At 42.1% G+C, this 143,362-nt stretch overlaps 4 protein-coding genes and 1 long non-coding RNA gene across 16 annotated transcripts in view; 3 read left to right on the top strand and 2 right to left on the bottom strand.

Moving 5' to 3' along the window:
* BTK (Bruton tyrosine kinase) overlaps positions 1-26,677 on the top strand; it is a 31,746-nt gene extending 5,069 nt beyond the window's left edge. For 3 of the 4 annotated variants that reach the window (XM_025431702.3, XM_025431703.2, XM_035711841.2), the window contains 18 exons: positions 4,175-4,345; positions 4,871-4,969; positions 8,145-8,213; positions 9,798-9,879; positions 15,541-15,669; positions 15,969-16,036; positions 16,985-17,172; positions 17,601-17,663; positions 18,095-18,149; positions 18,427-18,506; positions 18,709-18,836; positions 19,649-19,723; positions 20,198-20,369; positions 21,117-21,333; positions 22,338-22,402; positions 23,479-23,597; positions 24,118-24,275; positions 26,170-26,677. In XM_025431702.3, the coding sequence (XP_025287487.1) occupies positions 4,205-4,345; positions 4,871-4,969; positions 8,145-8,213; positions 9,798-9,879; positions 15,541-15,669; positions 15,969-16,036; positions 16,985-17,172; positions 17,601-17,663; positions 18,095-18,149; positions 18,427-18,506; positions 18,709-18,836; positions 19,649-19,723; positions 20,198-20,369; positions 21,117-21,333; positions 22,338-22,402; positions 23,479-23,597; positions 24,118-24,275; positions 26,170-26,241 (1,980 nt within the window). In that variant the 5' untranslated portion in view covers positions 4,175-4,204 and the 3' untranslated portion in view covers positions 26,242-26,677. Of the gene's footprint in view, positions 1-1,301; positions 1,815-4,174; positions 4,346-4,870; positions 4,970-8,144; positions 8,214-9,797; positions 9,880-15,540; positions 15,670-15,968; positions 16,037-16,984; positions 17,173-17,600; positions 17,664-18,094; positions 18,150-18,426; positions 18,507-18,708; positions 18,837-19,648; positions 19,724-20,197; positions 20,370-21,116; positions 21,334-22,337; positions 22,403-23,478; positions 23,598-24,117; positions 24,276-26,169 lie in introns of those variants that run through there. The other variant, XM_035711840.2, reaches the window with a different exon arrangement.
* On the bottom strand, positions 7,261-17,606 carry LOC112649419 (uncharacterized). The gene is made up of 3 exons (XR_004813007.2): positions 17,145-17,606; positions 15,458-15,640; positions 7,261-10,495 (listed from the first exon to the last, which is right to left on the bottom strand). It is a non-coding gene; the product is annotated as an uncharacterized LOC112649419 (long non-coding RNA).
* A 465-nt stretch (positions 26,678-27,142) lies between the features above and the next one.
* Positions 27,143-30,185, top strand: TIMM8A (translocase of inner mitochondrial membrane 8A). Its single transcript, XM_025431704.3, has 2 exons — positions 27,143-27,566; positions 29,136-30,185. The coding sequence occupies exons 1-2, from the start codon at positions 27,435-27,437 to the stop codon at positions 29,295-29,297; spliced, it is 294 nt and encodes a 97-aa protein (XP_025287489.1). The 5' UTR covers positions 27,143-27,434; the 3' UTR covers positions 29,298-30,185.
* A 27,673-nt stretch (positions 30,186-57,858) lies between these two features.
* Positions 57,859-126,330, bottom strand: DRP2 (dystrophin related protein 2). 7 transcript variants are annotated; one of them, XR_007409313.1, is made up of 25 exons: positions 125,865-126,330; positions 114,964-115,140; positions 112,702-112,797; positions 110,759-110,922; positions 108,738-108,894; positions 106,601-106,721; positions 104,578-104,846; positions 103,843-103,989; positions 103,281-103,359; positions 101,073-101,133; positions 100,696-100,757; positions 99,567-99,641; positions 98,137-98,338; positions 97,829-97,914; positions 96,103-96,260; positions 95,586-95,752; positions 93,403-93,514; positions 91,834-91,970; positions 91,458-91,523; positions 91,152-91,217; positions 90,160-90,303; positions 88,136-88,373; positions 85,840-85,960; positions 79,988-80,527; positions 57,859-57,980 (listed from the first exon to the last, which is right to left on the bottom strand). XR_007409313.1 is itself a non-coding variant. In XM_025431710.3 (24 exons), exons 2-24 carry the CDS (start codon positions 115,078-115,080, stop codon positions 85,401-85,403), a joined length of 2,970 nt encoding a protein of 989 aa, XP_025287495.1. In that variant the 5' UTR covers positions 115,081-115,140; positions 125,865-126,328; the 3' UTR covers positions 83,960-85,400. The 7 variants fall into 7 exon arrangements, 6 of the variants coding, with proteins under 6 accessions (XP_025287495.1, XP_048963241.1, XP_025287496.1 ...); XM_025431710.3 differs by lacking the exons at positions 57,859-57,980; positions 79,988-80,527 and adding an exon at positions 83,960-85,525 and having other exon boundaries at positions 125,865-126,328; XM_049107284.1 differs by lacking the exons at positions 57,859-57,980; positions 79,988-80,527; positions 91,458-91,523 and adding an exon at positions 83,960-85,525 and having other exon boundaries at positions 125,865-126,329.
* Positions 59,551-78,731, top strand: TAF7L (TATA-box binding protein associated factor 7 like). 3 transcript variants are annotated; one of them, XM_025431705.3, is made up of 13 exons: positions 59,552-59,843; positions 62,808-62,875; positions 63,806-63,884; positions 65,187-65,320; positions 65,978-66,104; positions 66,348-66,403; positions 69,668-69,709; positions 70,498-70,645; positions 70,967-71,080; positions 71,867-72,136; positions 72,333-72,445; positions 73,801-73,860; positions 77,891-78,731. In XM_025431705.3, the coding sequence occupies exons 1-13, from the start codon at positions 59,585-59,587 to the stop codon at positions 77,933-77,935; spliced, it is 1,515 nt and encodes a 504-aa protein (XP_025287490.1). In that variant the 5' UTR covers positions 59,552-59,584; the 3' UTR covers positions 77,936-78,731. The 3 variants fall into 3 exon arrangements, with proteins under 3 accessions (XP_025287491.1, XP_025287490.1, XP_025287492.1); XM_025431707.2 differs by lacking the exon at positions 59,552-59,843 and adding an exon at positions 60,411-60,563; XM_025431706.3 differs by lacking the exon at positions 73,801-73,860 and having other exon boundaries at positions 59,551-59,843.
* Positions 126,331-143,362: the final 17,032 nt, after the last annotated feature.

The following is a 143,362-nucleotide window of genomic DNA, read 5'->3' as shown; positions in this document are numbered from 1 at the left end:
CGCTTGGAGGATTATTGCAGAGGAAAATGCTCCAGGATCCTGTACTCTCTCTTATCCCCTGAATTTACCATCATTTCCTCTTTTGTCAAATGTTCCTAGAAGATGCAGAGGATTCTGTCTCTACTGCTCTTTGATGGTAGCCATGGGGGATGACAGGTGGTGAGATGGATAGCATCAAAACTTATTGAAAGCAAAAAAAAAAAAAAATCTCTCTAGGAGGCAATGAGGTAGGTATCACAGAAACAGCAAGGGCTGTGGAGTTATGGATGAGGTTGGGCAGATCACACAACTTCCATGAATCTCACTTTCCTCACCTCTTTGTTGTAAGAAATAAATGAAATACTGAGTATAAAATGCTTGATGGGTAGACTGCACTGAGAAAAACAAGAATTTCCTTCCATTCCCCTCAGAAGAAAAGGGAATAGACAGACTTTTTTGGTACTTAAGTAATGCTTTAAATGAGAAATAGAGAATGATGTTTCTTGGATATTCTGGCTAAGTAGCTATTTGAACTATGACTGACTGGTTATTTCTAAATAGCATTTCCTGGACTCTTCCCAATCATAGGCAGGCTGTGTAGTCTTCTGAATTTTGCTCTGGTGTTTATCTTACCTTGAGCAGTGATAGGACCAAAGGTGATTTAGTTTACCAATCCTACAGGTGTTTTTCGTATCAATTCCTTGGCATAGCGCAGTTTTTAAGATGGCTGAACTCTTATTAACAAGCATCCTCTTTATGAATTCTGCTGCTCCATAGGAAGCTGGGAGGCTGCAAAAGGTGGCCACATGAAAATTCTTGCATTTGTAGTTTAAAAAGAGAACATTATAATGCTGGAATTCTGTATCTTTAAAAAGATTTTATTCATTTATTCATGAGAGACACACAGAGAGGCAGAGACATAGGCAGAAGGAGAAGCAGGCTCCCTATGGGGACCCTGATGTGGGACTTGATCCCAGGACCCTGGGATCACGACCTGAGCCAAAGGCAGATGCTCAACCACTGAGCCACCCACGTGCCCCTGGAATTCTGTATTTTAAATGAAGAACCTGTGTCTTTCTATTATTTTTCCTCCTCTTTCTTTATGTGAACATCAGTGTGTGAATGTGTGTGTGTGTTAACATTCATGTCACTTCCGGTTTCCACCCCCACCCCCACCCTCTGAGTGAAGTGGGGGGTCAGCCACATGGTGCATCTTTTGTGGTCAAATTAACTGTCAGCTGCTGAAATAGTTAGAAGAAAATTTAGAAGCTACCATAAAGAAGTTGCAACTGCCCTCTAATGCAGTGTCCATCACACACCAACCTTCAGGAAAAATGCACCTCCTTTCACATTATTGGTGGATGAATCAGTGATGACTAAGGAAGAACGACCACATTTTCAGGCTGTGTGTGTCTGGACTGGTTCACAAGGAATAAGGGGAAAGCAGTCAAAGAAGGGGCAACCAGACCTTGGAAATCCTGGGAATTCTTCAACTCCATGATCTAGTGGTAGAGGCCATTTCACCCTTTTGCTGAGAGGGGTGATGGCTAGTGAGAGGCTTACTTACTTCCTCATACTTAGACCAGCACTAAACCATAACCCAACAGACACTTGAAAGAGAGGAAGGCTTCCTCTTGTACAAACTGGATTTGTTCTAAAAGAGAAAAAGAAAGAAAAAAAAAAGAAAAAAGAAAATAAAAATAAAAGAGAAAAAGAGCAGAGGCAGTTTCCAGAAGGACCTATCTTATAGGAAGTAAGAGCAGAGGCCAAGACTGAAGCGGATGCTGGGTCAGAGCAGGGAATGCATCCATCAAGAGCTTGCAACAAAACTAAAGGTAAAATCATGGGTATGCTTTACTCAGCTAAAAGAAGCAAAACTGGATGTAGTTTGTTAGGATGCTTCTGATCCAATTTACTGGACATGCTACTTATTTTCATTAAGGCTTTATTTTATCTTGTGCAAGTTGAGTCTTTCTGATTGTGAAGAGCTATTTAATTGGAATTCACAGTGAAAAAAATGTGATCTCATTACAAGTATCTTGATGAGTTGACTGTTCTTGAGAATATAATATTACTTGGTTACCACTATTTCTGAATAAATGAATAATTTTAATGTTGACAGAAATCTCTGTGGGGTTTGAGCATTAGAAAGTACTCTGGTTGTAAAGTCTTATCAGTTTGTCACTCCTGTAGAGACCATTTAAACCAGGTAGTCAGGGAACCTGTGTGACCAGGTGTGGGGAAAAAGTTTGCTCCTTGTCTAATTTTTCTCAAAAGATCATTTATAAACCATTGAATTAATCCACCACCAGAAGACAGTAGCATCGACATGGTGAATAAGTGGCAAAGTGATTATTTTGAACATCCCTGGTGTTCCTTTAACCTATTTTTAATGTCTCCCCAGTATGATAATAGAACCTTCTACACCACAGGAAAGAGCAAAATAACGGTGCGGATAGCCTCAGACTTTGATAAAAACTGCTCCCTTGTTTCCTTGGTGTGAGCAATAATCTGTGTTTGGCAGGTAGAAAAAAAATGCTGACATTATTTATTCTGCATAGACAGATAAAGGATAAGGAGTTTAGTTATAAAAAATGTCATCCCTCCTTAAGAAAAAAACCCCACGCAGCCGGGGTGGCTCAGCTGTTTAGCGCCGCCTTCAGCCCAGGGCGCGATCCTGGAGACGGGATCAGGATCGAATCCCACATCCGGCTCCCTGCATGGAGCCTGCTTCTCCCCCTGCCTGTGTCTCTGCCTCTCTCTCTCTCTCTCTCTCTCTCTCTCTCTCTCTCTCTCTTTCTCTCTGTCTTTCATGAATAAATGAGTAAAATCTTTAAAAAAGAAAAGAACCCCACTTATAACAAAATTTGAGGGAAGCTGGTGATCTGTTTCAGTACTTATTTTGTACTGATTAAGTGCCCCATTTTGTGATAGTATTTATATTTTCACTTAATCTTTCTAAGGAAGGTTTGGAATTATGCATAGACTTTAAATGAATATGCAATTGTGTGTAAACAGTAAGTGAATAACTAATATGAAGCATGTTTTGTATGAATGAAAAAAACCAATGGTGATTTCTTTTGTAACTTTCTTTGCATTTTTGCACTTCAGCTACCTAAACTGAATCTTTCCTAGAGTATTCTAAGTTTGGAGAGAGTAAACAAATTACTTTTCGTAAATAACCAGAGATGGCACCCATAAGAGTAGACAGTTGCATCACTTTGGTAAGACAGTGTCTAAAAGAACCAATCTAAGAAAAGGAGGGGGAGGGCAGCCCGGGTGGCTCAGCGGTTTAGCGCCGCCTTCAGCCCAGGGTGTGATCCTAGAGACCGGGGATCGAGTCCCAGGTCGGGCTCCCTGCATGGAGCCTGCTTCTCTCTCTCCCTCTGCCTGTGTCTCTTGTTCTCTCTGTGTGTCTCTCATGAATAAATAAATAAAGTCTTTAAAAATATAAAAAGGAGGGGGAAACACAAACCAAAACACGCACACACAAAAAAACTAAAACACACACACACACACACAAACCAAAGACAAAACAAAAGGAACTCCCTCCCCCAAAATTATTTTTCAATTTTAGAACAAAGCTTCTACCCTTTGTAGCTGAGCTAGTGGTTGATGGGCAAAATCAGTTGGGCAGCAGTTAGTATATGTCCATACCTGCAGGTGCAGCCTCCATATCCTTATTATATGCCTTGTTTACAGACCCCAGTGGGACAATGTTTGAAAAAATTGCATTCACTGTCTAGGAAACTGGGAACTGAAAGTCCAATATCTGCCTCAGTGAAGTTTTGGCACCTGCATTATCCCTTCTGGGGATATCAGTGTCAACAGCTGCACAGAGACTGTTGCTGTTCACAGATTCTGCACGTATCACAAAAGGGTGGTTAGTATAAAGTGGCCTCTAGACATTACTAAGCACACAGGTACATGTCATTTGACATTCAGAGCATTCCATTGCCTTATACAAAAACCCAGTGTATGTGAGCTCATGCCGAATCTGTCCTTCCAATTCACCATTACACCTGAAAACTGACAGAGACGGAAGCTATGGAAGGAGGATGTCAAGGCAGGAAGAAGGCTCTTTATTAGCTTTGCATGATTCTGTTCCATTTGAAACTAGGTGGTCAGGTTGAGAGGGAACCAGGAGGGATAAGGAATAATGTGCTGGGTCCTCAAGAACTTTCATTATCAACAGCACACAAGTGAGCTCCAGAAAGAAGAAGCTATGGCTGCAGTGATACTGGAGAGCATCTTTCTGAAGCGATCTCAACAGAAAAAGAAAACATCACCTTTAAACTTCAAGAAGCGCCTCTTTCTCTTAACTATGCACAAACTTTCCTACTATGAGTATGACTTTGAACGTGGGGTAAGTTTTTCTGCTGTGAAACCTGAATATCAAGGACTTAGCCTTAGATCTTCCTTGAGGACTAGATATTTTTGGTTGGAGGAGGGAGGTGGTAGGGATCGAGGTATATTTCAAACTCAGAAAAATGTTTCTTAGCCTAGAACTAACTACAGCCATGTTGGCACAAAAAATTCAAAGGTGCTAAGAAGCCATGGGGGCAATCTTACCATGGAATCTTGCAACTGATCATTCATTAAGTGCTGTTGAGAATGAAATCCACGTCTTGAAAATTATTCTTCATTTTTTATGGTAAAGGCACACACAGTCATCCACTCTTCTATAGTATTTGCCCTCTGATAGTCAAAAAAGTTTAGATTAATAGATCTGGAAGTTTTGTTGTATTTTTTTTTTCAAAATGACAGGTTCTGATGAATAGAACGTGGGTGTCACCTCACTATGTTGAATGATTAGATAACAAAATCTAATCATCTGGTTGCTTAATCATTCCTAATCTTTCTCCATTTTGTTCCTCATTCTCTTTCTCAGAGAAGAGGCAGTAAGAAGGGTTCAATAGATGTTGAGAAGATCACCTGCGTTGAAACAGTGGTTCCTGAAAAAAATCCTCCCCCTGAAAGACAGATTCCAGTAAGTAGAGACCATTGTCAGAGCAGGAATGGGGTGGTTAAGAAACTTGGAACACTTCAACTCTCTATAAATAAACTGGTGATGCAATGTGGTAGAGTTCCCTTACAAAATTATTCACTCTGGAACATATGGGTTATACTGAATCTCAGCATTTTCCCCCCAGATGCAGAACTCACTTAACCTTGGAAAATTCTAACACCAATTTTACGATGATTTTTTTAAAGGAATCTCTACAACCCATGTGGGGCTCAACCTCACAACACTGAGATGAAGAGTTGCATGCTCCACTAACTGAGCCCCCCAAGAGCCCCAATATATGAAATTTTCAAACTCATCAGAGATGATTGGTTTTATTCTCTGAGATACCAGGATCAGATTTATGGGCTTGAGTTAGTCTGAAAGCCAGAATTCTAGGTCTCTGAGTCATGAGATTCTTTAACAACTCACTGTTTATTCTCCTTTGATTTCCCAGAGCCTTTCCAAGGCATAATGGCTATAGATTTCTAAGTCGAGTTTTTAAAAAATGTCATTTATTATTTTTCCTAATTACAAGAGTAATGTGTAATTATTTTAGAAACTCTAGAAAATACAACAAAGCACAATAAGGAAAATAAAATCTTGCATGATCCCATTATCCAGCTAAAATAACTATTGTATGTTGGTGTACAGACTTACAGATGTTTTTCTCCACTAGCAACACATACATTCATACTAAGAGTATATTATATATTTATTTTTGTAAAGTTTATTTACTCAAGGGGCACCTGGGTGGCTCAGTTGGTTAAGCATCTAACTCTTGGTTTCAGCTCCGCTCATGATCTCGTGGATCCTGAGATCCAGCCCTGTGTATGGCTTCCCTTGCAGCAGGGAGTTGGCTTGAAGAATCTCTCCCTCTACCCCTCCTCCCACTCGCATTCTCTTTCTCTCTGAAATAAATAAATCTTTTTAAAAAGTTTATTAAAGTAATCTCTCTCTACACCCAATTTAGGGCTCAAACTCAGGACTCTCAGATCGAGTCACATGTTCTTTAGACTGAGTGTGCCAGACATCCCTATGGTATATATTTAAAACATAGAATCATACTACACATCTTGCTTTGTAATCTACTTTCTCAATTTAACGATATATGGAAACTTTCCCCATGACAATAGATACTCTTTAATAACGTGATTTTAATAACGTGATTTATATTGCAATTTGTTTAACCAATCTCCTATTACTACACATCTGTTTCCAACTTGATATTATAAACATGTTGAGAATATCCTTGCATACATCTTTATGTACTTTTCCTATTCTTTTTCTTATAATAACTTCCTAGAAGTAAAATATTATTCTTCTCTTTACTAGATCTGCACAATTTGGTTATGTTTATCTTTTTATTCTATTTTATTTTATAGGAGTATAATTTAAATTTCATACACTCCTATAAGCTATGTATGAGAGTATCTCTATTTCTCTACATTCTTTCCAATATCAGATATTTTAAATGCTTGTTAATTTGACAGCCAAGAAAAGTGGTATTTCATTGCTGACTTATTTTTCAATTTTTTGTTGCCCATGAGGTTGAACGTTTATATGTCTTACAGTTCTATTTTTCTATTTGTGAACTGCCTGTTCATTTTTTTGCCCATCTTTCCATTAGAATGTTTACCCTATTTCTAGTACTTTTTAAGAGATCTTGATATATTAAAAGTACTAATCCTTTAACTGTAATATATGTTGAAAATATTTTTCCCAGTTTTTATCTTTGAATTTTATTTATGATGTTTTTTACTTGTTCATTGTTACCATTCTGGGTTTTAAAATTTATGTCATCAAATTAATTCATCTTTTCTTAATGATTCTAACCTTTAGCATTATATTGGGAAGTCTTGTCTCCCATAAGATTATATACACGGTCAGTTTTTTTTCTCTGTCCGTTCATAGTTCCATTTTTATATTAAACTTTTGAATCCATTCAGAATTTACTTTGGCTTATGCTGTGAAATAGCCACCTAACTGCCCCACATACACACACACACACACCAAAACTAGTGGTTAAATATTTGTCCCAGCACCATTGATTGAGTAACCTCCCTTTCCTCAATGGTTTGAAATGGCTGAGGTTTTTTTTTAACATGTATGTTCTGAATCCTATGTATGTATCCTATGATATGTATGCCTACTGGATTAAAGGAAACAATCCACAATAATTAATATTATCTGTGCAGGAAAATCTTCTGGAGCGATTGCAAAGGACTCCTAGTACCTAAGGAAATCCAAAAAAGAACAATGCATCAACCAATAACTATGCTTTAAGTTTTTATTTTAATTCTAGTTTTTTAACATGCAGTATTATATTAGTTTCAGGTGTACAATATAGTAATTCAACAGTTCCATACATCACCTGTGGTCATCAAAAGTGTGCTCCTTAATTTCCATCACCTATTTAACCCAACACCCCCCCCCCCACACACACACACACACGCATCCCCTCTGGTAACATTCAGATTGTTCCCCATACTTAAAAACCTGTTTCTTGCTTTGACTTTCTCATTTTTTTCCTTTGCTTGTTTGTTTTGTTTCTTAAATTCCACATATGAGTGAAATCACATGGCATTTGTCTTTCTCTGTCTTATTTCATTTAGCATCATACTCTAGCTCCATCCATGTCATTGCAAATGGCAAGATTTCATTCTTTTTAATGAGTGAATAACATTCCATTGTGTATGTGTGTATATATATATATATATATAAAACATATCTTTTTTAAATTTTTTAAAATTTTTATTTATTTGTGATAGTCACACAGAGAGAGAGAGAGAGAGGCAGAGACACAGGCAGAGGGAGAAGCAGGCTCCATGCACCGGGAGCCCGACATGGGATTCGATCCCGGGTCCCCAGGATCGCGCCCTGGGCCAAACCGCTGCGCCACCCAGGGATCCCCTAACATATCTTCTTTATCCATTCATTAATTGATGGACACTTTGGCTACTTCCATATCTCGGCTATTTTAAGTAATGCTGCTATAAATATCAGGGTGCACATATCCCTTCAAACTAGTGTTTTTGTATTCTTTGGGTAAATGTCCAGTAGTGAGATTCCTGGGTTGTATGGTAGCTCTGTTTTTAACTTTTTGAGGGACTTCCACACTGTTTTCCACAGTGGGATATGCTTTCATCTTTCATTGCAGAGAAGGGGTGAAGAGTCCAGTGAAATGGAGCAGATTTCAATCATTGAAAGGTTCCCTTACCCCTTCCAGGTAAGGTATTTTCTCTCACCAGCTCTCAAAGGTACCTGTAATGTAATAATTAGGGATAGGTTGCAGGACACAGTGAAGAATACTAGGTCCCAGTGAACAGAATTCGAGGAAAACAAGGAAGCTGAAGTGAAAAATGAGACTGACATGGGCTAAGAGTGTTTGCTTTTCTATTTTCCCAATTTAACATAGTACCTTTTAGTCCTTTCACCTCAAAGAGAATCCATAATGGCAGTAATTCTATTATGGTGTGTTTTGTCCTTGGTAACTGCATTGAGAATGATCCTCTGTTTGTTGAGTGAGCATTTCACTTCCTTCTGGTTCTGCCTATCTGTATAATGGTGGTCATGTGGGTTGAAAAGACAGAAAAAGGGGAGGGAAAGAGTAGTATTAGGAAGTTCTGTATGGGGAAGACTTATTAGACTTATACATAAACCTAAATTATATTCTAGTCTGAAACAACTGAAGAGCCACATAGACATCTGTTTCATAGATCCATTGTAATCCATGAAGGAGAGCAAGAGCTTCAGATTCAATCTTCAATTTGGCTTGCTTGTGTCCCAAAAACTCTGTAGGTCACATGTTGTGAATATAGCAGTCTCTGCAAACAGTGAAAGCCAGAAAAGGAAGTGGAAAGTCTCAGGGGAGGGGGCTTTCTGTCATGGATTTATGAGCACAGCAAGACTAACAAGCAAAAAGAAAGATGTGTGAGGATCTTGTTTATGTCCCTGACTGTATCATAGTTTACAAAACCTGTGAAATAGGAGTGTTTTAGACATAGTTTTTATTATTGTTGTCTTTCAACTAGATGATGTTGTTTGGCTGGGCTAGTGGATGATACTAAATAGCAAGTAATTCAAATTAATTTACATTTGATTTCAGAATCCACTATGTGATGTCTATTACATCTGTGAGGTTTGGAACATGTTTCATGCACCTCCAGAACACTTAACACAACAATGCCTCGTACATTTGAAGTTGTTAAAAAATATTGTTTGATTTGATGACAATGCTTAATATGTACTTTACTCTTTTTGAAGTAAATATATACTTTACCCTTTTGTGGTTCCTAACTTGGTTTATTTTGGCAAGGGGAGGCCACTAGGCAGTAGGAGAAAAATTGGCCATGAGTTAAAATTTTGCTTCATATTATCCAAGTGAACAATCCATATGTAACAATCAAGACTTGAGTTACACAAATAATTACTTCATTTTCTCTTCTATACAAACTCAAGGTTTAATCAGATCATAAAATATACTTTGTTGAATAAACACAAATCCAAGTCTCCATCAAGGCTGGGGGAAATATTATGAACTAAGTTGACACACAAATTGAAACACAAGTCAAGAGGATGGAGGACTATTTAAAAAGCTAAGAGCTTCTAAGTCTTACAACCCTGGATATGAATTGTTCAGGAATTTTTCAGATAGTTTACATGACCTCAGCTCCAAGGCTGGCTGAAGACTACCTTTCTTTGTTTCCCACTATGAATATACAGATTTGTAGCTTAACATTAGTTCCTTCAAAGACATTTTTCTTTTTTTTCTGAATCCTAACTGCTGAAGTCTGTGTGTCCATTGCTTCAGGTTGTATATGATGAAGGGCCTCTTTATGTCTTCTCCCCAACTGAAGAACTGAGGAAGCGTTGGATTCACCAGCTTAAAAACGGTGAGAATTATTTGGAAAATAAACTAGTTTCCAAAGAAAGAAGAAAGGAAGAGGGGAAGGAAGAAAAAGAGAGAGAGAAGTGAGGAAAGAGAGAGATGGAGACAGAAAAGGAAAAAGAAGAATAGATGGAAGGAGTGAGGTGAGAGAAAGAAAAAGAAGAGGTGAAAGGGAAGGAAGGAAAGAGAGGAGGGAGGAGGCAAGAAGGACGACAGGGTGGAAGGATGATAGATTGCATTTTTTCCAATATTACTGATACAATGGAGTTTAATATTCCATTATATGAATAAAAGATAATGTGCTAAACTAAGAGTTTCAACCCAGTTCCACCACTATCTCTCTAGTGCAATTCTGTAATTGCAGACACCTCTATTTTCCTATCTATAAAAGAGTCCCACCCTTTACATCAATTACAAGGGTGGTGTGGTGTGGAATTCAATAGTTATTGCAATATTTCAAATCCTAAGCATAAAATATCTAATTCCAAAAATTAGATGATCATGAGAGCTCTTGAAGTCAGAGTAGAGAAGCTTCTTCCAAGTTCTCTTCTACCACTCACAAGCTGGGTGACTTCTGGCAAGTAGGCCAACAAGCTTCTTCTGAGGCTCAGTTTCTTCTTCTGAAATAGAAATAATAATGATGCCTGCCATACCTACCTGCAGCGTTGTCCTAATGATCAAATGAGGTAATGTATGTGAGAGCACATAGAAAACTGTCAAACACTATACAGGAAAGAGCACTGTACATCTCTTCATTACGGGAAAATATTTTCTAAGGAACTATTTCATGTTCCTTGTTTTGTGAGGACTTAAACTTGAACATAGTTTCGGCATTTGACAAAGACCATACAATGCATTCAGATAAACTTGACTCTAGAGGTTTGCAGCACAGGATGCATGCAGACGTATTTGTGTGTATATATAGCCACATGTCAAGTGACTGAGAGATTAACTGGTTGAGTTGACATCAGGAAAGGCTGCCTAGAGAAACAGGAAGGATGGCAGACTGATAACAGCATGGTTGGGTTATTGCATGACAGCCCTTTGTCTTAACATTTAGATTCTGATATATGGTGGCTCACTGTACCACCCTTATTCACTCCCTTGAGTACAGGTCTGATTGGCCAAAATAAAACCGAATCTCTCAAGCTGAAAGAGGAGAGGAGAAAGGAAAAAATGGGTCATTTATTGAATTCTTGCTATGTGCCAGACACTGAGCTAGATACCTTATATTTATTATCTCACTTAATTCTTGCAGCAACCTTGGCTTAAAAACAACAATGGTAATAGCTAACACTTAGTGAGCACTTATGATGTTCTAGGCTCTGTGCCAAGTGTTTCAAATGTACTAGCTTTTAATCCTCATGAGAAGCTTATGAAGTATGTATCATTCCCCTGTTTACAAATGGGGGAACTGAAGTTCAAAGAGGTTTAGTAACCTACTCCTGGGCACACTGAGAGGTGAAGTCTGGATTTTTACCATATCCCTATGTCTCTATGACTCCAGAGCCTAAGCTTATTAATAGTTTCATGATGCTTTGTTCTCAAGTCCAGAAATTACACCTATAGTTGGCTGCAAGATACTCTAGAGTAAGGACATGTTGAGATTGCAAACTGATGATATCTTATACCACAAAGTCCAGTTCTTGGCATGTTTTGAGGTAAGAGGCCTGCTTTACCCTAGGGGTGCAAAATAAGCACACAGAGGGCATATATATTTGCACTTTCTTGGTTCCATCCACAATGCCTCACACAGCACCTTGCACGCAGAGAGGGACCAATAGTTGTGTTAACAGATTTTTCTGTTGAGTGTAAACAGCCACCACTAACTTGGGCTCCATGTTGATAGACAGCTAGGATTTAGTGTGGAAGCAGGGGAAGGTGGGATGTACTGAGGGAGAACCAGAAAAGACAAAACATGAGACATATGCAAGTTAGTAACTCCTTTACACTTACATTACTAATTTCAAAACCAATCATAGATTAGCCTAACAAATACTTATTGAGTGCCCACTGTATTCAAGGTATGAGCAATGACAAAGGATAAGAATATCCAGCTTATAAACTTGGTTGACTGACTCAAATCAAATATAATGCTGATTATGCACAACTGCTAAAGTTCATTAGGCAAGTAAAATTACAACAGTAAAAATAAAGCCAAAACAAATAGAAAACACCACCACTTCAATTGAGTTATTAGTGTGGATAGGTAGTGTAGGTAAGGTGCAATTTTGCCTTCTCTTCGCTTGCACTTTACTGAAGGCATTTCATTTCCAGTTGTTACAGACCGGGGTATATATCTTGTTGAACCTGCTTGGGCTGACAACATGAGCCAAAAGGGAAGCACCTTGCAACAAATACCACAGTTGTCAGGAGATTTAGGTGCAAGTCCTAACAATACCAGAACAGCCCCAAGTGCTGGCAAGGCCAACTGTGAGATAATCTAGAAGGCATAAAATCCTACTCCAGGGATAAGTTATCCCACTGTAGATAAAATGCACCAACTGAAAATCATTAACATGCAAAGGGGATTTCATTAGAATACTGGCTACCTCAGCAGGGCTATTGGTTATGAAAGTACATGAAGGAGCTTTCTCTGGTGCTGGACCTAAGTGGTAAATGGTTGTAGACAAATTGGCTAGTTGTATGTCTTAGGTTGCATACTTGATTGTATATAAATTATACCTCAATTTAAAAGTAGTGCTTCAGGTACCCATGTCCAGCTGCCATCTTTTTTTCAGTGGTATTTTCCATGCAGAGGTTGTATCCCTGAGGACTTTGCCATGGGCTCTCTTCTTCCGTTTCCTTGAATATGGCAGTGGTCACTTTAATGTTATAGCACCACAGATATGTGTCTACATTTACTCTAGAACCTTTGTTTGGTCAAGCTCAATAGATCCTCTCTTAATTGCAACTTCAAAAAGAAGCAAAAGGCCTGACCTCACCAAAAATGAAAGAAAGAGTGGATTGGCAAAACTCTAATGACCGATATAGGAAGGAATAATTCATGCATACCTGAAACAGAATTTTAGACATTATCCTGATAAATATGAATATGAGAAAGCAGCCCATCAAGTACTTGGAGAATGTGCACCAACCATTAGTGTTTCCCAGATAGGATTGGCCCTGTGCATTGGTGAAGTAGTCTTTCCTGGCCCTCCTCTTTGGACACTGTCTTAGTTAGCTCAGGCGTAATAAAAAAAAAAAAAAACCATAGACCAAGTGGCTTAAACAACAAATGTTGATTTATCACAGTTCTGGAAGCTGGGGAGTCCCAGATTAATGTGCCAGTGAATTTGATTCCTGGCAAGAACTATCTGCCTGGCCTGCAGAATGGCCACTTTCTATGTTCTCCTATGGCAGAGAGAGAAAATCTCTCTCAAGTCTCTTCCTATAAGGGCATAATGAGGACTCTGCTCATAATGAGGACTCTGCTCTTATGACCTGATCACCTCCCTTAGTCTCCATCTCCTAATACCATTACATTGAGGGGCTTCGTCATATGAATTTCAGGGGGACACAAACAAACATTTAGTCTCTTATGGAGTGTCTCTTCTGGAGACACTCTGCTTTCACAATTTGCTCCTAGGTAGCTGGAAATGCCAGTTCTGGATTGGCTAACAAAAGAAAGGTGTCATCTTCAAGGGACCTCTTAAGTACCAAGCAGTATTCAGGGATGTAGGGTGAGCTCTTAATGATCTACTGGAGGTACAGAGGCAGAAAGTATTATGTGCGCTCATTAGCATAGCTTTGTTTATCAGAGCAGCCAGGTGTTGGTTAAGAATTCTTGGCAGGTCTACCAGTGTCTAGGCCTGTACCAAAGGATCTACAAATCCCTGGGTGAAGAGTAATGGTGGGGGGAGGGAGGGCAAGGAGTGGAGGTAGTGAGAGCAATCAGTCCTGGCTGATATCTGGAATGTTGTTCAGAATTGCCAGTGCCAGATAATAAAAAAAGACAGAGTTATGGTTGGTTTTATTATTGTTTTAAAAATCTCTATAGACAAAGGTACCTGGATGGCTCAGTTGGTTAAGCATCTGTGCTCCCTGCTCAGTGGGGAGCCTGCTTCTCCCTCTCCCTCTACCCCTTCCCCACTCATGCTCTCTTTCTCTCAAATAAATAAAATCTTTAAAATAAAAAATTCTCTACTGACACTGCAGCCCCTTGGAGCTTGCACTTCCATCTGAATAGCTCCCACCACCCTACCACCCTGTACTTGGTATGATGGTGAAGGGGAGTGCTGAGAAAGTAAGGGGTGAGGGTGGGCAGGGGACAGTGGTTAGAAGTCTTCAAATCCATGTTTAGAAACACATCATAATAGCACTTAAAAAAAAGTGCTTTTGTTCATTAGCCTGTAAAATGCACTTGGCCACCAGAAGCTTCTAGGCTTCCCCCAAAGTCTTAAGTGAATAGAGTATGACTAACAAGCTCTTAAGGACTTGAGCTGGTCTCTATAGAGGAACGCTTTGCCTTGTTTTTATCTTTTTTTTATCTTTTAAAAAAGTGATGTGGGCTTCCTCTTAGCAGTAACACTGACATGTGTAAGTCCTCAAATGTGCATATTATTTTTTTATTTTAATTTTTTTGACGGGGGGGGGGTGGTTAGGGAGGGGAAGTGAGAGAGAGAGAGTAAGAGCGAGACAGTGCATTGGGGGGAAGGGGCAGAGGGAGAGGGAGAAGCAGACTCCCCACTGAGCAGGGCACCAGCTGCCCAGGGCCCGATTCCAGGAACCTAAGATTGTGACTTAAGCCGAAGGCAGATGCTTAACTAACTGAGCCACCCAGGCATCCCTCAAATGTGTATATTCTTAGATCAGCCGAGGTCTTTTTGCCCCAATGCTAGCTGTTGTCAATTATTTCAGTTGTCTTTGCTTCTCTGTTATCTGACAACATGATCCCAAAATGACTTGTCTAATTTACTTCATGTTAAGATTCTTGAGATGCCACAGTATTAAAAACAGTAATACCAATTCCTCCTATCTGCAAACCACTCTATTCTTTGCAAAGTACTTTGGCTTCTGGGAGGTCTTTTGAGCTTCATGACTCTGTGAAGGAAATGGAACTGTTTTTATTTCCCACAACGAGCTCACCCACTTCAGTGGCCCTAGGAAAACTGGATCTATATTTATTCTAGGAGAAGAGTCACCTCATTTGCTCCTGAGCTCCATTCTATTGACTGTTCTATGAATACAGGAAGCCTGATGCAGACATTTTCACTAAAGCAAATATCTCTAAAAGATCACTCAGGTAGCTGAGACATTGATATGCTGAGAACTGGAGTGAGAGTTTAGCTTGGGCACATCGCTTCCTGTATCTGGAAAAGAATACCATAATCAATACCTTGCCTTACAAGAAGATTGAAATGGTTACTGGGAAAACAAATAACATATGTTTTTTTGCTCTTGGGCTCTGGAAACATCAGATATTCTTATCTTGGTGGTCAGGAGATAGTCATCATGACAGACCACTGAAGAGAACTTCACAAGAAATTTCCAGGACCAGGGATGTCAGCTAATTGGTTCTGTCATCTGCTTTCCTTCAGGGTAGGTGAGGAAGGGGCAGTTGTTTGAAGCTCATCACTAACCTTAGTCAAAGAGGAAAACATGCAAATGGTGAATTCTTCAGAATGTCAGATGTGATCTCCTTCTCTCTTTTCTCCTGTTACAGTAATCCGGTATAACAGTGATCTGGTACAGAAATACCACCCTTGCTTCTGGATCGATGGGCAGTATCTCTGCTGCTCTCAGACAGCCAAAAATGCGATGGGCTGCCAAATTTTGGAAAACAGGAATGGAAGTAAGAGATCTGATCAATATAATTTCTCCCTCTTTTGACTATCCATCACTCTTGAAAGGGTTTATCAAACCCAGGTTTGTACATTTCGCCACTGCACAAAGGGGTCTGGGGAAGGGGATAAGTCAGGGCCAAAATCCCACTGGTGCTCTGCTCTCCAAGCCACGTGACCTGGCACAAGGCTATATCCCCTCAGACTTTTAATGTTCCTAAAGGCTCAAAAGCTAAGTCCCTGATCAAATCTGTCCCTGGGCCCCTTCCTAAAATGCATCCTATGTCAACACTAGTTTCTTATTTTGCAGGTTTGAAACCTGGGAGTTCTCACAGAAAGACAAAAAAGCCTCTTCCTCCCACGCCTGAGGAAGACCAGGTATACAGGGAAATTGGTGCTGCTACTGCTTAAATAGAAACTTACACGGGTGCCTAGCTGGCTCAGTCAGTAGAGCGTTCAACTCTTAATCTTGGGGTTTTGAGTCTGAGCCCCATGTTGGGCATAAAGATTAATTTAAAAATACAATTTAAATTAAAAAAGAAAGAAACTTATAGTCACACCCTGAAAACACACCAGTCTCCGAATTCCAACAGGACTTGGCAGTGTCAATTGGTGTTCTTGTGGAGATATGGGACCTGTCCTTAAGTAGGACAAATCTTGCCACTCTTCAGTGGTAAGAGAGAGGGCTATTAGGAAGTTCTTGGCAACAATTTAATCCAATCACTTGTTTAAAATAAAACAAAGCCTGATTTTTTAAAAATGAAAAATATTTTCAAACATAAAGTTGTAAGAATTTAACAATAAACATCCATATACCCAATACTTGATTCTACCATTAATCTATTATTTTAAAAGTTGATTTTTTGGTTACTTTTCGAATTATAAAAAGTCCTTTCTCATATTTTGTAAGTAAGCAGGGCAGGAGTTATTATGCCCATTTTATAAACAAGGAAACCAAGATTCAGACTTAATAGACTAATGCACTGGTTTAGTGTCAAGATTTCTTAACCATGACTATTCATGGTTCTTGCCCAGGAAGCTTTAAAAATACTGATGCCTGGGTCCTGTCCCCTGAGATTTTGACATAATTGGGGTAGGAAACTGCCTGGGATTGTTAACCGCTCCCTAGATGATTCTGATGTGCACTCCAGGCCGAGAGCCCAGCATAGGTACTTGAAAATCCTTGTTGAATGAATGCTGAATAAACCTTTTATTATGCCTGATTTAGGTTAGACTGGTGTCTCTAGTAAGGCAGAGAGTTGAGGGAGAAGTGGAGAGTGCTTGATATCTAGCCAAACAGCCCTACTTTTCTCTCCAACTACACAGATCTTGAAAAAGCCACTGCCCCCTGAGCCAACAGCAGCGCCTGCCTCTACAAGTGAGCTGAAAAAGGTTGTAGCCCTTTATGATTACATGCCAATGAATGCAAATGATCTACAGCTGCGAAAGGGAGAGGAGTATTTTATCCTGGAGGAGAGCAACTTACCCTGGTGGAGAGCACGGGATAAAAATGGGTGAGTCCACTCCAGGTCTTCTACAACTCTGTGCCCGTCCACTCCACACAGGTGCAAAATCTTGCAGCATAATTCCCCTACTCGGTATCCCAATCAGAAATTGTCCTTCCCACACCAAAGGGAATATACTGTTCCAGCAAGTACTTCCCAGAGTACAGCGCTACTTATGGCCACACCTCTGAGCCTGTAGAGTCTGGCCCATATGTTGTCATGCACACCTGACATATGTGTCAGTGCCACATGTGCAAAGCTACACACCTCACTGGCCTAGCCATGCATCAGTGACATGATTCTCTTTGATGGAGGGGTGTGGTTTATAGACCTCCATTTGAGATTGGTTGTGAGCCCAGAGATATGGGCATATGAATCTGTCTCCCCACTGAAGGATAGGAAGTGCTGGATGATCTACCACATTGTCTCCTCTACAGGCAGGAAGGCTACATCCCTAGTAACTATGTCACCGAAGCAGAAGACTCCATAGAAATGTATGAGTGAGTATTCTTATGTTTCCAGCACACAGTCTTGCCAGAAGAACCAAAGATAGTGTATACATTTTTATATTTTCAACAAATTTATTTCAAGGTACTTATTAAAGTCAGTGCCAACTGGGTCAAATGATGCCACCACCCTCAGTGGCTCTGTCTTACTCTCACCCCCAAACACCCTTTGCTTATGAGAGCTACAGAGGTCACCATGCCCCACCCCCACTCCAACCCAGAAGAACCACTCAAAGAAAAGGATTTGACAACTTGATAGGAAACATTTGAAAGGGTGAAAATGCCAATCTTTTGTCACTGTCCTTTCTCCCTAATCATGAAAATGGATTGTCCTTGAGTGCTCTATCTCTGATCCCATCCCCGGACACCTCTGCCACCTGCTAACACCACAGCCGAAGAGCCACTGAAGCATTCTCCCTTTACAGGTGGTATTCCAAACACATGACTCGAAGTCAAGCTGAGCAACTGCTGAAGCAAGAGGTAAGTGTGTGACCACAGGCAAATGGCATTCTCCTTGCACAACAAGTGAGGGCTTGCTGTTCTCTGTCACCTCAAAGCAAGGCAGTGTCAAGACTATCATTTTATGGAGGGGGATATCAATTGCACTTTTCACTATCAAAAACAATGAGGCTGCAGTTCAAACATGGAACTTGGCAGTAAGATTAGGGCTTCACTTTTTCTCTCAAGTTTGGGCAGGTGGAATGCAGATGTGAGTGCCACTTCCTCCTTCAAGTCAGCTTCTTTTTCATTGTTTCAGGGGAAAGAAGGAGGTTTCATTGTCAGAGACTCCAGCAAAGCTGGAAAATATACTGTGTCTGTGTTTGCTAAATCTACAGGGTAAGTGTTACTGTTTCAAGGCCCTGGGGACAAAGGACAGAGGTGCTTTAATGGTGTGCCTCTCCTAGTACCCCCAATAGCTTCTTAATGGTGTATCCCTCCTACTACCTCTGTCCCTTAAACTCAAAATTCATTTCACTTTACTTCTTGGGTCCTGCTGACCCTTGTTTCCAAGTTGCTGACTCAGCATCCACTTCTTCAGGGACCCTCAAGGGGTGATACGCCATTATGTTGTGTGTTCCACACCTCAGAGCCAGTATTACCTGGCAGAGAAGCACCTTTTCAGCACCATTCCTGAGCTCATTAACTACCATCAGCATAACTCTGCAGGTGAGTATCAGGGGTACCAGAGAAGAAGGATGTGACAAAAACCAGGAGAAGCAATTCGGGACAAGGTGGTGAGAAGAAAAAGCCTCACAGGGTAGTGCAAATTTGGTGAAAGAAAACCCCTATGATGCCAGGTAGAGATCAAGTAAAGAGGCAGTCAAAGGCAGACTCTCAGCCAGTAGGGAGTGACTTCTTATTTGATGACTGATGCTCAGTGCTAAGGAAAGACAGAAGATGCTGGTAAATTAACAAATCAGTGAGTATTCATTGAGTTCCTATCATCTACTCAGCAATTTTGTTGGTACTGGAGATCACAGTAAAATTATTAGTCAAGGTCCTTGCCCTCAAAGAACATACAGGTTAGAAAACACCAGAAGACAGTTTCTAAGTAGGGTAGACATTTAAAAAACTGGAGATTGGTGAGGGCATGAATGCATGGGATAAGCTTCACTGAGAAGACTTGCTGCTATCTGCTACCTCCATGCAAGGCAGTGTTGAGGCCATCATTTTATAGGGTCCCAATTACACTTTTCAGTATTAAAAGCAGCAGTAGGATGTGAGCTAAGCCTGGGCTGGGAGGTGGGGATATATTTAGTTGGGGAGTGTATTTCCATTAGTATTTTCTCTTTTTTTCTTCTGAAAATTCTTTGGTGAGAAGAGAAGCTTCCTGAAAAATTTGGGTTCGTGGAGATCTTCTGGGATTCAAAATGTACCGGAAGAATGGATATAAGAAGTGTGAGGTTTTAAGTGAGGGTGTGTTCAGCATCCCACCTCCTACACTGCACCAGCAGCATGACCCTCTCTGTATGTTTCAGGGCTCATATCTAGGCTCAAATATCCAGTGTCTCAACAAAACAAGAATGCACCTTCCACTGCAGGCCTGGGCTACGGTAACTGCTTATTTCTCTAGGGTAGGGTGGATTGGTCAGTTACCAGGACTACCTTTGGCTGACCCCACTGGACCTTGCAGCACACTGTTCTGCACCAGCTGCCTCAAAGAAGATTATTTAATAAACAAGTTATTTAATAGTTTCCTCCCTCTGGTGGCTCCTACTGGGACTGCAAGAACATAGATTCATAAAGGGATTATTTTTTGTGTGATTAAAAAAACCATAATCATAAAGAGATTTTAAAAGATTGTCTAGTTTCTCCTTCCTTTATGGCTGATGTGCAGCTAGAATTCCAATTCCTCCAACCAGTAACCACCCTGTCCCTGAGATTGACCTGAGCAAAGATAGATTATATTCTTGAGCATTTCCCTTTTACTGCTTGCCTTTTCTGCCCCTAGTAGGGATTCTTACCTATTGTAGGAATTATACATACATGATTCCCAAAATAATCATATTGAGGCTTTGTTGTTATAGGATCATGGGAAATTGATCCAAAGGACCTGACCTTCTTGAAGGAGCTGGGGACTGGACAGTTTGGGGTAGTGAAATATGGGAAATGGAGAGGCCAATATGATGTGGCCATCAAGATGATCAAAGAAGGCTCCATGTCTGAGGATGAATTCATTGAAGAAGCCAAAGTCATGATGTGAGTTACAGCCCAAACTCAGCTCTACAATCTAGGAATTACTGAGTCTAGGAATTACTAGGAGACTCCTAGACTCCTAGGAGTCTAGGAATTACTGAGAAAGTTTCCACTGTGGCTTAAGGTGACTTAGATTGAGAGAGATTTGGGACCAAGACCTGAGGTCAGTCTTTGTTGGGAGTACTAACCGCTAAAGTAATCATTTCTTTGCCTTACATATTGGTTGCTAATAGTATTGATCATGGGTGTGTACTATTGTAGCATTTGGGGATAAATGTGAAAAATGAGACTTTCAAAAGAAAGACTGCTTCTGATTAGCCTTGGTGTTCAGTCAGCCCTGAGCTTATTTTCTGTTCTGTTTGGGCTCCAAATCCCTGCCCACCCTCACATATTAGGCACTTTGGGGGTTTAGATCAAAAGGGAGGGAAGGGGATCCCTGGGTGGCGCAGCAGTTTAGTGCCTGCCTTTGGCCCAGGGTGCGATCCTGGAGACCCGGGATCGAATCCTATGTCGGGCTCCCGGTGCATGGAGCCTGCCTCTCTCTCTCTGTGTGACTATCATAAATAAAAATTTTTTTTAAAAAGTATTCTAAAAAAAAAATTAAAAAAAAAAAAAAGGGAAGGAAGGAGGAAGCTCAACTTGTTATCACAGTCCCTTATCTGATGCTCTACTTCCAGGCCAACCCCTTTCCTATCCAGTCCCTTTCTGATTAGTATGCAGAGCCAGAAAGGTTTGTTGCCTCTTCTGTAGGAATCTTTCCCATGAGAAGCTGGTACAATTGTATGGCGTCTGCACCAAACAGCGCCCTATCTTCATCATCACTGAGTACATGGCCAATGGCTGCCTCCTGAACTACCTGAGGGAAATGCGCAACCGTTTCCAGACTCAGCAGCTGCTGGAGATGTGCAAGGATGTCTGTGAAGCCATGGAATACCTGGAGTCAAAGCAATTCCTTCACCGAGACCTGGTAGGACCTCAGAAGGATTGGCCTGGGACCAAGGGCTGAGGGGGTGGAAGTAGCAGAGGAAGATATATCATACCTGGATAAGGAGGGTTGCTAGAATTATCATTTCAGTTTTGTCTAGAAAACAGTAAGAGTTAGGTGAACGAACCTATGCCCCAGTAGTCAGCCAGTCAAGGATCTCCAGCCTCAACAGTACAACTTGTGCCAAGGTGGAAGCTGGAGCAGTCACTCGTGCCAGCCCCCTACCACAACAAGGAAATGGTGGGGTCCTTCAGGACAGAAGGGTACCCTACTTCCCAGTGGCACAGAACCATCATTTGGTTACATCAGAGTCATATAATGGGGGTCTGTGGGTACATTCGTCATTGTTTTTTAAATGTTCTATGTTAGTCAGCAAACACAAACACATTTGAAAAACCTGAATTTCCAGCTTCTATTGAAAATCTTGACCATCTTGAAACAGCAGGCTCATTCACAGAGGCCATGCTAATAGTCAGATGGAGCTGAGGAGCAGCTTGCCTCCTCCAGGCCAACTGCATGCTCTGCCATTTCCTGCAATCTACCCACCCCATTTCATTCTATCACTTTGCCTGCCTGACCTCTAGAGGCATCAGAGTTTGTGCCCCTATTTATTTCAGCCAAGCCAAGGCTCAAATTGTCTTAGTCCCACTGGCAGAGAAGCAAACAAAACAAACTTGTTTTCTGTTCTCCCTGATTCTTTCATCAATTCAGGAGAGGATGGGGTATCATGGAATCGTCAATGTGAATGAAATCATTCTGCCTGCCCTCAATGCTTTACTTATGTCTATATATCAGGTTGCTTTAGATGTAGTGGAAATGCATCAGAGTTTCTCAGTGGCATCACCTGACACCTGCTGGGTGGGAAAGTGTTTCTTGAGCTGAAAGAGATGAGGCTTCCCTGGCTTCATTCCCCTGGTGGGCAGAAGCTTTGTACCTTTAACCTGTGTGCCAAAGGCAGAGTCTCATGGGTAACTGTTGTACTACAGGCAGCTCGAAACTGTTTGGTAAACGATCAAGGAGTTGTTAAAGTATCTGACTTCGGCCTGTCCAGGTGAGTGTGCCATTTTCACCTTTCCTTCTAAAAGTAAAAATAGCACAGTACAACATGACGCAGCATTATTGTTTTGAATCCTCTCCCTTTCTTTTTTCCCCCTCATTCTAGTCTTTCTCACCATCTTCTTCCTCTTCTTTCTCTGAATTATTTGTCATTTCTTTCATTCTTTTATTATAATATCTCCTTCCTCTCCTTTCTCCCTCCCTCTTCTTTTAAAAAATATTTTATTCATTTATTCATGAGAGACACACAGAGAGAGGCAGAGACATAGGCAGAGGGAGAAGCAGGCTCCCTGCAGGGAGCCTGATGCAGGACTCAATTCCAGGATCCCAGGACCAAGGGATCACACTCTGAACCAAAGGCAGGTGCTCAACCACTGAGCCACCCAGGTGCCCCTCTCCCTCCCTCTTTTTATTTTTTTAATTATTTAATTTATTTATTCATGACAGACACACACAGAGAGAGATTTATTTATTTATTCAGAGAGAGAGAGAGAGGCAGAGACACAGGCAGAGGGAGAAGCAGGCTCCATGCAGGAAGCCCAATGTGGGACTCGATCCCTGGTCCCCAGGATCAGGCCCTGGGCTGAAGGCGGCGCTAAACCGCTGAGCCACCAGGGCTGCCTTCCATCCCTCTTTTTAAAGCTAAGATCCCCAATACCTCATTTTGATCTGTCAACCCTGTTGTCTTTATTCCTCTGCCTCTCTCTCTCTCTCTCTCTCTCTCTCTCTCTCCCTTGCCTCCTTCTTTCCTAATCAGTCTAGTCCCCACTTGCAACTGCAGAATAGAAGGAAGGATAAAACAGAAAGGGAGAGAAAGAAGAAGAAAGGAGTGCCTAATAGATCTTATTTCACTTCATCCTTGCTGTAACCATATTGTCAATCAGGAAAGCTAAATCAGATATGAAAACAGGAATACATTAAATGTAACATTTGTAAAACACACTGGTTGGCCTGTAAGCATGTATTTGTTTAGCTCATGTGACTGTGCCAAGAAAATTTAAGTAAATGTCAAGCTCTCCAAATAGGAACAAGTCAAAAAAAAAATTGTAACAAGTCCTGAACCCTCTGCAGGTATGTCCTGGATGATGAATATACAAGCTCAGTAGGCTCCAAATTTCCAGTCCGATGGTCACCACCAGAAGTCCTTATGTATAGCAAGTTCAGCAGCAAATCTGACATCTGGGCTTTTGGTGAGTGAATAAAATTATACAGATTATACAGCTCAAAGGAAGAGGAATGCAATTGGGGAATTTCACACTTTGCAACCTGCACAGAGAGATTATTATTTGTTGTTTTCATTCTTCTAGTCCTTAGGGAGTGCTCACCATTGTCAGGCACCACAGGGGTTCCTGAGGATAGAAAGAGTAAACTAGACTTCATCTCTGCCTTCTTAGAATTTACAATCGAGAGAAACAATTTATTTAGTATTCCACAGCTTTTGAATACTGATTATGCACCATGGGACTCTGCCAGACCCTATAATTACAAAGACAAATAAGATGATGTCTCTCTCCAGAAGAACTAATAGTCCAGTACAACCCCGATTACTCTCCAGTGTGGGCAGTACTACAGCAGAAGTTGGGACAAAATGGAAAATTCACAGAGTGGGGAATCAGCTGAATATAATAATCTGAGGTTGATCTAGGAAGACTAGGATCCCAAACACCCAAAGAGACTAAATCAGCTTAATATATTTTTTTCATTGTCTAGGGGTTTTGATGTGGGAAATTTACTCTCTGGGGAAGATGCCATATGAAAGATTTACTAACAGTGAAACTGCTGAACACATTGCCCAAGGCCTCCGTCTCTATAGGCCTCATCTAGCTTCAGAGAGAGTATATACCATCATGTACAGCTGCTGGCATGAGGTAAGTGTTTTATTAGGACCTCTTAAATTAATTTCCTGAGCCTACTTTCCTATTTAGCCAGCCAGGCACCCAGTCCCCACTCTCCCTGGCCATGTGGCAGCTGGGTACACACTGATAACTGTGCACATTCTTGGGCCCAGCCTGTACCTCAGTCCTTTGATGGTCAGAGACTTTCCCAGGCTCATCTAGTTCTCACTAGAGTACCACCAGCAGACCCCATTACCAACTCAGCTTCAAGGAGAGGAGATGTGGGGCTGTGTCACCTATCATAAGCAGGCAGTTAAAGGCACTCAGACAAATGTATTGACATTTAAAAAGAAAAGCCATTAAAATTTATGTTCATTCCTTTGGACATCATTGGTCCTTTCTTCTACTTTATTAACAGCCAACCTTTCCTGGCTGTGGTGCTAACTAGAATTAAAAAAAAAAAAACCTCCTGAAAGAGAACTAAAATAGGCAGTGGTCGTTTATAAAAAAAAAAAAATATGGTGCATCATGAGGTATGTGGGTAGATGTGGTATTTTGAAAATAAGGAGTCTGTCCCACTATTACTAAAATGTTTTGGTGCTCTCACCTTGGGTTCTTTCAGAGGTGCTTTTTCCACTTTTCAGTATATCCTGGGTAATGTTAAATTGGCAACCTCAATCACTAGTAGGAAATAGATGCTGTACCCCTAGAAACAGGGAAGCACAATGTCCAATAAGCACATATGTGAATGTGGAGCCCTCTTGGTGGGGTGAAAAGTGGGTAACTGCATTAGAGCGTGGCTCCTTTCCCTTCAACAAATGACTTAGGTCACAAAGGAAGCATGAAGAAAGGGACAAACATTTCCCTCTCTCTCCTGTGCCATGCAGGATTATGGGGGATGGACTCTGCTCCTTCCCAACTAGGACGTCCTCACTCCACTAGTTGACTGTTTTAGACAGGTACTGTCTCCACAGCCTGTTTAAAGTAGTACTCCTGAAATTGGATGCATATCAGAATCCCTGGTGTACTCTTAAAACTGCAAATGACTGGGCCCTATCTTCAGAGATTCCAATTAGGTGTGTCTGAAGCAGAACCCAGAAATGTCCTTTTAAACTTCCCAGGAAATTCTGGTACTCAGCTAGGTTTACAAACCACTGATTCAAAGGAAAAAGAAATTGATGACTTTTTGGTTCTGATGGATTGAGACCTTTCTGGCATGAATATGCCCTGAATCACTAACTACCTCAGGGGTTTATGGACCATGGCTCTCACAAAAGGCCTTAGTCTAAAGGCCGGACAGTACTAATAAAATGTCCCAGGTGCCCGAGGGGGCCCTGCTCAGTGATGCAGCCCATGGTCTTGAAATGTTAATTCCTTGCTAAAACTTTGGCTACGGGATGATAGAATGGTGTTTGAAAGCTTACAAGAAAGGGAGGTGGGTGGGGGGTGGGGGTGACTGGGTGACAGGCACTGAGGGGGGCACTTGATGGGATGAGCACTGGGTGTTATTCTATATGATGGCAAATTGAACTCCAATAAAAAATTAATTAATTAATTAATTAAAAAAGAAAGCTTACAAGAGTTCAGATCTGGCAAACATTTAAACTTGTTTAGTAGCCATTTTTCATTTGAGGATCCAAAATAATGATGCATTGGTGTACAGTTTTGTAATGAATTTGCCCTCAGTTTTAATCAGTGTTTGTTAGTTTAATTTGCAAATTATCCTCATCACCTGAGCTACTGAAGATGAAAAGTGAACAAGGACTTCATGGAGCACTTCTATTTCTTTTCCTTTTTTTTTTTTTTTACAGGGTATGCTACAGGTCATATTGTATATACTTAATAAACATTTCTGCCTACATGTTGCATTTCCCCTGAATTCTGGATTCTAGCCCACTGTAACACACTGCTTTTTCTTTGGTTTTAGAAAGCAGAGGAACGTCCTACCTTCAAAATTCTTCTGAGCAACATCCTAGATGTCATGGATGAAGAATCCTGAGTTCACCAATAGGCTTCTTGGTTCTATTCCTCTCTTCCACAAGGCCCAATTTCACTTCTTCTGAGGAAATCCCAGGCTTACAGGCCCTGGAGCCTTTGTACTCTCAATGAATACCCAAAGGCCCCTCTCTACATCTAGGAATGACTCTCTTCTTTGATTACCTGAGATAGTACCTTCTAAGCAAAAGCCAAGGAATTATTGTGTCTGGTATTGTCCTCAGAGAGAAAATTTTCCATGAGTATGAAAACAGACTGAATTTGGAATAGAAAGTTTGGGGGAGGGAGGGATGTAAATAGCCTGACAAGGGGTCCAACAACTCTTTGGGTAGGCATTAGAGCTTGGTGGGGGAGGCAGAATTTGACAAGAATAAAAGGGTGTCATAAAAATGGGAGGGGGGTGTTTTGATAAAATAAAATTACTGGAATGCATGAAAGTTTCTTGCTGTCTCGATTAATCCCGCAACCTCTCGGAAACACTCTCAGTGTTCCAGAAAACTTTTGTGTGGCATTGGTTTGGCATATTCCTACTTTGAGAACTGGACAAGATCCTCAGCAATTTAACCCCTCTGGCTCTTGGATAATTCTGGCTCCGAGTCAGAGACAAACTCACAAGCAAAGCACCAGTGCCTGGCAAACGACAGGCATGAATTGTTACCGGAACGAATCTGAAAGTTGGGGACAAATTCTGCCGGAGCCTCTTTCTCCTCCGATAGGAGGGAAAACACCATCAAAGAACTGTCGCCCCAGGATGGCAGTCTGGGCCAAGCGAGAGCCAGTACTGCAGCACGAAAAGCGCGGGCCCATTTGGAAGTGGGCAGGGGCGGGGCTGTTGGGCCAGCCGGAACCCGGCCACGTGTTAAGTAACTTGACTTAAGTAACTTCCTCTTTTACCTTTTTCCCTTTCTCGTTCCTATAGAAGAAGAAAGCACCGCAGCACTGGGCTGCAAGCTCCGAGGCCTCAGGGCTCACGTGGGGCGCAGCCTCGGGGTAGCGGGCGGGACCCGGGCGCACAGGAGGCTGGGAGGAGCGGCGGGCGGGCGGGCGCAGACCCGCGCACAGGGCCACGCGCCGGCGCAGTGCGCTCACGGAGGTGGGCCGGGAGGTGGCTGGTTGTGGTTCCGGTTCCGTCGCGGAGACACGTGAAGGTCGGTGAGTTGGTGCGGAGTTCGTCTAGGCACGCGTGGCGGTGCTGGGATGGATTCCTCCTCGTCTTCATCCGCGGCGGGTTTGGGCTCGGTGGATCCACAGCTGCAGCATTTCATCGAGGTGGAGACTCAAAAGCAACGCTTCCAGCAACTGGTGCACCAGATGACGGAACTTTGTTGGGTGAGGAGCCTGGGGCTGGGACCTGGCCACGGTACCTACTTTCCCCCGACCTTGCCAGGCGAGACTCGCCAGGACGTCCGGAATTCGGGGAGGGGGAGGACCCAGTAGCGCTCCCTTGATTTCCTCACGTTGCTCAGACATAGCGGGAAGATAGAAAAGGTGACTCCGCTTCTCGGGGCACTCTCACCCCAGACCTTGGCTTTGTTGGTGCAGAGGGAGGACTGGGGATCACAGCCGACTTTTGCCCCTGTCCAGAGCAGCACTTTAGGCACCTGAGTTTGAAGCTGCCAAGTGCTGATCACCAAGACTGATGAGAGCCACCAATACTGAGATTTTATCTTTGCAGCCCCTATTCCCAGAGAGTGAATCTCCTGTTCTGGATTCCTCACGGTTTACCTGGATTACCCAGTTGCTTTAACCATCGCCCGTGAGAAATGAGTGGCTTTAGCCCACTAACTGTAAAAGTGGTGTAATCTCTACACACACACTCTCTCTTACTTGCTTTCTTGTTGGATTGTTGTGTAATACTAAGCCCTTTCAGGTCTGACTGTTGAAGAATTGATATGTCCTGTGAGGGAACTTTGGCAAAGGGTGGAAGGCATTTGCAGCTTGGGATCAAAGTGTTCTCTGGCTATCAAGGACAGCATAACTGCCCTGCCTTGTGGAAAGAAAACCCATAGAATTCAGAGGCTAAGGATAATTTTCCTTGGAAGTGGACAGTGTGAGAGGCTTGTGTACACAGCAAAGAATAACGAACAAAGTTCATTTGAACCACTTAATCTTGAACTATATACAGTCATCAGTTCTGTAGCCCCTTTCACATAAACTTACAGTATTGCTGGACTCTGGCCCCTAACAAATGCTTACTTCTGTACTCCTTGGTGCTTTGATTCTTTAAAAAAAAATCTGTGATTCATTACATTTTGGCCAGGAGGGGCTGTGGTTAAGGACTCCTTTAAGAATCTGTAAGCTTCTTTCAGATTCTGTGGGCCATTTAGGAAAATTCATATAATTTTCCATACATCATGACAGTATTCAAGAACTTCTGGCTTAAGTAGACAGTGTTACAGAATCAGGTAATAGATTTCTTTTTTTCCTTTCGTAGGTTTTAGAGTGTCACTGCCGTGCTTTATTCTTTCACCCCCTTTTTTTTCCTGGAGTTCACCTAAAAACAATTAATGGCGGCAGCATTGTGGAGTTACAACCAAATTCAGTGAAAGTTTACCTCTCTTGTATTTTGCACCCCCCCTCCTTTTGTTTGCTCTGTAATAGCTCCGCCATTTTCTGTTCCAGTAACTTTGGGCAAAATATCTCAGCCACCCTTCCCTCTCTGTAAAGTAAGGACTAACAATAGTATCTATTTTGTAGGGTTGTTGTGAGAATTTAAGGTAAAACTGTAGATAACTGCTTGCCACATGCCAAATGTGAAATAGTAACATATCAGATACTGTTTTTAGGTGGTGAAGTTTTTCCTCTAACAAGAATTCCCCCCTGCCCACCTCGCCCTCCTCGCCCTCCTCGATTATTTCCCCATGTTCTTTTTGTGATTTTGTATCTTGTCCTGAGCAGGAGAAGTGCATGGACAAGCCTGGGCCAAAGTTGGACAGTCGGGCTGAGGCCTGTTTTGTGAACTGCGTTGAGCGCTTCATTGATACAAGCCAATTCATCTTGAATCGACTGGAACAGACCCAGAAATCCAAGCCAGTTTTCTCAGAAAGCCTTTCTGACTGATTTCAGCATTACCTCTTTGGAAAAGGAAGGTAGTTCAAGAAATGAAGAACGATTGATGGGATAGTTGAAGAAAAGGCTATGGGGGGATTGGCTCCCACCTTTGTCACTCTTGGGACATCCTGTCATCTGAGAATGAACAAAGACCAATTTTGTGTGTGTGGGGGGGGGGTTGAGGGTCATATATGTATTTGATTGTTTTTTAATGCTAATCTTGTGAAAACAATTGACAGATGAATGGGAAAACTACTAGATGCATATTACTGTATATGGGACTATGCTTTCTCAAAGTCCCATAAACTGCTCCCTATAATTTTGATAGTGGAACTGCTTTCTCTAATTTGACAGTGGGACCACATAAAGTAAAATCTGTCATTTGTGTGGATTCATTTCAGATTTCTGGGGAGATTGATACATCTTTGTGTCTCTCAGAAAGGGTAGCAGGTGGAGAAAAGTAATTTGGTACTTAACTATAGGCCTCCTTATCTAGTGTTTTGACTATCAGTGCTGGAAAGAAATCTATGGGATGTTAATACAATACACTCAGCTTTCTAGATTATCTCCTTCCCTTATGCTGTGATTTACTTTAATGTATAAGTTATGGTCTCAAGGTAGTACAGGTAGCCTGAGTGTCTAGAGGCCTTTAGATATAAAGGAATCAGCCAGTGAGCATAATTCTCAGTACTAAACTGTCACAAGGAAGAAGCTTACTTACCCTGTATATCAGGGTCCAAAAAAAATCAAAGATGTGCCTAAATAGTTTATAAAGATTTAGGCCAGTCAAAAGCTAACAGCAGTTTCAGGTAGAGGTGCATGCCTAATGTTAATCAGTATAGATTCCATTTACTGCATTCTTTTGATCACTGAAATAAAAGCTTATAAAAAATTCAACTCTGATTGAGAAGGCTTTCTATTCTGGTTATCACCTGCACCCTGGAGAGATTCAATGTAGGCTGGCTCCAAGGCTGAAGTATAGTTTGTCTGGGTACTTACTCTGTGCAAGGAATAGCATGGTATTTCAGTGATGTCTGTCTTACCTTTTTGTGAGAAAGGAGAACTTTGAGAAGGGATAGGGAAGAAAGGAATTCAATGCTGACAGTCAGTTCCCTGAGTGTAGTAGAAGAGGTTATATTGACTGGATTCCCCTCCTAGCTTCAAATGCGAGTAGAGTGGAGTGTAGACCTAACATGGAAGCCTCTAGATCAGAACCATGAGGGTTTGGGGGAAATACATATTTCTAGAAGCCTCAAGTCCTTTTTATTTCCACCATATGGGGACTACAAGGAAATTTTTTAAAAGTCTGGTGGGAAAATTCACAAAAGTTTTAAGTGATTACTCTGTGCCAGACACTGATTTGGGTGCCAGGGCTTCAGGAGTGCACAAAAAACAAAGTTCCTGCTCTTGTGGAGCTTATGTTCTAGAGAGGGGAGACAGGCAACAAACCCATAAAATGTCAGTGCGTCAGTATAATGAGTGCCATGGAGAAAAAGAGTATGGGGTATAAGGGAATGTTTGTGGGGGGTGTTGTTATTTGAGACATGGTTAGAGAAGGCCTCCTTGGGAATGTGGCATTTCACAGAGACCTGAAAAAATTAAATGATCAAGCCATGTTGGTATCTGGGAAGAACATTTCAGGCAGAGGTGACAGCAAGTCCAAAGGCCCCAAGGTCAGAGCAACATGCCATGCTGCTAAGGTGGAAGAGTCAAAAGGTCAATATGGCTGGAGTAAAATGAGTAAGGAGAATGGTAAATAAAGTCAGAGACCTATGCATGAGACAGACTGGGACTGGGAGGCAGGTAAGTGCACTGATCATGTAGGGCATTATAGGCTATTGCAAGGACTTGACAAGATGGGGAGCCACTTGAGGGCTTTTAGCAGATGAATGATGTGAAATAACTTAAGTTTTAGGAGGGTCTGGATATTGTTTGGAAAACATGTACAGTAGTAAAAATAATGGCACTTTGAAGTACAGGAGAAATCAGGCTCTTAGGGCAAGTATCTAGTATATACTTTGTATCTGTATATCCCACTGATTTTTTTTTCCCCACAAAATTTAGTGTTCATGGAAACCCTCAAGTCCTAAAGGAAGGGTCCTTTAGTCTGCCTTATTCATTCTTCCTTATTCTTCCTTTTTGTTATACATTGCTGTTTTATTATTTATTAACTATATCATTCCTTCATTTAGTATTAAAATATTCTCATCACATTTAGACACAAACTTAAGTGTTTTCTTTTATAGTGTTAACTGTTTGCTCAGCTAATGTACATAATGAGAAAGAGGTCTGTCGGATTTATACAATATGCTTGAGCAGCAAGTATATGTTTCAACGCTACTAGGTACAAGATAATGGGAAAGAAAAGGTAAAACATTTGTCCCCCTCATCAAGGAGGTTAAGTATACCAGAGCAACAATTTGTGAGCTTTTGTTTGCTTTGTTAATCTCAGAACCTTACTTTCAGAATCTTGCTAGAAAGATGGTACTGTCAGATCTAAACAACACTCAGTATTCTCATTTCAATATTCAGAGTAGAATGCTTAAGACTCCAGATCTGAAACAAAAGGACTGGATTAGCAGACTCTTTCCCTGAAATGAAATCTTAGAAGCCTAATATATAAAATAGGAAAACAAAGCTGCTCAGGCAGTGGCAGGGATATCTGGAGGCCCACTATTGTCACCCCCACTCCTACCTCACCCACTCCTGTGGTGCCTAAGGCACTGTCTCAGGACCTCTAGGATTTTCCTAAGCATACTGTGAAAACTGAATCGAGACTATCCCTGAGGCCTATGCCCATGAGTTTATGAATGAACATTAGGGATGACAGATAAAAGGAAATCAAGAACTTTGTATTTATTTATGGTAACAAATCTCTATGGAGTTTAGGTTTAAAATTATAACAAATTGGGGCACCTGGGTGGCTCAGTGGTTGAGCATCTGCCTTTGGCTCGCTCAGGTTGTTATCTCGGAGTCATGGGATTGAGTCCCGCATCAGCCTCCCCACAGGGAGCCTGCTTCTCCCTCTGCCTATGTCTCTGCCTCTCTCTGTGTCTCATGAATAAATAAATAAAATCTTTAAAAATGATAAAATTATAACAAGTCAATAAACTCCATGTAAGATAACATTTACATGCAAGGCAATCAGTGGTCCTTTTTTTTTTTAAACCACTTCACTCCTATCACTACCTTAAAAAAAAATCTTGGCCCAGGAAGATTTTGTTTCAAAGACCACCCAATAGTGCTTCTTTTAAGACTTCATACTCTCTTCCAGCCTCATTTTCTGGACTCAAAAGAGGCTGGTGCAGAAAAGTCTGGTAACTTGCATTTTTATTCCATGGTAGAAAAGGGTTTGTTTAGATTAATTGAACTCTAGTCCAAGAACAACAGATACAGACCACAAGAGACAACTCAAAAGGTGTGGAGGAAAAAGCCAAGAACTATGGTAAGGACGGGTGGTACTAACCAAAGTTGTTGAGGGTCTATGCTGCCATTCCTTTCAATGAATGGCAGAGAAGGTGATCACAGCTGTCGGGGAAAGCAAACACTTCATGTCAATGACTGACTACATAGGTACTGAAAGTAACCAAGGCCTTGTTCAGATAGTTCATTTGAATGCTACACCAATCATAAGACAAGTCAAAAGTATCCAGTTGAGGGCTGGTTTTGTGATTGGCTCCCATAAAACTGCTGCCTCAAGGCAATGCCCAAACTTGATAACTGACACAGAAAGTGAGCCAACAGAAGAATAGATAAGAATATACACTAGGAGGTGACTTGGGCCATCATGAGGTCCCACTAAGATAAGCAAGTGGAACTGGTCACTACACACAGCAAAAACAACAAATCCTGCAGTAAAAGAAACTAATTGAATTACTACTTTATTACTCAGATAAGAAATGCTAAAGCAATTTGACAAATTGTTACATTCAGTAACACCTTAACAAATGAACATTTCAACAGTTAGCCATTTAATGTGTGAACTAGTAAAATTGGTGTTGTGTATCTAAAGCTATATATATTTTTGAAGATTTTATTTATTAGCACAAGCAGGGGGAGTGGCAGGCAGAAGGACAGGGAGAAGCAGGCTCCCACTGACCAGGTAGTCTGAAACGGGGCTAGATCCCAGGACCCTGGGGTCATGACCTGAGCCAAAGGCAGATGCCCCTAAAGCTGTATCTTTATTAAAAAAAATCACTCAAAAAAAGCAAAGCCTATACAATATACACAGAAATACATAGAAGGGACAATTAAGACATAGCAAGCCAGGATTCAGACATACTGATTGGGGATTTATTATTATTATTTTTTTTTTATTGGTGTTCAATTTACTAACATACAGAATAACACCCAGTGCCCGTCACCCATTCACTCCCACCCCCCGCCCTCCTCCCCTTCTACCATCCCTAGTTCGTTTCCCAGAGTTAGCAGTCTTTACGTTCTGTCTCCCTTTCTGATATTTCCCACACATTTCTTCTCCCTTCCCTTATTTTCCCTTTCACTATTATTTATATTCCCCAAATGAATGAGAACATATAATGTTTGTCCTTCTCCGACTGACTTACTTCACTCAGCCTGATTGGGGATTTAGATGAACAAAAGGGCCAAGAGAATTTTGAGATGTATCTGCAATATAATGATAATAGCTATGCTTCACTGACGGTATGCATACCATTTGCCACGTATTGTACTAAGTATTTTACATGGGTCATCTTTTTAAAAAATTACAACTATGAGAGAGGAGCTACTACTACACTAAACTACCTCTTAATGTATTTAAAGATAGGAAGTAATGTTTCTTTAAAAGGTAGGGCCAGAGTTACCAGAACATTTCATTCTAGAAATAGCATCATATAGTGGAAAGAGCATAGGTTTTAGAGTTAAAGAAATCTGGGTTCAAATTCTGATTCTGCCTGCCAACACCTGTGTGATCTTAGGGAAGTCATTTAACCTCTGATCTTCAGTTATCTATAAAACTGAAATGGTAATGCCCACCTTACAGGGTTGAAAGAGAAGATCACGTGTAAAGCACTTGGCACACTGTAGATGCTTAAAAGGTAGCTATTTATTACTATTATTCAGAACTGAGCATCTTTGATAACGTAGCAGGGTCATTATCTGGGAGAACAAGAGAAAAGTCACTTAAAGAAGTTGACTAATTGAAGTGGCAGAGCTAATGGAGCAAATGACATTAAGAATTTTGATTTTTAAAAAAAGAATTTTGAGTTTTATCGCAATCAACGGGAAACTTGGGGAATTTTAAACATTGGAGTAATATAATATTTGCACTTTTTTTATGATAGTCACATAGAGGAGAGAGAGAGAGGCAGAGACATAGGCAGAGGGAGAAGCAGGCTCCATGCACCGGGAGCCTGACGTGGGATTCGATCCCGGGTCTCCAGGATCGCGTCCTGGGCCAAAGGCAGGCGCCAAACCGCTGCGCCACCCAGGGATCCCTTATTTGCACTTTTTAAATGACAACAGTATTACATGCATGTTTTAAAACTTCATATAAAATTATTTAAAATAAATGAGAGTCTTCCCCTTACCATCATGTATATATTTAGAAAGATCCCTTAAGCAGCTAGATGGAAGTTGGATTAAGGCAGAGAGAACGGTAGTAAGAGTATTTCACTAATTCAGGCAAGAGACTGGATGACTGGATTCAAATAGTGCAAGTGGGGACATATTAGGAATATGGGGGAGCTGTGAGAGAAATCTGGAGTATCATGGAAAGGAAGTAAAACATGATAGGAAAGGAGGTAGGGTGTAGAATAATGTGCCAATGAAAGGACGCCTTGAGGTTCAAAGGGCCAGCAAAGGTGAGTAGGGAGAGAGGAAGATATCAACTGATCATGTTGAACAGGCAGCAGAGAGGAAGGTACACAAATGACTATCCCCAGTTCCACAGTTCCAGTGTCTGGGTAACCCCTGGAAATGTTTCTTGCCATTTTGCAATTTGAGGAACATAAGGAACATCACCCTTGAGGAACATCACCCCTAAAGTCAGAAATACTTAAAAGATTACTCACAAATACAATGTTCTGTAAACTTATTTTTAAAAGATTTTATTTATTTGAGAGACGAAGAGAGAGCATCAGCAGGGGGCAGGGGCAGAGGGAAAGGGAAAAGCAGACTCCTGGCTGGGCAGCGAGCCAGGAAAGTTGAGAAGCCAGGAAGAAAAAAGATAAAATACCACTTGAGTTTTAATACAATACTTTGATAAGGAAAGGAAGCAGGAGTAGAATGACAACAAGGAAAAAGGAGCCAGGGACTCAGCAATATTTGTTAAACTGGACTTGAGACCTATAGTCATTTCCATAAGGCTTAAGCTATTTTCTATATTATGTGACTGACTTGTGTACTAAACTAGTATTGTTTAAAAACCGAATGTGGTCATCATATTGCTTGTTGTACCTTGTCACGAAAGAGGAACCATTATCAACACTGTCTAGTTCTTTTTCTTTTCTTTTCTTTTCTTTTCTTTTCTTTTCTTTTCTTTTCTTTTCTTTTCTTTTCTTTCTTTTCTTTTCTTTTCTTCTTTCTTTCTTTCTTTCTTTCTTTCTTTCTTTCTTTCTTTCTTTCTTGTCTAGTTCTTTTTCTAAACGCCATCTTTCATTATCATTTTGTGGCAGGATACACCACCTGGTGGAAAGAGCTAATCCCCATTATTCAAGCAGTTTCTTCTTTTTTCTTCCCTCAGGCAGGTCCCAGGGATGCTTTCTTTTCCTCTTAAAGCTGCTAACACTTTGGAATTCTTCTTCATACCAGATTAACTTTTATTCTCAATTCACCCCATTTTTCCTATTCAAGACAAGCATGTAGGCCCTTAACATGTTAAGGGTTTTGCTTTGAATCACTCTAGGGAAATAGACATGAGGACAAAATATAGAATAAATGTGAGAAAAGGTTTTGGAATTTCAGAAATTTATTTTTTTTAAGATTTTATGTATTTGTTCATGAGAAACACACAGAGAGAGAGGCAGAGACATAGGCAGAGGGAGCGTCAGGCTCCCTGCAGAAAGCCCAACGTGGGACTTGAGATCCCAGAATCCCAGGATTATGCCCTAAGCCAAAGGCAGATGCTCAACCACTGAGCCACCCAGGCGTCCTGAATTTCAGAAATTTCTAACAGTCAAGTGATTCACATTCCCTTCCTTACTGATATAGTGATTATTAAGATCTCCCTCAGTCTTTATTCTTGAGTGAGATTTCATCAAGCTTCCCTACTTCACACAAAACTCAGAAGCCATAAAAGATTGTTATTTTGTCTATATAAAAATTTTTGAACAGCAAAACTTTCCATAAGCAAAGTTAAAAGAAAAACAACAAACAGAAAACAAATATTTGAAACTTTTCTACAAAGGACTAATTTCCTTATTATATAAAGGGGCCCCTACATATCAGTAATAAAAGACCATTCAATAGAAAAATAGACAAAGGATATAAAGAGACAATTCAAAGAAATGGAAATACAAATGGCTCTTGAACATGTGAACATGTGAACATATTTAAGAGAAATTTAAAAACCGACACATATCATCTCTCACCTGTTAGACTGACAAAACAAAAGTCTGATAACACACAGTTGTGGGCTGATATAAGGAAACAGCTATCCTTACATTGCTTGTGGGGGTATAAATTGGTACCATCTCCTTGGACAGTAGTTTAACAATATCTACCAAATTATATATGTACAAACCTTTTATTCCAGAAATCTGACTTATAGGAATTCATCCTATAGATATACTCACATGTTCAAAATGACAAAGTTCTTCACTGCAGCATTGTAACAGAAGGGGACTGGAAACAACCCAAGTGACTCTCAATAAGATATTGATTAAATAATGTTGCTACAATGAGATACTTAACTCTTCAGCTATAAAAATGAAGAACCCCTTTATATACAAATATGGATTGAGCTCTAATATGTAGTTAAAACAGTAAGATTCAAGACACAATATGCTACCGTTTGTGTAAAAGGGAGGAGATTAAAATATATTTATACATTTGCTTGAAGAAGCATAATTATCTCTTTTTTAAAAAAAAATTTTTTTTTCAATTTTTATTTATTTATGATAGTCACAGAGAGAGAGAGAGAGGCAGAGACATAGGCAGAGGGAGAAGCAGGCTCCATGCACCGGGAGCCCGACGTGGGATTCGATCCCGGGTCTCCAGGATCGCACCCTGGGCCAAAGGCAGGCGCCAAACCGCTGCGCCACCCAGGGATCCCGCATAATTATCTCTTGAAGGATATTGTTAACACTGGTTGCCTCCAGGTAGTGGAGCTAGGTAGTTAGAGGGTAAGGATGGGAGGAGACTTTGCTATATATCTTTTCTGTATGCCTTTTGAATTTTGAATCATGTAAATGTATTACCTATTCAAAAATAAATATTATTTTAAAAATAAAATTTCTCCCCACTTCAGAACTCTGAACTCTGTACTAAAAAGTGGAGAGGTATGATGGAAACCACTTTCAGGAATAAAAGCTCTATATTTCAACTGCAGTACTTTCAGATGCCCACTAGTCTCAAATAGATTATTTCTATACCTAAGGATCTCAAGCAAGTGTAGGATAAGGGTGGGGTGAATAAGGCACTCACTGTGTGTACAGAACTTAAGGAGATACAAAAAGAAAACTTCCATAATCTAGATAATTCAGTATTTGTCAGTGAAAATTAATGCAAAAATCCATGATGAACAGAGTATCAGAATTTTAAAAAAGGACAAGATCAACAAAAGTGCCATACTGAGCCACATTGGAGTCTGAGGCAACAGAAAAAATGTAGGTCCCATATACATGTTTTTATGTAATCTTGAATGGTTAATTTTTTCCAGAACACTAAAACAGTTGAAAAATTGAAAAGTAGATACATTAAAATTCACAGCATTAAGATTAAATATTTCATTTACGCCCAGTCCAGAATTTATTAAAGTTTACTTTCCTGGCTTTAACGGAAGCAAATTCATCAATAATGTTTTCATTAAAACCAGTAACATAAAAAAATAAAATAAAACCAGTAATATTTTCTTTTTTAAAAAAGATTTATCTATTTATTTATGACAGAGAGAGAGAGAGAGAGAGAGAGAGAGGCAGAGACACAGGAGGAGTGAGAAGCAGGCTCCATGCTGGGAGCCCGACGTGGGACTCGATCCCGGGACTCCAGAATCGCGCCCTGGGCCAAAGGCAGGCGCTAAACCGCTGAGCCACCCAGGGATTCCCCGCCAGTAATATTTTCATTAAGTATTTTCTGAGGCCTAATAAGAATATGTAGAATTTGTGGGAAGTGCTAGTAATGTGGTGCAACAGAAATGCAAGATAAATACTGGAGAATCTCAATAAGAATCACAAGGTAGACATGGGGGATGCCTGGATAGCTTAGTGGTTGAGCGTCGGCCTTTGGCTCAGGTCATGATACCTTGGTCCTGGGATCGAGTCCCACATCAGGCTCCCTGTGGGGAGTCTGCTTCTCTCTCTCTCTGCCCATGTCTCTGCCTCTCTCTGTGTCTCTCATGAATAAATAGATAAAATAAAAAATAAAACAATCACAAGGTAGACGTGGACTATTTAGTTATGCCATGCTAAGGAGTTTGCACTTTATTTTGAAGGTGATGGGGAACATCTAAAGTATTTTAAGCACATGTTTAAAGAAGATTACAATCACAACAGTGCCAAGGACTGAAGGACAAGACTAGATAGATTTTTTAGGTAAAAAGGTAATTCTGAGGTAGATAGGCCGGATTTTGATGACTAGAGAAAGAAAAAATGAGGATGACAAACCACTCAAGATTCACCCATTTACAACCTGTTCTGTATCCATATTATATTATACATTCACTCCTGAAATGTGTGAAAGGAGATAAATTACTCTCTCCTTTCTAAAAGGCATGCCAAACAGCTTTTACTTTTGTAACAGAGCTCACCAGAAAACTTGAGAATCATTCACCTGATCAATTTTCTCACATTAAAAATGACCCATCCATAATATATGCACATTTGTGACACACATCCTCCCCACCTTCAACTTAGTCCTTTGCAAGAAACTGGCAAGAAGAGCACCTGGGTGGCTCAGTGGCTGAGTGTCTGCCTTTGGCTCAGGTCGTGATCCCGGGGTCCTGGGATCCAGTCCCACATCAGGCTCCCCACAGGGAGCCTGCTTCTCCTCCCTCTCCTATGTCTCTGCCTCTCTCTTCCTGTGTCTCATGAATAAATAAATAAAATCTTAAAAAAAAATAAGAAAAAAAAGAAACTGGCAGGAAATCTGGTATCCTGCCAAATGTACCAAGACTTAGATAAAAATAAATAAATAAATAAATAAATAAATAAATAAATAAATAAATCAGCAGAACTTAGGTAACTAGTAGGTTGACAGTTTTGTTTTCTTTTTTAGGCAAGCAGAAATATTTTAAAATGAAGTAGGGCAGGAAAGAATCCATTTACATTCTTCTTTGAAAGGGGATGGCCTTCCCAATAAAGGATTAACAGCTAAGTCCGTGGTGCCTGCCATCCTAAGATTATTTTCCTTTAAAAATAATTCTTCATGGGATCCCTGGGTGGTGCAGCAGTTTAGCGCCTGCCTTTGGCCCAGGGCGCGATCCTGGAGACCCAGGATTGAATCCCACGTCGGGCTCCCGGTGCATGGAGCCTGCTTCTCCCTCTGCCTGTGTCTCTGCCTCTCTCTCTCTCTCTCTCTGTGACTATCATAAATAAATAAAAAATTAAAAAAAATAATTCTTCATGTCCATTTCCAGTAATGTGGTGAAAACAACCTAGAAGTCTTTCCATACTGTAAAACATATAGAAATACAGAATAAAATATAGCATCCTTTCAAATGTATAGGTGAGTTTGAAAGGAAGTAAAGGAAATCACTAGGGGTCCAAACACAAAGTGGAAAACCCAAAACTAGAGAATTTAGCAGGAGTTGAAGCTTTAGCTGGTTTAATGGTGGGATGCAGGTGGCTTAGGTTTTGGTGTTTATTTTCCCCTAAAGATTTTATTTATTTATTGAGGGTGCGCACATAAGTGGGGCAAGGGGAAGAAGGAGAGGGAGAAGCAGACTCCCCACTGAACAGGATCCCTGTTGGGGCCTCCATCCCAGGACCACGGGATCATGACCTGAGCTGAAGGCAGCCACTTAACAGACTGAGCCACCCAGACACTCCGTGGTTTATGTTTTGAAGACTATGCAGAGGCATGGAACAGAGCCTTGGGCCTAAGTAACAGAGCAAGGGGTTGAAACTAAGACAACTGCAGAAAGCTGAAACTTTCAGGACTGTCCCTACAAAAAAATGTATTCACTAGAATAGGGAAGACAGCTCCATATCTGGGAAGGTAGAAAAAAGGTCTCTCTATGAGGATTTGTAATTTCAAGCCTGCTTTTACATGGGTTTGGGGTTTAAAATGTATCCTGCAAGGTCCAAGAATGCTCCAGGTCAAAATAGTAGTAGAAAGCATTTCCTAGCTGTTGAACTACCCAGCAGAAGCAACAGAAAACAGCTCTAGAAGGACCAATCGTCCTCAAGATCCCCACAGGTAAAGCCACACCGACCACTATTTTTAATAAAAAATTAAAAAACACATGAGGTAGTACCCCACCATAGCCAATGCCTAAAGATAGAACAGCAAGATTAGACTCCAAATCCTCAGATAAATCTTTAGTGTTAGAATCATCTAACACTATCACTCTATAAAATGATTGCAGACCTAACTGAAAACATGAGAAAATGACATTAATTTTTTAAAAAGACCAACTATTTTTCATTGGTAGGAAGGATCTCATTTCAATCTGCCTGCTGTTAAATTAACATTTGTTGATTGCTGCTTTTTCCATTCTTCTTTTATCCCTGGCAGAAGAAGATGAACATGAAGTAGGAGAACCAGAGCAGAGTGTTTGAGCTCCTTCTCCTGGGGCTCTCCATTTGGCTAGAGCTACAAGGCGTGTACTTTGCCCTGTTTCTGGTGTGTACCTGACCATGGTGCTGGGGAACCTGCTCATCATCCTGCTCATCAAGCTGGACTCTGGCCTCCACATCCCTATGTACTTCTTCCTCAGCCACTTGGCCCTCACTAACAACAAAAAAGACCAAAATTTAAAAAAAATAATTCTAGAAATGAAAGGAAAATAGTTTTAAAATTAAAACCTCAGTGGAGGGGCACTTGGGTGGCTCAGTGATTGAGTGTCTGCTTTTGGCTCAAGTTGTGATCTCAGAGTTCTGGGATCAAGTCCTGCACCTGCTTCTCCCTCTGCCTATATCTCCGCCTCTCTCTGTATCTCTCATGAATAAATAAATAAAATCTTTTTAAAATAAATAAATAAATAACCTCAGTGGACAGATTAAGCCACAGGTTGAGCGCAGCTAAAGAGAAATAATGGTAAGCTGGAATATAGATATACAGAAAACAGCACAAAGAGATACAGAAATAAAAATATGAAAGAGAGGTGACACATAGAGGACAAATGGGATGAAAAAGTAATATTCAAAGAAGTAATGACTGAGGGTGTTCCAGAACTGATGAATTAAAGATGTGAATTCTCAGATTCAGGAAGTCTGAGTCCTCAGCAAGATAAATACTACTCAATTCCCAAACCACTTTGGTGAATCTTTAGAACATCAAAACAAATGATCATAATGATAATACTTACCATTTTTTATGTGCCAGGATTGTTCTAAACACTATTTAAAAGATAACCATTTTAATATATTAGCATCTTTTCTTCCAGCCTTTTATCCATGCATATTGATACATAGACATATAGATATATATCTTTTGATTCATCTATATATCTTTTATATACATAAATTTCAAAGAAAAGTCAGAATAATATTATGTATAATCTTGTATTCTACTTTTTTAACTCAATATTTTTCCATAAGCATTTTCCTGTGTCAGTAGGCAGCAGCAGCTGCAACAACATACACAATAGCTAACATTATAGTGTGTTGGTTACTACCATGGATTTTGAAGTCAAAATTTCTGTGTTTGAATCCCAACTCCCACTTACTAGCTATGTGAATATGTGAACCTGGGTAAGTGACTTGTCCCCTCTCTGATCCCACTTTCTCATCTATAAAAAACTACATACATCCTAGAGTTACTGTGAGTTACTATTTACTAAGCTACCTGCAAGCACTGTGCTTAACACATAAACTCGCCGAATCTTCCTTCACAAAACCCACATGGGCTGAAACTCTTATTGCCGCTATTTTATAGGTAAGTGGGGCTTAGAAAGACTAAGAAGTGATTTGCCCCAAATCAGCCAATGATGGTACTTCAACCTGAATTCAGATCTGTCTTGAATCTAGATCTGTCTTCAAAACCTATGCTCTTGATTGTTTTTTTTTTAAGTTTGTTTGTTTGTTTGTTTATATATTTATTTATGAGAGACAGAGAGAGAGAGAGGCAGAGACATAGACAGAGGGAGAAGCAGGCTCCTCACAGGGAGCCTGATGTGGGACTCAACCTCCAGACCGGGATCATGCCCTGAGCCGAAGGCAGACGCTCAACCACTGAGCCACCCAGGCACCCCTATGCTCTTGATTGTCACGCTACACTCTTCTTTGATATATTTGAATGGCTTCAGAGTATCTATAGATCATAAAGCTCACCATCGTCTTCCCCAAATGTTGCACATTTACATCTTTTCCACTTACTTATTACAAAAAAAAAAAACTGGTGAAGAATATATTTGCCCATAAAACATTGTGTGTGAGTTAGGTACCCTTTAAGGTAGTTACTCTGAAGTGGACTTACTAAGTCAAAAAGTATGAACATCTTAAAGCTCTTAATACATGCTGGCAAACTCCTTTCCAGAAAGGTCAAATTCATTTATGTACCACTGGTAGTGTATGAGAGTAGGGTTGAACATTTCACATATTGACCACCAATTTATATGCTTTTGTTCATGTTTCTTTAGGATGTTCATTTTTCTAATTTTGTTTGCATTTTGTATATATTATATATGTTAGATGTGTATATATGTTACATATAATATATTGTCATATATTAACTTTCATATATAGTTATACGTTATGTATATTGGTTAGTGTTAGAAACACACACATTTGTGTATATATATTCTTTTTTGCAGTTCTCATGTAATTTTTTTTCTCATGTACTTTTTTACTGAAGTATGGTTGATACACAATGTTACATTAGTTTCAGGTGTTCAACATAGTGATTCCACAAGTCTATATAAGTCTAAAGTTATGTTCTGCTCCCCACAAGTGTAGCTCCCATCTGTCACCATATAACACTACTACAATACTATTGACTATATTCTCTATGGTATATATTTTATCCCCATTAGTTATTTATTCCATAACTGGAAGCCTTTACTTCCCATTCCCCTTCACCTGTTTTGCTCACCCCCCCTACCCCTGCGCCTGTGGCAACCATCAGTTTGTTTTCTGTATTTATATCATATATATATTTTAACAATCTTTTTATTTTAGAATAGCTTTAGAGTCACAGAAATTGTGAATGAGACATTTGGCTGGCTCTCTCAGTCGGTGGAACATGTGACTCTAGATTACGGGGTCGTGAGTTTGAGCCCCATGTTGGGTGTAGAGATTAGTTAAAAATAAAATCTTTAAAAAAAGAAAGAAAAATCATGAAGATTGTACAGTGAGGTTTCATATACCCCACACTCAGTTTCCCCTGCTGTCAACAGCTATGGTACATTTGTCACAATTAATGAACCAATATTGATACCTTATTATTAACTGAAGTCCATACTTCAGTTATATTTTCTTATTTTTCACCTATTGTCCTTTTTTTGGTTCCAAATCCCATCCAAGATACCACAATATATTTAGTCGTCATGTGTCCTCAGGTTCCTTTGGCTGTGGATATTTTTATCTATCATATATTCTTGCAAATCTTTTACTTCCAATTTGTAATTTACTTTTCTCATTTATGTGTGTTTTCTGATGTGTATAAAAATTAAAGTCTATACATAGAATATATATATATTAAATTCAAGTATATCAACATTTTCTCCTGTGATATCTTCTGCTGTCTTTATACTTAGAAAGTTCTTCCTTATACCCCAAATGAAGGAAATGTTTGCCTATATAATTTCTTATTGTTTCACATTTTCACTTTTCATGTTTATATCTAATTCACCAATCCATATGGAATTTATTTTGGTATGTAGTATGAAATAGAGGCCTAATTTATTTTTTTCCAAATACTGGCTATTTCTCTGAAACCCTATCTTACAAAATCCTTCCTTTTCCCACTGATTTCTGATTCCCTATTACCTATTAAGGTTTGCTTCTAGGCTTTCCATTCTTTTCCACTGTTAGAATGACCAACCATTCCAGTTTGTTCAGAATTGTCTCAGGCTTAGCACTGAAAGTTCTGTGTCCTGTGCAACCCATCAATCCTAGGCCAACTGTGATATTTGGTTACCCTATCCACTGCCTATTCTTGTGCCATTGCCATACTATCTTATTTATTGTTACTTTTAACACATCTTAATATCTAGTAGAGCAAGTACCCTCACTGTTCTCTCCAAAAATGGGCTGTATATTCTTCTAGATGAAATTCAGAATATTTTACCAAATTCCAAAATAAAAAATCCTATTGGAGGGACGCCTGGGTGGCTCAGTGGTTGAGAGTCTGCCTTTGGCTCAGGGCATGATCCTGGTGTCCCGGGATGGAGTCCCACATTGGGCTCCCTGCATGGAGCCTGCTTCTCCCTCTGCCTATGTCTTTGCCTCTCTCTGTGTGTCTCTCATGATTAAATAAATAAAATTATTTTTAAAATCCTATTGGGGTTGCATTACAATTATAAATAATTTGAGAACAGATATTTTTGCAATATTGAGTCTTCTCATGCAACACGGCATACTTTTCTTTTTTAAAAAATATTTTATTTATTTATTCATGAGAGACACAGAGAGGCAGAGACATAGAGAGAGAAGCAGGCTCCCCATGGAGAACCCGACGCAGGACTCGATTCCAGGAACCTGGGATCACGACCTGAACCAAAGGCAGATGCTCACCCTCTGAGCCACCCAGGTGCCCCGGCATACTTCGTTCAAGTCTTTTTTTATGTTTCTCATTAAAAATTAAAAATTCTTTTCATATAGGCACTTACATGCATTTTATTCCTAGGCAATCTAAAAATTTACACTGCAATAGGACATGGGATCTTTTCCCCTCGTTATATTTTCTAAATAAGTAAAAAATATTTTCACATATATCCATACAATTTTAGCTATATGCATAATTGTGAATATATGGATCCTTTATTTAATAACCACAGCCTGTTTTTCTTCTTTCTCTTTCTTTTGTTTTTTTCTCTGTTTCTGGCTTGGCTACCCCAACTCTTCTCCATTTCTACCTGTCACACATATTAACAACTTAATATATATCTTTCTATCGCCTCTATACAGAGATAAGGATAGATAGACAGATACACTTTTGATCATTGATTGTTTCTTAAAATGGGGTCATATTATATGCATCTTTAAAATTTTTGATATTTCCAGATTGCTAGTTACGACTATGATACTAAATATTTCTACCATCAATGTGTAAGATTACCTGTATGGAAAAAACACTTTTCCTCCTGTGTTTCTACTTTACTCTCGCACTACTGCCACACAATACTTCTGACACCAGATATGTGGGTTTACCACATATCGAGCAATTCTCTGATATCGGCAGGGTGTCCTACAATTCAATTCTAACACTATCTAGAGTTGGCATCAAATCCCACAAGTTAAGGGCTCACTCCCACGAGACTGCCCCACTTCAGACACCAGTTCAAAGTCCCAGGTTGTCACCTGCATTTTTACCGACCAGCTATAATTTGGGGTTCAAATGACCCATTCCTTTTTTTTAAGGTATATAAGCTTATTTTTATTTATATTTTTATTTTATTTTTTTTAATTTTTTTTCTTGGAGTTCAATTTGCCAACATATACAATAATACCCAGTGCTCATCCCGGCAAGTGCCCCCCTCAGTGCCTGTGACCCAGTCACCCCACCCCCCCGCCCACCTCCCCTTCCACTACCCCGTGTTCATTTCCCAGAGTTAGGTGTCTCTCATGTTTTGTCACCCTCTGATACTTTCACTCATTTTCTCTCCTTTCCTTTTATTCCCTTTCACTAATTTTTATATTCCCCAAATGAATAAGACCATATAATGTTTGTCCTTCTCCAATTGACTTATTTCACTCAGCATAATACCCTCCAGGTCCATCCACGTCGAAGCAAATGGTAGGTATTTGTCGTTTCTAAAGGCTGAGTGATATTCCATTGTATACATAAACCACATCTTCTTTATCCATTCATCTTTCGATGGACACCAAAGCTCCTTCCACAGTTTGGCTATTGTGGACATTGCTGCTAGAAACTTCGGGGTGCAGGTGTCCCGGTCTTTCACTGCATCTGTATCTTTGGGGTAAATCCCCAGCAGTGCAATTGCTGGATCGTAGGACAGATCTATTTTTAACTCTTTGAGGAACCTCCACACAGTTTTCCAGAGTGGCTGCACCAGTTCACATTCCCACCAACAGTGCAGGAGGGTTCCCCTTTCTCCACATCCTCTCCAACATTATTTGGTTCCTGCCTTGTTAATTTTCACCATTCTCACTGCTGTGAGGTGGCATCTCATTGGGGTTTGGATTTGCATTTCCCTGTTGGCAAGTGATGCGGAGCATTTTCTCGTGTGCTTGTTGGCCATGTCTATGTCTTCCTCTGTGAGATTTCTGTTCATGTCTTTTGCCCATTTCAGGATTGGATTGTTTCTTTGCTGTTGAGTTTAATAAGTTCTTTATAGATCTTAATAGATCTTATACTAGCCCTTTATCTGATATGTCATTTGCAAACATCTTCTCCCATTCTGTAGGTTGTCTTTTAGTTTTGTTGACTGTTTCTTTTGCTGTGCAGAAGCTTTTTCTCTTGATGAAGTCCCAATAATTCATTTTTGCTTTTGTTTCTCTTGCCTTCATGGATGTATCTTGCGAGAAGTTGCTGTGGCTAAGTTCAAAAAGGGTGTTGCCTGTGTTCTCCTCTAGGATTTTGATGGAATCTTGTCTCACATTTAGAACTTTCATCCATTTTGAGTTTATCTTTGTGTATGGTGTAAGAGAATGATCTAGTTTCATTTTTATGCATGTGGGTGTCCAATTTTCCCAGCACCATTTATTGAAGAGACTGTCTTTTTTCCAGTGCATAGTCTTTCCTGCTTTGTCGAATATTAATTGACCATAAAGTTGAGGGTCCACTTCTGCATTCTCTATTCTGTTCCATTGATCGAGGGGTCTGTTTTTGTGCCAGTACCACACTGTCTTGATGACCACAGCTTTGTAGTACAACCTGAAATCTGGCATTGTGATGCCCCAAGCTATGGTATTCTTTTTTAATATTCCCCTGCCTATTCGGGGTCTTTTCTGATTCCACACAAATCTCAAGAGGATTTGTTCCAACTCTCTGAAGAAAGCCCATGGTATTTTGATAGGGATTGCATTAAACGTGTAAATTGCCCTGGGTAACATTGACATTTTCACAATATTAATTCTGCCAATCCATGAGCATGGAATATTTTTCCATCTCTTTGTGTCTTCCTCAATTTCTTTCAGAAGTGTTCTATAGTTTTTAGGGTATAGATCCTTTACTTCTTTGGTTAGGTTTATTCCTAGGTATCTTCTGCTTTTGGGTGCAATTGTAAATGGGATTGACTCCTTAATTTCTCTTTCTTCAGTCTCATTGTTAGTGGATAGAAATGCCACTGATTTCTGGGCATTGATTTTGTATCCTGCCACGCTGCCAAATTGCTGTATGAGTTCTAGCAATCTTGGGGTGGAGCCTTTGGGTTTTTTAGGTACAGTATCATGTCATCTATGAAGAGGGAGAGTTTGACGTCTTCTTTGCCAATTTGAATGCCTTTTATTTCTTTTTGTTGCCTGATTGCTGAGGCTAGGCCTTCTAGTACTATGTTGAATAGCAGTGGTGAGAGTGGACATCTCTGTCTTGTTCCTGATCTTAGGGGAAAGGCTCCCACTGTTTCCCCATTGAGAATATTTGCTGTGGGCTTTTCATAGATGGCTTTTAAGATGCTGAGGAATGTTCCCTCTATCCCTACACTCTGAAGAGTTTTGATCAGGAATGGATGCTGTATTTTGTCAAATGCTTTCTCTGCATCTATGGAGAGGATCATATGGTTCTTGGTTTTTCTCTTGCTGATATGATGAATCACATTTATTGCTTTACGAGTGTTGAACCAGCCTTGCATCCCAGGGATAAATCCTAATTGGTCATGGTGAATAATCTTCTTAATGTATTGTTGGATCCTATTGGCTAGTATCTTGTTGAGAATTTTTGCATCCATGTTCATCAGGGATATTGGTCTATAATTCTCCTTTTTGGTGGAGTCTTTGTCTGGTTTTGGAATTAAAGTGATTCTGGCCTCATAGAAAGAGTTTGGAAGTACTCCATCTTTTTCTATCTTTCCGAACAGCTTTAGTAGAATAGATATGGTTTCTTCTTTAAACATTTGATAGAATTCCCCTGGGAAGCCATCTGGCCCTGGACTTTTGTGTCTTAGGAGGTTTGTGATGACTGCTTCAATTTCCTCCTTGGTTATTGGCCTGTTCAGGTTTTCTCTTTCTTCCTGTGCCAGTTTTGATAGTTTGTGGTTTTCCAAAAATGGATCCATTTCTTCTAGATTGCCTAATTTATTGGCGTATAGCTGCTCATAATAAGTTTTTAAAATCATTTGATATTTCCTTAGTATTGGTGGTGATCTCTGCTTTCTCATTCATGATTTTATTAATTTGATTCTTTTCTCTCTTCTTTTTAATAAGGCTGGCTAATGGTTTATCTATCTTATTAATTCTTTCAAAGAACTAACTCCTGGTTTTGTTAATCTGTTCCACAGTTCCTCTGGTCTCTATTTCATTGAGTTCTGCTCGAATCTTTATTAATTCTCTTCTTCTGCTTGGGTGTAGGATCTATTTGCTGTTTTTTCTCCAGCTCCTTTAGTTGCAAGGTTAGCTTTTGTATTTGAGTTCTTTCCAGTTTTTGGATGGATGCTTGTATTGCGATGTATTTCCCCCTCAGGACTGCTTTTGCTGTATCCCAAAGATTTTGAATGGTTGTATCTTCTTTCTCATTAGTTTCCATGAATCTTTTTAATTCTTCTCTAATTTCCTGGTTGACCCTTTCATCTTTTAGCAGGATGGTCCTTAACCTCCATGTGTTTGAAATCCTTCCAAACTTTTTCTTGTGATTTAGTTATAATTTCAAAGCAGTATGGTCTGAAAATATGCAGGGGACAATCCCAATCTTTTGGTATCGGTTAAGACCTGATTTGTGATCCAGTATGTGGTCTCTTCTTGAGAAAGTTCCATGTGTACTTGAGAAGAATGTGTATTCAGTTGAGTTTGGATGCAAAGTTCTGTAAATATCTGTGAAATCCATCTGGTCCAGTGTATCATTTAAAGCTCTTGTTTCAGCACATGAGAAAATGCTCCGCATCACTGGCCATCAGGGAAATACAAATCAAAACCACAATGCGATCCCACCTCACACCAGTGAGAATGAGGAAAATTAACAAGGCAGGAAACAACAAATGTTGGAGAGGATGTGGAGAAAGGGGAACCCTCCTGCACTGTTGGTGGGAATGTGAACTGGTGCAGCCACTCTGGAAAACTGTGTGGAGGTTCCTCAAAGAGTTAAAAATAGATCTGTCCTACGACCCAGCAATTGAACTGCTGGGGATTTACCCCAAAGATACAGATGCAGTGAAAGACCGGGACACCTGCACCCCGAAGTTTCTAGCAGCAATGTCCACAATAGCCAAACTGTGGAAGGAGCCTCGGTGTCCATCGAAAGATGAATGGATAAAGAAGATGTGGTTTATGTATACAATGGAATATTACTCAGCCATTAGAAACGACAAATACCCGCCATTTGCTTCGATGTGGTTGGACCTGGAGGGTATTATGCTGAGTGAAATAAGTCAATCGGAGAAGGACAAACATTATATGGTCTTATTCATTTGGGGAATATAAAAAATAGTGACAGGGAATAAAGGGGAAAGGAGAAAAAATGAGTGGGAAATATCAGAAAGGGAGACAGAACATGAGAGACTCCTAACTCTGGGAAACGAACTAGGGGTGGTGGAAGGGGACGTTAGTTGGGGGTGGGTGTGACTGGGTGACGGGCACTGAGGGGGGCACTTGATGGGATGAGCACTGGGTATTATTCTATATGTTGGCAAATTGAACACCAATAAAAAGTAAATTTACAAAAAAAATAAAAAATAAAATCGAAAAAAATAATAAAGCTCTTGTTTCTTTGGAGATGTTGTGCTTAGAAGATCTGTCGATTGTAGAAAGCAGTATATTCAAGTCACTAAGTATAAGTGTATTATTTTCTAAGTGTGTCTTCTCTTTGGTTATTAATTGATTGATATACTTGGCAGCTCCCACATTTGGGGTATACATATTCATGATTGTTAGGTCCTCTTGTTGGATATATTCTTTAAGTATGGTATAGTGTCCCTCTTCATCTCTTACTACAGTCTTTGGGATAAACATTTTACTGATATAAGGATGGCTACCCCTGCTTTCTTTTGAGGACCATTTGAATGGTAAATGGTTCTCCAACCTTTTATTTTCAGGCTGTAGGTGTCCCTACGTATAAAATGAGTCTCTTGTAGACAGCAAATAGATGGGTCTTGCTTTTTTTTTCCAGTCTGAAACCCTGAACCTTTTGATGGGGTCATTAAGCCCATTCATGTTCAGAGTTACTATTGAAAGATAGGAATTTAGTGTCATCATGATACTTATTCAGGCTGACAGAAGTTCTAGATAAAGCATCTTATTTCTGCTTACCTAATATACTTAGTGCACCCAGGGGGTGCTAGGGCAAAGGCACAGACTACAAAATTGGTAGCTGTTCCAATTCCCATTGCACAGGAGACACAAAGCTCATGACTAAGTAAGGGAACACGCCTATAAACAAAACTTGGCACATCTGTACGATTTTTTACATACACTGCACTTCCTAAAGTCAAGTCTAGCCCATGTAAAGAAGCAAAAGCTCTTATATATACACTTGTGCTATATAAACTCCGAACATCTACCAAATTCCAGTTTAGTGCTATGCTTTTTTCTCAATTAAATAAATCCCACAGCAGCTATAAAATAGGATAGTTCTTACCGATGTCCTAGTAGTTATTATTATTCCAGTGAGCCAAGATTGATAGTTTTTTTTAGGTTGATAATTTCTAATGTGTTATGACCCACCAATCAAAGTATCAGCAAATATGTGCAAATGACTGGTAAATGAGAAGAAAATACATCATGTTTTCCAGAGAAATGAGCAGTAGAGAAGCATTTAATTTCTATTTCACTATGATTAAGAAAACGCTACTTCTGCCAGAAGAGATGACTAAAAAGGCAGGATTTTATTGAAAGGTTCACAGACAATCTCAATTTCTAGAGCCTGACATCAACTTTATCCTTATCTCAATCTGTTATTTGTTCCCAGAATGCTCCCTCATTTGGAGAATTTTTCTGGGAAAGTTGTTTACCTATAGTGCAGGCCTTGAACTGTGAGACTCAACTATAGGCCAAGTCAATGAGAGCTGAAGTTAAGTTTGCTTGTGACTTAGCACACAGAAATGGATCTGAATGTAGGGCAGAGACAGAAATATACTCTTGAGATAATTTTTTGTTATAGAAAAGTAAGTAATGTTTATGTGACTATTTCTGTGTATATGAGTGTATAGGTAATTATGGGAAGAAATGATATTTTGCTGATAATATCTGAGAAAAAGCGAAATCCTGAATCTTAGCTGGCTTATTCTAAACCTGACTGTGATCTCTGAAAAAAAAATTAACTTGTTTTTTTATATGAGCATTAGGTAAATATATTTTCAATAGGTTATAAACTGAAGACTGCTTACTGAATATTAGTTCAACCTACCAGAACCATTCCTCCAGATATGTATGACTACAGTGACCTAAAGAAAGGCAGAAAAATTATTAACTATCAATTCTAGAACACTGTAATATAATAAAGTAATACTGCAACTATTTATATTTTTCCTCAGGTTAAAAGACAATTGAAAAATGTAACTGAAAAAAAAAGTGTTCTTCATAAGCTTTAGTAAGGAGCTTGGATTTTTTCTTGTCACATTCATGAAACTTCTTTTATCTCATTTATGAAACAAGATACTTACCTGTTTTTGAAAAATATTGATTTTTTTCTGATTATAAAATTGACATGCATGTTAAATGCAAAGAAACAAGAAAATACAGCAAGTAAAAGGAAGAAAATGTGTTAATGGAAAGTAAAGCACAAAGAAGAGAAGAAAAGCTAAATAGTCTTTTTATTTTTATTTTTTAGTTACTTTTTATTTATTTATTTTTTAGTTACTTTTTAAAAAGATTTTATTTATTTATTCATGAGAGACTCACAGAGAGAGAGCCAGAGACATAGGCAGGGGGAGAAGCAGGGTCCATGCAGGAAGCCTAATGTGGGACTCAACCCTGGGGACTCTGGGATCACAACCTGAACCAAAAGCAGACACTCAACCACTAAGCCACCCAGGAGTCCCTGTTTTTTTTTTTTTTTTAAATTTTTATTTATTTATGATAGTTACAGAGAGAGAGAGAGGCAGAGACACAGGCAGAGGGAGAAGCAGGCTCCATGCACCGGGAGCCTGATGTGGGATTCGATCCTGGGTCTCCAGGATCGCGCCCTGGGCCAAAGGCAGGCGCCAAACCGCTGCGCCACCCAGGGATCCCAGAGTCCCTGTTTTTTAGTTACTTTTTAAAAGTTTATTTATTTATTTAGTTAGTTTTTTTAAGTTTATTTATTTTTAAGTAATCTCTACACCCAACATGGGGCCTGAACTCATGAACCCAAGATCAACAGATGCATGCTCTTCTGACTGAGCCAGCCAGGCACCCCTATACAATCTTTTTTTAAAAATGTAGAGATGGCTCTAATAGAAGTGCTGCTGGTCATTTTAATAAATCCTATCTCCTTAAGACAGAGCTTCCTCCAATGAAAAATGCTGGAGCTGAGAGTTAACACTAAGCCAAAATTGAAGCCAGAGTGGCCAGACATTGTCTCCTTCCAGCAATAGTTCTTTGGTGGGATAAAATACTGGGATGGACAATTTGTCCAGAAATAAAGAATCCCTGTGTTTGAGCTACATCAGCAAAAAGACAGAGCAGGAAACTCCAAAAGTCCTTCCGTTCACAAAAGCAGGAAATAAACTGACACTGTCAAAATCAACTTTATAAGAACTCTAGAAGATAACAAAAAATTTATAGCATCTTTGCTTGTTGAGTGACATCACCAAAAATTGCAGACTAGGGAACTCCAGGGTTCCATCTCTCCACAAAAATATATAGATGTTAAAAGCTGCCAAATTTTGTGAAAAGTCTGGAATCTAGTAAAAAACTTACAATAGGTAGTGTAAAAAGAAATGGCTGCTTTGCAGTAAAAGAGTACAGTGGTGTTTCTGATCACCTGCCTACCAACTTCCTACTTCCCAGGTCTCCAGCAGCCAGGAATATGACATCTTGCAGTCATGGCACAGGTTGATACCACCAGAGAGAGCAATATGGGTCTTATTCTCAAAGATTAAGGGCCTGCCTTTATTTCACCTGACTTAGAGCATTCCTCAGGCTTTCTGGGTAGTTTTTGCAGAAAGCATTTAAAGGCAGTATTGTCTGGAGCAGCCCAGGAAAAGAATAATAATTAGGACAACCAATAGATAGACTGAAAGGCCTGAGAAAGAAGAGGCTGCAAAAGGAAATATGTGGGAGAATAAGAGTTTTTAATAGCTTTCATGTGTACTGGGAAATCGAGAGAGCCACATGCATGCCCAGAGCTGCACACATGATCAGAAAAGTCCTGAGAAGACCTAAGCTTTCACTTCTGGCTGACCTTCAGGATTTGTGCAAGCAAGAACTGAAGGCTAAAGCGGAGTCATTAATGGACTTGGCTAAGCATTGAAGGAGTCCCCCAACACAGAACCAGTTGGCAAAAATTGGGAGAGTACTTTTTCTTTCTCTTTTTTCCTCTTCTGTTTTTCTTTTCTTGACTCCAGGCATTTAAGGAAATTCTGTCAAAATACTAGTTGACCACTAAGCTAATTGAATGCAAATTCCACTGAACATATTCCAGAATAGAGACTTTACAAAAATAGTTTAGACTATTAAACATACAAACAACCACCTACATCAAGAAGCTAAAACAAAACCCGGGGAGTAGCGAGAATAATATTTCAAGGGTTGCCATATTGTAATATTCAGAATATCCAGTTTTCAACAAAAATTGCAAGGCATGCAAAGGAAGTAGAGAGCATGGCCCATTCACAGGTAAAAGGAAATTAATAGAAACTTCCTTGAAGAGATGCTGGATTTACTAGGCAAAGACCTTTTTTTTAAGATTGTAAAAATTTATTTATTCATGAGAGACAGAGAGAGAGGGGGGCAGAGGGAGAAGCAGGCTCCCTTCAGGGAGGCCGATGCGGGACTCGATCCTGGGACTCCAGGATCACGCCCTAGGTCTAAGGCAGGCACTAAACTGCTGAGCCATCCAGGGATTCCCCCTAGACAAAGACTTTAAATCAATTGTCTTAAATATGTCCAAAGAGCTAAAGGAAGCCAAGAGCAAAGAACTATAGGAAATCAGTAGAATGATGTCATACCAAATAGAGATGATCAATAAAGAGATATAATTTATAAAAAAGAACCAAAAAGACACTTTGGAGTTGAAGAGTACCATAAGTAAAATGAAAAATTCCCTAGAGGAGAGAGTTTTGAGCAAGATTTGGCCAAGCAGAAGAAAGAGTCAGTGAAATTGGAGATAGATCAATCCAGATTATCCACTCTCAGGAGTAAGAAGAAAAAAGAATGAAGAAAAATTAAGAGAGTCTAAGAAACTGGTGGCACACTATCAAACATATTAACCCATAATCCCATATTAACATAATGGGATTTCCAGAGGGAGAGAACAGAGAAAACGGGGAATAAAGAATATTTGAAGAAATAATGGCTGATAACTCCCCAAATTTGATGAAATACATGTATCTACATGCCAAGAAGCCAACAAACTCCAAGCAGGATAAATTCAAGAGACCCATAAAGATACTCTATAGTCAAATGGTCAAAAACAAAGCCAAAGAGAATTTTGAATGCACAAAGAAGTGATTCATGATGTACATAAGAGCCTCAATATGATTAACAGCCTATTTCTCTTCAGAAATCATGGAGGCCGGGGCACCTGGGTGGCTCAGTGGTTGAGGCTTTGGCTCCGGTCATGATCCCGGGGTCCTGGGACCCAGTCCTGCATCAAGCTCCCCACAGGTAGCCTGCTTCTCCCTCTGCCTATGTCTCTGCTTCTCTCTATGTGTCTCTCATGAATAAATAAATACAATCTTAAAAAAAAGAAATCATGGAGGCCAGAAGGCAATGGGGTCACATATTCAAAGTGCTGAAAAAAACTTGTCAAGCAAGAATTCTGTATCAGTCAAACTACACTTCAAAAATTAAGTAGAAATTAAGACATTCCCAGGTAAACAAAAAACTCGTTTGCTACTAGTAGATCTGACCTATAAGAAATGCTACAGAGTCCTTCAGGCTGAAATGAAAAGACGTTAGACAGTAACTCAAAGCCATATGATAAACTAATGAACAGTGCAAAGGTAGCTACAGAGGCAAATGTAAAAGCCAGTATTATCATATTTTTGGTTTGTAACTCCTCTTTTCATCTTATACAGTATTTAAAAGCAAATACATACCAATAATTATAAATCTATGCTATTGAACACACAATACATAAAGGTATAATTTGTGACATTAATAACATAAAGAGGAGGACAGAGCTATAAATAAAGGTAGAATTTTTCATATAATTGAAGTCGAGTTGTTATTAATTAAAATTACATTTTTATAGCTTTAGAATGTTATATGTATTTCCCATAGTAATCACTAAGAAATATCTATAGAGTATATATACAAAAGGAAATGAAAAGGGAACCAAAATGTGTCACTACAAAAAAAAAAAAAAAGAACTAAACACAAAGGGAAATCAGGGACAAAAAAAAAAACCCCTATAAGACATGTAGAAAACAAATAGCAAAATATCAGAAGTCCTTCCTTATTAGAAATTACTTTAAATGCAAATGGATTAAATTTTTCAATCAAAAAGGAAGAAAGATTGGCAGAATAAATAACTATTGGGCCAAAGAAGAAATCACAAGGAAAAGTAGAAAATAACTTGAGACCAATGAAAATGAAAATGCAGCATAACAAAACTTATGAGATATAGCAGAAGCAGTGCTAAGACAGAAAGTTGCAGCTATAAGCCCATTTAGAAACATCTTTAATCTACAACCTTACTTTACATTTTAAGCAACAAAAAAAGAACAAACTAAACCTAAAGCTAACAGAAGGAATGAAATAATAATGATTAGAGCAGAGATAAATAAAATGGAGAATAGAAAAACAATAAAGAAAATCAATGAAACCAAAAGTAGATTCTTTGAAAATATCAACAAAATTGAGAAATCTTTAGCTAGACTAAAGAAGACTTGATAACACTGGAAAAGAGATTGAGGACATTACTGTTGACTTTACAGAAATAAAAGGATTATAAGAGAATACTATTAACAATTGGACATAAGCAAGTTGGACAGCCTAGATGAAATGGAAAAATTCCTAGAAACACAGTTACTGAAGCTGAATTATAAAGAAATAGAAAATCTCAACAGATCTATTACCAATAAGGAGATTAAGTCAGTATCAAGAACCTCTCAACGAAGAAAAACTCAAATCAGATGGCCTCACTGATTACTTCTACCAAACATTACACATATTAACTCCTATGTTTCTCAAACTATTCCAAAATATACAAGGAGAAAATACTTCCCAACCCATTGTATAAGTGAAAGAATCCAGATACAAAAGGACAAATATTGTATGACTCCACTTATATGAGGTACCTAGAATAGGCAAATTCACAGAAACAGAAAGTGGAATAGAAGTTACCAGGGTCTGTAGGGGAGCAGAAAATGGGGGAATACCTGTACATCTAGTTGTATAGGGGAAGTCTTTGTAAACAGACACAGTCAAGGAACCTGGGATTAAATTATGTATTGGGTCCACCATTTTACTACATGTGTGACATGGGTCAAGTTAATTAACCTTTCCAAATCTCAGTTTACTTATCTGGAAAGAAAACCCAGGAACATAGTTACACCAAACTCATAGAGCAATTGTAAGGGTTGACTGAAATAATGCATACCAAATGGTTAGCAAAGAGCTTACGCATCTAAAAGGTGCTCAACGAATGTTAGCTATTATTAGCCTTCCAATGGTTTCTGGCCCATAACTCAATAAATTTCTGTTGAAGGAATACATGAAACTGTATGTGCTATAATGATGAAATTGATCGAACCCACAGTTGGGGGAGAGGATGGGGTCCCGAAGAATTTATTGGAAAGACAGCAACATGACAAACCAGAGCCCAGAAATATATCTGTATGTATTTGACAATATTATAATATGTATATGATACGTTTTTATCTGTACATCAGTGGCACATCTTGGATCAGCTCTCTCCCAACAAGAGAAACCACAATTTTCATGCCCTTTGCCTTCTTGCACATCCCATTCCATTCTTCCTGAAGAAGGGGCTGGAAATCTGGCAACAAAGGGAAAAAAAATCACATAAATGTATGCCTGTATCTTAAGGGTAATTTTTGTCTCTTTCCATGAAACTTTTACCATATTTTAAGGATCTAATAAATATTTAAAATCAAATCTGGCAATGAGATTCTCAATTAACGTCTGTTAGATGATTGAATTTTAAGTGAGCAGTTACTATGTACCTTTCTACCTATAGGATGTTCCCATTGACACTTTTGTCAGGGTACTATTTTTATTTATATACTATTTATATCTGACTCTTTTAATTTTTTTAAAAGATTTTATTTGAGAGAGAGCTAGAGAGAGAATGAGCAGGGAGAGTGGCAGAGGGAAAGGGAGAAGCAGACTCCCCACTGAGCAGGGAATCTGATGCAGGGCTTGATTCCAGGACCCTGGGATTATGATCCCAGCTAAAGGCAGACACTTAACTGACTGAACCACCCAGGCATCCCTCTTTTAATGTTTTTAAAGTAATCACTACACCCAAGTGGTGCTTGAACTTCGGACCTCCAAGATCAAGGGTCACACACTCTACTGACTGAGCCAGCCAGGCATCCCTCTGATTCCTTTTTTTTTTTTAAAGTTCTGAAGGGTTCCTGCCTGGCTCAGTCAGTAGACTCCTGACCTCAGGGTCCTGAGTTCTAGCCTCACAATGCGTATAGAGATTACTTTTAAAAATCAAAAAAAAAAAAAAAGTCTTGAAGCAGATTTCAATGTTACTGCACAAGATAAAAATAATTAGGGGATTGGGAGAGAATATGGTTATTTAAGATAACAGAAAGATCAGCATATACCAGGGTGCCTGGGCGGCTCGGTTGGTTAAGTGTCTACCTTTGGCTCTGGTCATGATTTCCAGAATATAACCTGGAATTAGGCTCCTTGCTCAGCAAGGAGTCTGCTTGTCCCTCTCCCTCTGCCCCCCTCCTGTTCTCTGTCTCTTTCTCAAATAAATAAACAAAATCTTAGGAAAAAAGATATCAGCATATGGAAATAAAGTTCACAGTTGTTAGAGGTGGGCTGCAAAATTGGTTCTGAGCTTCCTAGCAGCCATCACAAGGAAAGTTAATTACATAATTCACATTGTCAATATGATTAAAAACACAATCAGCTATTTTAGCTACCAAAAAAATGGAATTTTTCCTTTGAGTTATTAAAGACTTATTTTGCGATGCAAATGCCTTTAAGAATATGCTGTACTACATGAAAAATTAGTTTCATTGGTCTATTTTGTATTATAACCCTTGATATAAAGATCGGTGGATGGATTCCAAAAAGGACCAAAATAATTCTGCCTATCTGAAACTTTGATAATTTAGCTTCACTGAATGAAAAAAAAAAATTGTTTTTCTTATTCAGGAGAAACGATTGTACAATAATTAGTCTTCCAAAAATATTTATCCGTTACGATTAAGTTTAGATATATATTAGGCAGTAGAGATTTCACCACTATCATGTCTAACAGGCACCCATGCTGTCCCTTAATATTATCCCTACGTCTTTAAGGAGGATACCTTTGACATCATTTCATGAAAGTTCTGGAAGCTTCAAACTCACGTGACTAAACAGGAAGCCATTTTACAACCTCAAGGAGCGTAGACCATGGAGCACCCTGAGGTACCGCCTCCCCGCCCGTTAGAAAATGATTCGACACCAACAGCTTCAACATCAGAAGTAACGAGCTCACAAGATCCGCAAATTCCGGTCGACAACGAAGCTGAAACCGCTGGCGACCAGGCCGCCAGTACTGCCAGCCGCCCGGACACCCAAACTCCAGGCGACCATGTCACCCAAGCTGATGCCGACAGCGGCAGCCAGGTTGTTACGTCAACTGCTGTGGAAAACTTACAGGAAGGGAAAGGTAAGTGGCTTTATTTACTTATTTTTCCTCATAGGTTATGGATATTGTTTGAGAGAAGCGAACCGCCATAAGTTTATCTGAACTGAGACTCCCTTTAGGTGAAATAAGTGCTTATCACTTGCACGTCCCCGTCTGAAAGGTGTACAGTAGTGTCTCTCGCTCAAGAAGAGAGCAGTTCATTAAGTTAAAGTATTTGGGGCACGGAGTCTAGTTATTTAGTGGCTTTGCGTGGCGGCGTGTTTGTCACCAGGCGAGGTCGCCTTGCCAAGGGACAAATCGGTAAAACCTAACGGATTCGAGGAGCAAACAAAACGTGCCTCCCCTTTTACAAATACCACCGTGTACCGCCCCGCAGGTGCCCCCCCCCCCCCCGCCCCGTAGGAGAGGACTTTGTTTTGAAGCTTTGCTCAGTTAGGTCCCCGCGGCGCTCAGCGCCCCTCCAGCCTTCCTTGCCCGGCAGGGCACGCGGTGAACCGGCCGCCGCCTCGAGGCCACCCGCCGGTCCAGTTGGCCCCGGCCGCGGAGGCGTGGCTAGGCGGGGCGGGGCGGCGCGCGCGGCTCCTACCTGTCGCCAGGCGGTGGGTCCGCAGCCCGCCTCCACGCCCGCTGCCCGTGAGCCCACTCACGCCCTCGCCGGAACCCGCCCCCCTACCCAGGGAAGAGAGGCGGCTTCCCCCCGCGCAGCCTTTCCGGTCCTGGCGCTACACAGCCGAGCCGCGGGTGAGTCGGGCGGTCAGAGGGTTCCCCGGCGGGTCAGCGCCCCGCTCCCGCGCGCCGCGCTTAGCTCCGCAAGCCCGCCTGGACAGCGAGGCGCGAAGGCTGGGGACCCTTGGCCCCGCGAGAAGCTTTCCTGGGAAATTGGATCAAATCCTATGAGCTGGACTCATCCTTGGAAGCTTAGTGCCCCTGGGATAAGGATGGAGTGGTCATTGCTTCCAGATTGCAGCCAGGGACTGTGAACTTGAGAAAATACCAATTTAGGCTTGTGCTGACTTGTGCTGCCTGGAGCATGCTGTTAGGCACCCTCTAGCTGGCTACAATTCTAATGCCAGGTTTGATTGCGCTGCAACGAGGCGGCGCTGGGGGTGAACGGTGGAGAGCAGTCCTGTTAGTTTAATTACTTATCAAAGAGTGTCTGGGGAAAAAATGGATGCCTTTTCTTAAAAGAAATACGATAACCCGGTTCATTGGGTAAATGAAGGTAACAAATTTTTAAATAATTAAAGCTCATTTCAACTAGGGTTATCCATCTCCTCTGAAATTGTTTCGACTCTTAAATTCTTTAAGAGAGGAGATGCTAGAAAGGTACTGAAACGAACAAAAATGCCCTATTTGTAGTTCTGCAGAAAAATCTGAAGGTTACTTCTGATTTGATAAAATCTTGCTTAGCAGCTAGTTCTTCAAATAATCTGTATTTCTGCCCTCAATGTTGTATTTGCTACTTTTCATTCTGTTAAGCAATGTGCCCAGCTCCAAGATTTTTAATTTCATTTATTTTAATTAATTTTTTCCCTTATGTTTACGTTCAGTTTCTGTATTGTATTTAGATAGATAGATAGATAGATAGATAGATAGATATAATTCTATGAAGCAGGAAGAGAAGAAATGACTATCACAAATAATCTCTCTCTCTCATCCTGGGTGTCTCCTTTTCCACTGCTGACCTCTCTCTTGCTTTCTATGCGTTTCTGGTAGTTTCTGAAGTCATATTAAAGGACTGGTGAATGATTTCACCATAATAGGGTCTCAGACTCACTTGTATGTGTTTTTAAAAATGATTCCAATGCTTTTAAGTGAGATTCAAATGGTTTACAAAGTATTAGGAGCTGTGACTATCTGGAGATTTTAATCTAATTTAAGGTATAAGATTTTATAACTTGGTGTATAGCATAATGTCCTTAAAGCATAGGAAGACCTTGTCAGGTTTCATATATGTATAGCACTTTCTTTCCACCCTGTGAGAAAAAATTTCCTCAGCAGTGTGAGCCCTAAAATCCAACATGCAAGCCACTTACAGATATATCCCAAATAGGTGGAAAATTAGATTAAAAATAAAGATGAACGTTGATGAGATTATTCACTTTACAAAAGGTTGGGTTTTTTTTGTTGTTGTTGTTGTTTTTGTTTTGTTTTGAAATAAAGGAATCCATCTTAGGATTCCTTTAAATAACTTTTGGAGTATTTCAAGTAAGTGGTGGTTGTGAGAACTAAATGAAATAACAGACCAAATGCACACAGTGAAGTTCCTAGCATACAGAATGTACACAATAAGTGTTAATAATGAATTCATTAATTGGGTTTTATAATATTTCATATTATCCCTTCAAGAAAGGGTTTATTCTGTGAACTTAAATGTGCTCATATAGATGGCCTAGCCATAAGAACGGGACTCCTGACTTTTCTCCAAGGTAGCTCAGAGCCGTTGATGCTGACTTTAGAGTTGTAAAAGCTACCTGCTCTCCCACTAGCTTAATTCCTACCAATCCATTAAGGTGAATGAAATATTAAAAATTAAGCTCTTCTCTTCAAATCATCATAGAACATTTCTGCCAGTGGTTTTGGATGATTTTGGCCTTTGGTTGGCGCTCTTCCCTATAGAGGCATGTAGTTTGCTTCAGTAGCCACCACTGTGTTGATGAATTGTGGTCCTTTACCTAAGGGTCTAAGAATATTAAGACGACTAAATCATGTTTCCTAACAGCTGTTACTTCATTGGTTATCATGTAATTTGGGCTATCCTTGGAAAACGTGCATATATATTGGAAGGGATATAAGATGACTTTTAGAAATAATCAAGTTATGTCAAATAAGGTACTTCAAGGTGTGCAGGCATCGTTCCAGTGAGGATTATGGGCTAGATCTTGTATAATGTAACCAGTACTACCAGAAGTGGTCAGCAGAGGGAGCAAGATGAGTTTTTGGTCACTGTCAATTTTGTTTTTGCTTTCATGAACTCAAAAACAGAGATGAGTAAAACCCAGGATGAACCTCCTCATGAACTTGAGAACCAGTTTATATTGCGTCTGCCTCTGGTAAGAAACCCTTGTATCTCAGACCAAATATCTTTAGTACATATGTATTAGCTCTGCTTGGATCCTTTCTTTTTTAATTTAAATTCAATTAGCCAACATATAGTACATCATTAGTTTCAGATGTAGTGTTCAATAATTCATCAGTTGCATATAAGCTCTGCTTGGATTCTCTAGCATTTCTATTTAAGGTATGCTATAAAAACTAAGAACATTTGTTTCCCAGGAATCGTGTTCTATTAAACAGTCCTATCCTAGTGTGTACTCTTTTAGCTGAATTTCTTTCATCTTGTACATGCTGCCTATCATGTGGGCTGATTTCCTGACAAACAGCTGTGACAGTGAGGGATTCAGTCACTTACCAGAGGTGCTAACAGTCTGTTCACTGGACAGCCAAGATAAGACTCCTCTAAAATCCTTTCTGTCACCTCAAAAGGGGCAATTAAAGGGGGACCATCACTATTTCCTCAAATTCATCACCATGCAAGGCTCTTGAAGCTCATCTTAACATTGTGTTAGTGTCTCTTCTCCCTTTGATACCTGCATTCAAGTAGTATTTAGTCTAAGAAAGCTATATTAAAAACAGGTTTCAAAAAGGTATTTTCCCAATTAGAGCTACTTAATATACCCAGTAAACTGCAGCTAAGCCTTTCCTTAGCAACAACTGAAGGGCAGCAGTGAGACGCAGGAATGCAGAGCTAGAAAAAGGCATTAAAAAAAAAGAAAAAGGCATTAACTCTAGCTAAGAAACAACAATGAGGTTAGTCAGCCTCACCCCAACTTGACTTAGAGCACAGTATGTCATAGTGCATGGCATTATTCTTAACATTTGGGAGGTTTAAGATTTAATTTAAGAGAGGACTTGTCTGTGACACATCTATTAGTTGCCAAGTAGACAATTCATCCTGATTTTTCAATCTACCTCCTTTTTAGGAACATGCATCTACTGTCAGGAAGATAGTACATTCCAGAAGTGTTGCCATGAAGGATAAACTAAAAATTGACTTATCTTGTAAGTAGTTAATATCCATTTACCATACATCGAACAGTAGCTTATTATGGGATTGCCATGTGCCAGACACTATACTAGATACTAAGGGTGTAGCAAAGAACAGGATATGGTCTCTGCCTTGAAAGACTCTAAGAGAGGCTTAACTCATTCTCATATCTTCTTTTTTGAGGAAAGGAACTAGAAATTATGTAATTTGAGGTAATTATTATAGTATGTATAAGGAAAAACATGGGAGTTGACTATGCAATTTGTATCCTGATTTTTGTCTCCTACATACAAACTTTGTGACTTCTGACTGTCCAGGGGAATGAAAAATGAATGTACTGTTCTTTGCTTATGAAAGTGACATATCTTTCTCTTTTGAATGATATTTATTAGGTGTTTTAAATACAGAGAAGTACATAAAGAAGAAAATTTAAAATGGCCTATAATGCCATCATTCAGGTAGCCCTTATTGACATTTTTAAAAAGGTAATACAAGTTCATAGTTAGAAAATTTAAATAAAACAAAAGTTCAAAAAGAAGAGTGAGACTCTCCTTTGCAATGCCCCAGCATTAATGCCAAAGGTAACTAATAATAACTTTCTCCTCATGTTTCCTTACATATAAAATTTTTATGCACAACTAACATTTAAATCGTCTATATCTTTAAAGGTTCCTTAAAGAATTAAAGACACAAAATGAGTCATGTCCAACATCATTCTGAATTTTTCTTTTTCACGTAATATTAGAAGATTACACTTGAATCCTCTTGTGTTAAAAAGGACATTCAAAAAAATAAAATAAAAAGGACATTCATATTTGAGACATCTGGGCAGGAGTCAGAGTTGTCCATATATGAATATATATATATTCCTACGGTGCATGGATATTGTGTAGAATCTTATCTTTGTGGAGATTATAACTTCAGTTTTACTAGCACTATTCTGAGATCAACCCTTTCTTCGCTTGACCCTTTGAAAATATCCAGGTACAATGACATAAGTGAGTGCTTCTAATGGTGTCAAAATGAATGGGCTAGCATGGAGTTTGCCTTTCAGGAGAATGAAACCACTTCATCCTCATTTAGTTCACAGTGATTACAAGAAACTTAGCTGCTTTTGATCGAGCAGCATAAACATATACCCTGCCTTCTTTTCTCTGGGAAGTTACTAATTACATACACAATTCTAGCATTATGAGAAATAGTAGGTTTCGCTGAAAGACTAGTCTGTCCCACTTAAGTCTTCATTACTCAAATCCTAGGAAGCTTAGGAATGCACTGGGAAGATGTTAACTTTAATTTTTCCTACCTCTCTTCAGCTGATGGACGTCATGCAATTGTTGAGGTAGAAGAAATCTCACTAGCCGCAAAGCTGGTTGATTTGCCATGTGTTATTGGAAGTCTGAAAACTCTTGATAAAAAAACTTTTTATAAAACAGCAGATGTTTCTCAGGTATGGATGAGTTTTCTTAATCTACTAGCCCTTATACCCTTTGAGGAGTCCCTTTCTCCCTACTCTCTTTCAGTGCTCCTTCCCACTTGGTGAATGGCTGCTTATCATTTCTAATTCCAGCTCAATTGCACAGGAATACAAAGGCATGTTCTGGTTTGGTGTTTGATCCATAACTTTTGACTGTTTAATTTTATCCAAATAGCTTTTAGATAAAAAAGGTTTATGTTTGCCATTTGTAATGATTTTCACCTGAAAAAAATGAGGATCTGGGATCTTCTTCTGAACTTTCTGCTAAAGCAAGATGCTGTTAATTCTGGAAATTTATATTTGTTCTTTTCATCATCTTAATTGTTGACTTCCTGTTTGTCTTTAAATCAAAATGCTAAGATATGTTTGTTTTTAACATGTTTCCTCTGCAGTGGTAAGAATTTGAACTAAAACAAACAAACAAAAACAAAACCCAGAATCCATATACAATGCTGCTGAGACAGAGAGAACGAATAGGCATGTATATTAATACTTGGTTTTCTGGAAACGTCAAGTTAACAGTCTCCTTATTTCTATGCTCCAGGATTTCTGGTAGTAAAGATGATCGTGATTCATAATAATCCAAAATTTGTGGCCCAAAGTCAACTTCTTTATCTTTGTTAAATTTAGATGCTTGTGTGCACTCCTGGTGCTGAGCTCCAGTCTTCTCCGGAAGAACCAGTTACTTCTACTGGTCTCAAAGCAATTAGGAAAAGTGAAAAAGAGAGACAGAAAAAATATATCTGGAAGCATGGCAGTAAGTCACCGGCCCCTTGCTCATTCTGGCTGACTATATTTATCTGCTAAATCCTAATTACTTGTGATCCAGGGACCTGTTACCACACTTAGGTGTTTGGTTCATTAGGCATCCAGACACTTTTAAAGGAACAGGTCATGTCATGCCAGTGGCTTATAGCATGACCTTTCTCTTTATCAAATTCAGATAGAATGTGACTACTAACAGTCATATATGCATTTCACCATGTTGAATTTATTTTAGTTACTCCACCACTTAAGAATGTCAGAAAGAAAAGGTTCCGCAAAACAACAAAAAAGGTTAGTTTCATGCTATTTCCGTGTCTAGTGGGTAGATTGGAAGAGGATTATGGGCGGGGAGGAAAGGGAGATAATCAGTTGGGGATTAATTTGTTCATTCATTTATATGTTTGATAAACATTTATTGTGAGCTAAATGCCAGGCACTGTGTGGTAGCAATTGGGACTATATACTAACAAAAACAGACCTGATCATTTAGGGATCTGGATGTGTCATGAATTTGAAACTTCTGCTAATGTTTTCAGTTTTCAGTTGCAAGATCTAGTTTTAAAGTGAACCCATCTAGAACCTGGGAATTGAGAACTGTGGTTATATTCCTAACCTTATCTCAGACTTGTAGAACCTAGAGCAAGCTATAGGAGTATTGTGGCTTGGCTTATTTTTTAAATTAACTTAATTTTGAAATAATTGTAGGTTCACAAGCAGTTGTAAGAAATAAAAGAGATACCATGTCCCCTTTATCCTGTTTTCCTCATTGTAACTTTTTGCAAGACTACAGTTCATTATCACAAACAGGAAATTGATATTATATAATTCACCAATCTTATTCACATTTCTCCAGTTTTACTTGTGTGTGTATTTAGTTCTGTGCAATTTTATCCCACGTGTATGTTTGTGGGCACCTACACAGTCAAAATACTATGTAGTTCTGTCACCACAAGGATCTCTCATCTCGCTCTTTTTTAAAAATATTTTTTAAATATTTTAGACGGAGAGTAAATGGGGGGAGGGGCAGAAGGAAAAAAATCTTCAAGCAGACTCCCCACTGACCGTGGAGACCAGCACAGGGCTTGATCTCAAGACCCTGAGATTATGACCTGAGCCGAAACAAAGAGTCGGACGCTCAACCAACTGAGCCACCCAGGTGCCCCATTGCCCGTTTATAGTCACACTCATCTTCCTTATACCCCACTCCCCCAGTCTCTAACCTCTGGCAGTCACTGTTATGTTCTCCATCTCTGTAATGCTGTCATTTTCAGAATGTCATATAAATGGAATCATGCAATATGTAACCCTTAATACTGGCTTTTTTCCCACTCAACATAGTTCCCTGAAGATCTGTGCAAGTTGTTGCACGTGTCAATAGCTGATTCCTGTCATTGCTGATTAGTATTCTGTCATATGGATGTCCCACAGCTTGTTTAATTGTTCACCCATTGAAGGACATCTGGGTTGTTTTCAGTTTTCTACTGTTGTAAATAAAATTTCAAGCAGGTTTTTGTGTGAACATAAGTTTTCATATCTTTGGGATATATGCCCAGGAGTGAAATTGCTGGGTCGTATGGTACTTGAAAGTTTAGTTTAGTTTAGTTTTCAGAGAGGAGGAGGGACAGAAGGAGAGAGAATCTCTTTTTTTAAAAAAGCTTTATGTATTTAGAGGGAGAGAGCAGGTAGAGTGCAGGTGGAAGAGGGAGTAGCAGAGGGAGAGGGAGAGAGAGACTCAAGCAGAAACTAAGCACAGAGCCAGATGCTGGGCTCAATCCCACGATGCAGGAGATCATGACCTGAGCCAAAACCAGGGGTTGGATGCTCAAATGACTGCACCACCCAGGTGCCCCAAGAAAGAGAATCTTAAGCAGGTTCCATGCCCAGTGCAGAGCCCAATGTGGGGCTTGATCTCACAACCCTGAGATCATGACCTGAATCCAAGTCAAGTCAGATGCTTAACCTACTGTGCCATGTAGGTGCCCTTTGAACGATTAATTTTATAAGAAACTACTATACTATTTCCAAAGTCGCTGTAACATTATATATTCGCACCAGCAGTGTACATGTGATCCAGTTACTCTGCATCCTCACCAGAATTAGGTATTTGTCACTAGTTTTTTTTTTTTTTTAGCCATTCTGATATGTAGTGATCTCATTGTGGTATTAATTTGCATTTCCCTGATGGTTAATGATGTCAAACATCTTCTCATATGTTTTTTTGCCGTCCATATATTGCACTTCAGTGAAATATCTGTCCATGCCTTTTGCCCATTTTCTAGATGGATTTCTTATTATTGAGTTTTAAGAGCTCTTTTAATATTCCAAATACTAGTCCTTTGTCAGATATGTAGAAATTTGCAAATATTTTCTCCTAGTCTATAGCTTATCTTTTCATTTTCTCCACAGGTTCTTTCAAAGAGCGAAAGTTTTTTGTTTAAGTCCACTGTATTGACTTTTCTTTTTAAGGATCTTCCCTTTGTGTCAAGTTTAAGAACTCTTTGCCTAGCCCAGATCCTGAGGATTTTCTATTTCTTTTTTCTAAAAATTTTACATTTTATATTTAAGCCAGCAATCCATTTTTGAGCTAATTTTTGTAAAAGGTGTAGGTTTTAGTCCAAGGTTCGTTTTTAAAAATACTTTATTAATTTATTTGAGACAGAGAGAGAGAGCACGCACCTATGTAAGGAGAGGGGCGGGGGAGAGGGAGAAACAGGCTCCCCTTGGAGCAGGACCCCAGGATCATGACCTGAGCTGAAAGCAGATGCTTAACCAGTTGAGCCACCCACGTGCCCCTAATTCAAGGTTCATTTTTTTCTTGCATTTTTCACATCCAATTGCTCTAGCAATATTTGTTTAAAAGACTATCTTTCCTCCATTGTATTGCCTTTGCACCTTGTCAAAAAGCACTTGGGCATATTCGTGCATGTCTGTTTCTGGTTTCCCTATTCTGTTCTGTTGATCCATATGTTGATCCTTCTACTGATATCACAGTGTTGCTATATAAGAAGTCTTGAAACCAGGAAGGCTGTTCCTACTTTATTTTTCTTTGTCAAGATTGCTTTAGCCATTCTAGAGCCTTTACCTTTCCACATAAATTTTAGAATAAGTTTGAAGTTTAGAAAAAGTTTTTTAAAATTTTAAAAATTTATTCATGGGAAACGCACAGAGAGAGAGACATAGGCAGAGGGAGAAGCAGGCTCCCTGCGGGAAGCCCAATTCAGAACTCGAACCCAGGACCCCGGATCACGACCTGAGCCGAAGGCAAATGCTCAACCACTGAGCCACCCACTATGTCTATGGAAAACCGTGTTAGAATTTTGGTAGGATTTGCATTAAACCTATATATAGATCAATTTGGGGGAGAATTGACAGCTTTACCATGTTGAATCAGTCTATGAACACAGTTGCCTTGGCTTTTATAATGTTGGTCAACAGCATTTATTGAGTGCCTGCTAAATGTGAAACTAAGTTAAGAATACTTTTAGAATTCTTTAAGCTTTAATCAAGTAGAAAATCATAATATAACTTCACTGTTTATTGTGTTTTATTTCATAGCTCATTGATTTCAAACAAATTGAAGAAATCAGCTTTCCTGAGGTAGAGCAATCATCATATAACTTTACTGTTTACCCTTAGTATGTTTTCCTCAATAGCTTATTACTTTGAAGCAATCAAAGAAATCATAAAGGTTATTTTTAAGCCTTCCTTCTCATCTGCCACTGCCATACATGTAAACTGAATTGGATTAATTGAAAAATGGATTCATTGTTCAATGTGTGATAACTCCTAGAGGAAAAGATACAATTTGGCTAGTGACTGTGTATTCCAATCTGCTTTTTTCTCTGATACTTATTTTAAAAGCCATTTCTTGGAAGCCAGTGTTTGCTTTTACCAGCAGTTGTTTGCAATTGCTTGTTCCCCCCTGCAAAGTTCTAATTTCTATTTGTGGCATGACGAATTGGTTGCTGTGGAGATAATTGTCTAAAATTGTATTTAAAGGAGAACATGTAGCTAAGACCCAGTTTTTATAGGAAAATCTGTAACAATAAAGATATGAAGAAGTAAACCCTGGGAATTTGGATCGCTGGCGAAATTACTTCTAAAGAACAAATAAGGAATTGTAGTTCTTTGCCAATATGGATAAGGGCAAATAATTAATAACTGAGACCTAAGGTTGTGCCTCTGAGAGAGGTCTTTAACACAGAATTGCAGATTGAAAAGATTAAATGTATCAAATAATTTGTTTGAATGGGGAAAAAAGTTTACTACAAAAACCCTAGACCCTGGTGGGTATAAAGATTCTTTCGTAAATAGCATTGCTTAAAGTAGAAATTTGGTTGGATGTATATTGAAGAGCCTAATTATTTGAATTCATTTGTATGTAGGACAAGGACATTTCTGGAAAACACAGGATGTTAAATGACCTTACTGGTATCCCGCCTTCCCCCACTTTGGTTCAGTACATTGAATCTCCTGATGTGGAAAAGGAAGTAAAAAGACTCTTGTGTTCAGATGCTGAAGCTGTCAGTGCTCGTATCCTTTTATACTAAATATTTTCTGTGTTGTCTGTTCCAGCCCATATGCGCTTGCTGACAAGTCCTCACGTATTTGTGTGCAATTGTTGATGTGTAGAACTTAGGATTTGGGGAAATGTTACTTCCTAGCTAGGAACACTAAACTCACATGATAGAAATGTATTTACTTGCGTGACTCAATATAAGGTACTTCTTCATACTAGGAATCCAGATAGAATTTGGACTAAATTAAATAGCATTTTCAGCCAGAGTGCCTCTTCCTTTCCAACTGTGCCTTCTCCTTTCTTTGTACTTGTTCCTTGATTGCCCTACCTTTCAGGATGGGAAGTCATTGCTGAAGATGAAACCAAGGAAATTGAAAGTCAAGGCTCCATCCTGGGTTTTGCAGTGTCCCCAGGGCTAAGTGACTATATGCAGGGTCATATCTTGTCAGGTAGGTTTATAGCAGCAAAATAAGAGCTTCAGAGAGGACAGGTGTTGACTGTGTGAAAAGCCATTCTCCATAGACTCACTGGCCAATCACAGAAAAAGGAGGCCTTTGTCATTTCATCCATCGCTGGTATTCTAAATGCCTCTGGGCTCTTAGATACTCTAAATGTCTTGATCATTGAATACATGAATGAATGAATGTTAGTGTTTTGCATTTAGTTCCCTCATTGTTCTGGGAAGAGAATAATCTTTTTTTAAGATTTTATTTATTTATTCATGACAGACGCACAGAGAGAGAAAGAGAGAGAGAGAGAGAGAGAGGCAGGCAGAGACACAGGCAGAGGGAGAAGCAGACTCCAGGCAGGGAGCCTGATGTGGGACTTGATCCCTGGTCTCCAGGATCACTCCCTGGGCCGAATGCAGGCGCTAAACCACTGAGCCACCCGGGGATCCCGAGAATAATCTTCCTTCAAGAAAATTATTTATAAAATGCATTGGTTTCTGGTGAATTTGAGGGGAAGGAGGATAATTGCAGCTAGAGTGGGAGTCATTTGAAAAGATTGAGATAGGGATGCCAGGGTGGCTCAGCGGTTAAGCGTCTGCCTTTGACTCAGGGCCTGACTCTGGGGTCCAGGATGGAGTCCCACATTGGGCTCCTGCAAAAGAGCCTGCTTCTCCCTCTGCCTGTGTATCTGACTCTCTCTGTCTCTCATGAATAAATAAATAAAATCTTTAAAAAATATAAAAGATTCAGATAGTTTCGCCTTCCTCTCTTCCTTAAAACCAATAGAATATGGTATGCTTCGGGAGATGTCCAGTGATTCTAGCAGTAACAGTGATGATGATGATGATGACGACGACGATGACAACGACGAAGACGAGGATGATGATGACGACGAGGATGAGGATGAGGAGGATGAAGAAAAGGACAACTATGGTGATGAGTATGAAGTTGAGGAAGAGGAGGAAGATTATTATGAAAAGGATCTGGAAAGGGAGCTACAGGCCAGGTTCTTTGCATCTGGCCAATATGAGGCAAAGGAAGAAGCCAGTTCAGTAGGTAAGTTATAAAGGAAAAACCAAAAGGGTGAGACAGACTGGGTGGCAGTGCTGAAGATTGACTCTAAACACATGTTAGATGCAGGACTAAGTTTGAGAAGTTATTGCTGAGATGTATACTGGAGTTTTAGTTTCTTTTTATCTCGGCCCACTAGTTTAGGCTCTGTTTAGATAAAATTTCTGTTTATCTCTGTTAGTCATGGATATTCAGAAGCAGATTCATTACATGGAGAGAAAGCTCCAAGAGATTCAATGCAAAGCACAAAGACAGAAGGATCTCATAATGAAAGTGGAAAACCTGACGCTCAAGGTAAATTCTAGCTGGCTGGGATAAAGATATCCTGATATCTTACTTTCAAAATTCTATCTTTGTGTTTCTACTCATGTTGTCTCTGTGCAGCATTCTTATTCATTTGCACACCTAAAGAGCCTCTTAGAAACCCCTAATAAAACATAACCCTATTCCTTTTACCTGAGTAATTTTGATCATCTCACATAAGCATTTTTGGGAAGAGACCAGGAGGCCTGAGATAATAATCACCAATATTGAACATTTATCATAAGAAAGGCACATAAAGAGCTAACCATTTTACATGTATCATCTCATTTCATCCTCACATTCCTGAAATACAGGTACTGTCACTAGTCCTATTTTATAGATAAGGAATTGGAAATTCAAAGTTAAGTAACTTGCCAAGGACCACAGCAAGTGGTAAGACATAGATTGAATCCTGTTGTTTGTACCAAAATGTATTCATTGCAGTAAAAGAAAATTAACTAAATTCATTTCTAAATGTTATGATGCATGCCTGAAGAAAAATAAATATTTTGCTTTATTTTTGTTAATACATATTTCAACCAAAGGAAAATGTATGTTTAGGCCATGTTTGCATGCTTATTTTAAAGATTTTATTTATTATTTGTTCACGAGAGACACACAGAGAGGGGGAGAGACATAGGCAGAGGGAGAAGCAGGCTACCCGCAGGGAGCCTGATGTGGGACCCGATCCCAAGACCCCAGGATCATGACCTGAGCTGAAGGCAGACGCTCAACCACTGAGCCACTCAGCTGCCCCTGAATGCTTTTTTATTGTAAGGGAAATTCTGAAGCATCTGGAAAATTCCTTGCCAGATTTCATTTTCTGGAGAGCTGTAGTCATCAAAATGGAGCAACGTGACATAGAAGTATACCTGTTTAGAGTGTTGTCCTTTAGAATAACCAAGTGATCTAATAGATGCGGGCACACTGTGAAAGATACACCCATATGGTATTATTATGCTGTTGCATGAAGTACTAGTTAGTAATAGTAATATTCTAACCTAGTGCAGGAAAATGAGTGAGTCAGCATCCAGTTCCAAGCCAGCTTTTTAAATAGTTCACCATAGTCAAAGGATTTGTGCTAAAACTAGAAAAAGGTAACATGAAGGCATTCTAACCATTTATTTTAGGGCAAGAAAAAAATTCTGTGTGTAGGGTTATACAATCAAATGACATGGCTCTGTAGTTAGGGGGTACAGTTTTTAGACTCCGAATCCTTTAAAAAGAGCGCTCTTTTGTTACAACTGACCATTTTCTTATCAAACCATTTGTCAAACTCTTTGTCTCACTTGATTCTCTTTTCCCTTGAGACTCAGCATTCATCATTTATACAATTTGTTTTCCAGAATCATTTACAGTCTATGCTGGAGCAGCTTCAGCTACAGGAAATACAAAAAAATGAGCAGGTGAGAAGTGAGTTTTTGAATCAACCAGAAAACATTTGATACAAAGAATCCCTCACCCCATCTCCAATGTCATTTCTGCTGTTCCTTTCACATAAGTAGTAACGGCCAAATATTTTAAATGAGGGTAGCAGGTTGGAAAGATTTTTGTGAAAACTCAATCATTCAACAGATATTGAATGCCTATTAAGTGAAAAGCACAAGATGTCCATACAGTGTTGAATAAGACAGATAATTGTGCTTGTCCTCATGGAGCTAACTATCTACCACAGAAGATTGGCAGTGAGCAAATTATCATACAAATATAAAAGTGCAAGTCACGAAGTGCTGTGAAGCAGAAAAAAAATCGGTGCTATTTGTATAAAAAGAGTTGTGAATTAAATGGAATTAAAATGAGCGGCCTCTTTGAGGAAGCGATATGTAAGCTTTGACCTACAGGAGAAGTCCAGGCGAAGAGGGAATGGAGAGCCTCTTGGGTGAAGCATATGCCAGGTCCCACGTTGGAGAAGAACTTGGCCTCTTGGAGGACCTCTGGAGTATTTAAAGCAAGGAAGGGAGTGACTTAACATAAGGTTGCAGAAGTAGGCAGAGGCCATAGCATATGGTCCCTTGCAGGCCATGATAAGGAGGATGAGTTTTAGTCTTAAGTGTAGTGGGAAACCCATGAAGAGTTTTAAGCAAGAGAGTCACATTTAATTTACACTTTTTAAAGATCACTCTGATTGTTATCTGGGGAATGGATTATAGGGAGGCAGGACTAGAAGCAGGGAGGCCAGTTAGGAGGCTGTGTGGTAGTCTAATAAGAGGTGATGACCACCTGAACTAAGGTGGTGGCAGTGGATATGGGAAGAATAGAATTTTTTTAACTGTAATAAAAATGTTTTTAGGGATCCCTGGGTGGCGCAGCGGTTTAGCGCCTGCCTTTGGCCCAGGGCGCAATCCTGGAGACCCGGGATCGAATCCCACGTCAGGCTCCCGGTGCATGGAGCCTGCTTCTCCCTCTGCCTATGTCTCTGCCTCTCTCTCTCTCTCTCTCTCTGTGTGACTATCATAAATAAATGAAAAAAAAAATTAAAAAAAAATGTTTTTATAACAGCTTTGTTGAGGTATAACTCATATGCCATACATTTAAATTGGACAGTTCAGTGGCTTTTAGTATATTCACAGAATTGTGCAACCATCACCATAATCAATTTTAGAACATTTTTATCACCCCAGAAAGAAACCTGCACTCATTACTAGTCACTCCCTGTTTCTTCTGAATTCCTCCCACCTGCCAGACCTAGGCAATCACAAATGTACTTTTTACTAATCTATTTTCCCTATTCTGCTTATTTTATTTAAAGGAAACACATAATATGTGGTCTTTTCTATCTGGTTCTTTCAGTTAGTATATTTTAAAAGTTAGTCTATGTCATGGCATGTATCAGTAGTTTATTCCATTTTGTGGGTGAATAATATTCTAATATTCAATGGTGTGTGTGTCTGTCTGTGTCTGTGTCTATGTGCACGTGCATGCATGTGCATGCATGTACATACCATACCATACATACGATGTTTTGTTTATCCATTCATCTATTGATGGACATTTGGGTGTTTCCCCTTTTTAGCTATCATGAATAATGCGGCCATAAACATTCATATATGGGAGAATGTAATTTAAAGATAGAATTGATGGGACTTGGATCAATTAGTGGGTGTTGAAGAAAGTGTTAAGGATGCATGCCAGATTTCTAACTGGAACAACTGTATTATTTAAAGCCATGAGAGAATGAACAGAGTGAAAAGAGAAGAGGTTAATGTGGGATAAGTGAGGGTCAACTGGCTGTACAGAAAATGGATGCTGACTTCAGCCCTAAAAAACTGAGGATCACAATTTCAAAGAAACTGGAGGCCATATGATGATGGGCTTAGCATGGGGCTTTTAAGGTGGAGACACCATCCCTCATCCCCACTCCTCAGACCAGCAAGGCGAGGGGAATTCTGTATATTCCCTTCCCCTCAGCAAATCACTTAACCAGGTACTACTTAAAACAACCACATGAACAGTTAATGCCAAATTACTTTAGGACCCACCAAACATCTTTGTTTCCGTCCATCTAAGTAGTATTGGGGAGTGCTACTTCCAACACAGAAATGTAGCCATAAACTTTATTCACTCACAGTCCTTTATGTTAGCTCACTTAGCGTAGATGGGTGCCCGCCTTAAGCTAGGTTCTGCAGGGAGCTACAAAATACTTACAGCCCAGTCTCTGCCTCCATCTGGAGAGAGATTCATGAGAGAGACAGGAATTTAAAGGAATTAGGGGTCACTTTTGTCCATAGAGATGAGGGAAGACTTTGTGGAGAAATGATGTTTGGCTGGAGCCTTGAAAGGTAGGGTTTTAATAAAGATATAAGGAAAGGAGGGCATTCTATATAGAAAGTACTATAGCTCAGGGGTGCTGTTGACAGGCTAGAGTTGAGATTTTTGATGGAGGGCATCATGAGCCATCAAAGCTTTTCTCACTGGGGAATAACTCAGGAAGACTTCTCTGCCAGCAGTAGGTAGGAGGAATTGGAGTGGAGAGAGACTAGAGGAAGATATGAGTGCTAGAAGGAATCAGAGCTTAACAATTGATTGGGTTTACAGGACAAAAAGGAGAACAAGGAGGAGTCCGAAGCCGGAGTGACTGGTAAATGGTATGCCACTAGCAGACCACAACAGGAAGGGAATTATTAGGGGTGGCGGGGGTTTGGGGGTGGAGAGGCTAATGAGTCAAATTGGAAGCATGGTGCCTTGGAAGTACTTTTGAAAATGGAAGAGTAGAGGTTGGCTCATGCAGAGAACCGATCATTGAAGCTGTGAGGCTTAGATGAGTTAGGTCGACTGTTTAGCCAGAAGTCTGAACCTGGAGGTGGTGAGAGGAAGAGCCTGTAAGGGGGAAAGAACTGGAGCATGCAGCAGTTGATATCACATCAGCATATGAGGGTAAAGAGCCTCTAAATTACTGTAGTAAGCAATTCTGGTAGTTTGGTAGGTTATGTGCAGCATAGAATCATTTTATAATGCTCTGTCCTTTCATTTTCACAGAATGAAAATCTACACTGGTACAGAGTGACCTAAATTGAGTAACACTCAGAAACAATCTTTGTCCCAAAGATAGTAATGTCTCTCTTAATGTTATTGGTCACTTTGCCATTTCAAGTAAAAAAGAAATTTATGGTGCCAAACTTATAAAAGGAAGCTTTAAAATTGAATATGCTTAAAAATTCAACATGCTTGTTGTTAAGACTTTGTGCTTCTGGGAAAAGCGTACAGAGGGATCACTGTAGCCACATTTGAAGAATATAAAGCAGCTGGGATAGCCTTCACTCCCACGGAACACACCAGATCTTAAACCAAGTCTTAGCTGCTGCTTCTTGCCATGTTATGCTAGATACTTAGAAACCGAGCCGGAGACCTGACCAGTCAGGAGTCCTGATGATGTTCTACTTATTCTGATTCTTTCTAAGTCAGAAGTCCTGAACCTTTTGTGATGTAGGATTTAATTTCTTTTTTTTTTTTTTTTTTTTTAGAAAGAATCAGAATAAGTAGAACATCATCAGGACTCCTGACTGGTCAGGTCTCCGGCTCGGTTTCTAAGTATCTAGCATAACATGGCAAGAAGCAGCAGCTAAGACTTGGTTTAAGATCTGGTGTGTTCCGTGGGAGTGAAGGCTATCCCAGCTGCTTTATATTCTTCAAATGTGGCTACAGTGATCCCTCTGTACGCTTTTCCCAGAAGCACAAAGTCTTAACAACAAGCATGTTGAATTTTTAAGCATATTCAATTTTAAAGCTTCCTTTTATAAGTTTGGCACCATAAAAGAAAGCAGCATGCAGCACTCGACTTACCGTGGCACTGTTCTTTGGAACACTGCAAGACGAAGATAACCCTATAAATACCAAATTACAGTAGTTCTCTTTGGCTCATTCAAGTAAATTCTAGGTCAAGTAATGGAACTTAAGATTTTGGATGAATTTTTCATGTTTTTCCACCTCTCCCTACAGCTCATTTCCCTACGGGAACAATTGAAATGTTTTTTGGAGAAGTGAGAGAGCCTTCGCCCTGGCGCAGGAACGTTGGATTCACTATCCAGCCTGAAGACTGGATGAAATTGTATGTGTTTCTGACCCTTTTTTTGAGTCATTTGTATTTGTTTATCTGAACTTTTGTTTTCTAGTCATATCTGAAGTTTAGGGTTGTGTAGAAAGGGACAGAATATAAAAACATAGTAGACCTAAAAACCCAACTTCAATATGGAACTTTGCTTCTCTTTATCAATTTGAGAATTGCTTATATTGCTTCTGTTGTGTTGATGCCATCAAATGATTCAGCCATGCTTGCCAAAGACACTCTAGCCTGAAGGCTATATAGCTGGTTTGAATATGTTTCCAGTTCCCTTTTCCTATAAATTTTAAATATTTCCTAAGACACAAAAAGAATCTTTTCTACCAAAGGCCAGGACCTGCCACAGTGAATTAAGTGCCTACCTCGCAGCAGTTAGCACTAGGTTGTGTCCTGTCTCTGTTTAGGTGATAGGGGCTGCTTTCCTGCTCAGGGATGATTTCTTGCTGCTGTTAGCTTTGTTCTGTTGTGTTTATAAGTTGTGTCTGGTTATTATTTGCCAGCTAAGAGAATAGTTAGAGCAGAGATGAAATTTTGAGCTGTTATCTATATTCTGAGCCTCTTCATTGAAATCCCCACCAGAAAAGATTAGGAAAAATCAGATGCCTGTGATGCCTATGAAGACTCCCTTAAAAACCCTGGATGGGTTTGTTTTTTTCTGCTGTACTGTTAAGGTTTTCTGGTCTGTGTTCTTTGAGCAATAAATAAATTCCTCATTTTAAATGGATTGCTGTCACTTTATTAAATTGCTCCCATGATGGTTGTACTCCTATCCAAAAGAAAACTGGAGATACAGGCAATAAACTACCATTAGGAAATGACAAGATGGTGCCAGTACTGGGCCATCCTCCTAAAGAGCCCTTGGGATAACTTCTAATGAACTAAGCAGATCGTCTCCTATTAACCATATAGCACTGGGATTTCGAGAAAGTGTCTAGAGAAGTGATAAAAATGGCAGCTCCAAAAAAAAATGGCAGCTCCAATATTCGAATCTCATTACATTGTAGTGGAAAGAACACAAGGTTGGAATCCTGGTTCTGCTGTTCACCTTGGGAAAGTCCCTACACCACTTAGAGCTCTAGTATTTTCTCATCTGGAAATCAAGGGTGATAATACTTATGACCAAGAGGCATCTGAGGGGTTTCTGGAAGTAGTCCAGCTAGACCCAGATCTAGTCCCAATCGACAAAGTTGGTGCTGCTCTAGGAAATGAACTCCCAAGTTTTCTGGGCCACTTCTAGTGCTCCCATTCCCAGTTGAAGTTAATCAGCTAGAGGCAGTGAAGAGCAGATCAATATGTATGGGCAAGGCCCATGGATGAGGGTGGAAGGCAAGGAATACTGGGGGCAAATGCAGAGAAGAAGTGGGGTGAAAGGAGCTAGACATGTTAAGGGCAAACAAAATGAAGACTAGGAGAGAAGTTAGAAGACCGCTTGAAGACCAAGGTGATGGGACACCTGGGTGGCTCAGTAGTTGAGCATGTGCCTTTGACTCTGGTCGTGATCCTGGGGTCCTGGGATTGAGTCCTGCATTAGGCTCCCCATAGGGAGTCTGCTTCTCCCTCTACCTATGTCTGTGTGTCTCTCTGTATCTTTCATGAATAAAGAAATAATCTTAGAAAATCATGATATAAAAAAATTTTTTTTTCAGGAGCACCTGGTTGGCTCCAATTGGTTGAGCATCTGACTCTTGGGTTGGGCTCAGGTCGTGGTATCAGGAGCAGACAGAACCGTGCTGAGAGGCAGGATGGTAGGGAAGACAACAGCAAGAGGCAAGGGCGAAGCCACATGTTGGCAGTCACCTTCCAAGCCCTCTGCTACCACATCTCACTGTAACCCAGGGCAACTGCTTCACCATGCCCTCCAGTCACCCAAGGCTTCCTGCCACCCTGACCCTTCACCTTACCCCCACCACGCTCGCATGCTCGTGCGCGTGCGTGCACACACACACATACACACAAGCACGCATGCACACACATACCATGTCTCAGGAAGTTTTCGTTTTTTACGGTCCCGTAATCCTGAATCTTGCATGTCGCAGACCTGTGCTGTCCGACATGGTAGCCACTAGCCACATGGGGGTTTCGAGCCCTCAGCGTTCGGCTAGCTTGAACGGAGATGTGCAGTAAGTGTAAAACACACACTGGTTTTCTGGAAGGCGAACTGTTCCATGCTGGTGTCCTGCCGACCTTGCACATATTGACATAGGCCACGTTGTCAAGGGTTGTGTGCAGGCTGCCGCAGGCCTTGGCAGAATGCCCCATGAGCCTCCCAGAACATGGGAAGATAGGCAGTCTCCTGAGAAGTCGCTACAAGACCATTTCTCACTCACCTCCCTATCTCCAGGGAAGCTTCTGGGAGGCGGTTTCTCATCTGCCTCCCTCATTGGAGTGAGGCACCAGACTTTCAGCCTGCCCCACCACCCCCAGAGGGTAGAGCAGTGTGGAATTGGCTACTCAGCAACAGGAGGTCCCACCATTCATGTTGCATGTCCTCGGGCCCCTTTTGTTTCAGTGGCAACCTGTGGCACAAGGGATGCAGGGAGGTGAGACCCTTGCTGATCTTGCTTTTGCTGCCTCTATGAGTAATAGAGTGTCTGGATTGATGTGGGTGTCTTGGGTTTTTTCCCAACTGATTCTGTCAACCCGCTTGACAATTTCTAAGATTTAGTGAAAAAACAAAAAAGGGATGCAGCGTCTCTCAGTAATTGTTTTATACTGATAACATGTTGAAATAATCTTTTGGATATACTGGGTTAAATATTAAAATTAATTTCACCTGTTTATTTTTAAAATCTGGCTGCTAGAAAATTTGTGTATGTGACTCGCATTAAATTTCTATTGGACAGTGCTGTTAAGGATTGGTGAGAAAAAAATTGGTGGTGGGGAAGAGGGACTCACAGGGTTTTATTCTGCCAGAAAATGGCATTTGAAAAAAACTATTGTCATAGTTTTATTGCCATAGCTACAAGAACACCTTAAACATATATATCCATAATAAAAGATAGGCCTTTGAATTGAATAAATGTAACTTTATGGAAACTCACTTCATTGTCCTGACTTTTCTCATATTGCTTTGGGCTGATGAAAAATCCCTCAGATTGATGAGGATGGTATTTAAGAACTATTGCTATAGAGAGCTCCTCCCATGAGGGGATAACTAACTGGCTAATTTGTGTGGGACCTTGAAAGGCAACCAATCTAGGTAACAGTAATGGATGGGGCCTAATGCAGGGGGGTTTCTTTTTTCTTTTTCTTTTGGTCCAGCAGGTGTTGAACTCATCTGGTGGCCTGTGTTGTGTAGTATTCCTGTGCCGCCTTGGCCCACCCTCTCTTTCCACACCCAAATGAGGGAAGGATGTAGAATATCAGAGTATAACCAGAAGAACCAAAGTAAACAAATACAAATTTATTCTTTTCGAAGCAGAATTCAAGGGAAAGGGGAAAAGCACCACGGTGAGTGGCAAAGTTAACCAATTTTTCCCCAGCCACACCCCTGTCCCAAACTTTTCTAGACTTGTGTGCCACCCTTGCCACTTCCCCCTCCCCTTGATCCCTTCCCCAACTTCTATTCCTGAGACCAGTTCTTGCAGCCAGCAAGCAGCACAGGAGCCTCCACTCTGGCCTCAGTACTGCCCTGGGGCATCAAGAACATTCAGCAGGTCACCCCAAATGCAGCAGCTGTGGAAGGAGATCGAGGCTAGGAGCTGAGCCCTGACCTTGAGCCTTGCCCTCTCCCACAGCCGGTGGTGCTAAGAAAGTAAGGAGCTCAAGTATTCCTTTGTTCCTAGGGCCAGATTTTGGCAGGAAAGCCTAGAGATAGAGCTGCCCAGCTGAGCAGCTAAGTCTCCACAGCCCCAGGGCAAGGCCCTCAATCTCTCCCCCAGGACTGTTTATTTTTAAGGCAGCTTACTTTCTTGGCTAGCTGTCACCTATGTCAGGGGAACTTTAATGAGTTTCTTGGCCTGAAACAGGGTCAGAGGCCATGAGTCGTTCACTACGAATGTGTGCTCAAGGAATGTTCTAAGCACGAAGCTGGACATGGAGCCCAGGTCCCAAATACACACCTCAGGCAGCACGGATATTCCTTAAAATTAACCTGGAGGGAAAGCATCTCCTGGCTTTGGCCTCTGCCAGACCTCAGGGTTTCTCCTTACTGTGGCCTACTGGCCCTGTTCCCGGAGCACAAGGGCCTCAAGCGGGTTTCTCCACAGGGAAATATTTCCAAAGCTGGGGACTTGAAGGAAATGGGCACTTGAGAGCCTTGATTTCAGCCTTGCCATCCTGGAGGGAAGGGCACATGTCCTCCTGGGTAGGGCCCTCCTTAGGGAACCATACAACACAGAGCTTGATATTTTATAGCCAGTTAGCCTTTCCTGACAAGTTCCCAGTCAACATAACCCAACTCTGCTCTCACTTGGAGCAGAGGCACCCTCATAACAGCTTTTGGGCCTGTGTCAGATTCTGTCCAGAATAAATCGCCTATCAATCCCAACTGTCCCCTGATACCATTTGACAACCACCTCAGCAAACACATTCCTTTCCACTGATGCTAATCTCACAAGTCGGAGGTTTTCTTTAGGCTGCCTGCCCAGAAACTCTCTTTGCCACTCCTCTGGCACAGGGCCATAAATTAAGCAGCCTCACAAAAAAAACCTATAGGAAACACAATACATGACAGATGCCTAACAACATGCAACACATCTCAGTAAATCTCACCCTAATTTAGATTCCCAGTGCCCAAGGACCCATTTACCTCACCGCGGGCAAACTGCCCACACATGCTGCTGTGATGGTCACTGGACCCTCGAGTGATATACTCATCTCGGGCATTAAAGTACACACAGGACCACACACAAAATGGCAATGGCCCCATTAGTGACAATTCAACTCTTAACCTGCTGCTTCGGTCCACCTACAGCACAAAATCCTACATAGCAAGATCTACATCTTTTCTACCATACCTAGCCCACGCAGTTGCCACAGGCCCTCAGCAGCCCAAGATCTCTTGGCGGGGGTGGGGAGGGGGAGGGGAAAGGGGAGGGATGGTTATGGAAAGGATTTTCAAGGACTTCCCCAGTAAAAGACTGTTTCATAACATCTGCCTTTCTATGGCTTAGGCAAGATATGCCTCAAAGACCCTGAGCTCCCTACCTATATAGCAAATTCCTTCTATCCCATTCCAGTCCACAACCAGGCCCCTACAATTATCCCCCCCACCCCCACCATAGACAGAGGCCCAGGCTCTGGTTTGGTGCCTGCCTACTACCTGTCCACCATACACCTGGATACCCAGTCCTCCCATCCAGAGACCTTATGAGCACTAAGGCAGATGTTGTGGTTAGGTCTGATAGCCTGGACCTAGGACTTAGTGCTCCCTGGCCATTCTAGAAGGGACTAGTCCTAGGCTTCTGAACCCAAGCTGCTGCCCTCCTTCCCCTGCAGCAGATACATCTTAGCTTCCCAGCAGTTCTACCCATGGCTGGCTACTTGATTATAACAGAGCACCCCCACTATCTCACACCCTCCTGATCTTGGTGGCAACCACTGCTTTCCTTAAGTCCCTGAGCCAGACCTAGGAACTGGAAGAGGCCGGGGGTATTCTCTGTGTCTTAGCCTGGCAAAGGCCAATAAAAGCCTATCTGTTCCTTCTTGTCTATATGGGATGAGTAAAGCTTGCCTTTGCTCTATTTTGACACCTGATCCTTTATTTAGGGGAGACCAGGAAAATTCATCCAAGGCCCAGGTCTCCAGGGAAGAAGATTTGGAATGAGTCAAGAGACCAGAGTGACCCTTTCTGTTCGATTCCACTGTGGCCACAGGCTTCTCTTGCTTTGGTCTTGAGGACAGCTCACCCCAAACATGAGTGGAGAGACATCCTAGGGGAGCAGCCAGGATGCCTCTATCTGTCCAACCAGAGGATGGGGCTAACAAAGAGCAAGGCAGAACATTAATACTTTAAGAGGTATTAGAATTTAATGTGTGAGTGAGGCCAGAGGAGTACTGAGGTACAGTAATATGCAGGATAGATATATATGTATATAAACAGGCAAATTAAATCAATTGCAGGGTTCTAGGTTATAAAGCTCCTCTTGTAAAATGCTGCCTCAGTGGGCTCTGACTCTGTTCCCAATTTCCCAAGCCAACTCCCTCCCCACCCCAATCACCTGCTATCCGCTCTGAACGGTTTCTGGATAAAGGGATTATGGTATATGTAGTCTAGGAAGAGTTAGTTTACTTTGAGGATTGGGTTCACCTTCCAGAGTTAGAACCGTTTTATGCAAAGGAAGGCCTTGCTGTTGTCTGGGTGGAAAGTGGCCAGCTTCCTGATTTGTGGCCAGTGGCTCCTAGGAAGGTGCCACTATTTAGGGTTGCCACTCGCATCTGCTTTATGATTAGCAGGGGAAAATCAGCCGCCCCATCTGATTCCACCCGAAAGAAAGAAGGGTCACAGCCTGCAAGAGTATTGGGCAGTCACACTCCTCTAGGCTGGTGAGTGGCATCCCCTTCCTCACCCCAAGTACAGCAAGATTCCCTTGCTGAGGAAGCTGCTGCCCCTACCCCAGGGCTGTGAGGGCAGACCCGGCTGAGCTAAGGGTGGCTTCAGCTGGATCCCCAGAGCAACTCAGCTGGTGTCTCGGAATGCTGAGGCCTTCAGGAAGGAGGATGATCAGGGGGAAAAAAACTAAGCACATAAGTGTTTCTTTAATGTTTCCAAATGTAAGGTGTAAGTAGGAATCAGAATGAATTGGTCCCCCCTCCCCCCTTGAGGAAGGTCTGCCAGGGCCTGAGGCAGAAGGAACGGAAGATATTCAAAGGGGAAACAACATTAGGATGGCTAGAGAGGTACCATGAAACTAAAATCACAGGACACATGCTGCCAAAACATTTTCAGGGGCACGTTTTTTGGGGGGTGTGTCTTGGGGATACCTTTCTGCCTCCCTGAGTTGGGCCAGAGAATAGGGCTAACTCCTGTGGATTCATAATGTTGTAACCCTGGGGTCAGTAGGCTTCCTTATTTCCATAATTCCATGGAGAAGGGAAAGGGGTAATGGGCACTGCTTAGCTCTGCAAGGTAGATTCTCTGCTCCCCGTCAGAATGGCCTCCAAGTGCCATTTGCCTGGACTACAACAGAAACATATGTCAGCGACTTGTCTCAAACTTGAGGGTTAAAGGGCACATTTCTATATTTGGAGGAATCGTGCCTCTCCCTCCTCCAGCCCTGAAGCATCCACTTCACATACCAGCCGATCCCTGCTGCTGCCCAGAGCCCAAAGAACTCTGGCTGAGGAATGTGGGCCCCATAGGGACTGGAAAGGTTGGGTGAAGGCTGAAGGAAGAATTTGCCAGAATCGGGAGAGGACTATGGATTATAGGATGGGGATCTGGCTCCATCAAGAGGCCAGCAGGGTGTTGGCAGTCACATCAGAACTTCGCACACTGGGGAAGGCATGGCGGAGCTTCTCCATGATGTCCTCCAGGCACAGACTGACATCTTGGCTCTTTGACCCCACATCATCTAAGTTGGGAAAGAGAGATTTGGGAAGAGAACTAGGGATCCCCTGAAGAGGCTAAGGGGCTGAGGTGGGATGCTGCCAGCTGAAAGACAAACACACAGTATCTGTGTCTTCCCAGCACACCTCGTACATAGGAGGTGCTCAACATACACATGTAGAATAAGCAAATAAATGAATCAGTCAATAAGTCAATCATCCCTGATGCTAAGCTCAAAGCCATGAGGAAAAACCAGTCCCAGCCCTAGCAGGACCTTGGGTAGATCTGGGGGAGATGAAGCCATGGAGGAAGGGGCTAGGAAGGGCCGGAGGAACTTACCTGCAGCCTCAGTATCTGGAGTAGTCTGTCCCTTCTCTTGGGGATGACTGCCCTCTGACTGCTGTGGAGAGGAAGCTAGGGACGAGCTTGCAGAGCCATTGCCATCTGATTCGGTGGGTGGCTAACAGGAGGTAAGGCATGACTTTAGGGGTTTTGCTTTTCTGACCTTACTTTAACAGACTCCTGAGCTTAGAAGGGGTTTTAGAGACCTCATGCCCATCCCTTTGCCCTTGGACTTTAAGAAGTTTTCCGTGGTGCCTCAAATAGTGGCTTCCCCTTTTAAGAAACTTTGTAGAATATTCAGTTACCAGTTACCTTCTTCCCTCAACAACATGTTCAAAGGCTCCCAGTTTTTTTAAGATTTTATTTACTTATGAGAGAGAGCACCAGCAGGGGGAGCAGCAGACAGAGGGACGGGGAGAAGCAGGCTCCCTGCTGAGCAGAGAGCCCAATGAGTTCAATCCCAGGACCCTGAGATCATGACCTGATCCGAAGGCAAACGGTAACCAACTGAGCCACCCAGGTGCCCCAAGGCTCCCAGCACTTATAAGGCTGGCATTGCACCTAAAGTTCTCTTGCTGTCACCTCAGCTATAATTAAGCTATTTAGTACCCAGCGCTCCCTGAAAACATAGAGCTGCACACCTGATCCTCAGTTGATGATATATATTAAGACCTCCAGGAATTCATCTAGAGGCTATCCCTTGGAGGATCTGGGGAAGAGGTATGGATTGGTATTACTTAGTACATAAAATGATAAGACAGTTGACCCTTGAACAATGCGGAGGTTAGTAACCCCCCACTCCGTGCAGTCAAAAGTCCACATATAATTTTGACTCCTCTAAAACTTAACTACTTTAAAAAAAAACTTAATTACTAATAGGCTACTATTGACTAGAAATTTTACTGATAACATAAACAGTAAACAAACTTATAGTTTGTATGTTATATGCACTACGTACTATACTCTTTTTTTATTTTAAAGATTTTATTTATTTATTCATAAGAGATACAGAGAGAGAGGCAGAGACACAGGCAGAGGGAGAAGCAGGCTTCTCACAGGGAGCCTGACGTGGAACTCAATCCCCAGATCTCGGAATCACGCCCTTCGTCAAAGGCAGATGCTCAACCGCTGAGCCACCCAGGCATCCTTATGTACTATATTCTTGCAATAAAGTCAGCTAGAGAACAGAAAATGTTATTAAGAAAAGCATAAGGGGTCAGTTGGTTGACCATCTGGCTCTTGGTTTCTGCTCTGGTCATGATCTCAGGGTTGTGAGATTGAGCCTTGTGTCGGGCTCTGCACTTAAGATTCTCTCTCTGTTTCTCTCCTTCTGCCTATCCCCCTCATTCTCCCTCTATAAAAAAAAAGAAAAAGAAAATCACAAGGAAGGGAAAATACATTTACAGTAATGTATAGCCACCTGGGTGGCTCAGTCGGTTAAGCATCTGTCTTCAGCTCAGGTCATGATCCCAGGGTCCTGGGATGGAGCTGTACATCTCCCTCTCCCTCTGCCCCTCCACCCCCACTCATGCACATTTGTGTGCACTCTCCCTCTCTCAAATAAATAAAATCTTTTTAAAAATACACATATAAGTTGACCCACATAGTTCAAACCTGTGTTGTTCAAGGGTCAACTGTAATAGGTAACATTTACAAAGTATTTACTATATTCCTGGCTATTATGCTAAATACATTATCTCATTTTATGTTCACAATTCCATGAAGTTAGTATATTACTATCTCTGTTTTACAGATGAGGGAACTGGGGATAAGTGAGGCTAAATAACTTTCCTGACACCTGACAGTCACTAGTGGGCAGAGCCACATTCAAACCCAGGGCTGTCTGAATCCAGAGCTACATTATGTCATATATTCTATCTCTCAAAGGGGAAAGGAACAAATGTAGTCAAGAGCCCCCTTCCCAGCAAAAATCTTTCTCTTGCCCAGCATGTCCAAACCTGCTTCTTTCCAGCAAACATCACAGTAGCAAAATCAATGTTTTGGACGATTCTTTGAACTGTGTTCCTTCAATACCAGATTCAAATGGGTTGTAGAGAAGTGAGCACTCAGAGTTGGCCAAGCAATGGGACACACTGGCCCCTTCCTTCCCCCACCTTCCCTAATTGTCAGCCCCATTCTCTTTAGAAAGTCATCCAACAGCCACTGCCAAGGAGCTTTTCCTTTCCTTCTCTTTGCTGCATTCCCCAGCTCCCCACTTCTCCAGGGGTGCAGGGAGGGTTGTGGGGCAGAGGTGGGGGGGTTGCTTTGGTCCTTCCCCTGGCTCCAGCCTCACCTGCAGGAGCAGCTCCCTTAAGCGCTGCAGCTGAGACTCTAGTTGCTTGTTGTGGTCCTCCAGAATCTGCATGCGGGTCTCGAGGCGGCTCTTGTGCTGCCGAAGGATCCGGGCCTCAGCCAGAAGCTCCTCATTGCGGTGGTCCTGTGCTAGCTCTGCAGAGCCCTCAGCCAGGGTGGGTGCCTCAACAGCCTCCTCATGCTGCCACTTCAGGCGTCTCAGCTCACTCTGGAGAATCCTATCAAGGACAGAGGAGCTGAGACCTAGGCCCTAACAAAGTATTGACCATCCAGCTCCCAGATGTCCCCTTGGACCTAAGTGTGAGCATTCCCTTTGCCCACCCCCGCCCCAGCTGTGTTCTTCCTCTTATGGCCATATGCATTCTTCTCCAGCACACATGTCATTTACTCTGCCATCCTTGGGCCTCAGAGCAAGAATTGCTGACATTTCGTATAAAAAATGTCTCAGGGCTTTGATGTACTGCTTCAGGGATTAATTCTGAACTTAAAATCAGGCAGGAACATAGTCAGCAAATAAATGAAGCATTAAGGGCCACTGACTCACCTACTCCACTTTTAGATTTTTAGATTCCAATGGAAGACCTAAACAAAAGATCACCTACCTTGCCTCTTCTCTCCACTTATCATCCTCTGTGGCCCACTTTGAACACCCATGCTGAATCATCAAGAAACAGATTCCAAAAAGATGGTCTACTTTGCAGGACATCACTTTTGCTTTGCAACAGAATCACCCTCTCTCCAGCGCTTCCCAGGGCCTGCCCACTGCTGACCTAATGCAGTGCTTCTCAAACTATCCATAGCCAAAAATTGGGGGGTGGGAGTGGGGAGTTCAATCACTGTGGACCCATAATGTCTATGGCTGTACACAGCTCCCATCACATATGACTTGCCACACAAGTTCAACACTCAGACCTTATTCGATGAAAAGTCCACCAATGATGTGCCTAGAAGACATGCCAATGTTGAACTGCTATAAAAGTTTCTAAAAGCCGACTTTGTATTTCTGTATTTATCTTGTCCTGAACCAGTAACGAATGCTTGACAGACCAGCCCTGTTCTAAGGACTTGCCACTCCAAGTAGCCTGTGGGCCAGCAGCAGGGGGTTCCCCTGAGCGCTGGTTAAAAATGCAGAACTTAGACCCTGCCCCAGACCTGTGAATCAAAATCTGCCTCTTACCCAGCATCCCAATTGACTCGTATACACACTGATGTTTGAGAAACACTGGTCTGAGGAATACTTTGGGTTCTATTGAATGCCCCCAAAGTGGCTTGGACCATTTGACCCAGGCCCCCACTGACACCCATACTTTATGGAGATTAAAGTCATCTTTGTCATTTTCACCTTCCCTCTTCAAGTCCTCAAACACTCCATGCAATGTCACCCTTCTCTTGTTTTATTACTTTCAGCAAGTGCCAAGTGCCTCTTTCTATTTCCAACCCTGAAAGTTCCTTGAGGCCAGAGACATGCATACTGCCTTCTGTAGTCTCTGTGTTCGCATTCTGTCTGCTTGCATCTACTGAGTACTTGAAGATATTTGAGTTGAGTTAAAAGGATTCAAATAATTATTAGAATAGCTAGCATTGGGCAGGCCCGGTGGCCCAGCGGTTTAGTGCCGCCTTCAGCCCAGGGTGTGATCCTGGAGATCCGGGATCAAGTCCCACGTCAGGCTCCCTGCATGGAGCCTGCTTTTCCCTCTGCCTGTGTCTCTCTGTGTGTGTGTGTGTGTGTGTGTGTGTGTGTGTGTGTGTCTCATGAATAAATAAATAAATAAAATCTTAAAAAAGATTAAAAAAGAAATCTGCCTGATTTCCTTTGAAATTCACAAGTGACCCTACGGAGGTAGATACTATAACCACCCTTCTTATTTTTTAGATGAGGAAATGGAGGATCATCAAATATAAGAAACTCAGTCAAGGCCACATAGCTCGATGTGGAAGTCAAGACTCAGAATTAAACTGTTTGATGCTCAAACCCACACAGATCTGTGCCATCACCACACCCACCGGTTCTCATCTTCTAAGTGTGCCAGGATCTTCTCTAGATCCCCCTTGTTTTCTGTAGCCATGCTACATGGAGCCTGTTGTCCAAAGGTTGGCTCCCGGTCTGTAATGGGGCTACAGTGCCGCAGCAGGTACTGGTCCTCATCTCTGCATGGATGTGGGGAGAGAAAAGGAGGGTGGCCAAAGCATTAAAGCAGGAAACCTCTCAGGGCACAAGTTCTCAGCTCACAGCTCAGATCCCAGGAGACATATGCCGGAAGATTCACTTCTAAGACACAGAGAGAGGGCGAGGCTATATATTGAGGGTGAAGAGGGACAGAAATGTTTAAAGGTGGCAGAGGTCATGGTTGAGGGTACAAGAGAGAGTGTTTTCAGGATGCTGGGGCTTCTGGGTTCTACCTGAAGCCCCCTGGGAAACAATGAGCAAATCACTTCCCGTTCCGTGCAGTTCCTGACGGCCTCCTCCTTTGCTTCCTCGCCACCCCCAGGCAGCTCACTGACTGTTTAAGTCCCAATCAGGGCCCACTTGATCCATGGCCAGTGGCTCCTAAGCCCCCTGAGCTTGCCAGGGGACCTCCCTAGGGATAAGGGGCCCCACCTCTGAGCTATAACACGAGAGAATCTCTCTAGTCACACTCCAGTCAAGTCCCTGCCATCTCCTCAGGGTGTGGCACTGGATGGGGCTTTGACATCCTGAGCAGGAGATAATGACTCACATCTGCAATGTTAGATGAGGGCAGATTCTTCTTCCTTCAGGGTTAGGCATGGAAGGATGGGCTATTGCAAGAGGAAGGGGCCTGGGAAGATGGCAGCTCAGTCAATAGAGGGCTTCTATTACTAAACACTGTGCCCAGAAACCAGCCTCCCTTCCTCAGGGCTTCTAGGACCCTAACCACCACACTTACCTCCCCCTTGAAGATATAGCCTTCCCAGATAGTGACAGAGGGATCCCAAGGAGAACTATTCTTAGAAAACAAGCAGCTGTGAAAACTTACATGCTGTCATCTGGGGACAGGCTGTCATTAAAGAAGGAACAATTCTGACTTTCCATCTCTGCAAGCCTGAGAAGAAAGAGCAGGAACAGAAGGGAAAGCAGGATGTGGGGCCTGCTTTCATCTCAAAGACACTAATCCCACAATAGGATCATTAGCTTTGGGGGCTGACCCAACCACCCCTAAGTGCTGGGCCTTACTGGCTGCCACATACCCCACTTTGTGCATCCCCCTAGTCTCTTTGCCCTCACTGGAAATCCCATCCCCCTTAGACTCTTTAAAATCTCCCTCCCCCAAGCCTGGTGGTACCTGCTGGCAAAATGCTCAATGCGGGAGTGTGTGTCAGCGTGTGGCAACATCGGGGAAGAGGCCAGCCTAGAAGAAAGCAGCGGACTCAGAGGACCAAGGAACAGGCAGCTGAGCAGTCTGTTTCCTTATCACCATCCCCTCCATCCCCCACCACCAAACTAGGGAGATGGGCAAGAGTTGATGGGAAAAAGGCTACAGAGACTGGACTCTAAACTATTTCTTAGGCCAGATTCCCAGTCAGGCCCAAGCTGAACTTCCCAGTCGCTAGTCGGGTTTGCCTCGGAATATGCCTGTAGCCCCTATGGGACTCAGCCCCTACACAGAGCACCCCCAGCTTGGCAGGGCCCACAGCCCCAGTTCAGCCCCTGGTACTCACGTCTCACTGTAGTCAGCCTCCAGCACCGATTGCACAGGCAGATAACCTCGCTGAGGGTGTTTGCTGAAATAATGCTTGGAGCGGAATTTGTTCTTTAAGGTTATGGCAAAGTCCCTCATGTTCTCACTGGATGTGGTCTAGTGGGGGAGACAGGGCAGAGGGATTCATCCTAATGGCTTTGGGTTGCTGGGGAAGTGTGGATGCTCCCCTAGAGCAGGGAACATGACTGGTCATCTACACTTGTTCGTGTCTACCACACCCCACTCTTAGAAAAAGGTCTAGAAGGATATAATGCCAAAATGTGAACACTGGTTGCCTTGGGGAAGTAGGATGGCGAGGTGGGGGCAAGGCTGAGGAGAGAGGGGGACTTTGGTTTTATACTTTGTACACCTCTATAGAATTTGAATCTTTTACAGTAAGCATATATGTGTTAATTTTTAAAGTATCTTTATATAGGGACGCCTGGGTGGCTCAGTGGTTGAGCATCTGCCTTCGGCTCAGGGAGTGATCGGGCTCCCTGTGAGGAGCCTGCTTCTCCCTCTGCCTATGTCTCTGCCTCTCCCTCTATGTTTCTCAAGAAGAAATAAAATCTTTTTTAAAAGTATCTTTATATAAATTCTAGGGGTGTAAAAGGTGAGCAGGAGGTAGGGGATCATCAATCAACCATCTCAAGCCAGTTTTCTATGTATGTTTATTTTGAAATGATAATAAAAGAAAAATAAAGGGCAAGCCCCTGTTCCCCCTGGGTCACGCATGTTTCTGTGCTAACAGAATTCGGAGGAGAGATGATGATTTGGAGAGATGGATTACGGGGAAACACACTGGAAGATGGAGTTGGTAGGATGGGAGAAAACAGTGGGGGGAGCTGGCAATATGCTTGGGACTTGGGGAGTATCTGTGAAGCAGAAAGGGATAAAAGAGTCTGGGGAGCAGAGTCAACTCAGGGAGATAAGCATGGGGCTCTGGGTCCTGAGCACAGCAGAGGAGAAATTCTATGAGTGGAGTTCAGGAATGCTGACCAACCTGGGCTCAGGTAGCTATGATTTGCACAGTTTCCAATGAAAATGAAGTAGAATTTGGGGACCTGGGTAAAGAACATACTCTTTTTTACCTCCAAGAGACTGAATAATTGATTTGAACAGAAACTTTGGTATTGACTGGAAGGGATGGAAGAAATGACAAAGTATCAGGTGGAGACCAGGTGACAGGAGCAATGCAGGAAGCTAGGTAGGAAAAATTAAAGTGAGCCGTGGAAGGAAGGCTAGTTGCCTGGAACTGCCTTGCTCTATCTTTTCCCCGAGACTTTTCTCTGCAGGAAAATAGTAAATGCCTTTTAAATGGCCATGAGTGCCCTGGGCTGCTAAAGCCAGCTATGGCCCCAGTGAGGGAAAAGCTCTGCTGGAAAAACAGAAAGGCCAGAATCCCCCAAACTGGTGAATCACCAGGACTGCTGGGAGAATGCTCCCCAAGGGAGAGCAGAATATAGTTAGTCCATGCTTGGCCAAGTAGATCAAGGGCCCAGAACCCAATTGCTGCCTCCCCTTCCTGCCCCACACAGAGGCTCCATACCGGGGTGTAATACTCCATGATGGGGTAGTGCAGCTTGTTGCCTTTGCTGGCCCTGCCTGTCAAGAAGCAGGTCTGACAGATGTCTACGTTAAATTGTTTCAGACTCCGGTACCTTGGGGAGACAAGAGGCGGTAGGACAGAGAATACAGTATACCATAGTGACCTCTCCGTTTCCCTACATCCAAATATACACACACACATTAGAAGGGGGTGAGGCATGGAGTCATAATGTGCGCAACCTTCTGTACATAACAGTGGCTGTGTCCTCACCAGATGACTCACCTTATTCTAAAGACCATAAGCCTCCATGAAATGTACATGGTCAGAGTCCCAGGACTCTGCGTGGGAAATAGTATTGCCTCACCATCTTTTTTACAAAGGTGGGCAGGGGTAAAGAGCTCTTGATATCAAATAGCTTTATTTTTTTAATTTAAATTCAATTTGTCAACATATAGTATAACACCCAGTGCTTATCTCATCAAGTGCCCAAGATTCACTTCCTGTCACCCAGTTACCCCATCCTCCCCCCCAACCTCCCCTTCTGCAATCAAATAGCTTTCTAAACGATGTCTCCAAAGGGTCCAGTCTCACAGGTACCACTTACTACATTGGAGAAGTTACACTTACAATACCAAGGCACTTGTTCTACTAGCCCTGGGCATGTTGGCTAAGCTATTTCCAAGACTTCTTTATATAATAATAACTCAGGGAATCTGGGGGCTCAGTTGATTGAGCATCGGACTCCTGATTTTGGCTCAGGCCATGATCTCGGGGTCGTGGGATTGAGCCCCAAGTTGGGCTCCACGCTGAGCATAGAGACTGCTTAAGGATTCTCTTTCTCCAGCACCTGGGTGGCTCAATTGGTTAAATGTCTGCCTTTGACTCAGGTCTTGATCAAGTCCCGAATCAGTCTCTCCCACTGCCTGCCACTCCCCCTGCTTGTGCTTTCTCTTTCTCTTCTCTGTCAAATAAATAAATAAAATCTTTAAAAAGGGGGGATTCTCTTTCTCCTTGCCTTTGGCCCCGCTCCCACTGCTCACACACACTCTCTCTCTCAAAAAAATATAATAATAATAACTCTATTATTACTGAATATTGACTAGCCCTTCAGATCCAGGTCCAAAGCCTGGCTGAACTGCCCAGACCTAGTAGTATAGAAAAGTGAAATGCCTAGACTTAGAAAAGTCAGATGATCCAACATCTAATCCTGGATCTATACTACCCAACTGTGTGAACTTGGGCAAGTCAAATGCCACCTCCATGCCTCATTTGCTTATAAAAAGCAGGGCAGTTGTAAAGAGAGTGCCTTAATGCTTTAAAAAGTTTAAAAATGGAGCATTTTATGATGAAAGCCAAATTCAGGATAGTGGGAGGAGAAGGAGAATATAACCAGGGAAATTTCAAATGTGTTGCAATAATGCTTTCTTTCTTAAGCTTGGTGGTGGGTGCACACCAGCTCACAAGAGCCAGCTGTTAAAATTTCAGGGATCTTCCAAGCCAGTTGTTAAATACAGCCATTGTAAAATATATATATAAACTCAAAATTAAGTAAATGATCTTAAAAACAAAGGTAACAAATGCTCAGAACTCATCTCCTCCTAAATATTTTTCTATTATCTATGCCCTCGAGGTTAAGTCTGTCATAGCTACAATGTGGAAATGTTGTAACTAGTGTACAGCCATGCATCTTTTCTCAACATCAGCCACAGTGGGAGTATTTACATCATGGAAATTAGCACATACTACAAACCAGGTTTTGGTTTCTGTTTGTTTGCTTTGGTTTCTGGGGAGTCAGTTGTGAACCACTTGCCAGCATACCATTTGGTTCAGAGGTGTTCTTCTATGTCCGGATGCTGGGGTTTCTGGGTTCTATTTAATATTCCCTGGGACACAATCAACAAACTATTTCTGCGCTGTTGCCTCCCATACCCCCTTTCACTTTTCTATACGTTTTTGTAGGTCTGGAATACTTCATAATATAAACTAAAACAAAAGGAAGTATTTAATCGTTTCCAATTTTTTTAAATCGTTAAACATTCTGCAGTAGAAAGGATTACCATATGTAGCATTGTACCATAGATTAGCTGTAGTTATATGATTATAGAATACATTGTTTAATGATGTATGTTTTTATATGTCACATGGTCTATTTATTCAAAATGATCAGGTGTTGCCTTCCCTACCTGAAGCCCTTGATGGGGCACTGTCTACAGATAGAGCACTTGGTCTGATGCTTCACTTGCTCAGCAATGGTGACCCGATGCAGAACAGCCAGCCATACCATGGATTGGGGCTCCAAGTTGACCCACTCTAGGAACTGTGAAGCTTCAATGACTGGTTTCCCAGTGCTCTAGGGAAACAAGAAGGCCAATGACAATGACTGAGGCCCCTGTCCCCAGAATGGCCGCCCTTAGAGGGGCAGGAGAGCCAGCAAGGCCTGGGTTGGCCCATGGCCTATCCTACAGAGGTGTCCACCTTTTGCCTTGTCCTAGTTGAGCTGTCAAACTGCCACCACCACCCCCTGCCACCCTAACAGAACTCTGATCTTAAAAGTCCAGAGAACCCTCTGGTTTGTTGTCCCATCTGATCAGACCTCCCTTTACATCTGAGTAGTTCAGATGAGAAGCCTCACTCTTAGTTCTCCCTCCCTTCTTCCCACCCACCCTGCCTCTCGTCATCCATCCCCAGTTCCATACTCACAAAACGGAAGCAACTGCGGACACTGGGCTCCACGTTGCTGCCCCCAAAGGCCGCCACTTCCCCCAGCTGCCGGGGCACCTGAATGGCCTCATGAAGCAGGACACCGAGGTGGCGCTGGTCACACTGGCTGCCTGAGTTGGCTACTTGGCTGAAGAGGTCTGCTGGCCACACCATAAGTCACAGCCACCCACCCACCCGAAGATGGAATGGCCAGAGAATGGTGTAAGGAGAAAGAGCAGGGAAGGAAGACAGAGAAAGAGCACACAGACTGAGCTAATGACTTTTGAAACCCGGAATACTTATAGGCCCATCCCTGACCTTCTAGAAGCTCATGGGGTCTAAAAAAAAGCATCCTCTGCGTTCAGAGAGAGAAAAAGAGACAGGCTCAAAGAGACAGAGCATCAGAAGCAGGGGGAGTGAGAGATGAAGACAGAGAGCAGGCTGCATGTGAGACCAGTGCCAGACATGGATACAACACTGCCGGGAAAACAGATTCTCAAGAAGCAAGATGAAGGGGCATGGGGTGTAGGGGTGTCTGAACATGAGTCCCCTTCTACTCATGTAGCTCATGGAGTCTGGCACTTGTAGTAAGCTCTCAATTCTCCACACAAATGGAAAGAAACCCTGGCATGGATAATCCACAAAGAGGAGCTCATCATCTAATAATTACCTCTAAATGATTCTGGAATAGACTATGGTACTTGTATTTGAACATGGGCTATATCTGATCAGTGAGAACCACCTCCGTCCTATCCCGACCCTAGAGAAGCTCCTTCCAAGATTTTTGTCTTGTCTCATGCCATCACCTATGGCTTAGAAAATACTCAGAAAGCAGACAGCCTGCGTTTTAGTTCTGGATCTGTTACTGACTAGCTTGTAGGAGCTTGGGGAAATCATGAACCTCTCTATGCTGCAGTTTTCTTCTTGTAAACTGAGGAAAAATAATCACTGTCTGGTCTTTCTCAAAGGAATGTGGGGAGAAATCAATAATAGTGTTGCAATGAACATGCTTTGCTCTGTCTCCTTCCCTGTAAAGCTTTCCCAGACCACTGTCATCCCTCTTCTGTGATCTGATATAGCACATATCCTTTGCCCTTCAGATTATTCTAATTAGCACTTTCAAAAATGCTTCCTATGTATTTCTGTCTCCTCCTCTGGACTCTCAACAGCTTGAGGCAGGGACCATATCTGATCGAACCTTGTACTTGCCACACTTAGCACAGAATAGTACAAAATGCTGTACTGGATGGAGGATGGAGGGAAAGGCAAAGGCACTATAAACCAGAGAGGTTAAATATGACAGAAGGACATCCTATTCACCTCCCAATAATAACCCCAATAAGGATTAATAATTGTGCCCTGCCTGTGTAATCACATGGGAAGTCTCCAGTAGAATGTGTGACATGGCTTGAGCTTCCAACGGGGAGAGAGCTAATAAGCCTGATAGGCCACAGGATACCAGCTCAGACCTTGGTCAATTAATCACATTGGATCAGAAGAAGCCAACCCCCTTGGAGTGACACTAGAAAGAGTAACAGGCCTTAGATCCATCTTAGCTTTGGGCTGTTGTAGGTTCATTGCAATAGCCTGGACCACTATTATAATGTAGTCCGAGTAGTGCTCTGCTGAGTCATTAAGACGTGCCTTCTGCTTATTTCCACCCTTTCTCCTCCCACAACACCTCTCCCTATGCCCAACTCCACTCCAGACTTGGGGCTGTACTCACACTGCAATTTTTCTTTTACTTCTGTGCCACACAGACATGCAATGCCGGTCTTAAAAGACAGTGCCCGCATCTTTCCACTGCGACCACTAGGTTTAAGAGAAGAGACTGAGAACACGAATACATGTAAAGAGTTAACATCTTGGCATTAATTTCCCTCACAGAGTTGATCCCAGCAGGGCTCTGTGCCAACCAGGCCCCGAGCTGAGCTAAGTCCAAGTCCACTGTGGAAGCAACCTCTTCCCACCATGCCCACTTCAAATGTCCCACTGGATTTCACCATGGAGGCTTCCAGGGATACAAGCCCTTACCTATCAAAAACATTGAGGAGCCAGTTGAGGCTCATGTCCACACAGAGTGGCACATTGACCAAGATGCCTCTTTCCTCCTCCAGCCGTTCATATAAGGCAGTCAGGCAGTGAATGATCTCCACCACGTCCATCACATGTTCACTGGCCTGCAGATCATGCTCATTGAAGATCTCTAGGGCTGTGGTTAAAGTTACCAGGTCCACTGGGAAGGAAAAGAGACAGGAGAAAGTATAGCCAAAAACAGAACTCCTAAGGCTAGACAAGGAAATAGCACACCAGCATCACCAAGTTTGACTCAGTCTCCAGACCAATCATTTGTAAGTATGATACAAGATTGCATTTCATCAAAACTCTCATCCCAAAGAGGGGGATGGTAGTGAAAGGCCTCCTAAATTAACCCAAAATGTGTATATACTCATTTGTTCTTTGACATCAGCTTCAAGAAGATGGTAGGATGTGAGTAAATTCACCTCCTTTATTGTATTAGCTCCTAAAGGGTCAAATCCTATTTTAAGTCTCTCTGGCTTTACACACATTTCAATAGCAAATAGGTTTGTCCATGAACCTTGTTCTGAGAATCTAGATACTAGTTATGAAGACTCAGGTATGCCTGGGTAAATGTGATATACATCAGGAGGACTTTCTCATTTACTGTCAATGCTGGAATCTGCCTGGCCAGACATGCCTGGGCTGGGAAGATTGAATGGATAGTGTCCCTGAGAAAGGTCAGAGAGCACATTTTATTTACATCCACATTGTCCCCTAACCACTGGCACTTGATTCAATAGTTCTCCTGTGTTCAATAACCCTAAGATGGCAAAAGAACACAAGCCCCTGATGGCTCCAAACCTTGGGTTGAGATACTTCCGCCACAAAACAGTTGCTTGGTTATCTATGCTGGGCAGGGAAGGGACAAGTAGGAGGATAATTATGGGTTACTTTGGAAACAAGTCTGGGGTTTGGGGACAATAGAAGGCGCCTAGAAAGAACAGGTATCCAGAGTCAGCATATCCCAGCCTTCAGAAAGTTCCCACTAAGCCAATCAACAAGTGGTTTTTTTTTGTTTTTTGTTTTTTCTAGAGAATATCATTTAATACACTTGAGACAGCATCCATATAAAGTTAGCGTTGCTTTAAAAAATAAGAACCATAATATAAACCAGTAAAAAATGGGCCTGACTGGGCTTTGGGCAACCCCTGGGAGAGGGTCCTTGAGGTGGCCTGTCCCCTCCCCCACTAGGCAGGCCCCCCACCTCGTGGGGTAGGGTGGCCTCCTCAAAGCCAGCCCCAGAAGGCAGAACACTGACTCCAAGGGAGGGCCAGGACAGACAGAGGGGACAGCTGAGGTGGGATAAAAGTGGAAAACAGCCAACAGACGAGGAAGAATGGGAGTGGGGTGGAGGCCACAGGGAAGTGAGATGGGAAGCTTACAACGCAGTGCCTTCTGGACCCGGCGTAGCTTCATGGCAGTGCGGTAAGCTGAGAACTTAATGTTGTTCAGATCAGCTGCAAAGATTAGAAAGAGATATACTCCGATCAGGGAAATGCAAATTAACACCACAACAAAATACCATATTACACCCACCAGATTGGCAAAAAACAAAAGTCTGACAATAGCAGGTGTCAGAAAAGATCTGGATAAATGAGGAAGGCTGGTGGAAGGGTAAACTGATACAATCAGTTGAATGTAACAAGTTGGCAGAAAACAATTTGGCATCACTTGGTAAAACCGAACATTCACATATCCTACAACCCAGCTGGATATGGATCCTAAATCCATGCTTTTCAAGCATTTATTGACCAAGACGCATAGTAAGAAATTCATTTGACATCTGGGTCCGATATGTACACACAGTTGTGCATGTATAAATAACTGAATCAAGCACTTCAGGAAACACCTTGCTAGATTTGATAAAGTAAAAACATGACAAATTAACGTCAAATATGACTCTTGCTCAGGATCTGTTGCACTTTCAAATTTCTTAGTCTATTCACAAGGCACTGAAACAATGTTAGATCCAGAGACTGAAAAACATGCACACGTGTACCAGAACACATGTACCAGAGCTCCTTAGCAGCACTGTCTTTATTAGTTCCAAGTTATAAACAACCCAAATGTCTATCAACAGTAGACTGGGTGAAGAAACTGTGGTATATATAAAGGAATGCTCTGTAACAGGGAGAATGAATGAACTATATTCACATGCAGCAGCATGGATAATATTTGCAACCTAATGGTGAATCTCTCTTAGTAGTCAAAACTAAAGCACCTGAAAGTCACAATAATCATAGCCTGGACAGCGTCTTTCAAAGCAGAAAAGCATCTCTAAGCATCACATCTCTAAGCATCATTACGGAATGTGATAGTAAAATGGTTCAAGAGGAATGCAGAGCCTCCAGTTGAGGGAGGTGCAGAGGGGAAAGGAAGGAAGGCTGCTGGAGAAATGAGAAGGCACTCACTTCCACCCCGCCTGCTTGTTGAATGGAATTCCCTTCTGTTCTTATAGGAAAAAGGCAGCCAGATAGATCTCCACCCTATACAGGAACCCCGAATTCTTACCCAGTGTTTGGTATAACTCAGTCATCTTGGGATGGTCCCAGCAAGTGGTCTGAGCCTGGTGGCTACAAACAAAAGCATCAATAATACCAGGGTCCATGCCGCCCCACACACACACTCCCCCCCACACATGTGTGCATCCCTCAGTGAGAGGTTGAACACAAGGAACTGCAGGATCTGAGGGTGAAGCATGAAGATCCCAAAGCACAAGCGTTCACCTTTACCCAGGTAGCATCTTGAGCTCTTGAGATGAGTAGGAGGACAAACTGGACTGGATGGGGGAATCCCAATAGATGAGTGACAGGGACAGGGAGAAAAAAAAGGCAAGGGAAGGTGGTGGGCAGGTGAATGACCCACTTCTAATTCAGATGGTCACTCACTTGATGTAGTAGGGAACTTTATTGGGTGAAATTGCTCTTTCCCAGGGAACTTGCACAGAGGCTGGTAAAGGAGAAGAGAAAGAGAAAGGAATTGGCCACTTAAGCTCTTTAGGCCCCTGGCAACTCCCCCGCTCTATCTTCTCTATCTTCCTAAATAGGAGGTCAAGCCCAAAAGGGGATGCCTGCTTTACTGAAGGTGGGGCAAAACTAATGAACGCACTTCTCTCTCTGAACTTATTTAGGGCAAGGGAAGAAATTGTCACTGATACCCTCATGTTTCAGAGATGTGGCAAGGGCATGAGCAGGAATACCTGGCCTCAGCCACACTGACCATCTTTTCCCTGAGCAGGCTGCCATCTCTGCCCATTCAGCTGCGGGTAGCTCCAGTGCTGCCGTGGATATGAAGTGGACCCTACTTTCCTCATGGAGCTCAAAGCCTTTCCCCTGGGAAGGTTAAGCCTCTCAGTCCTATGGGACAATTGGGAATGGTATCGCTTAATTCTCTCTGGTGAGGAATTACAGAAGAGGATGCCCTTCTCTGCTCCATGTCTTTATCTTTCAGATGTTCCAGGAGAGGCTTAGTTACCTGGTCAACCACCACACTGCAATTTCCCTGAGTATAAGAGCCCACTGTAGTTATAGCTGCACATCAGTTATTATAATAGGATTAGTTCTAACTGCCAGTAATATTTATTGAGTTCCTGGGGCGCCTGAGTGGCTTGGCAGTTAGCATCTGCCTTCGGCTCAGGTTGTGATCCCAGGGTCCTGGGATTGTGTCCCACATCAGGCTCCCCAAAGGGAGCCTGCTTCTCCCTCTGCCTGTGTCTCTGTCTCTCTCTCTGTCTCTCTCTCTGTGTGTGTCTCTCATAAATAACAAAATAAAATAAAATCTTTTTAAAAAAATTTATTGAATTCCTGCTATGAGCCAGATACCTCGCTAAGTGCTCTGTGTACATAACTAATTTTCATATCCGTATATTCTCACCATTGCCACTGCTACCACCCGGACCTGGGTCACCATAATGCCTCATTATGGTGGAATAATGCCTGGATTATTACACTATGCTTCCTAACAGATCTTCCTGCTCCCAATCTTGCCCCTCAACACTTGACTGTGTCAGATCATGTCAGCTTCCTGCTCAAACCCTTCCAAAGGCTCTCCATTCCATTCAGAGGAAAGTCCCAAGTTCTAACCATACCCTACAAGGTCCTCAGGGCTCTGGTCTCCTGCTACCCCTCTGCTCTCCCACTATCTCCTCTCTTTATTACCTCTACACCAGCCTCCTTCCTGTTCCTCAGGCATGCCCCTGCCTTGAGGTCCTAGAAGTTGCTGTTCCCTCCACCTGGTGTGCTCTTCCCTCAGACATCCACATGGCTCATTCCCTCATTTCCTTGAGGTCTCTACTCAATTGCCACACTCCTGGTGAGGTCTTTCCTGACTGTGCCATTCAAAATTGCAAGACCTCCCTCATCAAGTCCACACCACCTTTTCAATGTCTTCCCTGCTTTACTTTTTTCCCACAGCACTTGTTGCCAGTTTGCTTTAGACATATATATTTTTTAAGATTTTATTTATTTATTTATGAGAGACACACAGAGAGAGGTAGAGACATAGGCAGAGGGAGAAGCAGGCTCCCTGAGGGGAGCCCGATGCAGGACTCAATCCAAGGATCCTGGGATCACGACCTGAGCCAAAGGCAGACGCTCAACCGCTGAGCCACTCAGGCGCCCCACCTTAGACATATTTTACTTGTTTATGTTCTGGCCTCTCTGACTAGTGTATAAGCTCTGTAAGTCTAAAGACTTGTCTGTTTTGTTCACTGATGTAACTCCGGTGCCTGAAACACTACCTGGCCCACATTAGGTCCTCAATAAATGTTGTTGAAAAAATGAAGTTCTTTAACTCCTATAACCCTATGAGTTAGGTCATATTTACCCCTCTTTTTACATATGGGATAACTGATGTGCAGAAAGGTTGAGCTATTTTTTTTCAAGCTTGCATGGCTATCAAGTCAAGGAGCAGTAGTTCAGACCCTGGCCTCTCTGGAGAGCCTGTCGTTTCAACCACTGTACTACATTGCTTTATCCTGTGTGCTTCGCAGATGCCAAGATACACTGGGCTCCTCCCAGGCCCCCAAGGCACAAGAGTAGACTCTCTTGGAAGATATCTGAGGTTCTGCTAAGTGAAGTCTAGTCTGTCTCACGTACAGGAGAGGAAGTGCTGTGACCCAGGCCCGAAGTCTCGGTGGGCATCCTGGAGCTGCTTAAGCCTCTCGCCAATTGACACCTAAAGCAAGAGGCAGAAAGTCGGTGAATTCATTCTAGATATTTAGTGCAGGATTTCCAGGCACCTCTGGAAATCTTCGTGAAGGCCCTCCCAGGCTAGCTCCTCTCTGGTTTTAGCTCTTCCCCCCATCCCTGTCGCCCACCTCAGCCCATCCACGTCACTCCCAAGGGTCAGAGAAAAGCATCCTTATTGCCAGGCCACAGTCACTGCCCCCATCCACCCTAAATGCCTACACCCTAGGCCCCTCTCAGATCCTCATTTCAATTACTCCCTGCAGCCTGGAGGTTGAGAAGCCTGTTCCCTGGCCCTAAATGCTCTACTACTCTTTTCCTGTGGAGGTCCCACTTTAATGCCTCTCTGCTTTCTTCTGGCCTGAAGAAGATTCTCCCAAACATGGTTCTATCAGAGCTCTTCTTTTTTTTTCTTTTCTTTTTTTTTTAATCAGAGCTCTTCTTGATGGCTCACTCCAGGCTTCTCTTCTACCTGTAGCTGTTTCCACCGGATATTGATCTGCTCCAGGGCCCGGGAATTCTCCATTGACAAGTGTACATCAGAAATGGCAAGTTGGTGAGCCAGGTCATTCACCAATTTCACTCCATCTTTCATGGGGGAAAATTCTTCTTTGAATAGCTACAGAACCAGAACCCAAGTCCCACAGCAAACAGAGAATGGGAAAGAGGAACTGTTAGTCATTCACCTCAACCCCTCCCTCTTCATTCAAAGGTTTTTGTTTAAACAGCATGACCCAGGTACTTGCTATGACACCATCTGGACTCAGGTGTGGGTGGCCACTGTCCTTACTCTCTTCCTTTTCTGCTATCAGAAAACACCAGGGAGGGATGCCTGGGTGGCTCAGTAGTTGAGCATCTGCCTTTGGCTCAGGACATGATCCCAAGATCCCGGGATAGAGTCCCACACTGGGATTCCTGCGTGGAGCCTGCTTCCCCGCCCTGCCCCCCTGCCTATGTTTCTGCCTCTCTCTCTGTGTGTCTCTCATGAATAAATAAATTTAAAATAATAATAATAAAAGAAAACACTAGGGAAAGAAAAGACAGTAGAAGGGCAGAGGAGACTCCAGCTAAACCAGCCCCCCAAACCATCACTCAGGGAAAGGCTCATTTGCAGTCTGGGCCAACAATGAAGTTTCAGTAGCGGGGACTGGGAGGAGGGTCAGGTATCAGGGTGGACCATAGCCAGGTTAGGTAGGGGCCTGTATACCTTAAGAGCCTGGATGTGTTCAGGGAGTGAATCAATGAAGAGATCCCCAATGGGCTCCCATGTGGCTCGGACTCCCTCGGCCTGGGTCAGAGTATTGCTTAATTCCTCCATTGCCCCTTGAATCTCCAACAGCTGCTCTAGAGTGTGCTCAATGTGGCGGTGCTGGTCCACACAGCGGGCTGTCAGCTTCTCCCATAGTTCACTGGCCACTGTTGCCTGCTTCCACACAAAGCGGCTAAGGTTCTGGATCCGCTGTCTGGGAGAGGTATCTGTAAGAGCAAGCAGGAAGCCAGGTCAGGCCAACCCGGCAGGGACAGGCCAGGGAAGGAGGGACCAAGACAGACTTTTGTAAAATGTGTTCATGTGTGTTCAGCTCTATGTGCTTTATCACACATGTGGATTTGTGCGTCCCCCCACCACAGTCAGGAGAACATGTTGTTACTTTCCCCTACTATGAGGATTTCCTCATATTCTTTTTTTTTATTTCCTCATATTCTTAAAAAATGGACAAGGTAAAGAGTGAGTAAAATATTTGAAGAGGTGCAGTGAGGCAAGTCATTAAGAGTCTTATTTACATGACTCAAGAATGCTATTTTTGCATTAGTGTCTGCTGCCACTTCCATCCAAAGAAGGGAGGCATTTTTTGCCCAGGAGAGTTTAGCATAACTTACCCAAGCTTTTCCACCTAGGCTTCTAAATTGTTGGTTTCTTCTTCCTCCCTTAGCTCTCCCCTCAGAAGTAGATTCAGACCCCCACAACTCCAGGCTAATTGGAATTGCCCTGCTTTCTTTTGAGCTTGTCCTATGTGCGGCCCACTTGGCAGTAAATTGACTACTAGCTTCCTACCCAGGAGCTGGAAGTAAACTGAGAGATTCAACAGCTTTACAAAGGGCTCAATTAACAAAGAGTCCTTAGGGGCAGCCCGGGTGGCTCAGCGGTTTAGCGCTGCCTTTAGCCCAGGGTGTGATCCTAGGGACCCAGGATCCAGTCCCACGTTGGGCTCACTGCATGGAGCCTGTGTCTCTGCCTCTCTCTCTCTCTCTCTCTCTCTCTCATAAATAAATAAAATCTTTTAAAAAATAAAACAAAGAGTCTTTCCAGAGGATTCATAGCCAGTCTTGAAAGGTTGAGGACTCTTACTGAAGAAGAGAGTTCACTGGGCTACCACTCAGACCTAATCACCATGAATCCCACCCTGCTACCTTACTTGAACCTAGACTTAGAGTGGCCAACTCTACGGAGGGAAGGGACTAGAAGTCACCAGGATCAGTAGCAAAGATACACAGTAAATTTTCTCCTGAAATGTCATCACCTAGCTTTTTAGATTGTAAAAAGATTTTTTTTAATTTTCTGGTTGATTAGTGCATCACTGCATGTCTCTATGTTGGAATAAAGCAGTATGTTTTTTGTTTTTGTTTTTTAATATTTTATTTAAATTCAATTGCCAACATATAGTATAACACCCAGTGCTCATCTCATCAAGTGCCCTCCTCAGTGCCCATCACCCAGTTACCCCATCCCCCCACCCTCCTCCCCTTCTGCAACCCTTTGTTTCCCAGAGTTAGGAGTCTCTCATGGTTTGTCTCCCTCTCTAATTCTTCCCCCACTCAGTTTCTTTCCTTTCCCTTATATTCCCTTTCACTATATCGTATATTCCACATATGAGTGAAACCATGTGGATTGTTTTTCTCCAATTGAAAGGACATACTACTACTTTTATTTACTGAGTCAGCTCAATGCATTTGAGTCTTTTGTTTTTTTTTCTTTTTTATATCTCATTAGAAGGCCACACATGATGCTCCACAGAGCCACATACAGCTTTGGGCCACATGTTTGTCTCCCCTGCTCCAGGTTCTGGTTCTCTTTGCTTTTTCTTGCAATGTGAATCTTGCTCCCTCTCAGCTTTGGACTCCTAAGAGAAAATTATCCTCCCAGATAACAGCTAAGAAAATGAGTTGGGGGAAGGCAGGAAGGTGTTTAGCAGTTCATTGTTAAGAAGACAAAAAAGAGGAAGACCACCTACCTTTGCTCTCAGAACGAGGTTCCTCTAATTCCTCAAATGGGTGCTGGGACAGGAAGGCCTGAGCTGACTCCAGCACAGAATAGATATAGGGGCCCCGAGACTTGACATCTTCCATAAAGGCCTATGAAGTGTAGCAACACAGTCAACAGGGAAGTAAAATCTTTCAATTGCCTTAAATTCCATTCTGCAATTGACAACCTTTCTTTTCTTCCATGCAGTTTGATCCTTTAGCATTATCATGTATCTTTGGGCTACCCAGACATAAAGAGGTGCAGTCCTCCCTATGGGCAGAAGAATGACTTTGACACTGGGAAGTCTATTTAGTATGAAATGGGTCTGTATATGCCACAAGGTAGAGAGAAATGTGGAGATTTAGGGTTGGGAATCTTGGTTCTCTGGAAGACCCAGAAAGTCCCTGTAAGAGGCTTAGAGAAATCAAAACCAGATAGACAGGATTAAAAGCATAATTTTACTCAAATTTTTTGTTGATATGCAGAGAAGAGTACACAAATCAAATATATACAGCTCAATGAATTTCCATTAGTGATTCCATATCTGTAATTAGTACTAAGATCAAGAAACAGAATTCCACCAGCATCCCAGAAGGCACACTCAGTGGTCCCTTCTGGTCATTATCTCATCCTTCCCCCTTAGGTAACCACTATCCTGACTTGTAATACCACTGATTAGTTTTGCCCATCTTGAACCTTATATAAATGGTATCATACAGTATATACTCTTTTTTTTGTATCTGGCTTTTTTTTCCCCACTAAACATACTGTTTTTAAGAGTCATCTGGGCTGTGGCATGTAGCTATAGTTTATTTTCTTGCTGTACTGTATTCCATTCTGTATCCACCTTTTAAATTGAAATATAATTGACATATAAGATTGTATAAATTTAAGGTATATAACATGTTGATTTGATGCATTTATATTGCAATATGATTGCCATTGTCACCTTAGGTACACCTCTGCTATGTCACACAATTATTTCTTCTAGTACATACTGTATTCATTTTTTTTTATTTATGATAGTCACAGAGAGAGAGAGAGAGAGAGAGGCAGAGACACAGGCAGAGGGAGAAGCAGGCTCCATGCACCGGGAGCCTGACGTGGGATTCGATCCCGGGTCTCCAGGATCGCGCCCTGGGCCAAAGACAGGCGTTAAACCGCTGCGCCACCCAGGGATCCCTACTGTATTCATTTTTAAGAAATATCTGGGGGTGGAAGCCTGGGTGGCTCAGTCAGTTAAGCTTCTGCCTTTGGCTCTGGTTGTGATGGATCGAATCCTGCATTGGGCTCCCTGCTCAGCATGGAGGGAGTCTGCTTTTCCTTCTCCCCTCTGCCTCTCTCCGCTGCTTGTTCTCTCTCTTTCTCCCTCAATTGGATGGATAAAATCTTTAAAAAAAGGAATATATGGGGGCTTAGTTGGTTTTGGGCTTAGTTGGTTAACCATCTGCCTTCCACTCAGGTCATTATTTTGGGGTCCTGGGATGGGCCCTGCATCAGGCTCCCTGCTCAGTAGGGAGTCTGCTTCTCCCTGTCCCTGCCTCCTACTTGTGCTTTCTCTCTCTTTCTCTCTCTCTCTCAAATAAATAAATAAAATCTTTAAAAAAAGAAATATCTGTTGTTAGTTTCTGATTATAAAATGTAATATATGTCACAGAAATCTTAGAAATCTCAGAAAAGCATGAAGAAGACAACTAAAAAGAACTCTAATCTCATTACCTAGAGTTAACCATTGTGAACTTTTTGATATAGTTCCTTCTTGTTTTTGTATGTGTGTATACATGCACACACATCTACATAGATTTTGGTACAACTGAGGTCCACCTGCGTAAGCTTTGTAGCCTATGTTTTTTCCACTTAACAGTATATTATGTTCATTTTCCCATGTCCCCACTGAAAATCAGGGCAGGATTTTAAGGGAAGCCAATTTCTGATGAAAGGGCAAAAGAGAAAAGGTTTGACTGACTCTGGTGGAGTGTTATACAAAAACCAGTAAAACTGTATCCAGCCTCCTGTTACTTCAGGTGTCTAAGCAGAGGCTAAGTGCCCATCTGTCAGAATACTGCAAAAAAGATCCTTTCCCAGCTAAGAGGTTACACACCACAGCCCCCATAATTCAAACCTACTGCATGTGTCTCCTTCTCCTGTTGTACCAGGGCCACATCCCCTTGCAAGGGCAGCTGAGCTGACAGTTCCTCATCCTTTTGGCTGAGCCAGTCAATAATCTCTTGCAGAGGGAGCTGAAGCTTTCCACTATGGTCTGAGAAGGCTTCTAGGCGAGCGCTGCACACAATGCATAAGACCAGTGATTTTCAATCTTTTTTTTTTAAGTGGCAAAATGTTTTTCCCCAAATATTTATGTGGAACTTTAATACATGAAACAGATTCAAGAGGAGCTGCTCTGGTTGAAGTAGGAGGAGGCCCAGAGCCCTCCCTCTAACCCACCCACCGAGGCTTCCAAGGTACCTTCACATGGAGTGCAGTACTAAAACCAATGAGTGAGTACACGGGTGGGGAGTGTCAGTGTGCACACTGTTTATTCAGTTGCATGCCCAGCATCAGGCCAGGAAAGGGGAGGAAACTGAGCAAAGGCATTAGGGGTGACAGCCGTCAGGTTGCCCTCTCGCCCTGGAGGAACTCCAATCATGCCGAATTACTCATCAACGGAAGCTTCTCAGAGCTGCCTTCTGAGCAGGAAAGGATACAGTAAGTAGAAAGGGTAAGCCAGGTGAATGAATGTGGGCACTCACATGTGTGAGGACACATAGAAGTATATGCAACCCAAGGGTCTCAAAGGATGACAGCACTGCAGGCTAGAGATTTGACATATGGATGGAGAAAAATGCGCATACTATAATCACCTCTGTATGCCTCCCTCCACAAATGAAACATGAGCTGAGGACCAAGTAAGTGGTAGCAAGCTGGAGGCCAGCCTAGCTATAGACATCAAGCCCATTTCCCTTCGCTGACAATAACTCTTCATTGCCTCCCTACCACTGGGGCTAAGCCCTGACCTAAATTATTGCTTCCATTAATTCTCAGAGCAGCAACCTTATGAGGTAGGTACTACTATTGCCTAGGGAGGTTAAGTAATCTGCCCAAGGTCACAAAGTGAAATCACTGGTCGAGTTAGGATTTGAACTCAGGGTGATTTACTCCAGAGCCTGCATTCTTTTCAACTTCTCTATGCCACCTCATTCCAGGCAAAGCCTACCAAAAGGCAGGCGTTTGGGCTTTGATAATAGGGATTGGAGAGGAAAAGTATGGGGGTAGGTTACATTGAGGGGTAGGGAGAAGAGGGACAATTGATACCAGAATTGCCTTCATGCTCTTACTGATTTACCCTTAGCCTGAGGAGGAATAGGTTTGCTGATAACCAATGGATGAGAGTAGAAGACATAAAAGGACAGGAAAAGAGCAGATAAGATCTACTGAGATGGAGACAGGACAATTATGAGAGGAAGAGGAGGAGGGAGCAATCGTATCCTTCATTTATACATCAGTGCTTTTAGGTTCAGAAAGCATTTTCATACCTTATAACAATCCTCACAACAACATTGTGAGGGAGTTAGGACAGTTTCTTCACTCTTTTTTTTTATAGTTTAAAAAAACAAGTGAAATCCAGATAACTCAAGCCACATATCCGAGGTGACACAACTACTTAAAACTGAGGCTCAATGGTCTCATTCATTTGGGGAATATAAAATAGTGAAAGGGAATAAAGGGGAAAGGAGAAAAAATGAGTGGGAGATATCAGAAAGGGAGACAGAACATGAGAGACTCCTAACTCTGGGAAATGAACTAGGGGTGGTAGAAGGGGAGGTGGGCGGGGGGTGGGGGTGACTGGGTGATGGGCACTGAGGGGGGCACTTGATGGGATGAGCACTGGGTGTTATTCTATATGTTGGCAAATTGAACACCAATAAAAAATAAATTTATAAAAAAAAAACAGGCTCAAATCCAAGTCTCCCAAATTCTGACTCAGGGTCCTTTCCAAAGTCCAGAGAAGGAAAGGGAGAAGTGGATGATGAGGCTGATGAGAGGGTGACACACAGGCTGAGAGAATGACAAGTCGCAGCAGCAAAAGGAGCCCCACACTGTCCCAGCCAATTGCCTAAGACCCCTGTTTCTAGGGGCCGGGCCTTACCGGAGGTTGTGAGACTTCTTTTTGATTTCATTCCAACACAGATTCATGGCTGGTGGTTCTAGGGGTCCAGCGGCACCAACTGACCCGTTGAAGAGCTTTGGGCTTAGGCAGGAAACCCCAGCACCATCCTGAGGAGGCGCAGGGGCAGTAGCAGCAGCTCTAACCTGGACAGAAACACAGATATCCTGTGATCCCCAGAGTGTGCCACACTCTGCTCTGCACCAAGCCAAGAATGGGACAAATGTGAACAAGGGGAGAGAAGGGCTTGTCCCAGGGTATGTTGGGGGGTGGTGCAGGGGACGAGCGAGATAAAGGAAGACTTCATGGCTCTGTTCACTGCAAGGTCCTCTCTTGGTACAGGTCAGTCACTTTTAACTGCTAACTACTATCATTATTACTCTTACTACTGTAAATTCTGCCAAGACTACTTACTGCCCAGATGGGATTCTGGGAGTAGAGTATTTGCTTTAGATAAAGATCTGCTCAGAATTACCCAAACACTGGCAACCACAGCCTTCAAGGTAAGCTGTAGGCTCACATTTCAGTGTCCCACAGTTTACCCAACCTTCTAGAAAAGAAAGCTGAGGGGCTTCCTCAAAGATTCAGGGAGAGAGAGTAGACCAGCCAGAGAGACCTATCAGTAATAGATGTCCTACTTCCCAAATGAATCTAGTCTTTGGTGTCCCCACTCCCTCTTCCTCCACCTGCATTTTCTACCAATCAGGAAGCCTAGAAATAGTCCTAAAGGCCACTGTTCATCTTCCAGGGGTTGAGAAAGAGCTAAAGCCACATTTTTGATCCTGCTCTCCAAACGACTCTGACCAGAGTCAGCTGCCGAGAGGACCAGCCTTAGAGCCTGCCAGAGGCTCACCTTGAGCACTCAAGTTCAGAGCCCATCACTTGTTCACCCTAAAGGGTATTACAAGGCTTGGGGGGAATGAGGGTTGTGCCAAATAGCCCTTAAGAAGTTCCCTACCTCTAGCACAATGCCGGGACTACCCAGCCAGGGGCAGAAGGGGTCAGAGGGAAGGAGAGTTTGGAGGAGGAAATCTCAGCCCATGCTGCTCAATCCCAGCCTGGGGAAACCCACCTGCCTGTCTGTCTACTTGTTTGCCTTTTGTAGAAAGAACATGGTTTTGGTGGTGGCTGAGACTCCTCTAGTTTCCCTTTCTCCCAAAACCACGTTTCCTTCCCACTTAAGACTCTCCAGGCAATTTAGGAAACCAATCATCACATTAAAACCACAGCTCACATCCACATACTGAAAGGGAAGTAAGGGAGCAACCGAGCTCAGGGGCAAAGTTCTGAATTCAATTACCCTGTGTCCCCAAGAGCTGATCATACCTGTGCTACCTGGGGAGTCCACTGTAGGATTAGGCAGCTCCATGATTATCCCTCAGCTCGCATCCAGAATCAGTGCCTGGTGAGCCTCAGGCAGAGTCCTGACAGGCTCTAAGCAGGCTCCCTCAGGGAGGGCCAGCAGAGCTGAGCCAGGTCAGGAGGCGGGAGCTGTCACCCTGTTTGTTTACTGACCCCCCAGGAATCTGGAGGGGGCGGCTATGTCAGGGCTCAGCTTGTGAATCAGAGCTTTGTCCCTGGGGAATTCCAGCTCGCTTCCAGCCTGCCACACCGGGGCCAGGAAGGCCCTCCCAGGCTGCCAAGGATGGCGGGAGTGGGATTGGGCATTCCACGGTGTTGAGAAGGGGCATGCAGAGGGTAGTTTCCCTTGATCTGTTTTCCCTTTCCATGGAAGACCCAAAGGACTCTGCCTCTAGCCCCCCCTCGGCCTCCCCTGAGTTAGGAGAAAGGATCAGACCACTTTGGTGACAAACTTCTGGTAAGCTATTTCCCCAAAGCCTGGCAGGAGGCTGGGCTTGGAAATAAGCCTTAGTCTTTAACTAATTAAGTGTGCTCAGAGGCAGTGAGCAATGTGTGTGGCACACCTGGGGATGGAGCCATGGGAAGGCAGGATCAGGAAGTTGGCCAGCAGAAGATTCATCTAAGCCCACCGTGAAAACAAGGGGGTGCTCTGCCCTGCCCTGGGGAGACAGAGAGAAATGGAGGGAGAGTCATTATCCATCCCCCCCAGACCTCTCACTGCACTCTAAGTCTAGGGGGAAAGAAATGGGTCTGTGGACATCCTCCTGGACCTCCTTAGGGGAGGGAGAGGGCAAAATGGAACCCAGCCGTTCTGTGCAGGGATCCAGTGCCAGCAAGGCTCCTGTCTTCTGCTTGTGCTGCCCTGGGACACTGGTTTGAGGGGCAGGGCCCCTTCTGGAAGTGGCCACTCTTCCTCCAGCCGACTTGCCTGGGGTAAAGGTTAACATTCCCAAGCTAGGCCCCCACCCCTCAGCACTGAGGGAAAACACTTCATTTTTACCAAAAAGGGTTCTGTTCCCATCCTCGTTTATCTCCCACAGAGTCTTCTGGGCTTTCCACAGTTCCACATTGTTTCCATGCTGAGGCCCACCTACAGGAATAGCTGGAGCAGCTGCCTGACCCTTTCTGGGGGTCTGAGGTGGAGCTATTCTTGGTGGATTGGGGATGGCAGGGGATGGCAGGCCAAGAGGAGGGAATGGTTCTAGCTCTGGGTCAAAGCTTTGCTTATGGTGGGATGACTGGGCTCAAGCAAGTCTCCCAGAGTCCCCCAGACTGGGAATGCCCCAGAATTAGAAATGGCTCCTTGTGACCCAGCTACAACCAAGTGGTCCTGGTTCTGAGAGAAGTGTTTACGAAGAACTGAGCTCCACCCATATAAGGCTTTCATTCCCTTCAGACTTCTTAGTTTCCCGAATCCCCACTTGGTTCCCTTATTATACACCATCACTCGGACTCCCCTCTTGGTTCCCCCTTATATTTACAAGTGCCCCTAGCAGAGCCAGGTACACACTAGGCAGATGATGAATAACATTTTTTGTTCCCTACCAATGGCCTTCTACTTCTGGCTTTTGTGGCCAAGATGTTTGCTTCTCACCACAATCCCCAGGGGGCTCTCTCCTTATCTCTTGAAACTTTAAGACAAAGTGCCATAGGGAAGAAAGAGAAGAAACTGGACAGTGGTAGAGGAAAGGGGTTAGTCTTCCCATTCTCAATCACCAAATGAAGCCCTCAGGTCTCTCTGCCTAGGTGGTGAAGCTTGGAGGGGGTGAACAGTGTACAGGGCAAGCGTTTTGGAAGGGCCCAAGCTTCTCAATCCCTTGACCCTATGTAAGTCCCAATCTGGGGAAGGGGTAGGTACACTAAGCTGACCTGGCTTGAGAATATGTTAGAGGCTGCAATTTCTCTCTGGTTAGATGTGGGAAGACCGCTCAGGAAGAGCTGGATGTTATGCCTCTCCAGACTTTTCCCTCATTATTCTCTGCAAAATGGACTCCCCAGCATCCACATTCTTAATCCCTGCTGCTGCTCTCCCTCCCTTCCTGTTCCCTGTATATTCTGCTGCTGTCTGTACCCTCAGCAGTGACTCAGCACCACAGCCCATCTGTGAGATACTAAGAGACACAGTACTTTTTCACATCCTCATGGCCCCGGGACCTCAAAGCATTGTAGGACAAGCCAAAATATATTTATGTTAAGTCCCCCTTGTCCAGTTAACCTTCTCATGGACCTCCCTCATTGTCAGTAAAGGGGACTACTTTCTCGGGATTACTGTCTCTTGTACATAGTCTGCCCACCTACCAACATACATAAGCAGGGACAGACAACACCACCATTCTATTCTTAGGGAGGAGAGAGGAAAGGAGAGACAGGTGTGAAGCTGGAGGGATTCTTAGTGGGGCTGAGCCAGGAGCTATAAGACTAAAGACCTGAGAGGAAGAGCCAATGGAAGGAGAACAAATATTCCACAGGTTCAGACTATAAAGTATGCCATAAAGAAGCTAAGGCAAAGGAAGGACCCACCTTGTCCTAGGTCATACTCCAAAAGGTCACTCTTCTGGGATCTCTCTTAAGAAGTTAACATGGAACTTGTCCCCCTCAGCCACATGGGCCCTACCCAGGCCAACACATTTCCTTGCCCCATGCCCCCTATAAAAGGCTTCATGAGTGACAAGGGATGAGCCAGAAGGAGGTTCCGTGGCCTCCAAAGGGTTTCGTATATATAGAGTCCCCCAGAATTTTAGGAAGCATGGACACCCACAAGAACACACACAGATCCTGTGTCCACACTTTTTCCACAGGACGTTGTCTTGCTATCAGCCTCTTACCTGAGGCTGGGGGCAAGTGCTTCGGAGGCTGCTGCTGTGATGGAACTTGTCAGCTGCCCGCCATTCATGACATCGTGGGAGGGTGTAAGGGCATCCCTGCATGACCATAGGTTGCATCAGAACCAAGGCTCATGGAGGGTGAGAATGGGCAATGCACCGACTGTTGACCATAAGCACCTGGAAAAGTAACAAGGAGAGGTTAAGAGTCAAGACCTAGAAAAGGCCTATGAACCCAACACTTACTCAAAGGTGCCTTCGCCAATTATGTAAATAAGTAGTCAATGCTTACTGGTCTACCCAGTAGTTTTTCCCAGGCTGCCATCTACCATAAGAGACTTTATTAAATCATAGACCAAAATAGTATTTATTGTTTATCTATTGTGCTTTGTGCTACAGACACAAAGATGATTTGCTGTCTAAGATCTCACAACCTAGACAAGAGGGTGGGGGAGATCAGGGTGGGGGGAGGCAGTCATATAAGCTCATAACTATAGTAAAATGCTTATGTGGCAAGCACTATAATTGAGATTTGACCAGAAGGCTACGGGAGCACAGACTGGGCAACAACTAAGTCGAGAATGTGCAAAGATTTCAGAGAGACTGCATTTGAGATGGATCTCAAGGGACAAGTAGATGTTTGCCTAGCAGAGAAGGGTGTTCCCAGCAGAGGAACCCACCTATGCAAAAGTGGATGCCACCAAAAAAGGCATAGCATGTTCAGAGCACAGTAAGCTCCATTCAGCTAGAATTTAGGAGGCACAGAGATGAAAAAGACATGGTGCCTGCCCCCGAGGAGTTCCCATATAGAAAGAACAGGCATGGGAAAAATCAAGCCACAACGTGCTATTTGTATTAATAATAGAAGTATTTATGGGATGGAGTGAAGGGATAGATGAGTTGAGTTCTACCTGGTCATGTCAGGAAAAGCCTCCCTAGAGGAAATACACTTGAGTTGAGCCATGAAAGAGAAATCAAGATTGTCATTAGGTGTGGGAGATAAAACCAAATAATAATTTCAAACAGCACAAAATGAAATGTATGGTGTGACCAGAGTACAAGGCAGGTGTCCTGTAGGAAGCAGTAGACTAGGCTGAAAAATGAGGCTGTGGCCAGATTGGGTCATGCCTTGAATGACAAGCAGAGAATTCTGAGCTTTATCTTGTAGACAATTGGGAGGCACTGAGGATTTTAAGCAGGGGAGTGACTCGACCAGAATTGCATTTTAGAAAGAGCCCTCTGGCTGCTTTTGTGGAGTGATTCTCCCTGGGGAAGAACCTATTGAGAAGCTGTTATAATTGGCAAGCAGTTGCAGTGAGGAAGGAGTAGAGTGCACAGAATGAGATACTTACTGAAGAGGTAAAATACATTGAGCTCAGTGATCAATTGGATGTGAAGGGTGAAGGAGGTGAAGGAGTGAAAAGTTTCTAAGTTGGGAGCTGGGTGGAATATGTTGCCAACAGCAAAAGACGGAAGACAGAAGGAGCAAATTTGGTGTGGTAGGGAGTGAGGGCAGTGTTCCATAATAACCTATGCTTGAGACATATTCAGCTTTAGAAGAGCTGCAAAAAGGAAGATATGAATGAAAAAGTTGGGTGCACAAATCAGTGGACAGTTTAGTGAATGTACACAAGTGTAATGAGAATGGGTAACAAAGACAATGCTTGTAAATGCTAAAAGTGCTATCTTTCAGTGTTGGGCAAAGACATGCAAACCCTGATCCAAAGGGCAGGGAGTGAGTACCTGTAACTCCTTATGTTGATGATTAAAGAGCCATCATTTTTATTCTCTATTTCAGTGGTTCCTAACATTTTAGGTATAAGGGCCCCTTCTTAAGATTAAAAAAAAGAATCTCACTTCACCCACTCATACCTACAATAGTAGCTGTACTTTTAGTACTTACAAAGTGAGAAAAAAAAACACTCATACATTTAAAGATCTGTGGAGTTCTTGCATCGAGTATTCTTCCTTCCTCCTCAGGGGTCCCTGGTCCAAAATTGGGGACTATTACAGATCATAGAGATGCAAGAGTTTATGGTCTGAAGAACACTTTATTGTACTCAAAGTCTCTAAAGATTACACAGCTACATAGCTCCTCATGCTTGAAGAGATTCTCCAAAGAATGGTTGAAAAGATGGCTCTCTTATCTGACACCAACATAAAATAATTAGTAACTCAGATTTAAAAAGTATTACTATAGATGTGTTATAAGCATGAAGGCTACAAAAGACTTGCCGTCAGAACTTTTTATATTAACATTATTATTTTTGAAGATTACACAAGTATTGTATGTTCTTTAAAGAAAAACTGGCAAACACAAAAAATCACAAGGATGAAAATTAAAATAACCTATAATACTACCACCCAGAATATTACTAATAGGTGAGAAGCCTTACAGTAGTTTTCTATGAAAAAAAAATCCATACATATCTACTTGTCATCATATGATATATATCATTTTATATTATGCTTTTTTCATTTGCCATTTATATCATGATCATTTTAGAATGTCACTAACTATTCCTCTAAAACATGATTTCTAATGGCTGCAAAGGTGATAGAGCACTATGGGTGAGGCACAGGCTTTGGTATCATATAGATCTAGAGTCAGATCCACATTATTCATCTTAATAGCAGTGCAGCCTGGGATGAGTTAACCTCTCTGAGCTTCAGTATTCTCATCTGCAAAATGGAAATGACAATGATACTGCCTTCGAGAATTATTCTAACTACTAAAATTAATAATGTATTTAAATAACTTAGCGCAGTGTCTGGCAATAGTATACTGCTCAATAAATGCTAGCTGTAATCATTGTTGTATACTATTCAATTGAATGGATATACCATAATTTTAACAAGCAGACATAAGTCACACTGCAATGAACAGCCCTGTGCATATTTGTGATTCTTTTGATAATTTCCTAGAAGGGAGAATTCCTGGACCAAAGTTTCAGGCTTGTGATGCACATTTCTAAATCGCCATAGAAAAAATAGTTAGATCACTTTATACTAACACCAGCAATGTATGAGAGTGCCAGTTTCCTGGCACACTTGCCAACAGTGAGTATTCTTATTTCTAAAGTATCTTTGCCAATTTTATAAGAGAAGATGGCATCTTGAGGAGTACTCTGTACTTCCTTAATTACTAAAGATGCTTAATCTTTTCCCTACATTGTTAGTGACCAGTTGTATTTCTTCTTTTGTGAGCTACATCTTTGTCTCTTTTGAGGTCAACCTCTACAGGTTAACTTCCTTGCTTCTTATTTCTCTACTGCCCTGATGTCAGGTTATTACAAAACAACACCGCCTTCAGCCCAGGGTGTGATCTTGGAGACCTGGGATCGAGTCCCACGTCGGGCTCCCTGCATGGAGCCGGCTTCTCCCTCTGCCTGTGTCTGTGCCTCTCAATCTCCCTCTGTGTCTCTCATGAATAAATAAATAAATAAATAAATAAATAAATAAATAAATAAATAAAATCTTTAAAAAAAAGAGATTAAGATGCTGAGACATGAGTGAGCCTGGACCTCTCTATCTCCATGATGTCCCACATTACTACCTATACATACTGATTCTCTTCCTATTCCTTTTAGTTTGCAGAGGCTGTAAGGAATTGGAGATGAATCTTAGTCCCCAGATGGCCAAGTGTAGGAAATAAGATATATTTTTAAAAAGTATAAGTTAAGGGAAAAAATGATTCATACCTTATGTGGTACACAGAAACCATGCTATGAGAGGTCACAGAGGAAGAAGTGTTAGCCTTAAATTGGAGGGATTTAGGACATATTTATGGAAGAGATGCTTATGAGCTAAGGTGAGAAGATTTGTACACATGGAGTAGTGTGAAAAATGCTTTGGTGGTGGAGCTAACTCTTCTGTGCTTTTCCCTAGGGCTCCTGCTAGATACCAAGCTGTGGCTGTCTGCTACTAGGAATACTCTTTCTGGTTTCCAAAGCACATAGAGGCCCTCCCAGGGAGATTCAGTTGGGAGACATTGTTTCTCTTTGGCAGAGATAAAAGCCTTAAAACCATGTCAGAAATACCAGGATTCCAACATGAAAGCAAAATTATTGGCTAATGGAAGACAAGATCCATGTCTGATATTTATTTCTATCCTACATATTTTTTTAAGACAGTGCCAGGTACACAGTAGGCACTAGTGAATATATCCTGACTTGATTTATGGAATTGAACTCCAATTAGGTAAATGTATAAGTCCTCAAATTTGTCAGTACAAATACCAGAAGGCATGAAGAAAAACACTGCAAATAAACACATATTTATTTGCATTTGGATACAGTGATGTATACAGAATATTAGCATTTGAAGCAAGCCTTGAAATGGCAAAACAAAAATTACAAACAACCCAAATTTCTATTACTAGGGGACTAGTTAAATAAATAATGGTATATCCATACAATGGAATTCTATATACCTGTTAAAAACATAATTAAGAACACTTTATGTGCCTCTATGGAATAATCTCTTAGGACATAATTTTAAGTAAAAAGAAAAGAAGAAAACGTAAGGTAGTTAGTTTACATTTGTGTAAAACCAAAAGGAAAACATATGTCTATGCAAAAAAATCACATGCAATAAAATAAAAATATACAAAAGAATCAGTTCATATTGACTGCCCTTGGAGAAGGGAACCAAGTGGCTACCAGACAGAGGTGGGAGAATGCTTTCCATTCCTTTGGGATTTTCTCTCTTTTTCAAACTGAGAAATACACTACATTTACACAAAGTGTATAAAGCATATGTGTAAAATATGCTGAATTATTATAAAGCAAATTCCCACATAGTCACTACTTGAGTTGAAAAACAGAATAATTACCCACATTCACAAAAGTCCTGTGCCACTAACAAGAGATGTGGTTTCGGAGTGCCGGGGTGGCTCAGTTGGTTGAGTGTCTACCTTCAGCTCAGGTCATGCATGATCCCGGGGTTCTGGGATCAAGTCCTGCTAAGTCCGCTGAGCAGGGAGCCTACTTCTTCCCCTCCCTCTACCCCTCTCCTCCTACCCAACCCTTTCTCTGCTCCCTATCTTGTTCTCACTCCCTCTCTCAAATAAATACATAAAATCTTAAAAAAAAAAAAAGGACACCGAAGAAAGGAAGCAGTAAGTAATTTGTTCAAAGTGATATTGTGAATATGGAGTGAGAAGCTGGGATTTGTATCCAGACAGATGTGTCACAGAATACAAATTCTTCACTGTTACACTATTCGGCCTCTGTAAATTCTAGAACCCAGGCCCTGAGGCATTGTATTCACTGGCTCCTAGCAAGCAGAGATTTTTTTTTTTTTTTTTTTTTTGGCTATGGGCCACCAGGTGGGAGCCCAAGCACTGACTCAGTTCTGTCATCCCCAGGCAGACACAAGCAATTAAGAGGATGCAGTAAGTCTGGGGTCTGGGGTATCACCCAGCTGGCAAACCCTACAGAACAGGTAGATGACCTACCTTTCTAGGACATCTGAAAAGTAAAATTCTGGTGAACTCTCCTAGTCTGACCTCTGAGCTTCTCCTGTGCCTTAGAACTCAGTAAATATATATTCTTTTAAATGAATGAGTAGTCTTTCTATCTATAGAGAAGTCTAGGAACCTATCCTATAGAAATACTTGCAGAGGGGCACCTGGGTGGCCCAGTCAGTTAAGCATCGGCCTTCGGCTCAGGTCATGATCCCAGGGGTCCTGGGATCCAGCCCCGAGTTGGGCTCCCTGCTCAGCAGGAAGCCTGCTTCTCCCTCTCCCTCTGCCTGCCTGCCACTCCCCCTGCTAGTGTTCTCTCTGTCAAATAAATAAATAAAATCTTTAAAAAAAATACTTGCAGAAATGGATGAGGATATCTGCTGTAGTATGTTTCTAATAGCAAAACTCTGCAATTGACTCAAGTGGTCATTAATTGGGGACCAGCTAAGTGGACCATATGTCAAAGAAGTGGCACAGCATGACGGTTAAATGTGTGCACTCTGAGCCAGGGCACCCAAGTTTGCATCCCGGCTCTCCTACTTATCAGCACAGGTTTGGACAGGCCCCCTATTCTTACTGTGCTTCCATCCCTGCCTCTGTAAAACAGGAATAATGAAAAGACCTACCTCTTAGCCTTATTGCAAGGAATTCATTCATAGTTTCTGACATCTAGGAAGTACTCAAACCTTGCCTACTATTATAGCCACACATGAAATGAAATATCCTGTAGCTGTTAAAAAGGAAGAGGTAGATCTATGCCCACTGATTTGAACAGATATTGAAGGTATATATTTTAGATAAAAGAAAACATATTCAAAATAATATGTCTGATAGAACATCAATTATGTAAAAAGCTTTTGAAAAAAAATCTACATGTGTATATGCATAGAAAGAAAGCCTGCAAGGATACACAAAACCGTTCAGCAATATTATTTCTAGAGGGTTGCATTGAGGGGGATTCTCCCTTTGATTTATACACTTGGTGTGTGTATATATGTACACATACATATACACATATACACACACATGTTTGTATGTAGGTATCTTATAACAAGCATTTACTATTCTTGGGGAAAAATAGATAAATAGGAAAGACTTTTAAATCATGAGAGGCTTAGAAAAGAACAAGGCATGTTAGTAAATTGAACACCAATAAAAAATAAATTAAAAAAAAAAAAGAAAAGAACAAGGCAGTGGGAAGAAGATCCCTCCTCTCATGGGCTATAGATTCCTCCCTCCAATCAAACGTAACACTGAATGATGGCCCCCTCTCTCACAGCGCTGCCTTTCTACCTGACAGCATGGCACAAAGAGACAAGACACACATTTCATTGGTACCTAACCTTGTTGTGTGGTCCTAAAATAATTCTTGCAATGTAGCCAAAAACTGAGGTTCTGCTTCAGATGCTCTTACTTAATGAATAAATCATGGAGACTCGGGTTGTCAAACTGGGAGGGACCTTAGAGATTATCTAGACCAATCCCTCATTTACAAACAGAAACAATGAAATATGTTCCTGAGAAGTTAGCTGTTATCAAGCAATTTTGAGAAAGGAAGTTTATTTTCCAGTGAAAAGAATCAGAGATGCATCCCCATGGGAAGCATTTTGTTCTAAGGCCAATGAATACAATATATCTGAAATGATTATACATCACTGGTGGGCGTATAAGTTAGTAAACCATTGTGGAGAGCAATTTGACAATATCTCCCAAAAGTGAAGATTTTCCTACCCTGGGATATGATTGACTCCTTTCTAGATATATACCCAATAGCAACAGTCACATAAGAATATCTACAAAAGAATGATCCTAATAGCCCTGTGAGCCAAAAACCGGAAACACCCAAATGTCCATAAATAGTAGAATGAATAAATAATTCATGGCATATTCATTAAATGGAAAGCTATACAATAGTGAAAAAATAAGTGACCTAGAGGCACATGTCACAATATGGATGATTCACAAATATAACACTAAATTTTTAAAAATTGGACAAGAAAGGACGCCTGGGTGGCTCAGCAGTTAAGCGTCTGCCTTCGGCTCAGGGCATGATCCTGGAGTCCTGGGATGGAGTCCCACATCGGGCTCCTTGCATGGAGCCTGCTTCTCTCTCTGCCTGTGTCTCTGCCTCTCTCTCTCTTTCTGTGTCTTTCATGAGTAAATAAAATAAAATTTTAAAAAGTCTTAAAAAAATGAAATAAAAAATTGGACAAAAATACATCCCATTGATATACATTTTTAAAACATGCAAAGTGGTATATGCTGTTTAAAGACATATACGTAAAAAAAATAAAGACACATACATATGCAGTGAAAGTATAAATAAACGCATGAGAATCATAAACACCAAATCCAGGAGAGTGGTTACTTCGGAGGGAGATGGTGAGGTGAGGAGAAAGCTTTAATCATAGAAGGATAGACAGAGGGTTTCAATTCTATCGGTGATTTTTTTTCTTAAGCTGAGTGGTAGGTATTCTGATTCTTATTATATTATTCCTTATTATCTTTTTGAACATATAAAATTTTTCACAGAGCATCAGTTGAAAGAATGCAACAAATCTCAGGCTGAAAAGAATCCACACTTTTCCAGATGTAACAAAATACTAAAAGAAATGTATGAGATGCAAATACTGCACTCCAAATGACAGGATTATTCCTTAAACCTGTTTCATTTTCCTAGGACTAGTTTCACAGAAGAAAACCTGCTAGAGAAGCAGCAGTGGACTGATAATCAGGAGATGAGGGTTCCACTCTCTCAGATATTCATCAGCTTCGGAGAGGAGAACAATTTGACTAATCTCTTTTCACATTTAAAAATGTAATGTTGGACTAGATTATCTTACAAACTTTTCTATATGATAATTTCTTCCAGCTTTTTTTTTAGAGCAATTCTCAAAACCGTGTTTGCAAGATACTAAAGTGTTTTTCATGTAGGGGCACCTGGGTGGCTCAGTCATTTAAGTGTCTGCCTTCGGCTCAGGTCGTGATCCCAGGGTCCTGGGATTGAGCCCTGCATCTGGGCTCCCTGCTCATCAGGGAGTCTGCTTCTCTCTCTCCCTTTGCCTCTGTGTGCTCACTGTTCTCTCTCTCTCTCAAATAAATACATAAGTAAATCTTTTTTTTAAATAAAGTGTTTCCATGTAGGAAAGTGTTCCCTGGTCAAATCAGTTTGGGAAATACTGGGTTAAACGAAACTAAACAGATTTATTTATGGCAGTATGTCTTGGAGCCTTTAAGATGCTTAAATACATTGTGACTCTCTAAGAGGAGAATTCAGTTTTGAAGCATTTTCAAAGTTATTGGCCCACAGAATGCACCCCCACACTGCCACCACCATCACTCCTTATTTTAAAACAGAATCTATTAACATTCTCTCAGATCAGTGTTCTGTGAGACATCAGTTTGGTAAATGCCGTCCTGGAAGGATTTGTCTCACTTGCTATTTCAGTTTCAGATGTGTGATTAGAATCCCTTATAAGGGAGGAATGTAGTTTCATGGTATAGCTTCCATAGAGTGGGTTTCCTTTGAGTGAGTGTTGCTGGCAAGTTTAGAAGGATATCTTCTTGGGCTTCCTTGGTGAGAGCCCATCCTATCTGGCACTGTGGCAGATTTAACATCAGAAACTTCTGGGTGTCTATACTTAGAAGTGCTACATCCCAGATACACTCTCTAATTCTGGCTCTTGGGCCTTTGATAAGTTTACTGCTTCGAGCCATATTTCCTCCTTTGGGTGATTTTGGAACTGAAGGGTGGGTGCCCTGTCCCAGAGCTCAGAGATACTTGGCAAGAGCAGAATGCCTGGGGCCGGGGGCGGGGTGGGGGTGGGGGGGCTCAAATCTCATAGGAAGAAGAACCCTCTCCATGTGTCTTCTTCCCCCAATAGTTTGCAGGAAGTAGGACTGCAGGGAAGAGGCCGACTTGCCCAAGAAAAGAGGGGCTCAGTCTTTTTTCAGGGACAGGACACTTACCACTTCCACTGGCAGCACTGCCTTTTCAGGGAGGGTTTCCCTAAGCCGAGTCCACAAAATTCTGTGACCCTCTCCCCGCCCAAATCCCAGAGAGGAAAACCTCCCGAGATTTAGTGGTTCCCACAGGGCCTTTTATTTTTTTTTATTTTTATTTTTTTTATTTATTTATGATAGTCACAGAGAGAGGGAGAGAAAGAGAGACAGGCAGAGGGAGAAGCAGGCTCCATGCACCGGGAGCCCGATGTGGGATTCGATCCCAGGTCTCCAGGATCGCGCCCTGGGCCAAAGGCAGGCGCCAAACCGCTGCGCCACCCAGGGATCCCCACAGGGCCTTTTAAAAGGTGATTTACCTGAGGGTCTTTAATCTGGAAACAAGGATTTCTTTAGAAAAGTCAGGAGCTGAGGTGAACCCGACACAGAGCTTTCTAAAGGCTTTCGTTCTTTTGAATGATCAAAAAGAAAAGGTGAGAGAAAAGTATGCTCTCTTCCATTCAGCATGCTGCTACTGCTGTTGTCCCTCCTTGTCTATTCCACTTCACCCCAGCCCAGCCCAGCCACCTGCTTGAACCCCACACTCACGAGGCCTAGCCCTGCCTGCCTGCCTGCCAGCCAAAGGCAGGAGAAACCTTAACCACTTTGCAGTCTCAAGCCCACTTACCAGGCTTGGGGACCTGGGCCCGGAGCCAGGAAAGATAAGAAGACTGGAAAGAACAGGGTGTTTGACTCCAGGAGAGGTCAGCCCCATTGCAAAGCACGCCCAAGCGAATGCTTTTGAGTAGTGAAGAAGTATCTCCTGGTGACAAGGGGGTTGAGAGGAAACCAAAAGGAAGGTAAAAGGAGCCAGGAAGTGAGGGCGGAGAGAAGGATGTGCCTCCAGCACCAGGCTCCTAAGCAGAGCCCACTGGACTCCAAGGAAGCACTCCTGTGTCCTGTTTGCTGACTAGACAGTCATTTGCTCTGAGGGGGAAACCTGCTCTGAGGTCCCACGTTTCCTCTCTCCTCCCTTTTCAGCCAATGCTTTCCACACCCCTCCCTTTTCCTTCCCGCCAGGAAATCCACCCTTGGACAAGAAAGGTATGTCACTGAGAACAAACACAAATGAACACACAAACACATACACAAACAAATACATAAATAAATAATACCCCTCTCCTCCCTGAGAAGCAAACTGTGGACCTTCCTCTTAGTCATTAGTTGCTCAAATTTGGCTCGACTTTGCATTTCAGGGCACCGTTCTTCTCCCCACTCCGAGTCCGAGCAGCAGCTACTTCATCGTGGGCATTTTTTTAATGCAAGTTTTCCCCCAAAGGCACACGCAGGCAGCAGGCAGGGACACACACACACACACACACACACACACACACACACAGTACCTCTGGAGCTTCCCTTCCCTCAGTCCTTTCCCCTCAGCCGGCTGAGAAAGGGCTGAGAAAGGGCGAGGCTGGGGGATCCTTTCTCTGTGGCCTACCTTCTGATTTCCGTCAGGTCTGAGGAGCAGGCTGCAATGGGGCGCCGGCTGCCTCTGTGAATCAGCAAAGAAGTCCCTGAGACAGGGCTGCCGACAGCTGCCGTGTGCACACTCTCCCTCTGTCTCTCCCACCTTCCTGCCCTCTTCTCTCTCTCCTCCTCCTCCTCCCCTCTCAGAGCCGCTCTGTGTTGCTATGCAATCGCATCGGGACTTTCGGCGCGGCCAAGATACCCTTGGCTGGGCAAATGCTGGAAGGGCAAGGACAGTTTTTGTAAAAACCACCGGAGCCTTAGCGGCTGTCTCTCGGAGATCTCAATTCATTAGGAGCAGAGGAGGAAAGCGGAAGAGGCTGAGAGGCAGAAGGGGAGAGGGGGAGAGGGGGAGAGGCTTCCACTGGGGAGGAGGAGACAAAAGAGGCCCGGGGATCAATACGGGAGCTGCTGAGCGAGGAGCCTGGGCCCCAACTTCTACGGATCTTGCCCAGAGCCCAAGCCAACTTCAGAGCCAGCAGCTGGCAGGGTCCCTCGGTCAGCCAGTCCAGGATTCAGCTTCCGTGCTGGAGACTGAAACACTCTGCTCTAGAACTGTCATTGGTACCCAAGGTGCAGTCGTGGGCCAGGGCTGACTTCCTGTTACCCCAAAGTTCTCTGCTCACCTCTGTTAGCTGTACATGTCGAAAGAGCCTCCACGATGAGGGAAACAAAATGGACCTTGAATGATTTGAGAAAATAGATCTCCTCCATGCCTCTCCTCAGCAACTACCCCAGTAACCCTCCCTCCTGCTGTCCCTACCGCTTACTCCTTTACCACCCCTGTTGAAGAGAAGAGGGTAAAGCTCCAAACACCCTGGAGAGACCTTGGAAAATCCACTAAGGGGACAGAGGGGATTATAGACCTTTACAGAGTGCCCAGCACACAGTTGGTTATTTAATATTTGTTAAATGAGTGAATTGGATGGATAGATAGATGGACAGAAAGATGGATGGAATAACAGAAACTCACCATCACCATCCTCCTACACAAACATACTCATACCTAAAGGTTTAGCAGCTGCACACCAGGGCAAAGGAAAAGAGAAACATTCTTTCATCTTTCCACTTCTGAGAACATGATGCATGACAGAGAGAAACAGATTGATTTTGGGGGCTTGGGGTGTTACTTAACTTTAATAATTTGCATCTACAAATTCTATAAGCTCTGATGGCAGTGGAATTTAGAACAGAACATATTTCATGGCCCCAAGGACCTGGGTCTAGTGTTTACAAAGTGTTTACAGAGACTCAGAATAATAATAATAATAATAATAATAATAATAATAATAATAATAGAAAATCCTCAGTTAGGAAATAATTAGTGTGTAAGTGTATGTGTGTGTTTTCTTTTGAGATAAAATTTTTAAAAACTTAAGCTTCTGGTTTCAGTAAAAGTTTAACGATAAGGCCTAATCTCTTTGAACCAAGCAAACAGGGTTGCCTCGGTAGTTCAGTGGCTGAGTGTCTGCCTTTGGCTCAGGGCATTACCCCCAGGGTCCTGGGATCAAGTCCCGCATTGGGCTCCCCACAGGGAGTCTGCTTCTCCCTCTGCCTATGTTCTGCCTCTCTTTCTGTGTCTCTCATGAATAAATAAATAAATAAAATCTTAAAAAAAGAAAAAGCAAACAGAATGGGAATAAAATACTACCCCCCTTTCCAGATAGGCTTTCAAGAGTTGCATGAGTGGCTCCTCCTGCTTGGCCAAAGCAGCAGCCAGGCCTCCATGCAGGTGCAGAAAGGGTCTTTGATTCCCAAAAGACCTTTTGGAAGCACATACGTCTTCTCAAACTACACACCCTCAGCAGAGCATTTCTTAGCTACCCACCCTAGCCTAGTTCTGGCTATGAGCCCCAGCCCCAATCTTAGCCCTGGCAGCTTTCAGGGTTTCTCAACACCATCCAAACATAGGGTCCCAGGAGTCCTTTAGAGCTAACTTGGAATGACCTGGAAGGGAGGGTTGGCTAGAAGAAACACCAGAGAGAACACTCTGAGAAATTATTTGGGCTAGTACAGATGCAGAATGACTGCAACAGACATACACCAAACACATGGGAACCTGACTCACTACTCACCCTAGCACCAGCTCACCAATAAGCCAAACAGAACCAGGGCCTAGGTCTAGAAAGAGGAAGGTGAACTGAAGGGTGTACTTGCTCTTACATTGACTGCACTTGGGCTTATCCAGATCATAAGGAGCACTTGGAATAATCCTTTTCTTTTTCTTCCTCAAGAGAAAGCATTTAGGCTGCAGATACAAAAGTACAGTACTTGCCTCAACGGAAATAAACCCACAGAGTTTGTTTTGAGGGGTATAAGAAAAGACTTCCCGAAATCTCTTTCCCACAGACCCCATCATGATGGAAAAGACCTCCCCTCCTTATTTCTCTGTTTAAGGCACCAACAGCTCCTGTGAAAATGGGAATGTTACCTATGAGACAAAAAAACATTAGACTGTTATCAGCTAGTTATAGATCATGCTAATAATGATAATAATGGCTAACATTATTGAGCATATACTACAAGCTATCCTCACAACACACTTAAAATAGCTTCTCCTATTGCCTCCATTTTACAGATAAAGCACTGTAACATAGTGAGGTTAAATGACTTGTCCAAGGTCACACGGCTAATGTGTTATGGAGTAAGACTTATCCTAGATCTCTCTGGGCAAAGTCCACATGATGAAACACTGTTATATTGCTTTCCTTCATCTAGTAGTGGCCTGAACCGATGTCAGGCCTAGGTAGGTCACTGAGACAAATGTGAGTAGGGCAGAAGAATTCCCAATGGTTTTTCCATCCTTTCTGCCTTTCTCAAGCTATTTCCTCTATGCACACTGCCTCCTTTCCTTTAAAGGTTAGAGACACAGGGACCTCAGAAGCCAGACTTCTCTCTCTCAAGTGTCTCAAGTGAGCAGACCCCAAAAAAGAAGTTGGTTCAGGGGCATCTGAGTGGTTCAGTCAGTTGAGCATCTGACTCTTAGTTTTTGGCTCAGGTCATGACTTCAGAGTCCTGGAATTGAGCCGCACATTGGGCTTCACGCTCAGCGTGGAGTCTGCTTGTCCTTCTCTTTCTCTGCTCTTTTCTTTTTACTCTCTCTCTCTCTCATAAATAAATAAAATTTAAAAGAAAGAAATAAAGAAAGAAAGAAAGAAAGAAAGAAAGAAAGGAAGGAAGGAAGGAAGGAAGGAAGGAAGGAAGGAAGGAAGGAAGGAAGGAAGCAGTCCTGGTGGCCCAGCGGTTTAGCGCCACCTTCAGCCTGGGGTGTGAACCTGGACACCTGGGATCAAGTCCCATGTCGGGCTCCCTGCGTGGAGCCTGTTTCTCTCTCTCTCTCTCTCTCTCTCCCTCTCTCTCTCTCCCTCTGTCATGAATAAATAAATAAATAAATTTTTATAAAAAGAAGGAAGGAAGGAAGGAAGGAAAAGAAAGAAAGAGAAAGAGAAAGAAAGAAGAAAGAAAGAAAGAAAGAAAGAAGAAAGAAAGAAAGAAAGAAATTGGAAATTGGTTAAGGCCGTGCATGGAGTATGAAAAGGAAAAGATATCATTTGGGGAATATAAAAAATAGTGAAAGGGAGTAAAGGGGAAAGGAGAAAAAATGAGTGGGAAATATCAGAAAGGGAGACAGAACATGAGGGACTCCTAACTCTGGGAATCTAACAAGGGGAGGTAGAGAGGGAGGTGGGCGGGGGGTGGAGGTGACTGGGTGATGGGCACTGAAGGGGGAACTTGATGGGATGAGCACTGGGTGTTATTCTATATGTTGGCAAATTGAGCATCAATAAAAAATAAATTTAAAAAAAGAAAAAAATGAAAAGGAAAGACAAATGACCTTGAGATGAGGCAGAGTCCTCCAGTTTGCCATGGCTCCCACCTAGCCTACTATACGTCTCTCCTTTCCTGTATTTGGTCAACTGGCTTAGCCCCTGTGGGCTTTTCACTATGTTCCATCTCACAGGCCACTGGAGGTACATACTTGACCGTTGTTGGCCTTCTGAGGCATTCAGAGAAGAGTTATTTGTTTTTTCTCCTGGAGCGTATTAGGATAGACAGAGTTTCTAGTTGTGTTGCAGGAGAGGGAAGAGCTTGGGATGCCTGGGTAGCTCAAGAGTTGAGCATCTGCCTTTGGCTCAGGTCATGATCCCAGGGTCCTGGGATCGAGTCCTGCATCAGGCTCCCCACAAGGAGCCTACTTCTCTCTCTGCTTATGTCTCTGCCTCCATCTCTGTGTATCTCATGAATAAATAAATAAAATATTTTAAAAAATAAAAGGAGAGGGAAGAGCTTTCCTTACCAGCTAAATAGATAAGTTCACCCTGACATTTAAACCCAAAGGGAAAAAAAAAAACCCAAGGAGACTCTCTCTCACCCAGGGGACATCTGGACAAATCAGAGCAAGGACATAAGCTAGCTTTAACTATTTCTCTGAGGAGGGCAGAGAAAAATCAAAGTGGTTTGGGCCATAAGCTTTGACTGTGGCCCGCCCCTGATAACCTGTAGAAGAATGCTTAACACCCACCATGGTGTCATTGAGCAGGACTCTGTGAGGTGGATAAGGATAGGTAGGACATTTCTCGGTAGGTAGAGAGAAAACATGTGCCAAGGCACAAAGCCCAGAAAACTCAGCTTGCTAAGGGACTGCAAGTACTAGTTAAGTATGGCTAAGTTAAATTATGGATATGGGTGAGAAATGGGAGGTGGCAGGAGATGAAGCTATGGAAGCATACATGGAGGTGCTAGAATACCATGCTAAGGATCATTTAAGATAATTTTCAAAGGCAAGCAGCATGATCAGATTTATGTTTTAGAAATATTATTCTAAAAAAACGAAAACAAGGGGCACCTGGGTGGCTAGTGGTTGAGCGTCTGCCTTTGACTCAAGTCGTAATCTCGGGGTCCCAGGATCGAGTCCCACATTGGGCTCCCTGCAGGGAGTCTGCTTCTCCCTCTGCCTCTGTCTCTGCCTCTCTCTGTGTGTCTCCCATGAATAAATAACTAAAATCTTAATAAAAAAAGAAAAAAACAAAACAAGACAAAAAAAGAAAAATTATTCTAATGGCTTTCATGTAAAGAACAATTATTGAGTTCCTACTACACACTAAGTCTGAGTGGACGCCAGAGGCACAGAAAAGATGCAGAGACTCTGAAACTGCCTTGGAGTTGCTCACAGCCTAATGGGTGAGACAATTAAACACGAATACAATAGAATAAAAAAAAAACGAATACAATAGAATGATAAGTGCAGTGAAGGATGAATTTGAGGTGAGAAAGGCCAGACACTTGAGTGCCTGGTAGGGGGCAGTTGCAGGTACTCATCTGCTGGGGGCCTGAAGCAGAGGATTTGGTAGTGAGGGTAAAACACTACCCTCTCATGGCACCTGGGTGGCTCAGTTAGTTAGGTATCTGCCTTCAGTTCAGGTCATGATCCCAGGGGCCTGGGATAGAGCCCCATGTCAGGCTCCCTGCTCAGCAAGAGTTTGATTCTCCCTCTGACTCTCCGCCTGCTTGTGGTCTCTCTCTCTCTCTCCCTCTCTCTCAAATAAATAAAATCTTTTTAAAAAAAGAAACCAATATTCTCTCCCAGTGTATCTTCCTCATATTATCTTTTTTTTAATCATTTCTTCCTAGCCTTACTACTTGCTAGGTTGCTAAAGGAGAAATAAACTGTGAATAGATTTTTGTGCTTTGGAGGGGTGGGGGGAAAGGTAGTCTAGTAATTCCCATTGCTGTTCCACAACCTTATTCATTGGCTCCCTGGCCATGTTTACCAAAACGACTTCAAATTGTTTCTACTCTTCTCAAATGCTCCACCATCTACTTCAGCAAAAAAGTACTCTTGCTTTACTGAGAAGGTTGGGAGATACCCCTGCAAAATGCTTTTCTACCTCAGAATTTCTTCCAGTTTTCTTCCCCTTTTATCTTCCCCAGACAAAGCAAACCCCCATTTCCCCCTTCTTCAGGCCAATACCTCTGCTCATGATATCATAACATTCTCTTTCTATCACTTCTGGAATTTATTTCCATCCATTTTCTTCCTCATGCTTTCATCTTCAGTCTTTTCCTTGCTTCTGACACTTTTCCTGCCATCTACATAGACGTGAGGACCAGGAATTTTGTTGACTTCTGCAAGCTGAGAAGTGGAAAAATGTTTCCCTCCTAGAGAAGGGCCCCTTCACACCTACCCCCTGCCACAACCCACCACACACACATAACCATGTCCAGACTGTTTTCACAGACAAACTGGAGAAAGTTTAGAGGGAAATAAAATCGTCAGGGAAAAGAAATCCTGGGTTTGAGGTCAGGCTGGCGAGTCAAAAACAGCACTAAGAAAATGCAAAGTGGGGATCCCTGGGTGGCTCAGCAGTTTAGCGCCTGCCTTCGGCCCAGGGCCTGATCCTGGGGACTCGGGATCGAGTCCCACATCGGGCTCCCTGCATGGAGCCTGCTTCTTCCTCTACCTGTGTCTCTGCTCCTCTCTCTCTCCGTGTCTCTCATGAATAAATAAATAAATAAAATCTTTAAAAAAAGAAAATGCAAAGTGTAAGAAAAATAAACCTCTGGGGAGCCTGGGTGGCTCAGTCCATCAAGCACCTGACTCTTGATTTCAGCTCACTTCATGATCACAGGGTTATGAGATCCAGCTCCCTGTCAGGCTCTGCAATGGGCATGGAGTCTGCTTAAGAGTCTCTCTCTCTCTCTCTCTCTCTCTCTCTCTCTCCCTCTGCCCCTGTCACCTCTAAAAAAATAAGAATAAACTTCTGTCAGTTATTTACAGAGTGATCTCTACCACTTTCTTTTCTTTATTTAGCAAAGATTGCTTCCAATGAATGGGGATTTCATGCAACAAAACTAAAAGGGTTAAGTAGAGAGATAGACAAGGGTAAAATGCCTCAGGGGAAGTTTTGATGTGAGAATGAGTTAGACAGTTAGACAGTAGGAGGAGGGGTTTCATTGAGTGTGTATGACATAGGCAAGGAAGCAGGAAATTAGGAGATAAGTTGGAGGGACACGTTAGGAATGTAGGGGCACGATGCTGAAAAGGCTGGATTTTGTCATTGGAGTTGATAAGAAATAATGCAAAGCCATGACAGGCTGAGAACGGAAGTCACAGTGTTGTCCCAGTCAATGTTCTGAGCACCCTCTGCGGCTTTTGTTGAACATCTCAAAATGCAGAACTCATCTTACACACTTGGTTACCTTCCACCCTCTTCTACTGTTCTTAAAGCTTCTGCTAAATCTGAGCCAGCAGCTGTTATATAACCAAGTATTATGTTCTGTTTGTTTTCAAACATATTCCATTTAGGCCAAAACCATTTCAGTTACAGTTAAAGCAGAAAGAACACTGAATTAGGGGTCAGAAGACAAAGGTTCTAATCCCAATTTTGCTACTATATTGTTGTCAACCTTTTTGAGCCATGTTTTTTTTTCTCTTCCAGAAAGAGGATAATATCTGTCCTGTTCACTTGATTAGGTTGTGAATCAAACAGGATAATGAATGTGAACCTATATTGAATAGATTGAAATTATAAAGCGCTATTCAAACATAAAAGATTATTATTTCCATTGCTTCCAGGTCCTAGTGATTTTCCTATCTGCAGAAGACATAAAGACCTGAGATTCTAATATTACACTGTATGTTAACCAACTGGAATTAAAATAAAAACTTAAAAAAAAGAAGACATAAAGACTCAGAGTATTTGACGACAAAGGAAGAACTGCCAGGAATGTAATTAGCTCCTGTTTCCATGATAGATCAGATATTACAGTGCTTTAGGAGGACATACCAACAAGGCAGTCAGAGTCTTATTAATCATCTTTCACATTATCAATCTTCCCATCCTCCTGGCCAGCCCAGAATGCTAAACACATGTACACACGTACTAATAGCATTTACAATGAGATTCTAGGCTAGGATATAAAATGCACTAAGAACTACTGGTTTTCTAGGCTAACAAGAACAGCTACTGATTTCTACTTTTGATTATGTTTAGGTTGCTGGGGCAAGGTGGGCATTTCTTGCCTGTAACTTGAATTGAGAGGGGGAAGGGAACTAATATTTTTTGGGCTCACACTCCGTGCCAAACACAGTGTAAGGCACTTGACAAATGTTACCTCCTATAATTCTCACAACAACTTGGTGAAGTAAGGATTATTATTCCCAACTCTACAAACAAGGAAACTATGGCTCCTAGATTTTAAGTTACTTGTTCAAGTTTATTAAGCTAATAGGAAATGCAAGCTGGAATTCTCTTCCAAATCCCTCCAACTCCAACGCTGATACTCTTCCAACTTCTCTCCTTCCAGACAGGGCCTCAGTATTAAAAGTAGCACATCCCAGAAATCACCACTTCTTGGTGCATTTAAAAGCACAATAGTGGGAGGCACCTGGGTGGCTCAGTCGGTTAAGTGTCTACCTTCAGCTCTGGTCATGGTCCTGGGGTCCTGGGTTCAAGCCCGTATCCATCTTGGTCACCAACAGGTAGAGGCCTCTTTCAGGGATACTTTTAAATTTAAGTTGTTTCGAATCTAAAGCAAGCCTGGGCCTAAGAGACAAGAGCCATCAATCTTTTACATCAGGTAATGAGCTCCATACAGCACACAAAAAGAAAGGCAACATACTTGCCTGGCAGAGGCAAAATTACAATTTCAAGGTAAGAATTTGTCAATAATAAAAGGACGCCTAAGACAGTGCTGTTCAGCAAATAATCAGGCAAGCTCTAGCCTCTCCTTAGATTCAGTCTTAAATTCAATCTTATATGAGTGGGTAGAGTCAGTAGGTACCTACTTACTATGGTTTAAGGAGGACTGATATGCTATTACTAATCAAAACGACTTCCCACACTGGCCCTGCCATGAGGCCTACGGTTCCCTATTAATCACTTCTTTCAGGTTAAGGCATCTGTCAAAATATAAGTGCTATCTTCAGTCACTATACATTATACTCATTAGTTTATCACTTTCATTCTAATCACCAGACAGGTAGGAGACACAGGGCAAATGACTTCGAAGGGGAAGGCAGAGGGAAAGATTCAATGTGACATTTGATGATGAGAGTCCTGCAGGGCCAGATCAAGACATTTAGAAATCCAAAGCATCAAAGAGATAATGTCATAAACCCACAAACCCACCTAAAATTCAAGATAAAAATAATAATACCAACCTGTAATATAAGCTCAACGAAAACCTGATCTTTCCCATAATTACTACCATAATTATTTTTATTGCTATATAATTCACTTTTTAAGAGTATACAACTTAACGACTCCTAGCATAATCAGAGTTGTGCAACCATTGCCACAAGCAATTTTACTTATTTACTTTTAAAGATTTTATTTATTTATTCACGAGAGACACAGAGAGAGAGGAAGAGACATAGTTGGAGGGAGAAGCAGGCTCCCTGTGGGGACCCTGATGTGGGACTCGATCCTAGGACCCTGGGATCAAGACCTGAGCCAAAGGCAGATGCTCAACCACTGAGCCACCCAGGTGCCCTACAACAAACAATTTTAGAACACTTTCATCACCCTACCCCACCCCTGCCCTGCCAAAACCCCTGTATCAGTCATCCCCACGCCCACCCTACCCTCACCCCCCCACCCCCGCCAGCTCTAGGCAATCACTAATCTACTTCCTGTCCTTGTAGAGTTTCCTATACTGTACATTTCATATAAATGGAATCATACAATATGTAGTCTTTTGTGTCTGTCTTCTTTTATTTGGCATAATATTATCAAGATTCTTCCATCTTGTAGCATGTGTCAGTTCTTCATTCCATTCTTTGGCTGAATGATATTCCCCTGCATGGATATACCACATTTTACTTATCTTTTCCTCAGTTGGTAGACATTTGAGTGGTTTCCACTTTTTTGGTTATTATGAGTATTGCTGCTATGACCATTTGTGTACAAGTTTTTGTATGGGGATACGTTCTCAATCCTTTTAAGTAGATACCTAGGAATGGAATTGCTAGGTTATATGGTAAACTGTATGTTCAACTTTTTGAGAGACTGACAGACTGTTTATCGAAGTGACTGTACCATTTTATATTCCTACCACACCAATACTTATTTTTTTAAGATTTTATTTATTTATTTGTGAGAGACACAGAGAAAGAAGCAGAGACATAGACAGAGGGAGAAGCAGGCTCCCCGCAGGGAGCCTAATGCAGGACTGGATCCTAGGACCCTGGGATAATGCCCTGAGCCAAAGGCAGACACTCAACCACTGAGCTACCAGGTGCCCCATACCAATAGTTATTATTGTCTTCTTTTTTATTATAGCCATCCTAGAAGATATGAAGTGGGATCTCATTGCATCCATCTTTTTTTAAAATATCAAATATCCGATTCTTTAAAATATATATATCTTCAAAAATAGATATATCTTCAATGCCTCTGTTTAGCTGGTTTCCGAAGCATATGCTTAATCTGCCTATTATCAGGCCACCCAGGACTGAGATCAGCTTGAATTGATTTGGATCTCGGGATTGGAAGGCATATGAGGGAGGGCCTGTCGTGTAAAACATTTCCAACACCAAACCAAGATACAAAGATAACTGAGCCATGCTCCTTTTCTATAGGGGAGGCAGACGTCTTCTCAAACAACCACAAAACAAAGTAGAATGAGAGAAGTGCTCTAAGGCAAGGGACGCCCAGAGGGGGCGGTAGGGCAAACCAGTTGCAGTCCTCCTAAAGAATAGTGCTAAGCAGCCCCAAAGGGCACCAAAGCAACCCAGCTTCTCCACCCCCATGCAGCCACTGCATGAAATCGGAGTCTTTTTGGAAATGGCCATGAGAGCAGGGAACGAGGCTTTAGAGATACACTGCTCTGGGCCTGAGAGATATATTTGTCACTTTCTCATTTCAATTACCGTTCAAACTTACTACCCATTGGCTGAATCTTGCAGATTTAGCCTCATTACATTTAGTCTTCTGTCAGTTTGTAGGACTGCCCTGAAGAATGACTGTAAAGTACTTGCTTTGTAATTCTGAAGTGCATTATAAATAATAATCTCCCATCACAATCTTCTTACCGACAGCAAGCAAATCCAATTCCAGCAGTGCCTCATTGCCCCCTCTCCAATCTACTATTTCACCTGAATTGTTCCCATTCCACCTCTCTGCAGTATACCCCAAGTTCTGAAGATAATGCTTACAAGCAGCTATGCCTTCAGAGAGCTTTTTGTGGTCTTACAAGTACTTTGATTCAGGATTTGGCTTTGGAAATAGAAGGCAAGCCAGAGAGATTGCTCCTATTTCATAATGAAGATGCTGAGGCCCATTGAGATTAAATGACCCAATAAGTTTTCTTTTTTTTAAGATTTTATTATTTATTCATGAGAGACACACACACACAGAGGCAGAGACACACACAGAGGGAGAAACAGGCCCCATGCAGGGAGCCGGATTTGGGACTCCATCCTGGGTCTCCAGGATCACACCCTGAGCCAAAGACAGATCCTCAACTGCTGAGCCACCCAGGCGTCCCAACCCAATAAGTTTTCTTAAATCATGCTATCAAATTGAAGTTCTGGATGTCCATCTACCCTGTCTTGCCATTACCTCTACCCATGAAAAAGCTGAAGCTATTAAGGTTTTGAGTTTGGGGTACATCTTCCCCAAGTCTTAAGCCTTTCTCCTGAGAGTTAGGTAAGAGTAAGCAGCCTACCTGAGCAGAGCTAACTCATATTCAACAGACCAGAGAAGGTAACTTAACTTGTGAACTGCTCTCCACTTTTCTGAAGTAGGACTCAATTGTGCTTGAAAAATGTCAAGCACAACCTAATTGCTCTTAGCCATCTATCTAAACCTTGCTCAGAGCAATGGGCCAGGGAGTTGCAAAAACACATGATTCCACCTGAGGGGAGGTCTTAGGGAAGCCCTTTGGAAAAGAGAGACCTCCAATCATGTATTTATGTATTCAAATATTTATTGATCAAAAAAATCCCACAAATTTTTATTGAGCACTTACCAAGTTTAATACTTCAGAGTAGTAATATAGTAATAGCATAGGGGTTACCAGCATGGGTTTTGAAGGTCAGCTGCCAGGACTCAAATCCTGATTCTAACGCTTGCTTACTGACTTTAGTTCCCCTCTTAGTAAAATGAAAATAATAAAATTACTCATGACATAGGGTAGATATGAGGACAAAATGAGAGCTGTATATGAAAGGCCTAGTACATTGGCTGGTGCGCTGAAAATATTCAATACATGTTAGCTATTATTGCTATTAGCGCAGAATCACAGCAAATCTGTCAATGATCAATGGATGGGAGTAAAATTTTACAGCTTTTCGGCCAGTTTCATGGGCTCATTGCTGGAACTGCTCTGGGGAAGAAGTATGTACTGAGAAGAGTGGTAGTAAAGGTGCCATGATTGGAAGAGGTAAATAGAAATGTCACTTGGGGGACTGCCTGGGTGACTCTCTCTCCATCTCAAATAAATAAATTATTTTTTAAAGATTTATTTATTTATTCATGAGAGACACACAGAGAGAGGCAGAGACATAGGCAGAGGGAGAAACAGGCTCCCTGCAGGGCGCCTGATGCAGGACTTGATCCCAGGACCCTGGGATCATGACCTGAGCTGAAGGCAGACTCTCAACGACTGAGCCACCCAGGTGCCCTAAATAAATTTTTTTAAAGAGGAGAAATGACACTTGGAGGCCAGAGAGCTGCTTATTGTACTACTGAAGTTTCAGAAGGATGTTAACACCAAAGGGGAAATCATTGCATGTCAAAACATTCTGGTTTTTTGTTTTGTTTTGTTTTGTTTTGTTTTCAGTGGGAAAATCAAAAGCCTCTTATTTTATTTTGTTTTTTTTATTGGTGTTCAATTTGCCAACATATAGAATAACACCCAGTGCTCATCCCATCAAGTGCCCCCCTCAGTGCCCATCACCCAGTCACCCCCACCCCCCGCCCACCTCCCTTTCCAACACCCATAGTTCGTTTCCCAGAGTTAGGAGTCTCTCATGTTCTGTCTCCCTTTCTGATATTTCCCACTCATTTTCTCTCCTTTCCCCTTCATTCCCTTTCACTATTTTTTATATTCCCCAAATGAATGAGACCATATAATGTTTGTCCTTCTCTGATGGACTTCTTTCACTCAGCATAATATCCTCCAGTTCCATCCACGTCGAAGCAAATGGTGGGTATTTGTCATTTCTAATGGCTGAGTAATATTGCATTGTATACATATACCACATCTTCTTTATCCATTCCTCTTTCGATGGACACCGAGGCTCCTTCCAGTTTGGCTATTGTGGCCATTGCTGCTAGAAACATCAGGGGTGCAGTGTCCCAGTGTTTCAATGCATCTGTATCTTTGAAGTAAATCTCCAGCAGTGCAATTGCTGGGTCATAGGGCAGGTCTATTTTTAACTCTTTGAGAAACCTCCACACAGTTTTCCAGAGGGGCTGCACCAGTTCACATTCCCACCAACAGTGGAAGAGGGTTCCCCTTTCTCCACATCCTCTCCAACATTTGTGGTTTCCTGCCTTGTTAATTTTCCCCATTTTCACTGGTGTAAGGTGGTATCTCATTGTGGTTTTGATTTGTATTTCCCTGATGGCAAGTGATGCAGAGCATTTTCTCATGGGCGTGTTGGCCATGTCTATGTCTTCCTCTGTGAGATTTCTCTTCATGTCTTTTGCCCATTTCATGATTGGATTGTTTGTTTCTTTGGTGTTGAGTTTAATAAGTTCTTTATAGGTCTTGGATACTAGCCCTTTATCTGATAGGTCATTTGCAAATATCTTCTCCCATTCTGTAGGTTGTCTTTGAGTTTTGTTGACTGTATCCTTTGCTGTGCAAAAGCTTCTTCTCTTGATGAAGTCCCAATAGTTCATTTTTGCTTTTGTTTCTCTTGCCTTCATGGATGTATCTTGCAAGAAGTTACTGTGGCTAAGTTCAAAAAGGGTGTTGCCTGTGTTCTCCTCTAGGATTTTGATGGAACCTTGTCTCACATTAAGATCTTTCATCCATTTTGAGTTTATCTTTGTGTATGGTGAGAGTGGTCTAGTTTCATTCTTCTGCATGTGGATGGCCAATTTTCCCAGCACCATTTATTGAAGAGACTGTCTTTTTTTCCAGTGGATAGTCTCCTCCTTTGTCGAATATTAGTTGACCATAAAGTTGAAGGTCCACTTCTGGATTCTCTATTCTGTTCCATTGATCTATGTGTCTGTTTTTGTGCCAGTACCACACTGTCTTGATGACCACAGCTTTGTAGTACAACCTGAAATCTGGCATTATGATGCCCCCAGCTATGGTTTTCTTTTTTAATATTTCCTTGGCTATGCGAGGTGTTTTCTGACTCCACACAAATCTTAAGATAATTTGTTCCAACTCTGTGAAGAAAGTCCATGGTATTTTGATAGGGATTGCATTAAACGTGTAAATTGCCCTGGGTAGCATTGACATTTTCACAATATTAATTCTTCCAATCCATGGGCATGGAATATTTTTCCATCTCTTTGTGTCTTCCTCATTTTCTTTCAGAAGTGTTCTGTAGCTTTTAGGGTATAGATCCTTTACCTCTTTGGTTAGGTTTATTCCTAGGTATCTTATGCTTTTGGGTGCAATTGTAAATGAGGGAGAGTTTGACTTCTTCTTTGCCAATTTGAATGCCTTTTATTTCTTTTTGTTGCCTGATTGCTGAGGCTAGGCATTCTAGTACTATGTTGAATAGCAGTGGTGAGAGTGGACATCCCTGTCTTGTTCCTGATCTTAGGGGAAAGGCTCCCACTGTTTCCCCATTGAGAATGATACTTGCTGTGGGCTTTTCGTAGATGGCTTTTAAGATGCTGAGGAATGTTCCCTCTATTCCTACATGCTGAAGAGTTTTGATCAGGAATGGATGCTGTATTTTGTCAAATGCTTTCTCTGCATCTATTGAATCATATGATTCTTGTTTTTCCTCTTGCTGATATGATCAATCACATTGATTGCTTTACGAGTGTTGAAGCAGCCTTGCATCCCGGGGATCAATCCTACGTGGTCATGGTGAATAATCTTGTTAGTGTATTGTTGTATCCTATTGGCTAGTATCTTGTTGAGAATTTTTGCATCCATGTTCATCAGGGATAATACATTCTGTTTTAAGGCAAATGATTCCTCTAACACACCCTGGCCCCTACCGGTCCTGTTTTCCATCACATGACAAAGAGTAGGGCAGTGATTCTTTGGTAGAAATCCTGGAACCTGACAAATCATTCCAACTTTCTTCTAGTAGCATTTTCCCCAGGATTAGCCCTGCAAGTTGGGGTACCTTAAGTGATCCCAAGAAAAGTCAAAACTGTGGCCGAGAGAGAAAATTTAACTGATGGGCCAACTGAAGACTGATTTAGGACTATCTTGAGGGTCTTTTGCTGGGGCAAGGAACTAGGGAGGATATTGTTTTGACCAGGCTAATGGCTGTCAGGCAGGAATCTTTAACCCCATTCCTGGCTTTCATGTTTATCAAGCAACTACTCTGTACACAGTAGTGCTAAGCTGTAGATGACACACCACGGAAGCAACAAATGGGCTACCTGTTTCCGAACTGCGATGAAGCAGAAATGGGGAAAATACTCTGCATTTTCTGCCTGTAACTGGATTCCAGACTGAGGAGCACCATGATAACAGCCTCACTAACTGATTTTATTTTACACAGAGTACTTGGAGTTAGGGCCTCTTGAACTAAATTCAGAGAGTGACATACAACCAGGCGTGGGCACTTCTGTTTGTTACAGGCTTATAGCCAAAACTGTATAATATTCTATGTTTATGTTCTCTCATTGGATGGGCATCCCATAGTCTTTATTTAAAAAAAAAGATTTTATTTATTCATGAAAGACACACACACAGAGAGGCAGAGACAGAGGCAGGGGGAGAAGCAGGCTCCATGCAGGGAGCCCGATATGGGACTCGATCCCGGGATCACGGGATCACGACCCCAGCCGAAGGCAGATGCTCAACTGCTGAACCACCCAGGCATCCCTCCCATAGTCTTTAAACGACAACCAACCCAGTGAAACATTTCTAGTCCTTTCCAGGGAAGGGCTGGAGGGCCCAAGGGCATACACACAGTGGGTTAACATCATTGGGCATTCCTGTGCTAGCTCTGCTGTTTTCTCTTAAGTCCTTTTGCCATTTGGAGGCTCTGTTTTTGTTTTCCACTCCTGATGGGCTGAGCCTCAGAAACAGTGGGCTGATGAGCAACCATTTGTGAACAATCTAATTGTGAGGGAACCAGGGCAATAGCAGACTGAGCATAATGACCCCTAAGCATCAACAAACTACCCACCTACACACTGATACGCTCTCCAGATTCCTGTGTCCAAGTTCCTCATGCCTCCCACTTAGGGTAAGAAAATTAACAGTGAGGGGAGGTACCAGACAAGGCAAGTAGTTTTCTATGATTATTTTTCTCTCCTATAAGACGTTTTCAAAAAGTTCTCCTTTGCTAGTTTAGGGTGGGTTTGGTGCAGTTCTGCAGAAAGCAAAGAGACCATTTATTTCTTCCAGCTATGTGAATCTCTGGATTTAAATCTCCTGACTCCCACAAGAGATGAGCCAGGGTTAGCACCCACACTGTCTAGTCTTTTCTGCTGTTCAAACCCAACAAGACCAAACTATTCAAAAGATTTCTGCTTATTGAAATCTTGCTGCTACTGCCAGTACTACTACTTTTATCAGTGTTTCTCCTCTCAGGGAATTTCAGCCTGATAGCACAGATTGAGAAATTAATTCTGACCTCAAGGAGTCACTGTGAGACTTCCAAGAGGGGTTGATATTTAAACAGGTCACCAGACACAGAAGGGTGTTCCAGGCTAAGGGAGCAGCATGAGTAAGGGTGCAGAGGTATGTAAGTGCATGGTATGTTCAAGAAATTGAATAGCAGGGCGGCTGGGTGGCTCAGTCGGTTAAGCATCCGACTCTTGGTTTTGGCACAGGTCATGCATGATTTCAGAATAGCCAGATCAAGTCCCACATCGGGCAACACGCTGGGTGTGGACCCTACTTAAGATTCTCTCTCTTCTTTCTCTGTACTTCACCACTCCTGCTTGCGTGCACATGCACTCTCTCTCTGTGTCTGAAAAAAACAAAAAATTTAAATTAAAAAAAAAAGAAAGTGAATAGTTGAGTGGAGTAACAGTGGATGGTATCAGAGCAGTGAGAGTGATGTCCAAGAGACTGGATCAAGGTGGGGTGCAGGCAGATTGTAAAGAGCACTGAATGCCACGTTTAGGAGGAGGTGGACTTACTCCTTTAGAAATGGGGTGTTCTAAGCAGATGAAACACAATCCGATCCACATTTACAAAATAAGCTCTGGTGGCAGTATAGAGGTTTGATAGGCAAAGGTAAGACCATTTAGGAGGTTCTAGCAAAGGGCTACTTGAGAAAGAAGAGCCAGGAGCACCTGGGTGGTTCAGTTGGTTAAGCATCTGCCTTTGGCTCAGGTCATAATATCAGGGGTCCTG

Source organism: Canis lupus, chromosome X (genome assembly GCF_003254725.2).
Source record: "Canis lupus dingo isolate Sandy chromosome X, ASM325472v2, whole genome shotgun sequence".
NCBI lineage: Eukaryota > Metazoa > Chordata > Mammalia > Carnivora > Canidae > Canis > Canis lupus.
The sequence above is the reverse complement of the archived record's forward strand: the minus strand, read 5'-3'. Positions and strand labels throughout refer to the sequence as shown.

Bases quoted from the DNA above. Each gene is read 5' to 3' on its own strand.
- TIMM8A (XM_025431704.3), top strand. From the start codon at position 27,435: ATGGATTCCTCCTCGTCTTCATCCGCGGCGGGTTTGGGCTCGGTGGAT. The intron at 27,567-29,135 runs GTGAGGAGCCTG...TGTCCTGAGCAG, and splicing joins AGATGACGGAACTTTGTTGG to GAGAAGTGCATGGACAAGCC.
- TAF7L (XM_025431705.3), top strand. From the start codon at position 59,585: ATGGAGCACCCTGAGGTACCGCCTCCCCGCCCGTTAGAAAATGATTCG. The intron at 59,844-62,807 runs GTAAGTGGCTTT...ACTCAAAAACAG, and splicing joins AAACTTACAGGAAGGGAAAG to AGATGAGTAAAACCCAGGAT. The intron at 66,105-66,347 runs GTAAGTCACCGG...AATTTATTTTAG, and splicing joins ATATATCTGGAAGCATGGCA to TTACTCCACCACTTAAGAAT.
- DRP2 (XM_025431710.3), bottom strand. From the start codon at position 115,080: ATGCAACCTATGGTCATGCAGGGATGCCCTTACACCCTCCCACGATGT. The intron at 96,261-97,828 runs GTGAGTACAGCC...TGTGGCCAGCAG, and splicing joins AGTAAAAGAAAAATTGCAGT to ACCTCTTCAGCCAAGTAGCC. The intron at 91,524-91,833 runs GTGAGTACCAGG...GCTTTCTTCTAG, and splicing joins GAGGCTGACTACAGTGAGAC to GCTGGCCTCTTCCCCGATGT.